This window comes from Ambystoma mexicanum, chromosome 8, assembly GCF_040938575.1.
Source record: "Ambystoma mexicanum isolate Mex_15411 chromosome 8, UKY_AmexF1_1, whole genome shotgun sequence".
Lineage (NCBI taxonomy): Eukaryota > Metazoa > Chordata > Amphibia > Caudata > Ambystomatidae > Ambystoma > Ambystoma mexicanum.
This window is the reverse complement of record NC_090929.1, coordinates 474,176,510-474,320,688: the sequence shown is the minus strand read 5'-3', so window position 1 is coordinate 474,320,688 and position 144,179 is coordinate 474,176,510. Positions and strand designations below refer to the sequence as shown.

Here is a 144,179-nt window from a genome sequence, read left to right as displayed (position 1 = left end):
GGCCTTGGGTGAGCGGGGAACGTGTATTTGGGGGGTGCGCGGGAAGTTTCACACGCGATTTGGCATTTTGGGCCCTCCCGGGTGTGCGTTTTCCCCCCTCCCCATGCCCTGCAGGCAGCCCACACCACAGGAGACTACCCCATGCCCTGCAGGCAGCACACACCACAGGGGACTAGCCTACAACCCTCCCCATGCCCTACAGGCAACCCACATGGCACCATGCACTCCTGAGCGCACTTGTGAGCCCCAACTCATGTCCCCCTGTACCCCCACCCACCCAGCAGTGATGGGCACCTGCCAGCAGGCCCCGACTCATGTCCCCCTGCACCCCCACCCACCCAGCAGTGATGGGCTCTTGCCAGCAGGCCCTGACTCATGTCCCCCTGCATCCCCTCCCACCCAGCAGTGACGGGCACCTGCCAGCAGGCACCGACTCATGTCCCCCTGTACCTCCACCCACCTAGCAGTGACGGGCATCTGCCAGCAGGCCCCGACTCATGTCCCCCTGCACCCCCACCCATCCAGCAGTGACGGGCACCTGTCAGCAGGCCCCTGACTCATGTCCCCCCCAGCACGTCATCACAATCCATACTCATGGCCCCCATGGCCACCCAAATCCCACCCCATGCCACCCCAGTCCAAACACCCAGTATTCCATCCACTCCACATTGAAATCACCATGTCATGGTAGATCCCAAATAACAAGTATGCACATCAATACATGTCTATCAGACACACACAATGGGGGCAAGTGAATGAGAAAACCCACATTGTGACATGCACAAAACCAATGAGAGAATACCACACAAATGAAGTATGAAATCAAAATGTATTAAATACAAAATCAACGGAATGAAAGAAAACCACACAAGAAAAAAAATTATAAACAAAAGGCTGGATGTCCAAAATGAATAAAAAATATATGAATGCTGAATCCAAATAAATCCAAATGAAAATGGCTCCAAAGGGTTCGTCCGTCAAATCAAAGGTAAGAATAAATAAAAAACCATTGCTCCATGGGAAAAAAATAAATCTATGAAGTCAAATCCAGTCCGGAACTATATACAATGTACAAATCCAGGGTCCATGAGCCCAACAATACAAAGGAAACCTACAAAAAACCCTACCTAATAAATAACTATATACAAAAAGGTGGGGCATAGTTCATGCGCCCCAAATGAAAGAAAAATAGAAAGGAAACCTAACAATAATGAACTATATACAATGGCGGCGGGCAAGTCCTACGGCTCACTTGTTGATTTCCTGGGCCAGAGCATCATCGAACTCCTCTTCAACGTCCTGGAGGCGGGCCTGTTCCCTGGCCCCGAGGTCTCGCAGGGATAATGCCATGTTCACCTCCAACTCCCTGTGAATTTCTTCGAGGCACTCAGCCCTGACCATAGTGAGCCGTGCCTCTTCTGCCCGCTGCCGCTCCGCATCTATGTGCTGGCCCAACCGCTGCCACATGGAAGACACTCCCAATCAAGGGTCCTCCTACCCTCTGGCCAATGCCTCTCCCCTGTGATGTTGATGGCCCGAGCCATCATCGCTCCCACCTTGAGCCTGCTGCTGCCGTGCAGGTGCCCTGCCTGTCGATGCCTGCACATCCTCCTCCTGCTGGGGTCCAGTTGTTGGGGTGGACACCCCTGCTGGACCTCCGACTCCCGACTGTGGCAGGGATGTGTCCTCCACCAGCCTGGCCGCTGGGTCAGGGGCAGCTCCACAGAGTGCCCAGGTGATAGGTGGGCAGGAAGATGGCACGGAGGACGACTGGCGCATAGGGGGTTCAGTTGAGGCGGGGGTCAGTACAAGGTCCAGTAGACTGAGGAACCCAGCACCAGTGATCCCTCCTAGCCAGTCGACGTGGTCAACGAGGCATCTGAAATAACGTGCATTGTCCTCACGAGTCCCCTGCACGTTATCCCGGATGCCAAGTTGACGCAATGCCACCCCAGCCAGGACAAGCTCAACACGGTCCCAGATTGCCACGTCCACAGGGAGAGGAAGGCCAGTTGTTGTTATCGGATCCCCTCGCTGAAAACGGGTCTTGACGGAGGCATCCCTGCTGGTGGCGGATGATGCAGTCACAGGATCGGGGACAGAATTACACACAGGCACCTCCGCGGCCGCCTGTGCTGCCTCCTGTCCCTGCCCCTGGACTGCACCACTAGCACCAGTGGACTCCCCCCCCTCCAGACCCTGTGTGTGTCACTTCCACGGCCTCCTCTTCAACCAAACCCTCCACCAACCTGGATGAGTCAGTGCCATCTTCCTCCATAGGCCCCTGTGGGGTCTCAGCTGCCCCTTCTGCTGCCGACGAGTCCATCTCTGACCTCCGCCTCTTGGACCTACCCTCGGCAGCTGCGGCCACGGACGCGGCACCAGACCCCTCACTCCCCGACGAGATGACAACATGGGAGGGGAGCTGGGCCTTGTGTCTCCGGCTGGCGGTGGGATCCCTGCCGCTGTACTCCACAGCACTGTCTCCGCCCTCTTCATCAGTTGACGCTGCAGACAGGGAGAGACAGAACACAGGCATCAGGGCACTGTACAATAGTCTGATACACACATGACAGTTGCACATGAGGGCAGTGTCAAACTTCACACATGGCATCACAATCCCCAACACACCTATCATTTGAACCCACACACATGCGCAAATTAATAGGAATGTTGCAGCAGGCAGCACCATCCATACACATACAACAGCATGAGCATTCGAAGGTTGGCCTGACATCACATGCAACACAGGGAGTGTCACACACATACACCCCCGCCACCAGACATACATGCATCTGTACATCTCCACCACCTGTCGCAGTGAAATCATTGCCATCCATGTCACATCTGCCAATCAGCCTCCTACATGTCGGTGTCACATGCATCCATGGTGTATCACAGTGGCACACATGTCAAATACACACACACGCACATGTACAATGTGCACATACATGAAGGTGGAACCAGCATCCATGTGTCACACCACAACCATGCCACAGTACATACACATAATTCCAAACATGTATGTACCGACACATGTATTTGGCTACCATGCATACACCATTGATGTGCCTCACACATGACTGGACTCACATGTGGCAGGCCCATGTCCCTGTACATACACATCCATATATGGGCCTCCCAAGACATATGTCCAACCTGCACACTCCTGCCACACCTCAACATGCACAGCGTCCAATCAGTACGCATGTACACTTACCGCTCGACTCCGGACGGGTCTGCCTCAGAAGGATCTGGCGGTAGAGCGCTGGGTTTCTGCATTCCAGGACCCTCATCTGGATGTTGCTAAGGCGGACCCGGCACCCATCTGCATCCTCTGCCTTCAAGAGGCGCCGGGCCTTGCTGAGGGTCCTGGACCTGAAGTCCTCCCAGCGCTTCCGGACGTGTTACATGTCGCGGGCTGCCACCCCCTCCATGTTGATGGCAGCCACGATGTCCTTCCAGATCCCCTTCCGTCCTTCATTGTCGGCGCATGAACTTCCAAAGAGGGCATCATAATGCCCCAGGACTTGCTCCACCAGTATGCCAACTTCTTTGGCACTGAAGCTGGCAGCCCTCTGCCTCTCTGCTGAGGGGTTGCCACTGGTGCCAGATGGTGTTGTGTCGGACATGGCAACCCCTGAGGCAGGTGTGGGTGGGCAAGTGGGTCCTGGGGCTGGGCTGTGGAGCGATGGAATACCAGTCGGGAGTCTTCTGTTCCAGCAGGGGTGGTCACAGCAACTGGACCCCTGCAGATGGCTGACTTGCAGGCACCAAACAGCAGGGCACGTGTCCAACAGGCAGGCAGGCAGGCAGCAGCAGATGGCAGGTGGGAGTGTGCTCGGGGCTCTGGGGGGCAGGAAAATGGCCTTCAGGGCAGGAGCGTGGTCTTCCGTGTGTTGTTGCGTGGCCAGCTTGATACGGAGTGACTTGGTACGTGAAAAAAGTGCACGTCAACGTGTAATTTGAGGAAAGGCCCTTAGCGCGTAAGCGCGCCTGTGATGTTACGCGCGCGGGCATTCCCCTCATGAGTGGTGCATAGTGAATCAGCACGTGGAAACCAACACGTCCGCATGTTAATGCGTGTAATTCGAGGAAAGGGCCTAAGCGCGTAAGTGAAGTGACACACCCGGGCATTTCCCTCAGCACAGGTTAAAGGTGAGCGGGGCCAGCAGTTTACTGTACGTGCCTTTCGTGGAGACCGACGTTTGTGTTGCTACTTCGTGTTGTTTCGCGCACCATCACAACTTCACAGCAGATCAATGACGTATCTCTTCTTTTGGCAGGGGTATTGGCTATGCGTTTTTTTCATTATCACGCTAGTCTGACGGTGAATCGCGCATGCTATTTTTCCCACTGCGGGTGCCCCTGTGTATCGCGTACCCGTTTTCGAGGTCATAGTAGCCTGCGTGTCCCATGCGTATGTGTTTTTCGTGTCCCTGGGTGCCACCGCGTACTGCGGGAGGTTAATTCCACACACATGGGCTACCGGGGGTTGTGTGTACGGTTTTACTGCAGTTTTGGGGTGCCTGAGCATTGTGTGACCCGTCACTTTATCACTGGGGTCATATACAGCCTTGCAGGTGCACAGGGGTGCTGTTAACATCTTGTATCTCACCCCTTCACCCCAATTGCTCTGGACAATTGTCATGTACACCTCCCATTCGCACTACTCCATCTGTGCCGGCACTACTCCATCTGTGCCATGGCTGGGAGGCCACGAAAGGTGAGGGGCACCTCAGCTGGGCGTACTCCACGTGGCGGGCATGGTCAGGGACGTGGCCATGGTCACCAGGGAGTAGGGGGACTCCAGGGTGTCCAGGGTGGCTGCAGAGGAGGAAGAGGCAGGGGTGTGCCAGTTCGGCACAATGTTGTGCCACGTGTTGGTGCAGTCATGCCACCACCCCCTGCGGCTCCGGGAGATGCAGTTCTTGCATATGGCACTGGCGCCCATGTGACTCGGCAGTCCGTTTCATCGACTGCCATGGGCCCAAGGGTAGTGGTAGCTGCAGGTGCAGCTGTGGACACCACCACTCAGGCTCAGGGTCGGCCAGCGCATGCTGCATTGGCACTGGAATAGTCCCAGGATGATTTCCAGGAGTTCAGGAGGCACAGGGTAAGTTCCCGCAGGGCTGCCCCGACCGAGGCACATGTCCCTGGGTCAGCATTGTCATCTGCTGCCCCGAGCAGCGGGGTGCCGGCAACTGCATGGGCAGATGCAGCCGACACCACCCCGCCTATGAGTCTACCACCCAGGACAGTCCCGGTCAGTGACCTTAGCACAGCAGTGGTTGCTGCGCTGGGTCAAGTCAGGGGCACCCAGCAGCCACCGACGCAAGTCAGGGCTTCTGTCCTTATTCCACCTGCCACTCCCTTGGTTCAATCCACCAGCGCCACTGCCCATACTGATCAGGGTGGCATTTGCCAGTCAGGGTCCAGACCACAGTCCAAGAGGAGGAAGGTTGCACCTGCAGTAGAGGCTGGGACCCCAGACACAGCTCCGGCTTCCGGCACGTCAAGGAAGAAGCCTTTCTGCGTGCAGGAACTGGACTTCCTTGTGAACTACGTGCGGGCACACAACCGTGATATGCTAATGGGGCCAAATTGTCATACTACGGCTGCCCATGGTATGGCCCACTGGAAGCAAGTTGCGAATCGTGTGAGTGCATTCGGATATGAGGTGCGCACAGGCCAAGAGTGCAAAAAGCGTTGGGATGACCTCCGATCCAGTGCTAAGGCGAAGCATGCCTCCAGTTATGCCGCAACTGAGTTGACTGGTGGTGGGTCACCAGCTCAGGAGGAAGACCTCACTTCGCACGAGGCAGAATTGGTCGAAGGAGTGGGAGAGATGCTGGACTTCGATGCCCCGTCCAGTGAGTGTTGTTGCGTGTTTGTACAGACCATGTGTTTTTTGCTTGTGTGATGTGTTGTGCTTGACTGCCACTACATGTCATGTGTACATGGTCCTCATGTGCAAGTCATGCAATGCTTCACTGATGCGTGCCTGCTGTGCAGCATGCTGGACATGTAGAGCAGACAGGGACTGTCCTCATCACCACACTTGCATCCTACTCACATGCTAGTCACCCGGCTGCCCCTCCGGTCCATGTTCCAGCTCACTGGCCTTTCTGCATGTAGCCTAGGGTGTCTTTCCTCTCAGCACTGGGACTATGTCATCGCATGACTGACGTGCATGTGTGTTCTGCCTGCATGCGGGTACTCCACGTAGGTATGCTCCCTTGCCCCTCCACCCCCCTGCACCCGAATTTCACCATGGCACTGGTGTGTATCATGTTGGAGTACTGCAACAGCCTTTTCAAGGCTCCTGTGTACATGCACACTTCCCCCTGACAACCTGCCAGACACATACTGTGGGCTACATCCTTTGTCCTTGATGCAGGGAGTCACACTCGGAATGTGTAGATGGCAGATGATCCGCAGGGACATGAGTGCCCATTCATAGCACAATGTGCTCAATCAGGCCCTGAGGGGTGTTGTGGAGTCTTCATGTCCTGCAGCTCGGACCGTACTGGCATTATGGTCCCTCATGCCTGGTTGCAGGCACTTGCTTTGCTTGGGACATTCGCTATATGAACATGGCCCATGCCACCCGGTACGGGCAGAGCTGCAGATGGATGGAGCTATTTTGGTGATGATGTTTTAGTCATGCATGTGTACATGCATACTATGTGTGTCATTGTGTGTTTGGATTCACTTGCAGCAGTGGTCAATTTGCAGTTCAGACATGCTTATGGTATGTGCCATCTCTTTGTTGCCATCTGTATTTTCTGCCTGTGACATGTGCCTGACAGAGGTGGTGTGTGATGGAGGTGATATAATACAATCTGTACATGTGTAGGCTTTGCTATTTATTTATTTATTTTATTTATTTCATTTGTACAGCGCACCTACAGCCCAGAGGCATCGTGGCGCTTGTTACAAGAATTTTACAAGCAGTTTCAATAGGCCAGGTTACATGTGACCGTGAGGTCTCTTGGTTACAGTTACAGTCTACATACATTACTCATTACAAAATTGATATTACTAACACAGTTTATGTATCAACAGGAGAAACAGCTGATTGGTTAGATGAATAGTTGTGTTTTGAGTGCTTTACGGAAGGCTGTATGGGATTGAATCATTCTTAGGTTCTTTAGACACATCCATTTCTGCTTTTGGGATATGTTTGCATATCAATATGCCACTGGATGCATGCCAGGATTTCTGTTCTGTGTGACATGTCTGCTTCATGTGTTGGCTGTCGATGTGATGTCTATGTGTGTGTGTGTAATGTGCTTCTGACATGTGTACTCATGTTTGTTCTTTCCAAATTGCAGATGATGACGCAATCGAGACAGAGGATGGTGATGTCATTCAGGACACAGGGTTGCTATTACACCTGCAACCCGGCACAAGTGGGGGTCGTGGGGTGGTAGGCCACGAGAACCTACATGTGCTCCAGACCATCGTGTCTAGGGCTGGCAATGAGTCTAGCCCGGATGATCACTCTGACGACAATGTCGAGTTGGATGCGCGTCGGGTCCATTCGTCAAGGGTGAGTGATTCTGATGTGGACGCTCCTCTGTCCACGCCACCTGCACTGAGGGGTCAGACGGTGGTGAGACCTTTGCCTGTGGTGGATCGGGATGCAGGATCACCGTCCACACCAGTTGCTGATGTGCCTGGGGCATCACGTCAACGGAGGCATGTAGTACTGCAGCCACGGGCGGTGCTAACCCAACAAGGACGGGGGCTCCTTGGGACCCGCAGGTGTCAAGACAGCAACGCGGTGGCCGTGCGCCACCGGGGTATACTGAGTGGGAGCAATCCATGTGTGCATATTCCGAACAGCAGGGGGCAACAATTGATAACATTGCTCAGAGCATGGAGTGTGTGGCCCAATCCGTGCTCCCCCCTGCTAGGCAGACGGTTCTCCAGCAGCGGGCGGCACAGTCTACGGGCCGCTCGCTCAGGCTGGGCATGGCGGCCTCTGACAGGGCACGCCAGGCTGAAATGGTGTCTTTGTGTCAAGCAATTGCTGCTCACGCAGAGGCACACATGGAAGCCATGAGGGTTGAGTATGAATCCCTCAGATCCACTCTGGGTGTGCTCTTGATGACCCAGAGGGAGCGGTCAGAGGAGAGGTTTGCGCAGCTTGAGCGTACCATCTCGGCTGACCTGCGTGCTTGCCAGGAGGTGCATCAGTTGTCCAGCCAGGGCTTGCAGGAAGAACTCTGTGTTACGCGTGTTACCTTGCAAGAGGAAGCGCGCGTATCATGGGAGGTTCTGCATTCTGACCTACGTGTCATCGCCGCACAGAACCAGGCACACCTGTCCCACAGACTTACTGCCGACGAGGGGCAAGCTGTGCATAGGCGTGGTCAGGGTCCTGTGCCACGTCCGCCTTTTGAGCCGGAAGGCTCTGAGGACGACGACTTATCTCCCACACAGGTCGAGCTGTGCAGGCGTTGAGCCCATGGAGGTTTTTTTTATAATCTCAACATCATGGGTGACGCCCCCTGCGTGTGCCCCTGACAACTTGGAAAGCAATTTAGCAATTGTTCCTCAACACATCTTAGCTGTACTGTGCGCATCACATGTTGGTGTTGAGGTGCACCCTATACCTCCCCCCTCCTGGGTGCCCCCCCGCCGGGTCGTATGTGGCCATTTTTGATTTTTATAGTTAGGTTAATTAGTTAATATCGTTTTTTATAGTTAGTTTAATTAGTTAAATTTGTTATTTATAGTTAGTTTAATTAGTTAGCATAGTTTAATATTGCCTGTCTATTGTGCATTGATGTGACGGTGTGGTGCTTTGTGGCTTTTGAAAGCATCCACTGTCTGTTCCAGCTGGGCACTTCAAGCTTGTCTTGTGTATGTGTTTGCAGCTTGTGGTCCTGACTCACATATGCCACTCCTGCTTCCCCTATCCATGGGCTTGCAAGTATGGTTCGGTGTAACAACCATTTAAACAAGGGCATTTGACTTTCCTCATATCTGTGGCCTGTCTGCTGCTGTACTACTTGTGTTGACACCCCTAGTGGGGACAATGTAGTTTTCCTCCACCGCATGTGTGCTATCAATTTTGGTGAGTACATAATTGCTATGTACTTTTCTTGATGTTGATTGTGATGTGTGTTATTTTCTTGCCTGTATATGTGCTTGATGCACTTCATGATGTAGATAGAAGCCTGCACCATTTGGCTGTCAAAGTCACACTGATGGTGGGAGGAGGTTGAATGCAGGTCTCAAACATGTCCCAGTGACAACCAGCATGTAGACACACATAGGGAACTTTGCAGACTTATTAATAGCTTTTCTGCCCTTTCTGCAGGAAATATGGTATATTTGATCACCTGTATATGTGGACTGCACTATGTGGGGAAGACCATTCGAAAAGTTAAAACCCACATCATGGAACACCGGAGCTGCTTGAAGAACAAAACTGAAAATGATCCCCTGATGAAACACTTCAACCTTCAGAAGCACAAGCATGAGGATTTTACATGGACTGTACTTCTAGCCCTCAAAGGAATTAATTGTTCAGCACGCGAAAAGAAACTGTTGAAGATGGAACAGAAAATTATCTACACCTTACGTAGTGATGTCATTGGTCTTAATGAATCGATTGAATGGCACAATATTTAGTTCCTCCCTCAAGTAATCACCTTTACACCTGGTTCTGCTGAGTCTTTGCTGCTATGGCCATCATCGTGACCACTGTCTCCTTTCTTGTCTTTTCCTCCCCAATTTTTTGGGGGGTTGTTTGCCTCTACCAATCTCACATTTCCTACTATTAAGTCCACTCCGGACTCTCTTTTACCCATGGGCTTTTTATAGTTAACTTGGTATACTTTTTCCTCACCCACCGACATTTCACCTTTGCGCCACCGCTATTTTGGCCTCTCCCCATTCTAGTCCAAGAAGGCCGCCATCTTTCCGCCCTCCCGTGTACACTTCTGGATTCTACTTAACATAGTAGTAGGGCCACCGCTATTTTGGCCTCTCCCCATTCTAGTCCAAGATAGCCGCCACCTTTTTTGCCCTCCCGTGTACTCTTCTGGATTCTACTAAACATAGTAGTAGGACTGTCGCGTTTCCATGACTACTCGCAGGCATCGGCCATTTTGCGCATTCAGATTGATTCACGGAGCCGTTCTGACTGGTTCTGAGCACTTTTCGCCACGGACGTTCTTCACTTGGTAAGCCGCGCGTCCGAATGCATGCTCTAGAGACTTAGCCCTCCCTGACTTGAGTAGCTATTTAATGTTGGTTTTTATCCACTTTTCTTTTTTTCAGTGTTGAACTAAGGGATTCTTTTCCGGCAGCCAGCCCGATTTACGGACTGTCCTTAGTTGGCATATTTACAAGTTAATCATCCCCCTCCGTCCGCGGTCACCACGGCGACACTCATCACGGTGTGATTAGATCTAAGGGACTTTCACTGACACCCACGCACTCCCGATTGTTGCGGTCTGCAGCACCAACATATTTTCTCATTTTTTTCTCTCTTCATGGCTACACCTTTTCAATTGTACCACCACACAGTGCTTCTCTGTAACTGGCTCTGATATAAATCTCACGAACCTCCGGGTTAACACTGGGGCATTTGCATGTCCTAAGCCATCACTGCAGGCTTTCCTTTATCCCTCACTTGCGGACTCCATTTTAAGGCGAGTTGTGCCTATTATTTCTGTCGATTATGGCACTGCCTAGCCGGATTTCTTCATACTGGTCTTTCTATTCTGATGGAATGTTGTGAGCCCATTTAGGCTTCTTTCTAAGCTATCCATTTTGCTTAAGAGATACTTCTATCTTTTGTAGGACTGACTTTGTCGTCTACTACTACCTACTACTGTCAGTAGAGAGCCCCCACCAGCACCATTCTAGGTAATTATTCTCCTTCATATGGTGCCTTTGTTTATACATTTGAACATGTCAAAGCATCTAGCTATTCATAAGCTGACCCTTTGTTTTATGTTGTTTTTATTTCACAGATGCTATGAAACTTTCGTTGTTATTATTATTACTCTGATTGTAACTAGGCTACGTTGTTAAAATTCTCCCTCCTGATGAATGTTTCATACTAATGCCTTGAGGAACAGAAACATATTGAGACAATTCTCTGGACTGTAAACAGAGTTTAAATCTATGACACATTTATTCTAACAAAGTTGGGTACTATACTAATTGTTTTACAAGTACCCGTTGTGTTTGTTCTTTTTGTAACACCGTTTTAACTACTGTCTATTCAAGCTTGCCACGTATTCCTTGTTGTTGTTTTATATATCGGATGTTAAAGTATTGTAGTGTGGACCACTCTATTTAATTGTATGTTTTAACCATTATGATTCATCATTATTAAAATTTGATATTCACCTTTTAACCTCGACTGGTCCCCCTTTCGAATCACTTTGAGTATTTATGTTCTGTATCTCTAGCATTTGTACTGTAGCTTTGTCTTCTTATATACTGAGTACTAGCCTCCCGGATATAGACAGAGTATACACTGCTAACTCCTTTTAGTCAGTAGTATACCGGGTTTCCTCTTTTTATAAGTAGTGTGTGTGGTGAAAACACACACAGATTAGTAACTCACAGTCTCTTTGCAGCATTGAACTGCTCCTGTTACCGGACCGGAGAGTGCGAAGGCAGGAGGCCAGCACTCACCCCAGAGATAAGTCTCTCTTTGGCTTGCATTTGACCCATTTTGTACAATGTGCATGAAGAACATGGTTTATCTGCTTGAGTATGAGTTATTGTCAATAGTGGTCTTTTGTATTTTGTCTCCTTTCCCTTGCCCATCCAACTCCCCTCTCCTGCTCCTCTTTCCGGTGATCCTGAATACCAATGCCTATCCAAACAACGGATCCCTGACCCTCTTTCCCCGCGGGGTCTCGGAGGCCTGTGTAAGTTTTACCTTGCAGGCGCCCAGACCGCAGAGGGGGTGGTTGGTTCATGCCACTCCTGCGCCTGGACACCGGAGCTGTGACACTACCCATCAGTTGTTGCATCCTCATTGTATATGGTGTACAGAAAATGCTAGCCATCCAGTTGAACCATTGTTGAACTGTGCTCCCTTGGTTGTTCTATCATTCTGCTTGGACATGTGCTTGGACATTTTCTGCAAATTTAAGTCATCTACTGGAGACTCTTCCAGGGTTTTTGTTGGCTACTGGCTTTTCCCCTGGTTTGGGGGTTTGGCTCCTTGGAGTTCTCTACGATTTGGTATTTTTACCAGTCAAGGAGGCCTCTGAGGGGGCTGGTCCCTATTTACACGCAAGGTAGAACATGGAAACCAAGGGGTAGGGGGATCCTGAAGCCAGGTAGACTAGAAGGAAGAAGGCTACAGACCCCAGACACAGTTTTTCAGAAGGTCATGGTGATGTGTAAATGAGGGAGGGCATTTTGATGTTGGACAGTAAGCTTGGGCTACAGTGTTTGGCCACTCTCTGACATTGTCATTGTGGGGTACTATGTACATGAGGTGTTCTGCTGGTCAATGGCAGTTCCTGTGTTGTGTTTTCTTTTCATGTGTCAGGATATTGTGGGGATTTGACATGCTGGGGTGTACACATGGGCAATGTTCACATGTGATGTGTACAGGACACTGAGGGTCACTTGATTTCACATGCATATATTGAGTGCATGTTCCTACTGACACACACTTACACAATGCTCCGCAACACGTACAACCAGTCTTCCATGCCCACACGTGCACACAGATAGCCTTCTCTGGCACGCTGTGTCCCTGCAGCGCATGATCAATTACCATTTGGGGATCGTGTACATGCGTCAACAGGTTATTTTTGTTGCTTTTCCTTTTTATGTGATGGTCAAGGTGTATCCCCAACACAATGGCTGCTCAGTGTGCTGTGTGCTGATCAGTGTGTTGCAGGAGGCACACACAGCACACGGATTAGGGATTAGCGGATTTGGCTTGGGCAATGTGCATGAGAACAGGCATTCAGTCTTTTTTGGATGCTACCACTGATGGCAAGCATTTGTGTATGACTTTGTATGTGTGGGAGCTTGTTGGTCAGTCATTTCATCTGATTCTATGTCAGGCGTGATTGTCTGGGGCCTCTTTCCATTTATCACATGTCACTTCGTATGTAATTGGTCATGTGTTGGACTTTTGCTGTTGCATGCCATGTCATGGTGTGGCAGACAAGGGTGATGTGGGTTGGGAGGGTTTGGGTGACATACCACTGATTATCATGGCATGTTTTGCAGGGGGTGGTGTGATACACACCTTGCATGTGTTCCTTTTGGTCACAGAGGATTGGTTATGTTTAAGTTGCTAGGGATGCACAATGTAGCACTTCCGTGGCAACATTCTCAGGGTGGTGAGGTTGCGACAGTTGACTGTCTCTTGGTCATCATCAATTGTCACCTGGTATGTGCCAGGCCTGTGTGCACTCTGCAGGGGTGGGAGTTTAGGTGAAAAATGTGGCCACAAGCTGGATACGGGCTGCCCCGCCACGTGCCCTTTCCCCTCCCATGGGCAGCGCCTGTGCCTGTGGTTGGGGATGTAGGAGCACCACCATGTCCAGCGGTACGCCCCACCGTGTTGCAACATTGTGCAGGACACATGCTGCCACAATGATCCTGCACACTTCTGGGGGTGCATATAGTAGCTGCACGCCAGAGCGGTCAAGGGAGCGGAAGCGTGACTTGAGCACTCCGAATGTGCGCTCCACTATGCCCCTGGTTGCAATATGGGCAGCGTTGTATCTTACCTGGGGTGGTGTGGTGGGGTTCCGTATTGGCGTCATCATGTGGTTGCTCAGAGGGTAGCCACTGTCCCCTGGGGAGGTTAGGATGGTTGTGATTAGTTGGGTTTGTGTATTTGTCTGTGTGTGACAAGCATGCATGTGCACAGACATTTGTACTCACCAATGAGCCATGTGTTGCCATGCTTCCCAGCTTCCAGGTTCCGACTCAGGGCAGACATTCTGTAAATGAAACTGTCATGGGTAGACCCAGGATAGTTTGCATAGACAGAGGTGATGATTCCATAGGCATCGCATACAACCTGTACGTTGATGGAATGCCAGTGCTTGTGGTTTTGATAGATGTGCTCAGTGGCCCTAGGTGGACGTAGGGCCACATGGGTGCAATCTATGGCACCGATCACTTTGGGGAAGTGTGCCACCCTGTAAAAGTCCTGGACCACGGCCTGCCTTTCTGCGGGTGTTCTGAACATGTATATGTGCCTGCGGACTGAGGGGCGCGCAGTGATGATTGCCAACACCTGGTGTAGGCAGCGTGACTGTGTGGCCTGTGAGACGCCCCCGACTATGGCAGTAGTGCGCTGAAATGACCCAGTGGCCAAAAAATGCAGGACATTGAGCACCTTCTCCAAGGGGCTCAAGGCTTGGGAGCACAGGGTGGGTGATGTAAGGTCATCGTCCCACTCCCTGACCAGGTCTAGGATGATATGAAGTGGAAACCTATACCTGCCTTAGACCTGGTCATCAAGCAACCCAGAAAGGCTGGTGCGGGGCAAAAAAATGTGGGGCTTGGCTAATCTCCTCCTCCTGCGGTGTCCAACGATCAGTGCTGCGACAAATGAGGCATTCATTGTAGCTGTACATACGTGTTTGTTGTTTGCGCGCACTTTTATAATGTGCGTGGGGACGCTTCCGCCTGCCTTCGTGTGGCGGCCGTGTTGACGCCTATGCGCGTCTTTTGCCGTGCGCGGGTTTCCTGTATTCGATTCCATGAATACATGTTGTTCGTGTGCCTGTGGGCGTTCCGTGTATTTCCCTGCAGTACTTCCCCAGTTACGCCTTCTTTTTCCACATTGTTCCGCATTCCGCGTGTTCCGCCCCCTGTTCCGCCCCCTTTTTGGTGTGTGCGCTAATGTTGTACGCTTTCGCTGTGCGCGTTGCGCATGGCGTTCAGGATGTTGCAATGACGTGTGCGCACATCCTGAGGGAAACATGCGCAGAGCCTTCCATGAATCGCATGCGTGCACGTGCGCTTGCTTTTTCACGCTTGCGCCAAGATTTTCAGCGCACAATTATTCCATGAATCGGCCCCTCAATCTTTTCCTCCTCTTTGGTTGTTGGAACTGTCCTTTTCCTGGCAGGATGTGAAGCTCCTGTGTAGGCAACAGGCCCTTTTCTTAATTTTTGACTATGGAGAGACTGGTTGACCCCTTGACAGGCAGTGCCCCCCCCTTCATGTGTACTTCTGGGATTACTAATAGCACTGAGTGCAATGTGGCCAGCGAAAAACAGCCCCTGCATGATTGTGGGAGGTGCAAGTAAGCTTGTTGGTCACAGACCCAGTAGTTTTCCATCATTGCCACTGTTACTTTCTTCATGTCTGTGGTCAGGAGAGTCTTAATGCAACGTTCGTTCAAGCCAACAAAGATTGTACCCTTGCTGCGGAAACAGAGTCTATATTCTTCTTCCTTGTGCACTTGCACCGGCTTTTCCTTTGTTGCAATCTACGTCAGCTTTGTGATATGCTCTTTTCAGATTTGTGCACAGAAATTGTCCACCCCGGCTATCCTTTCCTTGCTATATTTTACCCCTCCTTCTTACAGGCAAGGTAGTGTGGTGTCCTGCCAATTGTTATTGACATGTTTACGCCCTTTCACCATCAGATATGTGTAAGAAACCCATGGTATGAACAGTAAAACAGACACAAGTGAACACAGTTCAAGGTTGTTTATTGAACTTTAAAAAGGGTTTAGAAAACGCCTACCTAACTCTAAATCTATAGATGGGAGCAAGCTACGACCATCAAATAATATTAATGCAGTTCTAGTAGTGTCTTGTCAAAATAAAAGGGCCTATACTATTAAACCTATTGTCAATCCTTACCTCTAAATACAAATAGGGTGGTATGTTATGAAAAAGAAACAAGTCTTTACAAAAGAATATGTCAGGATGTTCAGACCGTTGGCCTCCCTTCCCCACGTTTTTTAGCCTGGATAAAGCGGTTCACTCGAGCTTAGCACAGTCTCTGGATTCTCTAGCACGAGGATACAGTTCAACCATTGGCATCAGGGCCTTCTATGCCCAAGTTTCTTTACCAACACAAAGTTTCTTTATTCAGAGTGTCTTTGGTGAGAAATAATTGATACGTTTTTTTCATCTTTCCGGTTTTCACAAATACTCAATTTCTTTGGCGATTCACTATTCACCCCGGATCCCCCGCGGCCGGGCTCAGATCCCTTAAACAAAAATGTTCTTCACCTTGAATCCCCCTCATTCAGGCTCAGATACTCTTTCAACACAATGTTCATACGATACTCCTTCGCAGGTGACTCATGGTTCACCTCAGATCCTCTTCAGCCGGGCTCAGATCCTTTTTTTAACACAATTAGTCTCCCTCAACCGGGTTCACACCAATTTAAACTTCACATGTAGATTCTTAACAAAACTTGCTTTAACAAAAAATCTTAGCTGATCTCCCTCCGCTGTTCTCAGACCAACATCAATACTCTCTTTATATTCTTATTATTGAAGACTTTCGAAAAAGTGCCCTGGGTTTTGCTTGAACCGTGGCAAGACCACTTCGATTTCGCAATTCCTTTTCTTGTAATATTTGCCACCTCTCAGTTGGATACCTAACAGAGAAGTTCAATCACTCACCTGCTGTTTAATAATGTTTGCGTCACTTGCCACATGCGCTTCATACACTGTTCTCTTCAAGTTTCACTATACAATGTTACCGCTTGCAACCTTGGCCTCAACATAGAATGGTTTGTTATCAGTCTCCCGAACTCACCGGCTGTGCTGACTTCACTGGAGCTGCTTTGTTGTAGGAGCCAAGGACAGTACCACAGCGGCAAATGATTCTCCCTGTCTTGACTATCTACGCGGGAGAGCCCCGGGTACCTCCGACACACAATGCAGGTTTCTTCAGCTTTGATTCCAGGTCTTATGTTTTTTATTCTTGAAGGGTCATGAAAGTAACGGTCTTTCGCTGAAAAGCTCAAGGGCACTTCCCTCCAGGCAACCTTCTTCGAGTCTTGCCGTCTTTCACCTTGTATTAATCTGCCATCTTGGAACTGTTGCTTCCTCATGTGCTTTGCCTTGCTCAGAGTGTGCTTTCGTGCTCTGCCTTTTATCCGTGTCGGGAAGTGTGATGGAAGTCAGGTATGTGTAATGATCAGTTTTTGCCTGACCCTGCCTGACCACTGTGTTTGGACATGTCAGGTATACAGCTCGGGTGTTAGTCTGTTTGTCAGAAAAGGGGGTGGGGGCTGAGCTCCTAAGTATCCTACCTAGTAGGATGGGGTAAAGGTGTTGCAGGGAAGGGGATACCACGTATCGCCGTCTGGTGTCTCACTTCCACTCCTTGAGGACCCCTCACCAAGGTGATCCTCCTGCATTGGTCCACCCCCAGGAACTGGATCCAAAAGCGATGGCCATGTCCTGGTCACCTGGATGACAGATCACCGGGGACTAGCGGGTGAGACACCCTCAGGTTTCTCACATATGGCAGCTCCACACACTTGATGACTGTTGAATCGCTTCGGCACTGTACAAGATCTGGACCGAACATTTGCAGTTGCACACTATGTGCCTCGAACATACCTTTCATTCTGCATAGCACAAGATGAACTAGGCATTGTGCCTCTATAATTGGGAATGCTTGTGGTACTAGCACCTTGGGAGCCCGACACATGCAGAATGAGTGAACACACATACCAGCCTCCATTCACACTGTTTCTTCCCACACCACTCATGTCGGAATGCCATGAGTTGGTAAACGCGGGATGGCAGATATCCTCAAAAACCTTTCCAAACCCAGCCCTTGGAACATGTCATACTTTTTTCGTACCTCCCTGTTCAACATTCTATACATACTTCCATGGATGGCAGCTTTAATAGTGTTATCGGAAATAACATTTTATTGTTTTGTATTGGTAGACAATCTCCTAATTGCTGAAAACAACGTTTTCACTGTTCCCCCGCACCCCTGTCGAGGTGCTTCTTAAATTAATTTCCATTATTATTATTAGTGTTCACATTACTAATAATATATGTAACTTCGCTAATATTATTAACATTTATATTTATTGTCCTGTTTGGATAATATACAATCCCATTCCCCCCCTTTATAGGACCTCCCCCTACAACATCCTCCCCCAATACAATCCCAATAGTACTATCAATATCACACAGAAACCTACGATAATGGTCAACCTACAATAATAAACTTACGTCCATATTCTCTTATTCATGCATCTACACCTCGGGTCTCTACTTAACAAATTATTTACATTAGTCAGGTCCATCTTCTTCTTTCCTGAAATGAAAACACAGACACACAACACAACAAAAAGGGGAGACATACAAGACCTACTTTTTACACAAAGAAAGAGGAAAAGAGAGAGAGAGAGAAAGAGAAAGAGAGAAAGAAAAAAAGAGAAAGAGAGAGAGAAAAAGAAAGAAAAGAAAAAGCACTCTTGAAAAAAGAAAGATACAGAGCTAGCAACTAAGCTTTGGCCTGTCACTGGAGCATGCTACCGCACAAGTATCATCCCCTGGACTGGCCATTAAGGTAGATACGGTACAGGTACTGCTACCCCCTGTTTGTAAGATAACTGGTGTACCAGTGTACTGTCTGCAGGTACCCTATAAAATTCAGAGAGGTGGACCCAATAGAACAACCCCGTCACTTTTACTGTGAGGGGAGTGCAAAACACCACCTCATAGTGCCTGTGGAACCAAGGGTTTGTTCCACCTGCACACGAAATTGCGGACGTATATAGAGTCACCAGGTAGCGGCGGTTGTGTGGTCATATGCTCAGGATCTGTCGTCCTAGTAGTCGCATCGTCCGATGTCTCTGCCGTCTCAATCTTGGGACGTGCAATCTGTTGGGAGACACATTTAATTGCAATAGTTAGTGTGATCAAATAATCTTTGAACTCATCGCCTAGCACGGCTGCTGCGCTATGTGCATCTGAAGCCCTTCTTACAGGGAATATGGGGGTATGCATACACTGGCCAGTGAACACTTTGTGAGGTGACAATTGATGGTCTTTGTTTGGCTGCGTGAGTAAACTGAGGAGGGCCAGGGGCAAACAGTGCACCCAGTTGTTTTTCAACATGGTACACAGCTTGGATAACTTGTTTTTGAGAAGCCTGTTTATCCTCTCCACAACCCCATTGGCTTGTGGGTGGTAAATCAAACACATCCGGTGCTTGAAGTAGTGCTGTGACGTGCTGAAAATGCATTGAAAAAATGTGTGCCATTGTCTGACCTTAAAACCTTGCACATACCCCAACGAGGAAAAATCTCATGTACTAAAAATATAGCAGCACACTTGGCATCGGGATGTGCACAAGCCCTGCTTCCACCCACCTTGAGTAAGGACACGCCACTACAATGAGGTACCTAGAGCCATTAAAATGCTCACCCATGTCGGCGTAATCTATGTGTAGTTCACGGAACAGTCCAGTCAGGCGGGTCAAGGTACCACATAACGGCCGTAGTGTCATCCCTGTACTGAAACGTTGACATGTGGTGCAATGTACGACCATTTCTGTAATGCTTTCCTGGATGTTTGGTATAAACCAGTCCTCCTGTATATCTGCTGCTATGTTTTGCTTTAAACTGTGGGATGGGTAATGTAACTGTTCAAAGGCTACTGCTAGCAGCTCCTGCGGCATTACCGTCTTCCCAGAGCTCTCTGGCCTCCATAACATATCTGTCGGGGATTGCTTGCAATCTCTCCGTGACCACAGCTCTTTCTCCCTTTCAGGTGCCCTTCCTTGTAACTCGATAATCTGGGAGATGGGCAAGGCTGTGTAAGGTGCTCCATGTCGCTTGTGGGTGGGGCAGTCACAATGTATTTGACGGGTATTTCATTTGGCAGATATGAAGCCATTGCATGGCAGCTGTGTTCCCTAGCAATATTTCTTCTATCCCGTTAGTGTGGGTGGCACACTTGACGACTGCCACAACAGATGGCTGGGATAATGCTTCTATCAGTATTCCGGGCAGTGTCGCATACTGCACTGGGGATCATCTGCCCTCCGAAACCGCCTACTCTTCCAGTGGGATAGACCGGTATGTTCCTTTGTTGTGACGTACGACGAGTCTGAATATATTGTGACATAGCACCCTTTAGACGCTCTTAATGCTTCGATGAGAGCTATGAGTTCCGCCGCCTGTGCAGAATAATGCATGGGCAACCTTTTCATGACCACCGTCTTATATTGTCCTTCCTCGAGTCATACCACTGCTGCCCCTGTCTGTCTTTGCCCATCCCCCTGATAAATTTAGGAAGACCCATCAACAAAAAGTATCTCACCCTCTGACAGTGCACAGTCCCTTGCTTAGGGAATGTTGTCCTCCTCAATCACGTATGTGTCACAGTCGTGCATCGTTAAGTCCTCTGTAATAGGCATGTCTGTTAAAAAGGTGGCAGGGTTCACTGTTTTGCATCTAACCACATGAATATGAGGTTTAGAAATGATAATCTCAGACAGCCACAGGGGGGCGTATTGATGAAGACAGCTTAAGTGCTCACTCCTGTGGCAACGGGCCGTAAAGTGGACTTTTGCCTCCCCCCAAGTGAAGAACCCCTGGATCAGCGGATGCCATAGGATCCAAGGCACACCTCGCCAAAGCTTTGATGGTTTTTGATACCCAGGGGGGCCGAGATCCCGGGCGTTGGAACCGCCGGGGAAGTGAAAGTGCTCTGACGGTGACAGAGCTCCACATGAAGCGCTAGCAGGGTATCGTGGAAGCAAGCTGCAGATCAAATGATCTGTGGAAGGAGGTAGTCGCCCAGCCCCCTCACATTAACAGCTATAGAGACAGTGAAATTAACAGGGCCTCCCCGCTCCTCCCGCTGGGTCATGTGGACCTCAGGTGATGGCAGCTGTGAGCGATGTGAGGGGAGGCCAGGATTACAGGGGAGCACCCCTGAGGTATGGAGTAGGGCACGAGCACCGGGCTGCGCAGGACATCGGAGTGTGACACCAACCTCTTTCAAACAGAGCAGTGTCAACAGTTCTCTGGCCCCCCTGGAATAATTAGGTGAGGTGTGGGCCCCCTGTTGATGGGCAGGGGCATGTGCCCGCCTCACCCCGAGGGATCTTTCAAGGATGTGTTGTACTGACCCCCTGTGACTGAAGAATCCTACTGTTGGGGACGGCCGGGTATCGGCGCTCAGGGGCTGGAATTGGACTAGGCTTGGAACGGGGGTCCGGCTGGTGTGCCGGTGGCCATCATCGGCATACAAAGGCGTATTGACGGAACCCAGGTAGCAGTTCACAGGAAGAGTGGGGCAGCTTGACTCTTGGAGGCGAAGGATTGTTGGGGGGTCCCTTCAGGTTTGAAGGAGGGGCCCTTCTAGGAAGCCAGAGCTCAGACCCCCTATATCGAGCAGACACCCTTTTGGGGCAGCCCTGCGACCCAGCCAGACCCGATAGGGGATCAGGAGGTCACAGACCACACCGCAGCTAGGTACATGGGAGCCCTGGGCTGGAGCAGTAAATCATACACCCCGAGGTCCCTTGTCCCCTATGGCAAAGGGTGTGCCCAGTTAAGGAGAGTTGGACGGCTGCCTCAGTGGGTTGGGCCCTGATCGGCACAGAGGTTCCAGCATTGCATATGGACTGGAAGTCAGGGCTGGGGCGCTTTGCATACCCACGGAGTACGGGAGGAGATACCACAACGGTGAACATGGCGGAGGGAGTTGAGGACCTTGGGCCTCATCATGAGTTTGGTGGTAACCCTCAAATGCGGCTGTAATGCTATTACTGCAGCATTTAAGGGTCTGCCTAAACACGGGCTTGGTGGATTTACCCCCAGCTCTGAGCTGGGGGCAAATCTGCCGCGATTTTGCTGATTTTTGGCGTATTACCGCCGGTGGTAGTAGCGCTCAACATTCCCTATTGAGCCCAATGGGGAATGGGAAATTCCTGAATGGGCCCAATGGGGAATGGGGACTTACCGTTCCGCCAAACCCATGATCTGGCGCTAATAGCGCCAGGGGGGTTTGGTGGTAGGGCTAGTAGCCCTGGCGTTAATACCGCCGGGGTTAGCGCCCAACTCGTGATCAGGCCCCTTGTGTCTACAAAAAGGGATATTGCCTTACTGTTGGAGGAGATTCGAGGGATGAGGGCCGATATCGGAGGAAAGGTGTATAAAATCAATGTGCAAATTGATAAAATGGAAGCAGTGGAAAACGACTTCTTTGGAAACCCTGGAGACTCAGATGGACATGAGAATGGCGGAGTTGAAAAGAAGAGAAGGGGAGGTCACCCTCAAGATGGATGACTTTGAAAATCGGGAAAGGAGGAACCTGTGATTTTCTGAGGTGCCAGAGAAATAGGGTGAAATGGAGAGGGACCCATGCAGGGTTGTCCATGATGTGGCAAAAGTATTATTTGGCGATGATACCATCGATGAGCCGAAAATTGATAGGGTACACAGGGTGGGTGGAACTGCCAGGGGCCCGAGGTCTGTCATGGCTCGCTTCCACAACTAATCAGACAAGCAGAAGATCCTAGAGAAAGTGAGGGGGGCCAGCACAGTGATGCTGGGCAATGCTAGAATTGGGATCTTCCAGGACCTCTCTGCGCTCAAGCTTGAAAGATGCGCCTATGTATGCCCCTCACGAAATGGCTTAATGAGAAAGGAGTGCGATACAGGTGGGGCTTCCCTTTCTCTATCTCTAACTCTTTGGAGGTTGATCGATATGGTCACAAACTAGTCACAGAGGATGATATTCGCGACATCCTATAATTGGCTGAGAGGCCCTGAAGATAGACAGTGGTGAATAAAAGGGCCTAATAGGTGAAGGTTCCCAGGCTCGAGAAAAATCAGGAAGCTGAACACTCCACTGGTGGGGGCTAATGGAACTGACGCCTCCGTGCCGGTTATGGGGTCCTTTCATATGTATGCCAGGAGCAAGTGGGTTACCGGTCCTCCCACAGTGACTGCCAGGGTCTCTTCTCCAGTGACGGGGGAATCCATCTCCGTAGACTCCTCAGGAGTCAGCCTTGGTAAATGCACCTCAGTCAGATATGGTCCCACCCACTCCCCTTCTGAAGGAACCTCACCCCCATATAGATCTTCACAAAAGTCTGCAAACATCTCCACCACTCCTTTTGACAATTTTTCCAATGTCCCCCCAGAGCTCCTCACTTTCGCTATCCATCTGTCAGCCCGCTGGGTTGGTTTTTACAGGACATTTGCAGACGTGTTGGTCTCACACCTGGTTAAATTGTTTAATCAAATCTTGGAAACTGGGAGGGCTCCGAAGACGTTTGTACGGGCTCTTATCTCAGTGATACACAAAGAGGGAAGGGACAGTACAGCTTGTGGTTTGCATCGCCTGATCTCGTTCCTCAATGTGGATGCGAATATATTCACCTGGGTTTTGGCTCCACGGTTGGATGTCCATATGCCGAGATTGGTGCATTCGGACCAGGTGGGCTTCATAAGGGGAGGACAAGGGGCAGATATGATGTGTAAAACCCTGCACTTGATTACAGAGGCCCGAGGCGGAGCAGACAACCCTACCCTATAATTTATGACACAGAGAAAGTGTTTGATAGAGTGAATTGGAACTTCCTGAAGGCAACCTTTGTTAAATTCGGGTGGGGGATTGGTTTCTGCAGTGAGTTATGGCTCTATCATGGACCCAAAGGCCAGCGTGGTTGCTAACAGGATTACTCAGAATGGTTTGATTTGGGGCAAGGGAACACGACAGGGGTGCCCCCTCTTTACGTTACTTTTTGCTCTCTCCCTGGAGCCTCTGGCCCAAAAACTCTGGGCCGACCCTCGGGTGGAGGCTATCTTGGTAGGAGGGGTGGAATATAAACTGGGCTTATACACCGATGACATCCTGCTCCACCTTAGGAACCCGGGGTCATCGGTACCTGATGTGATCGAGATAGTGGAGGAACATGTTGCGCTTTCAGGATTTCGGATCAATGGGGTAAATCCACCCTGTTCCCTTTATGTCAGTTTGGGTCGGAGGAAAGACGAGGTCTGTAGGGGTTGGGGATGAGGGTGGAGGAAGGTCAGTTGCGCTACCTAGGCATTAATGTGACGAGGGAGGTAGGCGGAATCTAGGAGGAAAACTTCCCACCCCTCTTAGCGACAATATTTGAGGCCTTCAAGAAATGGGGCAAATTGACAATCTCCTGGATGAGGCGGCTACATACCATAAAGATGTACTTCCTCCCATGGATCCTATATTTATTCCAGATGATCCTAGTTCAGATCCCATCAGCCACGTTCCGAGAGATCAAGTCCTGCCTTCTGAGGTTCTTGTGGCGGGGGAAGAAAGCGAGGGTGGCATATGATGTCATGGTTCTCCTGATAGAAAGGGAGGAGTGGGCTTCCTGGATATTTACTTGTATTATAAGGCAACACAACTCTGAGTGCTGGTCCCACATCTGAGAGAAAAAAGGGACTGTCAATGGGTGGTACTACAGAACTACCATCTCAGGCCAGCAATGGTGGGGGAATGGGTTTGGGCCCCAAGAGACAAAATCTGGAGGAGGATCAGGGAACATCCCATTTTGGGCATTATATGGAGTCTTTGGCGGAAGGGAACAGAGATGAGGGGGTCACAACATGCCCTCTCCCCTGAGCCACTTGTGGGCTCTGGGGGTGAGAGAGCAGATCTCAAAACTTGATAGGTTCCAGACTTGGTTCGATACTGGCCTCGTGAGTATTGGTCAACTATAAAGGGAGGGACAGTTTATCTCATTGGTCGATCTGGAAGGGGAGTTCGGAATGGGACAACTGTTGGTTTTTTCATACCTACAGCTGAAGGGTGCACTTACATCCGACTCATGGATGGACATGGTACAGTGGGAGCTGATTCCCCTAGAGAAGGTGCTTGATTCAAGAAGGGAAATGAAAGGATTGATCTCATCCCTGTATGGGGCCTTGGTAAAAGTGGAGAGGGAAGGTATGGAGAAACTCTGGCATAAGTGGCAAAGAGACCTGGGCGAGGAAGTAGATGAAAAACTGTGGCAGACAATGTGCCGAAGGGCCCATAGAACTTCCATAGATTGTCAGTATAAACTAAACACAATTAAACTACTCCATAGGTGGCCGTACGACCCAGTGTACTTCGCTAAGATGTTCCCCGGGGCATCCCTGCTATGTTGGCATGAATGTGAGGAGAGCTCTGATTATTGGCATATGTGGTGGGGGTGTGCTAGGGTTCAGGTGTACTGGGATGAAGTCCTTGCGTGGATCAAGGAGGTTTAGGGGTCCCAAGAACAAAAACACCACTGCTGGTCTTCTTTGGACTGGAAGGCAGTGAGGGGGAATACAGGGGTCTACTTCACCTACCACATTCCTTGTTGTTAGTGGGAAGGGCTAACCTGGCTACCCACTGGAAAAGAGTGTCCCTACCATGTAAGAGGGAAAGGACAAATGTAGGGAAAAATATATACGTGATGGAAAGGATCACAGCGGCCATACATGGGAGGGGTGCAAGCTTTCAGGTAGAATGGGAGGAATTTCGGGCCAGATATATGTGTCATGATTCCTGCCCTCATGTCCTCAGCCCTCCAAGATGTGAGGCTGGAGCCAGGCCACGATCACCTACATGGCCCTCAAGGGCCTCTCCATCCCTCCAAAGACCCACTTGGAGTCAGACTTGGCGCTTGTGGCACCAGACTCACTCCCATAGGATAACATTGGGGATTGGACTTGCAGTGCATTGATGGGGACAAGATGGATGCCCCCACTTATTTCGGTTCCAAGAACTGCATGTGCAGTCTAGTCTTTTGGGTGTGGTTCAGCCCAGAGACACCTGGGATACCCAGAGACTATTTAAGCCACGCCCAGGCTGAGAAAGATGCTTTGCGTTTTCTGCACCTGCTTCGTGACATTCACCGTGTTCGGATCGGTCTCCAGTAGGCCTACATCTTTCTTCTGCGCTCAGCTCCTGCAAGAACAAGAACACCGTTAGGAACAGCCTTACCTTGCAGCACTTCTGCCCATCATTTATCGCTCCTTCTGTTCTGCGGGCATCTTCGGTGGTGTCTTTCCCATCCCGGCACGCCGCTTCCTAAGGAAAAGGGAAAAGAACAGAAAAAGGCATTAGCAAGCTTTCTGCAAATCTTCGCTTATTTTTAAATACTGTTCGAGCTTCAAACCCTTACCTGAATCCCAGCCACTCTGGGTGAACTCTGTCTCCGGAACTTCTCATCCATCTGCAAGAAGGGAAAGACACTCCAGGTTAGCGTGGAAACATCTATAGGCGCCGCATACCGTGCTTACTCACCGCATTTGTTCTTCATAACCGGCATCCACGCTGAAAACGTAGCAGCACCTAAAAGACACAGAAAAAGAACTCAGTTCAATACAAACACAAAAGGGGTGCACTCACTCACCTTCAGCGCTACTCATCTCAGCAGCACACCGCCATCCCCGGACGCCGGCCATCATCGAAGGAAGGAAAGGAACGAAGTTAGAGAACTGTTCAAAAGACTCATTATACTTACCTGTCAGACTCTTGCCAGTGAAGCAACTAGGCAGCAACAAGCCCGCATCAATCAACGCGCCCCTGCGATGAAAGCAGGACGGAGAGCACACTATCCAAGAAAACAAGGTGAGCTGTGGATCAAAGGGAAGGGTTGGACCCCGGGAAAGAAGGGGTTCAAGCACACAGAGACAATAGGGAGTTAAACTCTACCAATCCTGTGTTTCAGGCCCAGTCTCCAGTCGAATAGCCTCCAGGCAAGGGTTCGAGGTCGTAAGAGGTCAGAACAGGCTGAGTGACGTCCCCGTGGATACCAGGTGAGCATTACAGAACGCAAAGCCTCACATCAAAATCCACCTGGGCATCATGGAAATGTCAGAAACCGACCAGTTAGCCCACATGTTGGGGAGCTACGTTCCGAAGTACATGCAGCCAGGCAGGAGACCAACATCCTGAGGAGAGAGCTGATAGTAGCCAAAGAACGCACTGATGATTTAAGCCGGCAACTTCTCCAGTCACAAGCAGGGCATGCACCATTGCCGGGAAGCGTGCCCTCGATGCCAGCGCCATCAGCCAATCCCGTTCAGATAACCCTTCCTGGGGCAGTTCCCTTGGCCCCGCCCGAACGATTTACGGGGGATCCCAAGAGGTTTGCTAGTGCCGCCTGCACTTCCTTTGTAGGCCAGGGGCCTTTCCGAATGACCAATCACGGGTTGCTTTTGTGCTATCCTACCTGAGTGGTAGCGCCGCAGACTGGTCTGTACCCTTTGTGGTCCAAGACGATCCTTTGCTGCATGACTTCAGGGGCTTTCAGCAGGAGATGGAAAAGCTGTTCGCCCGTCATACTCATGGGCAGGCATTAGACAACGAACTTCTGTCCCTACGCCAAGGGAATCAAGACCTATTAACATACATAGCCACGTTCAATAGACTCGTAGTTGAAGCAGAATGGCCAGTGGAGAAGAGAACCACATTATTTCATCAGGGGTTTCAGGGGGAGCTCAAGGATGTTCTCGCACAAGTAGGGAACCCCCCGAAAGACTGCTCAGAATTCATTGACCTTGTTGTTCAACTGGATCATAGTTTGCAGGACCGAAGAGCAGATCGAACCAGAACGGACCCTCGCCCTATGTATGTGCGTTCAAAGGACAATACTGCCCGAACAACGGAAGGTTCAGGAGAACCAATGCAAATCGGGGGGGCCAGGTCCCCCTTGACTAAAGTGGAAAGGGATAAAAGGAGACAGCAGCAGTTATGTCTGTACTGTGGAAGGTCATGTCATTTCCTTAAAGAGTGCCTTGTGAAGCCACCGAGGAGGACGGTAGGGGCCAGAGACAAGGAAGATACAATCAAGGAATCGGATAACTCCCCAGCCCGACAAGTGTAGGGATCCACCTGTCGAGCGAAGAAAGTGAACTACAGACCTCCCATTTTGCAATATCTGTGGTCTTCATCAATCACCAACAACCATCTCGGATGCACGCAGTAAGAGCGTACATAGACAGTGGAGCCGTTGGGAATTACATCGACCAGGATCTTGCGGCAAAGATGGGGCTTCCGTTACGCTCGAAATCAACCACCGACACTGTTACCACTGTCGACGGCACGGAAATAGCTTCTGGTCCAGTATCCCAATGCACTGCAGCTTTAACCCTTCTGTGCCAGGATGGACACCAAGAATCTATCGTTTTCGACCTCATTAAGGCACCACAGTTCCGGTTGATTTTGGGAATGCCATGGTTTTGTAGCTCACAATCCTCGATTCGATTGGCGAGCAAAAGAATTGGCCTTTCCCGAGACTTGTGTCCATACATGTTATTGCCAAGAGAAACAACCAATAGACACCAGAACCTCCACGCTTGCGACTGTGGCAATCGGCACCCTACCAAGTGAATACCAGGACTTTCAAGATGTGTTTCAGAAAGAACAGGCTAATACCCTGCCACCGCATAGACCATACGATTGCCAAATCGACCTGATACCCGGCGCACAAATCCCTTGTGGGTGAATTTACGCACTCACGGAACCAGAAAACCAGCACCTGAAGGCCTATCTTGACCAATACCTGGCCAACGGGTTCATCCGTCCCCCGAAGTCTCCAGCAGCCAGTCCTCTATTCTTCGTACCGAAAAAGGAGGGGGACTTGAGAACGTGCATAGACTATCGCGCACTGAACCAGATTACCGTAAAAAAACACTACCCTCTGCCACTGATCCCTGAATTGCTTGATCAAGTCAAAGATGCCCAAATGTACACAAAACTAGACCTGAAGGGGACAAATCACCTTGTTCGTGTAAAACAGGGGGATGAATGGAAAACCGCTTTTCGCACCAAATACGGCTTGTACGAATATCAAGTAATGCCCTTTGGCCTTTGCAACGCACCTGCTGCATTTCAATACTTCATGAACGATGTCCTACGGGAATTGATTGATGTCTGTGCTCTAGTGTACATCAACGATATACTAGTATATTCCGCATCAAAGCAGGACCACGTTAAACACGTCCGATCCGTATTGGAGAAACTCTGTCAACACCAGGTCTATGCCAAGCTCGAAAAGTTCTCATTCCATGTCTCCGAGGTGGAATTCCTGGGCTTTATTCTCAGCCCGAATGGAATCCGAATGGATGTGCACAAGGTAGATGCTATCCTGAACTGGACATCCCCAAATTCATTCAAGGTGATTCAAAGTATGCTGGGTTTTGCAAACTTCTACCGCCGGTTCATCCCAGGATTTTCTCAAATCGTGCATCCCATCACGTCATTACTAAGGAAAAGCAACAAAAAGTTCCAGTGGACAACAGAAGCCGAGGAGGCTTTCCAGGAACTCAAAGCAAGATTCACATCTGCCCCAATCTTACGCCACCCTCTCCCTGATCTCCCATAGCTGGTGGAAAAGGACGCCTCAAGCATGGCTATGGGAGCCGTCCTCTCACAAAAGGACCCCGAAACGGGCCAGTTACACCCTGTTACCTTCTGGTCGCGTAAATTCACACCCCCTGAACTCAATTACGCTATCACAGACAAAGAACTCCTTGCCATTGAGTCAGCCTTTAAGGCATTGCGGCACTACCTCTTGGGATCCAGACACACAATCACCGTAATAACTGACCACCGGAACCTCCAGTACCTAAAAACGGCAAAGGCCCAATCCTCACGACAACTACGTTGGGCTCTTTTTTTTGCTGAATATGACTACGTCATTACATTTCGACCAGGGGTGAAAAACGGGAAGGCGATGCCCTTTTCCGTATGGGGGTAGGAGAGCAAGGGTATCGGATTCCTGACCCAATAGCAATCATCCGGAGTGACAAGCTCCTAGGAATCACAGCAACCATAACTCGGAAAGAATTACATGAAGAAATCCAAAACCTGATGAGTCCGGAGCAATTACAAGCGTGGAGTGCGCAACGAGAACATTACATGATAAAAGATTAGTTGCCCTACTTTAGGAATCGTTTATTCTTACCAAACCAAGAACTACGAGAACAAGTCATGTCCGGTTATCATGATTCCTTGATCAAGGGCCACCCCGGAATCGCTAAAACCCTAGCCAAGGTAAAACGAAATTATTGGTGGCCCACATGGCGTAAAGACATTATCCAATTCATCCTATCTTGTGGAGTGTGTGCTCAAAACAAGTCATCCAAGCAGAAACCGGCTGGGCTATTACAACCATTGGAAATCCCACCAGCACCCTGGCACACGTTGTCCCTCGATTTTATTACTGACTTACCACCCAGTCAAGGGTTTAACACTATTCTTGTAATCGTGGACCTATTTTCAAAAATGGCACATTTCATTCCTCTTAAGGGGCTCCCAAATGCTTCCACTCTGGCAAAGGTATTTCTTGAAGGCATCGTACGGCTCCATGGCTTTCCTTCAGTTTTGGTCTCAGACCGAGTTACTCAGTTCGTATCTAACTTCTGGAGAAAATGCTGCTTTATGGCCCAGATCGACATCCGGCTATCCACCAGTCACCATCCCCAAATGGATGGTCAAACTGAGAGGACAAATCAGACGCTCGAGCAGTATCTGCGATGCATGTTACACCAAGCTGAAGGAAGCTTGTTCGACCTATTATGGATAGCTGAATATGCTTATAATAATTCCCTACCCACCAGCACTGGGCAGACACCCTTTTATACCATATATGGCAGGCACCCACATACTTCTGAGTTGGACGTTCCTACAACCCTGGAAAAGCCAGCAGTCAAAACCTTGCACACAACCATTTCTCAAACCTTTAAAAGGGCAGCTGAACTCCTACTTCAAGCTAAGAATCGCCAAAAGAAGTTTGCTGATCAACACCGAGCAAAGGCCCCCAACTACCAAGAGAGAAAGTCTGGCTGGCGTCTAAACACGTGTCCATTAAAGGAACCCGAACTTTCCTTCCAAGATACCTGGGTCCATTCACCGTCACCTCCATGATAAATCCTGTGGCGGTCAGACTAGCTTTGCCGTCAAACATGCAGATTCATCCTGTGTTCCACGTGTCTCTCCTTAAACCTGTTCAACCTGGGACCCGGGTAGCAACGCCACCGCAGCCAGTAGTAGTCACCGGGGAGCCAGAATTCGAAGTCAAGGACATTCTAGATTCAAAGTACATCAGATCCAAATTATACTACTTAGTAGACTGGAAGGGGTATGGTCCACAAGACAGGACATGGGAGCCATGTGAGTACATCCATGCACCTCGCTTGCTTAGACGATTTCATCAAAACCATCCAACCAAATCAGGACCAGACAGAAGAGCAACCTTGAGAGCAGCTATAGGGGGGAGTGCTGTCATGATTCCTGCCCCTCATGTCCCCAGCCCTCCAAGATGTCAGGCTGGAGCCAGGCCACGATCACTTACATGACCCTCAAGGGCCTCTCCATCCCTCCAAAGACCCACTTGGAGTCAGACTTGGCGCTTGTGGCACCAGACTCACTCACTCCCATAGGATAACATTGGGGATTGGACTTGCAGTGCATTGATGGGGACAAGATGGATGCCCCCACATATTTCGGTTCCCAGAACTGCATGTTAATTCTAGTCTTTTGGGTGTGGTTCAGCCCAGAGACACCTGGGATACCCAGAGACTATTTAAGCCACGCCCAGGCTGAGAAACATGCTTTGCGTTTTCTGCACCTGCAGCGTGGCACCGTGTTCAGATCGGTCTCCAGTAGGCCTGCATCTCTCTTCTGCGCTCAGCTCCTGCAAGAACACCGTTAGGAACAGCCTTACCTTGCAGCACTTCTGCCCATCATTCATCGCTCCTTCTGTTCTGCGGGCAACTTCGGTCGTGTCTTTCCCATCCCGGCACGCCGCTTCCTAAGGAAAAGGGAAAAGAACAGAAAAAGTAATTAATAAGCTTTCTGCAAATATTCGCTTATTTTTAAATACTGTTCGAGCTTCAAATGCTTACCTGAATCCCAGCCGCTCTGGGGGAACTCTGTCTCCGGAACTTCTCATCCATCTGCAAGAGGGGAAAGACACTGCAGGTTAGCGTGGAAACATCTAGAGGCGCCGCATACCGCGCTTACTCACCGCATTTGTTCTTCATAACCAGCATCCACGCTGAAAACGTCGCAGCACTTAAAAGACACAGAAAAAGAACTCAGTTCAATACAAATACGAAAGGGGTGCATCGCGCATCGTGCTCTCACTCACCTTCAGCGCTACTCACCTCAGCACACGCCGCCATCCCCGGACGCCGCCCATCATCTAAGGAAGGAAAGGAACGAAGTTAGAAAACTGTTCAAAAGACTCATTATACTTACCTGTCGGACTCTTGTCAGTGAAGTAACTAGGCAGCAACGAGCCCGCATCAATCAACGTGCCCCTGCGCTGAAAGCAGGATGGAGAGCACACTATCCAAGAAAACAAGGTGAGCTGTGGATCAAAGGGAAGGGTTGGACCCCGGGAAAGAAGGGGTTCAAGCACACAGAGACAATAGGGAGTTAAACTCTACCAATCCTGTGTTTCAGGCCCAGTCTCCAGTCGAATAGCCTCCAGGGAAGGGTTTGAGGTCGTAAGAGGTCAGAACAGGCTGAGTGACGTCCCCGTGGATACCAGGTGAGTGTTACAATATGTCCATGGAAGGGTAAATGTTGAATGGGGAGATTAGAGGGGACGGCCGAGAGGGGAGCAAATGGAGGTTGGGGAACTCCCCGCCCTACAGTGTGTAGGGGGAAAGGTGATCAGTTTATTTGGGGTGGGAGTGGCATTCAGGTGGTGATGAAGGGCAGATGCCACAGAGCTTGATTTGTTAAGGTTTTCCCCGGGTTGGGAGTGGAGTTGACAGGTTTGGGGGGTGAGGAAAGGGGGGTTGTTAGGGAAACAAAGGAGTAAGGACTGCGCAGGCCATTCATTTGTTGGTGTTCAGTACTTTGTGAATACTCTTAAGAAAGCAGCTGTAATGTGATGTATAATATTACAAAATGTTTATAAAGTTGAGTTTTTAAAAAGTAATGATATTCTCATACGCTGAAGATCTTTGTGTAGTCAGAGTACATTTTGAGGTCTCTAGAGTGGCAAACAAAGAATGTGCCATATACAACGTAACTGAACACCCAATTACAATTGTAGAACATTTCTCTATTGCGAAAGCAACAGTTGCTAAAGCTTGTTTGCACGTGAACTGCCCTTGCATCACTACATCCAAAGTGCCGCTACAATAGGCCAATGGCTTATGGCCCATGGTGCTCTTCTGAGTCAGTACCGCTGTCATAAACTGGCCAACTGAATGCAAAAGCAAGTACAATTCCTGCATGTAATCTGGGGTAGCCAGTACAGGTCCCCAACTAATGACTTTTTTTAAATCACCAAACTGCTTGATCATGTCCACCGTCCACTATAATATGTATTCATTTGTTTTTTGTGCTTCCCTAAAGGCTTGCAAAAGTGGTCTCATGTATGCCACGTAATCTAGGATCCATGCCCTACAGTAGTTGCACTTGTCCAGAAACTTCTGCATTTCTTTAACTGAGGCGGGTCTGGGGGTGGCACATACTGACGCTGCTCAATCTGGTAGTATTCTTTTACCATTCACTGATATGAACTGCCCCAAAATGAGCACCCCCTGTTGACAATATTGCAATTTGGCCTTGTCGACCTTGTACCCCTTACAGGCCAGCAATTGTAGGAGTGCAATGGAGTCCCTTCGGCAGTGTTTTTCACTGTCACTACAAACTAGCAGGTCATCCACGTACTGGATAATCGGTCTAGGCACCTGAATATTCTCTAAATCAGCATGCAGTATTCTGTTGAATATGCTAGGGCTCTCACAATACCCCGAGGTAACCTAGTATGTTCGAACCACATATGGCCCTGTGTAAATACCGTGAGGTACCTCGACTCAGGGATGGAGTGGAATCGAGAAGAACGCATTTTTCTAATCCACTACAGTGAAATATGTGGCTTCTTTGGGGATGCTGCATAAAATTGTCACAGGATTTGGAACAACTGGAAATTCTTTCTGCACCACATCATTGGGGGTGCAAATCCTGGATCATTCTCCAATTGCCCCCTGTTGATTTTTTGACAGGGTATATAGCTGTATTACATGGAGATGTTGACGACCCCTGGTCCAATAGGGCCTGTATTGTCTTTCTAATACCCTCCTCTGCCTCCCTCCATAAAGGATATTGTCTTACCCTGGGCAGCACTGCACCTGGCTTCAGTGTCATACGCACAGGGGTCACGTGTTTCAGTAACCCTACATCATGTGGATTTGTAGTTCACAGCTGTAAAGACATGTTTTGCAAGTCTTCGTCAAAAAATAGGGGCGGAGTTAAAACTGCCAGCAGGGGGTATTGCACTCTTCGGTACTGAATCATAATTTCTTTTTTATTTATTTTATTTTTTATTTAGTTTTATTGTGCATAATTGACCCGGAGGCATAATAGTGCATGCAAGACAACACAGACACAAAATTGTACAACATAAAAACATAAAAGAGAATCAAATACAATAAATAGAAAAGCAATACTGATGCCTAAAAAAGCAGACAGGGCAGAGGAGGGAAACAGGTCAATTCAGAACAATATTCAATTTAGAATGCGGTGATACATGGTTCAGATTAATAATTCTGTGCAAAAACCGTAGTAAACTGCTAGAACCACATCCCACCACAACGCAGTCGGTGTTATCTAAGCTGCACCAGTTCTCAATCTGAGTTCTCCGAAGTACCCTTAAATCCTGTGATCTAATACAGTTAGGAGCCACTTTTAAGTTGAGCCAGGCTAAATATTGTTTTTCAGGGCCTCCTTAGATTTGAACTGACCCGGTTTCTCCAAATTAGTAATAATAAACTTTCTGGTGTCCAGAGCGAAGCTCCTGAGGTTGGGGGTCTATGATTTTTGCCATTGCTGATTTTTTAAGTCGTAAAACCTTGTGATATGTAGAGGACAACATGGCCACGGATTGATTGAAGGTAAAGTACTCTCTGGAGGAACTTTGACCTCAGGGCAAGGGACTGAAACAACCGATTTCTTTTGCAATGCCAAATCCAGATGATTAGAGTAGGTAGGGATTGTTTGGCATCCTTGAAGGATCCCATGCTGGCCAGATAAAGTTTGAGAGGACTTTTCGCTTCTATTCACTTCTGATTTAGCAGACTTCTGCAGGGAAAACTGTGAAGACTCAAGGAATTTTTGACCAACTGACATCACCCAGACCGGAAGTCCTTGAGATTTAAGCAAGCCCCCAAGATCCTGCAACAACTGGTCCTTATAGAACGACCAGTTATCGATAACCTTAGGGGGAATCAGTCCCATATTGAGACTATATGGCATCTTATCTCCCAACTGCCCCCCCCCCCCCTTTGTCTTTTGCTGAGTTGTGACTGTCTGGGCACACGTCTGTACGTGGCCTTCTAGCTTATCAAGTTCCTCATTCTCAGTGGGCACCCCTTTTTCCACACCAAGTTCTTCCAGAGGCTCCGGTGTGAGTGGCTGTACATACATGGAGGGGGGTGAAGGAGGTCTTGCCATTCCAACCGCATTCTTAATATCATTATTGAGATTTGTATTGTTACACAGGAGTTCAGAGAGTAGGTGCTGTTCCTTCTGCAGCATCTGTCTCCTTCAAGCACTAAGCGCTAGAACCTCAGAGAAGCAGCTGCCTCTCCCTTGATATTCCAGCGGTGGCGAGAGTGGAGGATAGGGCAAGAAGTCCGCCATACCCCCGCAACCGTCAGGTCACTAGATGGCAATGGGGTGGAGATCAGATCCGCTTCTAAGGATCAAACTGTATCCTTATCCATGCAGAGCATAGATTGTAGCCTTGTAAAAGGCATGGCTAGTTATAAGGCGAATGCTGAGAACAAAATGGATCGAGGCACAATCATCAACAGGATTGCAGGGAGAAAGGAAACAACTGATGCTTACTGCGTGTCATGCCGGGGTCCGCATGGAGTCGAGCGAACGCACAGTAGGAGCTGGAAGCAATTCCCACAGGCCGCCGGCATCAAAAAGCAAATGAGACGAAATGCTGAGAGGTGGAAGGCCAGATACTCTGGGTCTCCGGGAGACTTCAGAAGGTGTATAACGCCGTATTCTGCACTGCCGTCGCAGCCTCGGACATGCACACCTTGCAGATGGACTCGCTAGGCTTCCCGACACTCGCTGCTCATGTCGCAGTGAGAATGGAGTAAGGCACCCTATACCAAGTGCAACATCAAGCCGCACCGCCTAACATGGCCACCTCCGACGTTACCATGAGACGTGTGGAAGGCAAATGACAGACTTACAACTTTCATTGAACTATTTACCAAACATCCACTGTGAGCTACTTGGTCCCAGAAGGAATCAGTCAATTCTTACTGGAGTTTAGCTATCCAAGGTATATGTCACAGGGAATACAAATCTCTAGTATTATCTTCCCATCTTTGTCATTATTCTCAAACAACTCGTCCTCTGTCATTTCCTTTAGCTGTACTGTTGGATCTACACAGAGCACTGTGCGCCACTCACACCCGTCCCTGTACATTTCTAACATGACACCCTCTTGTCTGAAACCTACAATCCCTGCAAGTCCAGCTACAATATTGTTCCTGCCACCACCTCAGGTGACAGTGCTCGACGAAAGATAAAATCTGTGGGCACTTGCCAACACTGTTTGGCAATCTGGGGCACCGCCTCCATGTGCACAGTAATACCATAAATGAACATGTCAGGGTCCATGGAGTCCCATGGACCACCATCTCCCTTGTCATTGTGTGCATTATCAACATCGCTCTTACAGCGCACATCCCAGGTGTGGAGAAAACCATCCCACAATATGTAAATTATATTATCATGTTTAATTTGCTGAGCAGGTCTCTGCCTAGTAAATTAACAGGGGAACTTTCAGAATATATGATATGATTATGATATAATATGAGAGGTTATTTATTTATATCTATATTTATATATAGTAAGGGCACACGCACTACATTCCCTCCCACCTTTCCGTCCGGCTCCTCAGTGTATGGAACCTTGGTTATAGCCCCAGTGAATCCCTTCGCATCAAGATATTTTCCTTATAGAGGAAATTGTCCCTCCATCATACATGATTTAGTTGCACCTGAGTCCATCATAAATATGAACTGTTTATTTCCTATCTCCGCACCCACCAAACGTTCCTCTTCAGGGTGGATGGTTGTTGACCAGACCGGACACACGAGTGCTCTCTGTGGGCTGTCCTAATCAGGGTATGTATTCATTCCATAAACAGAGAAGGTGTTGCCCCCCATCACTGCTGCTCCTCTAAAGGGAGTGGTAGCCCCACTTGGTACCCTGCTCACTGGGGCAGCGCAGCCCTGCTGCTGCTGTGGCAGATGCTGCACTTGCTTGTCAACTGCTTGAGGCTGCTGATTGTATGTTTGGTGTTGTCCCTGTGGATACCCTTGATTCTGATATCCTTGACCCTGTTGCAGATACCCTAGTCCTTGGGGCTCTTGGGGCCCTTGGCCCTGTTGCTGTGACCCATATTTATACCCCATTGCAGACCTGCTCCTGCAATCCCTTGCAAAATGCCCCCACCTTAAACAATTCCAACATTGGGATGGTCCAAACCCGCACCCTCTGGGTCCACAACCTCCTCCTCTTGCTCCTCGACATCCCCCTCTTCCTCGCTGCAGCCCTCCTTGTTGCCACTGTGGGCTGGGATACTGTTGTCCCCCGTCCCACTGTCCTTGTCCTCCTTCAGCCCAGAGTGCAGCAAACGTGGTGCTCACAACTTGCTGGGTACTCTCTGTCCCTTCCACCCATACCGACGTCAACACAGGCACCTGAACGACAACCTTTGTCAATTTCTTTTCTATTCATGTCCTTTCCTCTCCCTGACACCTTTCAGCTGTTTCCCTCCCCCGTTCCTTAATCCTTTTGCAATGATGCACTATTATGCTCTGTATTTCCACCCCCGCCTTTGCCTCAACACCCACAATTTTATCTAAGTCCTTCTGCACCTCCTTTGGCAATCCTCGATTTACAATAAAATAGAAGATCGATATTGAATGGTCCTCCCGCATCAGCTCTCCACATCTCTTGTCATTTAAGAATGAATTTAGCTGGATCCTTATCATCCCCCTTGGTACACATCAGGGACTGTATATCGGGGGTATCTGGGAAAGCCCTCCATAATGCATCCTACCCTTGTGCCCTTATTCCATTAAACAATGCTCCATCATGTTCATCATCCCCCATGGTTATTCCCAGATACCCAGATATAACCCATGTCTCCTATTGCGAAGGGCACCCATGCTGTTTGCTTTTCAAATTTGTTATCCACTTGCTCGCCCCTGCTGTGAGCTGTGGGAGGGCCTTCATTAAATTATTCTTATCCATCTGGGGCCAGGGTACATACTGGGCCTCATTACAACCCCGGCGGTAGCCTTGTCGGTAATACCGTCAGGCTGCCGACGGAGTTGTCATTTTTTCCAGCGCCTGGCTTCACGGAATAACCGGGGCATTACAGCCCGGTGGTCTGTGAGGTCAGGCGCTGGAAAATGTTACTCCCCATTCCCATTTGAGCGCCATAGGACTCAATGGGAATGGGGAGGATGGAAGCACTGGCACCATGTGCAACAGTGCCGGTGCGTCCATCAAAGTCTGCAGGCGGGTGCCATCCCGCCCGCCTAGTCTGACCTGGTGGGCGGGACGGCAGACACCCACAGAACTCGGAGTGTGCCGGTCTGGTAACAGCGGTGCTGCTATGCTTACCGGCACCGTTGTTACTGGGCCGACACACTCGTAATGAGGCCCACTGTGTTCTCCCCAACCCCTTTTGTATTAGGGGCATCTGCATCTTTACCTCACATCTCATGCCCTTCTTCACACTTCCCCTTTTACTTATTGTCACCATCCGGCCGGTCCTACTCCTCAACCTGCCCCTCCCCCACATGCCTATTGCTCAGGGGTACTCTCAGCCACCACTTCACCCCTTTCTTCTTCTTCACCCTGATCCTCAGTGAACGAGCCGCTATTGTCCTCCCTCTCTACATCTCCCACCACTGTATCTGATCCAAAATACGTCGACTTACCCCCACCTCCTTCCTTTTCGACAAATACATTTTGTATTCCTCCCTTTTTCATTCTAAGCAGCACATCTCCTGATCTCCATTCTCCTGATTCATCTTCTGGTGCCTGTACATCCCTAACCTCTCTTGAGCCTTCTTGTATCCTGTTCAATTCTGTTAACAACTCCGACTACCTGTCTTCAGACTCTCTTGATCTAATGCTGATACTTCAGGTGGGTTTGCGTATGGAGGTGGAGGAGTGGGATCCTGAGGTGTTACTGGTACTGAGGGCATCCTTTCCACAGCAGAAGGAGTCCCTATCGCAACGGGTAGATATATTGGATTTGTGTACCCTTCTGCTGGATACGCTGTCAAGGGATATAATCCCCCGCGCTCCGTGGCCCCCCGCCCTCTCCTTCCCCCTTCCTGCACTTTCCATCTTTCTGTCTCTGCACCCCTACTCCGTCCCCTTGGTCTTCTGTGTCTTCGTATGTATGCCAGAGATACAAGCTGCTTCCCCTTATACTTAGCTACTAAAAATGTGGACATGTGTTTCAAGATGCTCTTATTTTGTGAGCCCTTACCTGGCCATGGGCAGGGCATCCCCCCTCCTCCTGTCTCTGCAATCCACTGCTTATGATATTTCTCCACCCTGTCACGATACAGTGGCAGGGCCTTACACATGTGCTCTATTGGTGTTCCTCCCTCCATGCTAGTTTTGTCTATCTCTTACTGACCCTGCAAAGTCCTGCTAATGCACTGCACACGCAGCCGCTTGCTTGTAACCAAAAGAAAGAAATTCAACCCTCACACTTTAATATTCCCCTTCCTTGCACACATACACCACTCCATGAAAACATTCAATGCCACACCACACCGGGACGCACACAAATATCGCTCCTCCTAGGGCCTTTTCTTTATTGAATAAAACATGAATACAATAGAAATAAAATAACAAGCTAAAATAACAACCACTACTTATTCCAGGCATATTATGAGACCACTAGTTTTATTTCTGTATTTCTCCTTTAAATAATATACTATATTGTGGTACCACCTTCCCTCCCCTTTCCAAGGAGGGTCTCCCTGCCTTACCTTTGCCTTACCTTATAATCCCTTAACGAAATACTCTCTTCATGGTACAAACATTAACAAAAATAGCCCAAACCTCATCCAGGTCACATCAACAATCGCGGTTTCCATGTGCTCACATCTCTCATACTTCCCTATGCATCGTTACCCTACTTGTTATCACTTATAAGAGTCTACTCACGTGTGTGTGCTCACCCGAACTCCTCCGTCACATGGTTCCAACACCGGCCTGCACTCTCCTCGGAGCCATGCCTTGCTTCAAAGAGCAGAGATGACTTCTCTTAAAATGGCTCCTACTAAACCACTGGGAAAACGTGTTTTTTGGGACCGGTTGCTGTATGTAGGCGTGGCTCCTTCTGTAGAAGAGGCCTGGAAGAGAATAGAACCCGCTAGGGAACAAAGGCCCAAGTCGATCTTATAAGGATTACAAGTTTTAATCTCACACGCAGATGAGAGCAACAGAAAAGAACTCTGCTGCTAAGAACGTTTTGCCAAAAAGCAGAAGCAGAATCTTATAAGGAAAAACATTGTCATACATGACGCAATACATATAGTAAAATCCTGGTTGGTGTGTGCCTATACATGTTCTGCTTGCTCAGTGGTTGAAGTGTACGAAAAGAAGTAGTGGAACTATGTTTCTTACTGGCCTGCACCGCTCCACACAGACCCCATCGCCGCGCCACCTCCCATGCACAATAAAAACCCCAAAACACATGTGCCTGCTCTTTAAGGAAACGTCCGCAGTGCACTGAATGTGCTAGTTCCAACCTCTTCCTACACTTTTATTTTAAAACAAAACCATTCCGGAACGGTTTCTTTTTAAAATAAGAGTATAGGAACGGTTAAACTTAATTAAAAGAAGTAGAGGAGCACCACTCCCGACCGCTCCCACCCACTTTGACCACTTTGCCTGCTCCATAAGAGATGCTAGGCCATTGGTTCCAGCCCCATCCGTCCGTCTTCCGTCATGTGGGTGCTGCAGTGATTATCTTCTTATATCAAAGGTCAAAACACAAATTAATTATACTCCTACCATACAACTACTTTATCACTCATACTGTGCACTGGACAGGCCTTAAAGGAGGTTCTGGGGCACTTTAACCTTCACACACACATTTCACTCACTCCCTTCTGCTCTATCTGGCTCCAAGGTCTCCACCCTCATTTTGAACTATAATGTATCCCTTCCATTACCTTGCAATACAAATCACACGATTGTTGCTGCAGTGATGTGCCCTGTCTGTCCTCTTTGAACATTTCAGGATTTGCTACTTTGGGGTTGCTGGGTCAAAGGGCACCTGGTGCCATGGAATTCAGGGGCCTTACGTTTTAGTCAGTTATATAGGCTATAACTCGTGGTCGCCTGGGGATGGACCGGGTCATGCTTTGGCCTGTGTGAGATGACATGTACACCAGGCGTCGGTCTGTGATCACAGCCTTGTAGGGCACATTCCTCTCGAACATCTTTGCAACACTGTTAGGACAAGGTATAGGCGTTGTGATGTAAGGGGATGTGGGCTGTCCTCATGGGAGCTCTGGCATAGCTGGAGATTTCCCTTACCTCGCAATTTTGGCCTAGTGCATGCAATGCCGCATTCGCTGCGCAGGACTTCCCTTCTACCTATTGTTACTTATATCTACGCAAAATAGCAATGCTACTTGTGCCCTATGCTGTACTATGTGGATAGACTATATTTGGTTATATTGGAGTGGGGTCCTTCTGTACTGGGAGGTAGTCCTAAAGGAATCTTTTTGCAAGACCCAGCTGCATTGAATACTGTCCTTGCAGTTAAGAAAGCCTTGTTGCGTGTAAGGTCTTCAGCCAGTTAATATTTGGTGCTACATAGTGCCTAAAAATTGGTCTTGTGCATGGACCTCCTCCCCATGACTGTGAATTTGAAACACACTCATGTTTGCGACCTGTTAGTGTCAGTGGAGACGGGGAAAACACCCATTAAATTTGTTTTAAATCACCAAAATGACCAGGGTAAAAACACTGCAGTGAAAACACTCACGGCAAAATTGCTGCGATTAAAACACCTGAAACCATCCAGAGTTTTAGCAAGAAGGGGAACTGAAGCACATCCTTTCTCCCATTCATTGCAGCCTACACGAACATCACCCCTTACATCTGCAGAGCTGCAGCATCTGCCCCTCCTCCATTAGGAGCACACTCCGATGGTCAGGCTCAGGGGTGTTGAGAAGTCTGGAAAAGATCCAGGGCTAGGCTGATGTCAGGACTGTTGGGACTCGGGGCTTGCTAGCATTTTGGTTGTAGCCCCTTAACCTCTATCCGGGGCAACAACCAAAAGACCCAGGGCTATAGCCCCTTCGACCCCCCAGCAGCACCTCTGGTCAGACTCCTTAAAGTTCCAGATTAAATAATCATCACTCATTGTGGCACATCAAAGTGAGGCACAAACCTCCAACTCAACACTGCCCATAAGGTGGACATGAGCTCAGAAGTAGCTGCATGGCCCATGAATACCATAGAATACAAGTGGTATTGTTAATCCTAATGAGGGACACCTATTGCATTGTGTCTAGCAGCCCGCTTTACTTAGATGACCCTCTTAGGGAGCTCTGTCATCAGCGCAATCTGCAAAGACGTGTGGATTAGGGATGTATTTTCTTCCAGCTGTTTGGAGTTACCTTTTTTATGAAGAACTCCATTGTGAGAAATAAAACCCACCTTAATGACTGGTTCAATAAAGATTTGAAAGAAATCAAGAGAGCAAAAAGGCAGGCCGAATGTCTTTGGATCAAGACAAAATCTGACCTTCATTTTTTTGTTTTTGTTTATTACAAACCTTTTAAGAAACGATACAAATGTTCACATTTCGCCTTATACTATTCATTCAATCTCAGTCATCATTTGGAGCTACAGTTCAACCTCCAACCTTGATCTTAGAGGTTAATGAAAAGACAAATATGAACTTTGATCAGTCCTGTACGTTACTCAGGAATTGGTCTAAGTGACATCTTTTAAGAGCATGTAATTTACATGTTCTAGATAGAAAGACAATGCATACGTCATTCTTTTGTTAGTTCCATAGGACAGCCTCGACCACCAATCTTCACCACACATGGATGTTTTTTATTGCATATAGGCTCCCAAGTATCTTGTTCTCAGAGATTTGAGTGCTGGACAATATAATGTTAGGTGTTTTAAAGTTTCATCGGCACTATTGCATAGTCTGCACTTCAGGTCTATGGGCAGATTTTGTTTCCACAACCTTTGCACTTCTTTAGTTTCAAACAAATTGAGCAGAATTTTCAGAAATTAGGTCTTAGTTTTCGACTTGGAAACTTCTCTAAGTAGCTTGGGAGCTTGTTCAAGGCCTTTGTTTCTGATGCCACATTTTTCATCAATCCGTGGCATGATCTGACCTGAATAGAAAAGTCTGGAATGAATGAAAGAAAACGTATAAAAATACTATATACAATACAAAGAAAGCTTATTATGAGAACCAAATCATAAAGGCCAACAATGGAACGAAAGAACTTTTATAGAATTTTAAAGAAAATTGAAAACCCTAGACATCATTCAACTTAATTTACACCTTCTAAAAATGGCTTTACTCAAATCCAAAAAGCTTTTGCTAATAACGTCTTATTGGGCAAAGATCAAATTAAAATGCCAGAAGCGGATATCCCAAAGATAACCTTATGTCTACGAGTATTTGTGACATGATCAGTGATCCCTCTGGAATCACGGAGATGGGAACACAGGACTTTACCTTTCAAGATATAAACATAGCAGGACTCCTGGAAATTATTAAAAGCATGCATCCCACGTCCTGCTCGGGGGACATTCTTCAATCTAAGATCATTTTAGCAAATGCAAACATTTTTGGCCAATTTCTCACTCGATTTATTAACTGCTCCTTAAAACATGAAGAGATACCTAGATGTATAAAGCGAGTTACGGTCACACCTCTAGTAAAAAAAGTGGGGAAAGACACGAAGACATAGCCAATCTTAGACCGATCACAAACACCCTCTTTTTGCTGACAATTCTTAATAAAGGCCCTATGAAACAATTTCAAGAATTTTTGGACTACCACAATGTTCTTCATCGTAAACAGTACGGCTTTATGCCCCACTTCAGTACCGAAAGTGCACTTGTGGACCTACAGTCAGACATGTTGAGCATTATGGACTCTGGAGGATGCGACCTGCTGGTCCTTTTGGACTTATCAGAGGCTTTAGATTTAATGAATCATGACACACTAATGCAGCCTTGGGAAAGACAGGAAAGTGCTTCCCTAGGGCTATCAAATCGGTCCACTCATTTCTGTCCAAAAGATTTGCAGCTGTTCATTGGGGAGAGGCTTTGTCAGATTATGCACCAATCTCTTTTGGTGAGCCCCACCGGGCATGTCTGTCCCTTGCCCTTTTCAACCTTTATATCAAGCCTTTGTGTGATCAATTGGAGGACTTGAATATTTGGTTTACCAATTATGCTGATGATACTCAGCTTCTGCCGAGTTTGGATGGAAACCATGAGCAGGACTCTGAAAATGAATGACATTAAAAAAATGTAAAACAGTGGATGGTGGAGCACTGGACGTGTCTGAATGATGCCAAATCAGACTTGTTGCTATTCGGTTTACCCCCTCAGAGATCCAAACTAGATCAAAGATGGATGTCTGATCAAAACTGAGTCTGAAGTCAAAACACTGGGCACAGTTTTGGACTGTAATGTTAGCACAGATGCATAAGTGAACAACATCACCCATAACACACAATATTATCTGAAACTCCTTAGAACAATAGACCTTTGATCTCTGAGAAAAATTGTGAATCGCTGGCTAGGGCCTCCATTCTTTCAAGGATGGATTACTGTAATGCCCTATTGGGAGCTGCATCTAAAAAGAAACTTCACGCCCCACAAGTGGTTCAAAATAATGCTGTGCACATTATAAAGCAAGTACCTCGCGGAGAACATATCACTTCTCATCGAAGGAATCTTCACTGGCTCCCTGTTAAAGCCAGAATCCAATTTAAAATAGTGGTCCTTACTCATAAAGCCATACATGGCACTGCCCCAGAATACCTAAAGAAAAGAATCACTATCTATCAACCAGCTAAAACACTACATTCAAGCAACACTGTGCTGCTAAACTGCCCACGGTCCAAACGGATGAAAGCAAATGGGAAATCATTCTGGTGTATTGCACTCTCTCTTTGGAATACGCTTCGGATGAACCTACATTTGGATTGCAACCTGGCTTCATTTCGAAAAGGACTGAAAACGCATCTGTTTGAATAGTTTATCAATATACCCTTGCATTGTCATAACACTCTAGCCTCGGTGTAACCTGTGTTGTTTTGTGTGTTTTGTTCTTCACGCCCTAATGCCTGTCGGGTTTTCGGCATGTAATAAAACGATATAAAATAAAATAATAAAAAATGCCTTAACTAAGTGTGCCTTCGGCCCCTTGATTTATGAGCAATACTTGTGTCCTTGCAACTGCTCCTTGCAGTGAATTCTTGTTTAAAACAAGCATTGGCAAAGCCAGCAGTTTTGGCTCTTTTATAAGCATTCGATCAGCGTTATTCAATCAGTGGGGCATGACCCTCTGGGGGGCTGCAGCATCATGTTAAGGGGGTCACGCACCCACAGTCTGAAAGGTGAAAAAAAGAAAATGTGTTTTTTAGTCTAGAATCTAGATTCAAAATTTTAGACCCAAAAAGAAAATCCTGGCATCAGGGGTGTAACATGGGAAAGAATGTTATGGGGCATGTAGACAGGGTCAGCATTACCTTGAGGTGTTTGGTTTTACCTGGTATAAGAGAGGCTAAATGTGTGTTTGTCAGTGTACATTTTCATATCAACATCTTCAGCTTGTGCCCTATGGTTTGGATTTAAACCACTCAACAGTGACCGCAATGTAAGTGAACCTGCGCGCGCGTGCGTTTGTGTGTGTGTGTGTGTTCATGCCATGGATATGAGTATCAACTTCAGTTGGGATGTTAATTGTATGCAAATAGGTTCTATATACAGCACTTTGGCAAAACACTATATAGATAACAAATCATTATCATAATTATTATTTTAATTTGGATCTAAAAGCCAATCTGAACCCAAGATGGCAAAAGAACCACGATAAACCATTTGCCAAAGCACAAACCTGTACCTGCCGTTCTGCCTCCCTACCCCCACAATAATAACCTTGCCTTGCATCCTGCCTTTCCGATCCCACAACACCAGGCCCATATATTGCACCCTGCCTGCCCACCCTCCCACCAAAACAAAAAACTCATAACGGGCATCCTGCCTTCCCACCACAAGTCTCAGAACCCTCAACGCAAAACTTATATCTTTAATCCCAAGTTTGGCAGATACTACCCATTAACGTAAAATCATCTTGCGAGGAACAAACATTGTAGAAAAACTGTGACACCTGGATATGAACTCAATTTCCACTTTAGAAACTTGAAAACGTACCTCCTCTGCTTTAGCAATACAATTATGTGTTAATGTTTGAATTTAAAGAGCTAAAATAATACTCTGTTTTCATTGGATTCCTGATCTTTCAAACCCTACTAAACAGCTGTCGCTGTCTAAAAAGTATATTTAGTACTGTTCTTTTTGTGGTACAAGGGTCATCAACTCTGCGCACTTGAGACATAATGAAACATTCCATTTAGCCTCTTTAAGTTCTAGTAATCTTGGGAATTGTTTTTTAGCATACTGAGGGCCTCATCACGAGTTGGGTAGTAGCCCTAAAATGCATTGGTGACACGATTACAGCTGCATTAAAGGGTCCGCCCAGTCAAGATTATGGCATGTTTACCCCCAGCTCAGATCTGGGGGTAAACACACCTGGAAAATTGCGATTTTCAGCGCAATAACTGTGCAGTAATACTGCCGGAGGTAATTGCGCCAACAATTCCCCATTGGGTCCAATGGACTCAATAGGGAATAAAGTTTACTGCCCAACCTGTGGTCCGGCGGTAATACTGCCAGACGGGTGGGTTGTAACGCAAATAAAGTTGGGCGGTATCCCAGTGTTATTTTGCCCTTGTTTAGTTAATACATCCTTTCTGTCGGTCGCCTCAGCTTGTTGTGCAAGGATAGTTCAATAGCACAAAGCTCTGATCAACTACTAGTTTCCCGGCTCACCCTGCCACCCCCTGGAACAACCTCACGCCTCAGCTACACAAAGAACCGTCATGCCACCTGTTCCGAAAGAAACGTAAGTCACACTTGTTCAAATAACCGCCCGTTACCTATTCGCCAACTTTCCTGTCTGTAACTAACTGCCACCCACTGTATGTATCAGCACCTAGATGCCCATTGATTTTGCATGTGATAATAAACGCTAAAAAGAAATGCAATACAATAAATGTGCTTTAAAATATACCATTGTCACCTGTTTTCTGGAAGACAAAGAAGCTCAAGCTTTAACGTTTTCTAAAATTTCTTCAAAAATGTTGTTGTTATAATGAGCCTCATTACAAGTCTGGCGGACTGGAAATAAGGGTGCTGGTTCACCCTTAATTAACTGGTGCTTCCGTCCCACAGGATTTACACTTCCCGTCGCCTGACATCCCGGAACACCGGAACTTGTAATATCCCGGTGGTACCGGGATATCAGACGGCAGAAACGGTGTTATGAGGTCTGCAGCAACCTTGTTGTGAAGCCCATTGAGTCTTAAATCTGCTTTACAAATCAGCCACTAAAATGAATGACACATCTTAATTGTGTGGTTTCAAGGTGCTATGCCACACCAGGTAAAGGCTGGCTTGCCAGTCAGATAGCACAGCCAGTTCATTGCTCGCAGCTCAGGCTCAATGTGCGCTCAGAGGGTGCAGCCGCACCAGGGCACACCCACAATAAAGGACATACTTTACAAGAACAGCAGGGGGCTCAGATCTAGTGTTCGGCTGATACTTGTTCTAGTATGAGCCGAATAACAGAACAGAGACCCCTGATGTTCTGCATTTGTGGTGGCCGGGGCCGAGAGTGGGGGCGCACAAATCTCACACAGGGCACTGGCAGACCTGGGGCCGGCACTGATCGCTTGCCCCTAAAATCTGTGTGCAGCCTGCTGTGAGGTTCGGATCCCAGCAAGGTCAACTCAGCCTTCCACCCTCCCGAGGTCGATAGATTGAGTACTGCTCTGTGGGATAATAATGTCATCGGTTATTTCAGCGCCCTCAGACCCATGGGTGTGTTGCGCTACATGAGAAATAGCTATTATTATTATTGCTTGTTGCATTTGGTCATTCTCTGACCTTGGTCTTAGATCAACAGACCCCCCATCTCTCCAGACAACCCCAAACATGAGGCATTACTAGAGTCTAGACAGCTAAATCCGTGCACGAGTTCTGTCGTAGAGAGAACAAGTGGGTCACAGGGACCAGCAGTGCAAGCTTCTGCTGTACTGTACTGCACAGAGCAGGCACAGCACAGGCAGCAGCAGTGGGCATCCGGGAGTGAATGAGCATGGGTGCCTGCATACCGTGAGCCCCCTGCACTGTATGAGCTGCAAGGGTGTTCGTTACAAGCTTGTACAAGCTATGATAGAAGTGTACCAAAAAAAGTAGTGGAACTGTGCCCCAGCTAGGGGTGAGTAGGGGATGCAAAGTAGGCAGGAAGGGAGCAATGCGCAAATCAAGGGTTGCAGCCATGCTGGTTGACAGCCAATAAGGTTGAAACAGATTTGCTATCAGATGTTAAAGTGGAGAAGGGTGGTTTAACTTTACAAAGAACAGTTCCGGAATGTTGAACATGTTTGCAAAAAGTAGTGGTACTGTAAAAAGTAAAAAATAAAAGTATTGGAACGCCGCTCCCGGCCGTTCCTGCTCACTTCAACCACTGTGTACAAGCATACCCCACACAAAAACATAAGATCTACAGAACACAACTGCCATCAGAAGTACATATGTGCCTCACAAAGGCAATAGGTACAGCATGTGCAACAGCAGCAGAAGCTTCCCTCACGCGAAAAAATTAGTACAGCACTGGCAATGCAGGCTTCCCCCACACACAGCAGTTAACGCGCAGGCAGCAGTAATGTCCATAGCGCCTAGATATTGTAAGCATTTGCTCAACCCACGAGATAATTTCTGTGCCGGGCAAGGTAGAGGTTGCCAGCTCGGCTCCGTGCCACTGTAAGGAAGAAGGCCTTGTTTCTCATGATTGCTGGTTCCGCGTATATCTCCCCTTTCATTCTGACTGAATTTGAAGAGGGCCCTTTGTCAGCGCTCTTGGCAGCGGCAGTTGGTCGTCCCCCTGAGTCATGCAGACTATTAAAATGGATCATCAGCAAGACACAGAAACCATGTATTTCCGGCTGTGGTACACACCCACCCGGCTGCTGGTGGCATCGCCGATAATAGGGGAAGTGAGCTGGATCAATCCGCCCTGTTCAGCGCGCTCTCATCAACCCCAACAATGAACGCTTAGGGCTGGCGATGGGCGCCGAACACGTGCGTAGCACGGCCGCATGGCTATCAACCCGCATTCTCAAGCAGCAAGTGATTACTGGCCCGATTGTGTGGATCTCCAGTACTTCCATATCTCCAGGTATTTGATGAGGGTAAAGTCAGGTCTCAAGCCGAGTTTCAGAGGGTCTACGCCATCCTCCCTCTGTGTTTTCAAACAATTGAAACCATTTTTGGAAACTGAACCGATATCAATTCGGAGACAAGAAACGTAACCGTGAGACCATCTGTGTAAAGATGTTCGTATAACTTTCCTATTGTCCCTTTGCCGTACTGGATACGTTCCCTTGCACATTTTAAGAAAAAGAGGTGCACACCTTTTTTATTTAGCAAGCAATGTTTTAAAAAACATGTTATCTTGTCAAGTGTGTATTTGTCCTGTGCACTTTCATGAGTTGGGAAAGATACCCTAAAATTAAATATGCACATTTATTTCCCTTAACTTTCGCTGCCTCCGACATCACGTCGTCCCACTATATAGTAGCTAATCCCCCACACTAACGTGAGATGGGGGTTTAGATTCTATTAAAGACAAGGAGGCGATTATTATGCATTACAATCTTTACTCTGAAACCACAGCAGCAAAGAAAATACTTTTACAAACAAAAAATTTTCCACAACACAACTAGATAGAGTTCAATGTCAATGTATGGGGAACTCCCCAATCCATCATGGAGGACAGGTCATGCCCTGCAGGGGACCAATGAGCAGGGACCCTCTTCTATATATGTCCATTACTCTAACCCAACCCCTCTTTCTGCAGCTGTCTTGCACCAGAAGTCCAATGAAACGGTTGAACTGCGTAGCGCGGAGAAAGAATCCAACGAAACTGGAGATCTCCACCATCTCGCAGCCTGAATCTATGCCGAAGTTCTTCTGGATAGGACTTCTCATCCAAAATCACGCACTCCACAACTTGTTACTGCGAGCCACACTCCTGATGAGAACCTCAACTCGTGGCTGTAAGAACAACAAACAAGAAGGGTGGGTGGTTGGGAAAAACAACAAACCAAAGAATGTTCTCTCTTGAACCACCTGTGTACATGCGTGTCACAATTGTCATATCACATCATATCCAGGGTGGGTGGGTGGGATAATAATCGCCTCCTTGTCTTTAATAGAATCTAAACCCCCATCTCACGTTAGTGTGGGGGATTAGCTATTCTATGACAAGACAGGAGGCTCATATTATGCAAGTTCAAAGCCCTTGCATCTTATTAGTACAACATGATCCATACAATAGAGCCAATATAATAAAATATAATAAAATAATAGGAAAGGAAAAAAACATTTTTATGCTTTCATGAAATCAATCATCTGATCGCAAGAGAATTGACCAAGACTAGTTTGCCCGAAACTGTCTTATAAGGCATCGTCAAATGCAAGAAAACAGGAAATTGTGCCAATTCCAGTGTTCCTTACAGGCCGCCAAAACCAACTGGTTAAAGAGGGGAAAAAACCCTTAAACAAAGTTTTCCTACTAATAGGATAGGACAAAAACTCCTCTGTAAAAAACGCCTCTGTTGTCCAAGAAAACATTTAAAACATTTAAATTAATATCATCTTTGGGATCCTAGAAAGCAAACCAAAGAAAATAAGCACAGAGCTCTCCTGGAGATAAAGAAAAAGTACCCCAAAGGGGGAAAGTCTTTTAGGTTCCATCCCATGCATTAAAGGAAGATATTGCATTAGGATCAGGGCATGTCACATAACTACACTGGGGAACCAAGAGGGAAAGACAAATCTTTAAAAAGGTAAAATGGGAGTAAAAATCATTTTATACATTTGTAACAGGATGACCCATCCTGAGCAGAGCTGAAAAGCCATAGACTTAACCCACAATTGTCTTCAGACATATGTGTATATTAAGGAGGGATGTCCTCTGGAGGCCGAAGCAGAATGGAAGAGAGGGGCCCCACCTGAGAAGCTAAACCTGTCAAACCGCCAACCGGAGACCGTCAGACCTTCCGAACACTTGAAGAAGAACTCTGCACCCATGACAAGAAGCAGATATTTACAAACCTGATCCTTAAGAGGCCAAACCTGGCAAGGAGAAAAAATGTATCTTACATCCAATCGCTACCATCATAGTGACATCCAATTCCAAGTCTTAGCAAGACTCTAAACTGCAAAGAAGCGATCACTAAATAGTTAAACCGAAGCTGCACACCAGAAGAGGACTAACCCCTATTTCAGTCAAATTGGAGAGCCTTGAAGCTCACAGCACCCTGAGCTGGCACCTTATTGTAAAAACAAACTCTTGTGAAAACCCAAAGGTCCACCTGCCATGCAGGTGACTAGGAGAATCAAGTCATTAACTGAATATAAATATCCCAGCCCTCTGGGAATCGTACTGGCAGACACCGTCTGACAGTTAATGTAGAGACGCTGGAACACATTGTGATAGAGGGTCATAATAACTTGGAAGGGAGATTAGTATCACTCCCAGACCCCTCTATCTCACCAAGGGATATTGAGCCATCACAAATGAGGAGAAACCTTCCCCCACTTAACCAAGGGAAAAAAAAAACCTTGCAACCCAGAAGAAGGCTACCCTGAGGACCACATTACAACCCCGCTGTTAACACCCTTAAGAGAAATAAATACACTCTAACCAACCCCCTGACCGTGGACAGGCTCCACTTAACCTGTTGAAATAGCAGGAATTAGCGCAAAGGAAAGTAACTGACGGGAGGGAAATGCTTAGTGCGAGTCTGCACTGGGCCTGAGTCTGAACTCCTGTAAAAGAAAAACCAGAAAAACCATCGGGCGATACTCCACGTGGTGTATATCATGATACAATATCCCCCAAGGATGACGAGCATGGGAATGAGGGGGAAAGATCTCAGGGAAAAATGATCAATGCCTCGTAAATACAGGTTGTGAAAGAAATCTGGGACCACTGTCCCCTCCAACCCGAGATCTGAGTCTCTGTATTCGTGTGAGGCTGACTGGCCACTAAGGGAATCAGGGAAAAAAGAAAATGAAGCACATTGTCCATAGCAAACAGTACTTATACAGTACTACGAACCCTCAGGTATATGAGTGGTGCATATCACTATTACGAACGGTGTGTGACGTGAAGTGTTCACTTATCGATCTCAGCAGGATAAAATACATATTTAGACCTCTCCAAAATTAGGAACCTGTATCAGTAGGGTCAGCACGGATGAGAAAAAACCAGCACCCTAATCGGTGCACTGTAGAAAATGTATATGTCTATATATATATACACAACAAAAGAGATTAAGCAACGCTCTTGATGGTACAAAAGCCTGCCTGAACTCCTCGAGCAGAGGAGAAAGTGCAACACACTGTTAGACGGTTAGTTGAACCACAGGCCAAGATTTGGGAGGAAAACCCATGGGGCAAGCGCCCTAAAGTTATTGTTTGGCAACTCGTATATCTGATATCATCAAGTGTTTCCCAAACACTTTCTCCAAGTAGAACACGGTTGCTCAATTTGCCATGCAACAAAACTGAACAGTTACCCACAAGCTGACCCTGTCTCCACCAACAGTTCAATAGTAAAAAGAATGTCCAATGGGACAAATAGTAAGGGAAACCCCGTCCCCACTATAGAGAGCCTCCAGCCCTGCAGACCTCAACAGAGGCATAACGCATCATCTGTTTCTTCCTCATGATGGGAGAAAATACCGCAGCTTAATCAGCACAGGTGTTGGGTGGAGTAATTGATATCGGGGAAAGCAAGACCTAAGGAAGGACTGAGTTGTCCTGAAACTAACTACGGTAAAGGGCGACAGAAGTTTAACTAAAAGACGAAGGTTAACACCAGTGTCTATAGAGGAAGGTACAACCCCCCACATGGGTCTGTTTTACCACATCCTCCACACACTCTTTTCTTTAAAGTACTTAATAAATTATATAAAATAGACATATAAAATATCAAAAGAAGAGGGGTTACGCCCTCACAGGGGTCCAAACCCCCCCGGCCCTTCTATAAGCTGCTACTTACCGAGCTATCCGGGCCACTGACAATTCTGAACACTCCAATGTGTTCCATTCATCACTTAAACATAATGTTTAGCAAAAGAGAGCACTGGGCAAGTGCACCTAACTGCTCACCCGAGCAGGGTGTGGCAACCAGCAGTACACGAGGGGGTCCCTCGCTGCAGAATCCAGGCAAAGCCTGAAACCAAGCAGGCTACGGTGTGCTTACCGAAATAATGACATCTGCCATATGCAGCATCTAAACAGACTGCTAACCATAAGGGAGGAATACCCTGAGCAATTGTGCCTTCAACTGTTTGCCCGAGCAGGGCGTGATAACCAGCAGTACACGAGGGTAACCTTGCGTTAGAACTGAGGTAGAAACCTAAAAACCAAACAGGTTATGGCACACAAACCGTTAAGGTAATCACCAACGCCATATGCAGCACACCGACAAAGTTGCCAACTTTAAGTGAGGAATACACTGATGAAGTGTACCTCAACTGCTCACCCTAGCAGGGTGTGGAACCATCAGTATACAAGGGATCACCTCGCAGAAACACAAGCCAATCCTGCCACCGAGCAGGTGACGGTACCATTCTAGAGCAACACCAGAGTACCTGAAACTGGTCACCCCCGCAGGGTGTGGAAAGCAGCAGTATACGAGGGGTTAACCTCCCCATAGAATTCAGGCAGAACCTGAAGCTAAACAGGGTATAGCACTTACCAAGAAGGCAAAGCACCCTTCAGTAGGCGAACTGGTGTTAATATATACTGAAAATATCAATTGAAACACAAAATAAAATATCAATTTTAAATATATATATATTATATGAATAAATATAAACATTAATGTGAATACCTATAAATAAATACACATTCGCATCCACATGTGTATACCGACAAAGGCGGGCAGCGAACCGAGGCCCCTCGGCCTGGTAAACCTGCAAACCTCTCCTTGAGCTATGCCTCTTGTGGGCTGAAACATCCCTCACCACCATAGATCGATATAAATTAAATGTAGAAACACAAGCGTTTCACTCTAAAAAGAGGACACAGCTGCCCTTTTCAGGAATGCTCATGGAAGTTACTCCCATCAAAGGAGGGCCTAGCAAACTGCCCCCCCCCCCCCAGTCAGATCCCCAGGACAGGCTTAGCCTGTATGTAACTAATGACAATGCGCATGTAAACATAAAAACACACACACGCGACGTGCGGGATGTTAATGAGTAAAAGAAGCTGCAACCTTTACAGTCATGGAAAAAAATGCGCGCAGGTTCCTACTGCCGCTTACATAATGAACTTGTAGAAAAACCAAAAACAAAACTTCCTCTCAAGTGAAAAGAATTTCAAGCGTTCCCAAACCACCTGTGGGAAACGTGCGCTGGCTCTGGGGCTGGGGCAGCTGCTAAAAATAACACTGCCTGGAGGGAAAGAATTTCACACTTAGCCGCAGCCTGATTAGAAGGCCTCTCAGGGCTGAAGAAATATAAACAAACACTTCAGAAGCAGAAGGCTCCCAGCGGAGCATTACAAAGCATGAATGTGACCTGCAGGTCAGCGTTCGCACACGAACACGGCACTCAGCCAGTTACCAACGGAACATGAAAAATACATGACCATTTCCACAGTACAGTGTAATAAAACTCATCAAAATAACATTAATAACATAAATAAATAGCACTCTAAACTCCATAAATTCAACACGAAGTCAAGAACTAGGAGGAGTGACTTAGCTTGTGGATTTCAGCAGCAAAGAAAGAGGGGTTGGGGTTAGAGTAATGGACATATATAGAAGAGGGTCCCTGCTCATTGGTCCCCTGCAGGGCATGACCTGTCCTCCATGATGGATTGGGGAGTTCCCCATACATTGACATTGAACTCTATCTAGTTGTGTTGTGGAAACTTTTTTGTTTGTAAAAGTATTTTCTTTGCTGCTGTGGTTTCAGAGTAAAGATTGTAATGCATAATATGAGCCTCCTGTCTTGCATTAGAATCAGAGTCCTCCCACTCTTTTTTTTTTTTAAGACTTGTGCCATAGGTAAAGTGGTTCATAGGAGAGCGCAACATTGTTTGCTAAGAAAACAAAACTACAAACCAAGATGGCTGCCATGAAAAAAGCAAAGGAAGCTGTTCCGACCCTTTTCTATTTTTATTGTGGCCTGTAAAAGAATTGAGAAGCACAGCCTAGGATTAGAGATGGAAGAAGCAAGTCTCCAGGTTTATAGCTGTTTTATTTGAGGTGGTTGAGGGAGGCAGGAAGCAGAGGAGGTGGGAACACATGAAAACCGATATCAGCTTGATTGGAATAAGGACTTCTACTAGAATACAGCCTGCGTTCTGGGCTCGATGATTGACTGGCACCCCTTCTCGCATGCTAACGAGCACTAACACTTATTATTTAAGCACCACCAGCTGATCAAGTTTGTGCTATGCGCTATTTGTGTGTTTGGTTATGTACCATAAATCTTGGGCCTCATTCCAAGATTGGTGCTAGTCATGGCGCTATTAGCACCATGACTAGCACCAATACCGGTACTGTGTCCGCCCTCGTTCATTGGGGATTTACCGGTCTAGTCTGACCTTTGTGGGACCGGTAAATCCCCATTGAAAATGTCAATCCCCATTTGAGCCCCCATAGGGCTCAATTGGAATGGGGAGGGTGCTAATAACAGTACTGCAATTTGCGGTACCGTTATTAGCTCTGAAGTCCCTTTGCGTGTCCCGTCCATAACGCCTGGTCAGACCAGGTGTTAAGGACGGGGCCGCAAAGGGACCTCGGAATAGGGCGCAAAGGGATTACCGGCACCGGGGTCCTTACTGGTGCCGGCAATCCCTTTGCGCCCACCTCGGAATGAGGCCCCTTGTCTTTTAGCGACTTGGCAGTGTAAGTGTTGCGTGGGGTTAGCAGCAGGCAGGATACATTTGCCGTGTAGGATGAGCGGGTGTCCACCACAGTGTAGACTTATTAGCAGAGTTGTGTGGGGGTAGGAGGGAGTAGTTCCCAGCTCTAAGTCTGGATGAGGGGGTTCAGTCCCTCCTCAGTAGAGGGTGGAGCAGAGAGTTTTCCTGGGTGTGTCCAGTTGTGAGACAAATGACAAGGGCAGTACTTGGTGGAGTCAGGCTGGGTAGCGGCTCTATGCTTTAGGTAAGGGCCCTTTGTACCATGATGGGTCTTCCATTGTGCTCTTTGTGCACAGGTTCATCAACGGAGGTAGAGCGGTACTTGAATGACCAAAGGGTTCTAACAAGTGCTTAATGGTAGCCCAGAATAGCCAATTGACGTTATGGTCTTTATTGTTATTATTATTATTTTATTATTATTTGGGTATTAATTGTGTGCAGACCTAGCACCGGGAAGCAACAGAGTGCTTTACAAGTCATTGGGAGAAGTGCACACTGGGGAAAGAAGATCGTAAGGGATCAATACAAGGGAGCGGGAAACTAAAAATGGGAGCAGAGTAGGCCGGGCAATTTTGTAGCAAGTAATTTACAAGCAATCAGCAGAAGAAAGAGGGGGTGCAGATCGCCCTGTCTCAGGTTAGGTGGGGAGTTGTGTGTGTGTGGAATTAGCTGTTAGGGAGGAGTCACATCATGAAGAGGAGGGTCTTGAACTCCTTCCCAAAATGAAGAAGTGTGGGGGTGATCTGGTGTTGATGGGTAGTAGGTTCACAAGTCTGGGGTTGTACAAAGAGAAGTCCTGTCTTTTAGTTCTTTCTTTCCTGCACTGGTGGAGTTCAAGACTGCCCATATACTTGTTTCTGGTGGATCTGAAGAGGGGGTCCCTGGAATGGCCCCCATATCCCCTATGCGAATGTCAGCCTGAAGAATGAGAAATGAAAGATGAAACTTGCTTTTCGGCCAATCATGCGGCACGTAAGTGTATCCCACATATGCAAAGAGATATTCTCTCAGACGACCTTATAAACTTTAGCCAGTTGATGGCTTTGAAGGGCCAGGTGCCTCATTGATGGATCAGATTGACTGATGACAAGGTCCAGCCGTGATGATGTTACTCGTGACAACGCGACATAGCAGCGTTAGTTACGAGGCAAGTTTGCATCCCTGCACGAAGATACACAGACACATACATGTATACACAAAGAACATGCTTACACCTTCTATAGATAGAGGACAGATACATGTACATACTGTCAAGAGCTTTTCCATTCCTTTAGTCAAATACAGAAAAAGAAGAAAGCCAAAAATACGTGGACTTTACCGCAACTAACCATAAGGAGCTACAGGGACACATAAGGAACCCATAGGGCTCTATCGCAACCACCCCTAAGAAGATATTAGAATGCATAGGGAAACTAAAGAATGACTGTAGTGAATAAACATGAAAACACAGGCCTCAAATACATGGAGGGAAAAGTGCAGTCCCTGCAGCATGAAGCACAGGGACGATGTTCACAGCTAAGGACAAGGGCGGGTGGAAAATTCCTGATTCCCGAGGTGGTGAGCCATCTGCAAAATACAGAATAAAATCCTCATAATTGTAGACAGAAAGGCTTTGTTTTGTGGTCCTCACACACGTGACTCAGCAGAGCCGAACAATGGCTATTTACTCATGGTGAGAAGAGGAGCTGTTGCCAGCGAAGCAGACAAGATCGATACATGTGTTTTCCACCAAAAACTGCAACCTAGAGGCACTCTCTCAGGCTAGGTGATCAGACCAGTGGCAACAATGGTGTCATTTATTTGGGCCCCAATGGAACAATGTAAAGGTCTGAAGCAGTCCAGAAAAATATCCTTTTTATCCAGCCCATGTGGAAGCCAGCATTCGAAACATCTGACTTCTACATCTGAGACATGCACAGGTGTCCCTTTTCAAGAGAGGGCTCGCGATCCATGGTCTGAATCTCTTATATTACCAGCATGAGCTATATTAACTATACTAACAATACATTTGAGTAAGAAACCCTAACTCAAGTTACACACATCACTTTCTCCTGTTGCTGCATGAACAGATTATTGTATACCTGTAATTAATTTAAACTCAGACAACAGTTTTATTGTACTGGGTTGTTGTGCTAGTCAATAGAGTGTAGTAATGCATATAGCTGCTGTCAATGTCCCAATCTACACCAAACCAGAAGTTTATTTAGTCCATTCAATGAAATATGGATTAACATAGGATGAAATCTTGCAATGCTGAGTTACCCAAAATCTCAGATATTATTGGAAACACTGAAATCCAGAGTGTAGTGGTCTAACATACAACTGTACTGGGGAGACCCCCGGCTGGCCCATAGAGTCTGGGTTTGCTCCAGAGTACTTTAAGACAAGATAGCTGCACATTTGAGATGGATGGGGGCGCAGGTTTTCTACTCCAACACCAATCAAAAAGGACACCTCAATGGTTTGGTAAAGGGAGTCCGTTTAATCAACAGTGATGCGATAGTCTGTCTCGCTTCGACTCCTCGAACTTCATTCAAACAAGAACATTTATACTGAAAACTTAAAAGTTAACATGCAATTCTATTGGTTTGGAAAAGGTAACTTTAATTTAGGTACTATATCTGTATATGGTAACGGAGTGAGGGGATTGGATAAACACTATCAAGTGGGCGTCTAAGCCCTTCCTTCAAACATTACTATTGTAGACGTCACTTAGAGTATGACATCCCATTGGTTCTGCTATCTATAGGACCCTAGATTATTTGGTCCATTGTGATTGGGTTGGCTTCAACCCCATGCATACATTTCCACTTTACTTAGCAGCACGAAGAATGGTCAGCCAGGTGCAGGGTGCCCCACCCGGCCTTCCTTCAATCCATCATTACTTTAGTGGCTATGTGTCACTTAGTTAGCTGTGGTTGGCCTTGAAGCCTCATCTTCTTGTCAGGAAAAGTTATGATATCTCTGTCTGAGTGGCTGCCAAGCATAGGTGTGAACCTGTGCTCCTTCTCGCTCGGGTGGTCATATGCTGCTCACACCGTGAATTTGCTGAGTTTCCCTCAATTTGTGCATTTAATTCTTATTCATCTTGCCACCTGCCTACGCCTCCTTATCTCGACCTTCCAAAGATAGGATATTCTGTTCTTAAGTTTCAATTCTGTGAAGCTACTGATCACTCCTTCTATTGGTCTGACCATGGCTCTTTCCTGGCGCAAGTTACATCTGCTAAGTTTTGATTCAGCCATCTCTTCTCGTTTTAGCTGGAATACGACTCTTGTCCTGTTTGGCCTCTAGTTATCTGAGTTGATTCTGCTTTTGTGGAACGTGGACTCGCACTTATATAATTTGCTTCGTTGAGGTAGATATGTATGGGTGGCGCTTGCCATGGTCTATCTTCTACTAAGCATAGCAAGCCGCACTGTTTTCTTAGCTTACCGCATTGCGGTTTCAAGCATATGTACAGGCATTAACTGGTTGAATTACTTCATCCTGCTTTACAGACTTCATCCTGCTTTACAGCTTAAGCTTCTTTGTATTTCAACATCTCCTCTCCTTCTAGGTTCACAATATCCTTATTCATGGCGTTTCGTCTCTGTGTGTCATTTTTTGGTTCTGCACGTTAGTCCAGGCCCTTGTGACATCTTCATTCGTCTTCCATTAAGGCCTTTTGGGTTTCTTCCGGGATAGTGTTTAGGCTATCTTCATTTCGTATTATTTGCTGTTAGGGTTTTCTCAATGGATACCTTACTGTCCATGGTTTTCTAGGTATCAGTATTTCAACAGGTGTTATTCTCCTGATAGGCACTGGGCAGGGCCCTACTGCGGCTCTGTGCTGGTTTATTTGCTCGTCATACGTCACATATTTTGGTGTAAACATTCCTGGTACTTCAAAATGGGCGGTGGGAGTGCAGGCTTTATTTGGGACCTCCTCTACACTCCCCTCTCTGGGCGATTCATCGACCACGCCTACTTCCTCCTCTGGATTCAGCTTACTTGGTTCCTCTGTATTTATCTTCACTCCATTGTCTGTGTTCATTCCTTCTTCATCTTCTGGGTTTGTACATGATGGTTTGAAGAAGTGTCTCTTTAGAGTCCATGGGCCTCATTACACGGACGGCGGTAAGGGAATAACGGTACCGGTAAGCGAATACCGGTACCGCTAAATTCCCAATCTAATTATGACCCAGACCTGCCGCTATTAGCGCCACCGGTAAGTACGGTGCCACTAATAGCGGCAAGTCCGTGGGCGCGCGACCCCCAGGTCGGAAATAGCGGCATGGCGCTAATAGCATCCCATCACAAGGTAGGCGGACATGGCAATAGCGGCATGGGAAAGACCCAAAAACCCCTTACCGGCACGGCGCAAATACCGGCATTGCGAACCACCCGTTAAGAGACCTGAGCAGTGTTACCACCTGCCACAGGTGGACACATCCAGCACAGGTGGAGGCGATGGAGACTGTGGCAGCACAAAAGAGCACACCACACCCCTTCCCACACAAAAATGCTTCCAATACTGCCCGCATTACATGGGCTGGAGGACATGATTGCAGTGCAGCAGCACCAACAACAGGCAGCACAGAGGAGACGCAGGAGGAGTAGGAGGAGGAGGAGGAGTAGGGCAAGACAGGCGCAGCAAGCACCACCAAAGCACCCAGAAATACCACAGAGCCAGCCACCAATCTCCAGGATCCAAGCCAGTCCATTGAACCAGACACCTGAGCACATACAAACCATGTACCGTCTGCACTGGGATACCATCACCATCATAGTTGATAAGATACATGACGACAGCGTGAGACTCATATAGACATCAGAACTGCAATCCCCCCTCTAGTGCAGGTGTTGACTGCGCTCCACTCCCTGGCCACAGGCTCGCAGCAGCATAATGTGTGGCAGATGCATGGCATCCCACAACCAGTATTCCCATGCACGCCGAACCAGGTACACAATGCCCTCCTGAAGCTTGGACATGAACACATATTCCTGCCACGGACCGCCAAGGACATTGCAAACACCAAAATATGCATGTATTCACTTGCAAACATCCCAAATAGCATCAGTGCCAGCAACTGTACCCATGTGGAATTGGTGGTCCTACATCACAATGAAGTAGTCCATAGAAACAGAAAATATTTACACCCAATCATTTTCCAAATGGCATGTGATGCAAACAAGACAATCACACATTGTTGTGCCAGACATCCCGGATCAACGCATGATTCAATGGTCCTGGAGAACTCAACCATACCAAGCAACATGGAGCGACAAGCTGATCAACGATCGTGGCAACTTGGTGAGTAGCAGGCCATGCACAGGGCGGTGTGATTGGGGGGGAGAAAATGATACACCAACTGTGAATTGTCTGGCGTGCGTGGGACAAATGGTCCTACAGATGTACTTCAATGTCCATTGGGTGACTTCACAATGTACCTGATAAGACCCCACATGAAATGCGAAGCTGCACAACATTGCATACATTCCAACATTTCAAAGATGACACATCCATCCACAACCACATTTCACATCATGCCACACCACATAATACACAAATCATCATCTTGCCCTCAGGACAGTCATACAGAATTTGGGCAGCACAACATCATTATCGCAATGTGCCCTAGAATGCATGCAAAGGAATCACCCCTAGCCATGGCACATGACCACAAACCCATAGCACCACTGAAGTGATGCCCCGCAGCACAGCAACATGGATGTAGGGATGGCTGCACACTGGCATAGCGGTACAAAATGTGCCTGGGCCCAAGGACACCTGAGGCCTGGCCTCAGCCAGGACATTTCCATTACTTGCAAAGGCATGTTTCGGCATGTCGACTTGCATGGTTGAGCCCAGCTTTGTACATTGCAGTCACGCAGATTGTCTGCATGCATGATGTCAGTTGTGACTTCCAATCACAACGCAAAGAAGACATGTGTGACATGTACAGTCCACAGCAGGGTGGCCGGTAACAGGTACCCATTCTTCATACAGGCAAAGCCGGCTATACCCTGAAGAGGTAGCACCTAGCCCCTGTATGGAACCCACAGAACCAGTAGGAAGAGGACAACAATATTGCACATACCTGTACCTGCGTCATGATGGAGCAGGCATTTGGCCTCTCCAACACACAGCTCTGGTGCCTAAGCGTGCCGGGTGAGGCTCTCCTGTACGGCCATGACAAAGTGCCGAAGATAACCATGGCATGTGTGATGCCGGATTAAACTTTCATCAGACGGAATGTGCCTATGCCACCTGACATGCAAGCGCCAGATAAGGATGATGTGGATGGTGATGAGGATGGGTCAAAAGGCCGCAGGGACATGCAAGTGGCAATGTCCAGGAGGGACACGATGTGCGTCAGCATCTGATGTATCAGATTCCATGACATCCAAGGTATGACTATTATGGATGCAGATGGGTATTACTGCCCTGATGCATGTGGTCAGTGCCACAAAGAACCATCTCCCCAATACAGTACACACACACAATGATGAATACCAAGCCTGTGTTTCAACTTTTCAACAGTGTATTGTGAACAAAAGACAATAATTAAGTGCTTGGCCCCAACTGTGCAAATGACTTTACCCCCCCTCCCCCCACAACACTCCCAAGAACACCCTTACCCCCGTCCCCCCACAACACTCCCAAGAACACCCTTACCCCCCTACCCCCACAACACCCCAATGTGAGCCTCATGGTGTGAACGTGTCCTTCTACACATGTACCACCTAGTCCTTGCTGGCCCTAATTGTCAGTGCCTCCTCCACCATTTGGTGGTTGGGATGTGGTGCGCCTCAGGTTGCGCAGAGACCGCGTAGGGGGCTAGTTTGCCGGGAACTCCCAGAGGAGGTGGTGCCCAGTTCATCCTGGGTTGTGAGTGGGCATCGGAGCTCAATCGCGTCAGCTATACGGTTAATGGCCTGCCTGATTTGGGCCATTTCATTGCAGATCCTGTTGGTGTATGCCTCCATGCCCTCCCTTGTCTGCCGTGCATACATACAGAGGTCCTCCCTCAGACGGCCTGCCTCAGCCACATGCTGCTCTACTAGCCCAGTGATCTCTGCCTGCCTCTGGATGATGGATGAGAGGTCATGTTGCATGGTAGGTGCTGGTGGGATAATACTCTGTACTGGCACCAGAGTTATTAAGTTTTTTGACATACTGATTCTAATTACTGTAGAGTACGTTGCACTTTCTGTAAAGCGTACCTCTTGATGTTGAGTGTATCCCTGTTTTTGATACACTGTCAATTAGCTAATTCTAGCTTATCACGTAACGACTGTTTGATATATGTTTAAATGTTTATGAATTGTATGTACTGTGGACCACACTATTTAATCACTTTTTAGGTCATAATTCTATTAAATCTGATGTTTATCATTTTAACCACGACTGGTCCTTTTGTGGCTCTCCCAATGGGAGCTCTTTATATGTGTGGCATCTACACTATAGCTCTGTCTCCTCTTTAAACAGGGATGACTGCTGCGCCTTGATCCATGGCAGTGGCATCAGGTGAGAATACCTGGGGGTTCCATGACCCTTCCAGGGTGAGGGTGGGTGATCCTCCATGGCTACTCGGACCTGATGACAACCTTGGGCTTGCCAGTATGGAGCGTGTTGGTCTGGGGGTCTGGCTTTGATCAACAATGCTATGTGCTTCCTCCTCATCCGAAAGTGGGGCAGTGGCTGCTGCCTCACCAGTTGAACTGGTGGCAGCAGAGTACGTGCCCTCCATGCTGGTTTCACTTGCAGGGAGACACACTAACGTGGGTGCTACGGTGGCAGCAGGCATGGCCTCAGGCTGCGTGGAACTGGTGCTCCTGCTGCCTTTGTCCCTCTGCTCATGGTCACTCCTCCCGGTTCCCCTTGAGGCTGTGGCGGTGTCCCTTGTGGCATCTCTCCTGGGTTTTTTGGTGGATGGGGGAGCAGGTGTCGCAGTGCGTGGCTCCTCAGTTTCAGTGTGTAATCCTGTAGGGATGAGAAATGGGGATATTCATCATTTATGGTTCAACCTGCCTTATGCTGAATGATTATGTCATGCCGCTCTATGCATTTGGCCCTCTTTATTGTGGATTCAGGTAATGGTGATGTTGGGTGGGTCATGCATGAATGGGTCTGTGTTGCACGTGTATGTGGTGATGCATGCATGTATGTTTGTGGCTGGATCTACGGCATTAATATGGACACATAATTGGGGGGGCCCCTCACACTTCACTGTGCATTTTTGGATTCATACACTCACCGCCATCAGACGAAGTGGCCACGCCATGCTCCATTTCTCCAACTCCCTCTATGGATTCCACTCCAATTGTGGATGCACATGTCTCCTCCCACTCACAGAGTTTAATAGGCGATTTGCTGCCTCCTCCTTTGCCCATAGCCAGGTTGCGGTTCGCTGCCAGTATGTTCCTGACACTGAGCCGGAGGTTGCCCCACCTCTTTCGACTGTCTTTAACTGTGCGGGTGGTGGTGACCACCGCGCTGACCTTGTTGGCAACCTCTGCCCAGATGGCCTTCTTCTTGAGGATGGTCTCCCGCGCATGTCGTCGCTGAAGACCACATGTGCATTTGCCGCTAGTGTCTCGGTCAGCATTATGAGCTCCTCATTGCAGAATTTTTCCTTGCGTTGCCGCTCTGTAGATTATTTTACGGCCTTGGGCATCTTTAGGGTGTCCTGGAAGGATTTTTGTCCGAGTTTCCTGGAAAGGTGTCCTGGATACGGAGGATGGCAATGGATTGTGTTTTTAAAGATGGCCGCCGCGCTATTTCCCGTTCCTGTGCGATGACGCTAATTCCGCATCTGCGTGACCACAATTTGCATGCAGTAAGAAGGCAGAGGTGCTATTAGCACTTTGGTCTAATCCGTTAATGGACTTTTTGGGGGCTTTTACGACATGGCGGTAGGAGGATTACCGGCATGGCGCTATGCTCGTGTCCACGTACTCGTAATAGTCCGCAATTTGCGGGCTCTTGCGAGGGCGGGGACGCAAATAACGCCATGCCGGTAAATGCCTTTTTTTACCGCACAACGTGTAATGAGGCCCCATATTTTTATTACTCCTTTTAGGCTTCCTGCTGTTCTTACATGTTCGTCTTTATTCCATGTCATTAGTTGACATTGTCCATTTGGGCTGCAGTAAACCCATTTTCCCTCAAAATTTCTGCATTTCCTGGGATAAAGAAACTTTGTACCTTCTGGTTCATGCTCGCTGGCCTTCACAAAGTCTCTTATTTCATCATCAGTGAGATCTCTAGGCCTCCATCCTGGCTTGACAACAATCATGATCTTCATTCCTAGGGCTTTCTTCCCAGTTTTCTGGCATTGCAGATTATTATCTTGATGACACAAAATCCTAGTAATATCATCACTAGCAGGGCTCCCAGAGACTTGAATGCATCTGCCATCCATTGTGGAACCCACGTGAATAGTGATCCAAACCAGCTGTCATTGTCAACTTCGTCGGTTTCATTGATCATCTGATTATGTAGCGTCGTCAGCATTCCTATGGCTTCTCTTAAAGTTCAATCTTCTTCGTCTTGAGTAGGTATAAATGTGCAACATGATTCTCCAATATTTGCACAAACTCCTCCATCCATAGCTGTGATCATGTCAAAGACATATCTGTTCTGGAGAGTCATCAGTCGGATTGCTCTTAACTCTTTCTTAATCACATTGAATCCTTTTATGGTTGTGTTGATTGTCTGTAGCAATTCCCATCTGGTTATCTGCAACCATTTAGTGTTTACTCCAACTTGGATTCGTGGCACGAAGAGCGTCGTGAATACTGATGAGGTGAGACTGAACAGTCTATGCTCTTATGGGATTGTGTGGAATGCTTCTTCTGATTTGGCAGAGAAGTCATTTTCTCTCTTCATTCGAGTTACCAGTTCCACAAATCTTTTCCTTCTCAGGTGAGCGTCTGCTTTTGGGAAACTGTCAATGTTCAGGTCGCTTTTTGGGATCACCAGTGCTGGAACGTGGACATTTACTATTGTGCATATGCCTCCCCAGTTTTTCGGCAGTCTGATGTATGCCTTGGGTCCGTATGCCCAATAATGATCCATAATTACTACGGTTCCATGTACCATTCCTGGAGTGTCAAAGATTCGTCCACAGTTCTGATTCTCTCCCATCTTCCTTGTGCCATTGTTCCTGAAGCACAATTTCAGGCTTTCTAGCAGCCCTATCAGACATGTCAACATTCCGAAGCCCCGAAGAGGGAGATTTCAGCACCAAAATCGGGAGAATGCATTTTCTCCATAGGAATGCATTGGCGATATTGTTATTTTAGGCGGGAGACAGTAAGAAAGAGCACTGTGTTTAATGAAAAAATCGGGAGTATACTGCCTGAATCGGGAGGGTTGGCATGTATGCATTATATGCAGGGGTCCACCTCTGTCTTCGACCCAGGTCAGCAGCTTTGCATGTTTTGGCCATACTGGTTTGCACAGTCTTTGTGAATTCTCAATTGCTTCCTTGCAGGCTCCAAGGACCATCCATGCTCGGCATATCACTACTCCTTGCTCCCATCCGTCTGGTGACAGTACTGTTCCCCAAATCTGCATTTGGCCTCTGTTTTTCCCTTGGACATTTAGTCTCGGGTTTACTTCCCATCATATTCCTGCTCCTTTAACTTCAGGTTTCTTGTACCTGATCACATGATTCGTAGTATGAGCTCTATTTCTCACCTTAATGTCCTGGACATAATCATCTTCATCGCGATAAGCTGTTTCAGTTGCCCAGATCAATGAGGCGTCACTTCCCATGAGCTGGCCTCTGGTCTTGCACATTGCTACGTGTGAGAGAAAGTGTTCTGTCGGGACATCAATTTCTACAGCTATGAAGATCTTGGATTTCCCCATGCTGTATGGTAGGAGTGCACAAACAAAGCATTCTTCTCCAGAATTTCATCTCTCAACCTCCTTCATGTGCTGGTACCAAATATTGTTTCCCAGATGTGCTGTGCTATCCAGGTAGTCATTTAGTTCATTGTCATCTCCATTCATACTTCTCTTGATTCTTAGTGTTTTCTTTTTATTTTATTTTTTTATTTTTTTATTGTGTTACAGTTCCAAAAGAACTTTTCACAAATATACATGTAGAAAATATAAAACATATAAACATATTAATTTGCAACACTTAAAATTAACGGTTAGATACATAGAGAAAGAAAATACAACCATAAAATACTATATACACTAAAAGGTTAGACTTATTGCACAGCAAATTCAAATACAAAAAAAAAATGATTAACCGTCGATATTTTCTAAACTGATAAGCAGTTTGACATCATCATCAAATTTATCTAGGCGTTCTTTGGCCACTTTCCATATCTGAGTGATGGCAATAGTCAGATAATTACTCCTGCCAGAGAGACAGCGCAACCAAAAGTTTTCACTCTCAATATCATTAAATTCCCTATCCAATTTAGCAAAATATTTGTTGTAGATATAACTCATCGAATAACAGCAGGTGAGGACATGTCTAATAGTTTCCACCATATAATTCTTAGCACAAAGTCTGCAAATCCTTTTATCCTTCGGAAGGCCTCTCCACGGGTGTCCAGTCAACTCGTCGAAAAAAAACTGGTCGACTGCAATTTGGTCGACGCAATTTGGTCGAAAACCATTTCGTCGAAATTTTTTTTTAATTTATATATTTATTTTTGGGTTTTCGTTTTGTTAAAAAAATGGGTTTTTAGAGAAAAAAAGGGGGTTGCGGGGGGACCCCCCCCAAAAAAAAAAAAAAAAAGGTTAAAATAGAAAAAAAAAAAAATTCGACGAAATGGTTTTCGACCAATTTGATTCGACCATTTGTCTGGTCGACCAATTTTTTTCGACGAATTCACTGGCAACCCTCTCCACGATCTGCGAACCCCCAGGACATCAAAGCGATTAAGTCTAATGTCCATGAAGATTCTGCGATTTAGCTGTGATGTCATGAGAAGGAGGTATCTTTGAGGTTCTTTGAAGCTGAAAGGCATCAGTGCGAAGGTATGCAGAGATCTCATACTAAAAACCTTCTCGTGACTAGATACCCAATCCCACTTTTCAATAACATCCTTTAGGGATTTTAACACTATACCTTCATCGTGTTCCCATCTGGGTTTCCAGCAGATTTTATCAAACATTTTCAGATTAAGACAATTAAATTTGATAAGTGCCTCCATCTTGCCCTCCTCCAAGCCTTCCTTTAGCATATAAAGAAGAGTACCAGGCCGTGCAAATTTAATTTTTATGTACAATTTGGCCCTATTATGTTCAATTTGAGCAGCCATAGAGATAAGCCCTACTTCCAGACGAACTGCCTGAATAGGAGTATGGTTATTCAGACCCAGTAGTCTGCGCCATATGATTCCTTCCATGGTATCAGCCCAATCTGACCAGTCTGAAAATGAGGTCTCTAATGCATATAGAAACATAGCCACAAGCTTTTGTTTATAAATATTGATAATTCCCAACAGGCTATATCCAGCTGTCTTTTTTGAGAAAGACATGACAGCAGTAAGAGCGGCCAAAACTTTAGCTCTTTTATTCTGTGGAACCAGCTTATTAAGGGCCCCTCTAGCTCCACATAGCTCATAGTCCAGATATTTATAGGAGTTGACTTTCCTGATCGCACCCAAAGAGCAAGGAATCACCTGCTTATTGCAGCTATTTCGACCCACAGCCATAAACTGTGTTTTGCCCAGATTAATAGTGAGCCCATTAGTGTTTTCTTGTAGTTGGCTATGACGACATCCGTGAATGCATCGATATGGCTTTTTCTTGCGTGAGGATTCTCAGATATCCGGTCCATGGTGCAGGTTTCCTCATCTGTGCCATTTGAGTGGACAGGAGTCTGGCAGCTCTTTCCTGGTCCTCATGCCTCTTTTCTCTGCTGCGTGCAAATGCTCATGCCAACCACCCTGACGCCAGTCCGGTATGTGGCTGTATTGTAGAACTGGTACTTGTCCCTTGTGTTAAGACATGTGTGCTTGGCAATACAGTCTCTATGGTTTTGTTCTTCAGTTCCTCTTGTAGTTTTCTCGCTCTGACTATGTATGGGAATAATGAGTCTACTATCAGTTGTGTCTGTGCAGAGAGTTTCTCCGAGTTGGCTTTTGTTTTGTCAAGAGTTTCTAATATGACTGCTTCTGTTGGCTTTTCTCTTAATTCTTCTTGTTTTCTTACAATATCTGCTGTGAAGGTTTTTATGGCAGACAGTCTCTTCTTCTCTACTGCTTTGGTTTGTGGTTCTGCGGTCATTGACACTAGGCCTGTTTCATGTGCATTCAGTGTTTGTATGCGTGTAGTTGTCAGTGATTTCACTTCATTCATCTTGTGCCGAACCTGTCTCCGGCTTTTCTTTTCATTCGTTACCTCAAGTGTGTGTGTATCACTGCTAATTACATTAATTTCAAGTTCATTCGCTCCACTGTCAGATCTCCTACTGACTGGAATTACTATATAAGGTCTGGGTGCTTTTGTGGGTTTCATACGTGTATCATCAGGTGGGTGCACTGAAGTTGGAACGCTTCGTGCACCAATAAAGAATGCAGTTCTGACAGTAAAATAATGATAAATATGATACATAAGTACATTATGGGTCTATATGTTAGGCAACAGCATTTTCTTCCAGAGAAGCGGGGGTCCCTCTCTGCTTGTGGGAGGACCAGGTTGCTGCTCTGGACCCCCATCCTAATCATTCAACAAATGTCAGCGTTATTCTTCCCTCACCCAATATCGTCTTCCAAGTTCTGAGTTTAAGAGGGTCAGGTGCTTCAAAAGTGTCCCCCTTCTTGTGAATGACAAATTGTCTCTTATTTCAGGATGCAGTTCCTTGGCTAGACTATGGGAAGAAAAATCAAATAACGCTTCAGTAAGTTCCTTTACTGTGCATGTTCAAAGTAAGTAAGCTCCCAGTCCACTCCTCGAATCTTCTCCAGTCCTGAGGACATATTGGACACAGATCAGTATGAAGAAATAGGGAAAGAATGACAATGAATATAACAAATGAAGTTCTTGACTCTGCTCCATCAATCTGTCCCTCGGCGGAAGGCTTTTCTAGAATCTCCTCAGATAGTCTCTCTGATGATTGTAAAGTTCCACTTGGAGTATGATTCCGTGCAGGAGCATTCCCATCTGTGCGACATTAGCTGCATCTCTCATGAATGTGAGGACGTCAACATCGATGAGTCTCCCCACTAGCTCTGGAAAGTCAGTGACTAGGCAAAAGAGGACATTGTGTGCCAATCTGCTGTCTTCTGGTGTCTACACTGTGTGGTCGCGTGGAGTGTTACTAGAATTCTGATCTTATTTAAAAGATGGCTTAATTGAACAGTGTTTGCTGGGTCTCAAAGAAATGCGAGTGTGTCTGTCGTTCTTCCAATAAGAGTTGGACAGTCTTCGATTATGCGAAAGAACAGTGTGTTGGCAAGCTCATTTATTTCCGCCTGTGTTAGGAACATTTGATTCTTTCTCACTGTACTCAGGGAGTAGGATAAGTTGTTCGGCAATGACAGTCAGGAGTTGTCTTATTGTTTTTTCGTTTTCAGGATCTTGTAAAAAGTCTGTGACACTGATGAGCCTCCCTACCAGTGATGGGTATGACCTCAGTAATAAGTCGAAATAGGTGACTAGCTCCTTTGTGATGTCTCTATTGTGGGACACCATAAGTGATTCCGAATAGAGTTCCGGTGTGGAACGAGTATGGATACTGTATTTGCTTCCAATGTAAGTGTCCTCGGTCAAAATTTGGCATATCCTTTTCTTGTCGAGGCTTAAGTGTGCCTCAATCCGAAGTTTAAAGTCAACAGATTATATGGTGGCTTATGCACGCAATTTACTTTCTTCACCCTGCAACTAGGATGCACAGAGTGTCCGTTTTTTATGTCCTCATCCCCCTTTTTTGCTTAGAGGAAGTGTCCAGTTTAAGCCACAATTTGCAAAAAGTTCTTTGTCTTTACTTTGCTGGTCATGCGTCCTTCTTCCTTGTCATGGATTGCGTCTTCACGTTCTGTGGTTCTTCCACGTTGCTCGTCGATTCCTCTCGTTGGGGTGCAGGCAGGGGGCCTTCTCTGATGTAGGGCTTGATATCACTGAGAAAAATCCACGCTCTCCAGCCCTGTAGCTTCACGGCGGACAGAGTGCAGTCCTCTACGATAAAAGGACCATTGAATCTTGACTCGTCCCACCTTTTCCTTGTATGGTTTTTCACAAGGACGGCGTCTCCAGGGAAGACGAGTGGAACACGTAGATCTTGAACCTAGTCTGATGCAGTATCTCCTTCTATGTTCTGTGCTGCGCTGCACCCTTTTCGGCGTCGCTGCAGCTGGTCTGAAATTACAGTAAGGCAAGATGTCATGCAGTTCAGGTAATTTTGCATTTCAGACCCTAAAACCTCTCCTGTTGACTGGGCATCAAATCTAGCTCTATCTCGGGGTGTCAGGGGAGTTCTCATTCTTCTTCCTGTGGCTATCTCGTATGGCGTAAGATGATGGTCAGAGCCTGGTTGGTTCCATAGTGCATAGAGTGCCAATGGAAGGCAATGCAACCATCCCTTCCTTAAAGTAAGCTTGAACTTGGCTATTCTCTCCTTTAAAAAGCCGTTGAGCTTCTCACAGATTCCATTACCTTGCGGATGATAAGCTGATGAGAACTTGTACTTGTACTTTATACCACGCAGCAAGCTAATCTGTTCAAATATTGAATGAACAAAGTGAGGGCCAATATCTGATCTCATGACTTCGCATAACCCCCGCCTTGGGAACACGTCCCTCACTAAAAATGGGGCCGCACAGGTAGAGTTATAGTGTGTACATGGACCTGCCTCTATCCATCTAGAGAATGGACACACCACAACAATTAAGTATCTGTACCCGTTACATACTTGAATCATGTCGATGTAATCGACATGCAAGTGCTGAAAAGGCCCATTTGGCCTGGGGATGACTCCTCTCATTACTTTTAGTGTGTGCCCAGCGGTGAATTGTTGGCAGATTATGCAGACCACCATAAAGAATGCAACATGCTCATGAACCAGTCTTCCGCGAGCGTTGCTGCTAGATTCTCCTTTGTCATATGCGCCGGGTAATGTTACTGCACCAGTGCTATCTTTAATAGGGCTACAGGCATTACTGTTTTACCAGTACTGTCTTGTTGCCACAAGCTGTCAGAGGGGCTTAAAGAACACCCTCAACGTTTTCACAGGTTTTTCTCTTCCTGTGGTGCCTCCCCTTGCAGTTCTATTAGCTGCGTTTGCCCAAGGATATTATAGGCTTCAGGTGTTGTTCGCGCAACCATCATTCTTTCATTGGTACAGGCGACTTCCACTTCCATATTCGTCTCACTTTTGGATGCCATACGCTTGGCTTCCTTGTCTGCTGCTTGGTTTCCTTGTGAGATAAAATCTGTCCCTTTCGTGTGGGCTGCGCATTTCACAACCGCTATGCCTACTGGGAGCTGTAGTGCTTTAATCAGCCTGTCCAATAGGGCTGCATGCTGCACTGGCATGCCGTCTGCTCGGAGGTAGCCCCTCCTTTTCCAGCACGCTAAGCCTGCGTGTACTGTTGATGTCACATAGGCGGAGGCACTGTACACTGTTACTTCATGGTCTGTGTGATTCTCAATGGCGAGTATCAACACCAATAATTCTGCAGCCTCTGCTGAGTAATGGAGTGGTATTCACGCACTAATAAGTACTCGGAATTCCCCATTTGCTATGTGTTTCATTACAGCAACGCCTTTATATCTTTGCCCATCATTTTGGTCGAACCTTGAAGGCCCGTCAATAAAGATGATCTCTCCTCCTGCCAAGGCATTTTTTTTCACCCTGGGGATTTCATCATAGAATTCTTCATAATTCGCACAGTCATGTATGGGCTCTCCCTCAGTGACTGGTTCTGCTATGAACATGGCTGGGTTCACTATTTTACATCGGATTATCGAGGGATTTGAAATGATCACTTCATAAGCAGAAGCTCTCTGAGATGTCAATGTGCCTTTCGGTTTCTCTAAAATAGCAAATAATGAGTGCTTGACGTACAATGTCATTGAGCATCCCATCACAATGGTTGTCACCTTCCCTATGGCGAATGCTGCGACAGCTAAACTTTGTTCGCATGGGAAGTGGCCTCTCATTACTGGGTCCAGATTACTGCTGTAATAAGCCAGGGGCGTGTACCCCAATGAGGTTCTTTGAGCGAGTACTGCCATCATGACGCTGCCATTTGTGTGTGATAACAGGTAAAATTCCTCTGCATAATTGGGGATCCCTAGAACTGGAGCTGTGCAAATAGCTCTTTTGAGTTCAGCAAACCCTTTCTCCATGGCCTCAGACCATTCGATCTTTTCTTTTGTCACTTGGGCCTTCTTTAGAGCCTGAAGTAAAGGCTTAGTGTAAGAGCTGTAGTCGAAGACCCATGCCCTGACATAGTTGCATAGACCTAAAAAGCTCTGCATCTGCTTTATCGTGTGCGGCTTAGCCGTGTTCAGAATGGCTTCAGTCCTTTCTGGTGTCACTCTCTTTCCTTCATGTGAGATCAGCTGGCCTATGTACAGCACTTCTTGTTGACAGTATTGTAACTTTTCCGTATCAACCTTATACCCTTTCTCAGCCAGTATAGTCAGTAGCTGAACAGAATGTTGCCTGCATTGCTCTTCTGTTGTGTTGCAGATTAAGATGTCATCCACATACTGCAGGACAACACTTTTTAATGCGATATTGCTTAAGTCCATCTGCAGGACTCTGTTGAAAATAGAAGGAGACTCACAGTACCTCTGTGTCAGCCTCATGCTTTTCAGACGCATCTGTCTGAACGTAAATGACATCAGATCTTGTGAGTCTCGGTGCAACGGGATTGAGAAAAATGCATTTTTCAAGTCAATCACTGTGAAATATCTTACCTCAATGGGTTTATTACATAGAATTGTAGACGGGTTAGGGACTAGAGGGAACTCGGTCTCAACAATATTGTTTATTGGCCTTAGGTCCTGTACTTGCCTCCAAGACCCCCCTTTAATTTTTTTCACAGATACACTGACGTATTACATGGTGACTCTGACGTCACTAGGATGCCCTGGTCCATCATGGCAGAAATTGTCTTGAAAATCCCCTCATCTGCCTCTCTGGACATGGGACATTGTCGGGCTCTGGGTAGAATTGCTCCTGGTTTCAGTATAATCTTTACTTCTCTAACCCCCTTCAAGAGACCCACGTCATAGGGTCCTGTAGTCCACACTGAGACAGGCACCTTAGCTATGTCCTCATCAAAATATTCAGGACGTTTTAGTACCAACATCATTCTCTGAGGTACTTCTCTTTTAATCATCTTTACCCAAAAGGTGAGACTTACTTCCACCATCGTCTCTCCCATTTCTGCTTGTTCTTCAAACAGATCGTCATCAGTGACGTCAGTCACTCAATATCCTTCTTCAATGGCAAGTATTGCGCACCATTGTCTGCCCTCGTCATCGTAACCGTCAACCAAGACCACTTTCCCTCGTATTGCAGCTGTATGTATCATCAAGGGAAATACTTGCCCCTTCTCCTCATGCATAGGTATTCTTGGTCTGGATAAAAACTCATCAGGGGTTGTCATGATTCTGTCTTCAAGGCCTGGTAATCCTGCCATAAGCACATGCATGCCATATGCGAAGATTTCTGGCTCTAATGGTATGGCCCTCATGGCTACGTGTCCTGAGTATGCTCTAACCATTTCGCATACATTTGAATAGTGCATTCCAGGAGTGGAACATACTATGCTCTCCTCCGTGAACGAGATTGTCATGTTCAACTTATGTCATTAAGTCTCGACCCAAAATATTTATTGGGGTCTGCCGAGAATATAGTAGAGGCATGTTCATTTCGCAATCCCCTAAAGAGACTGGAAGTGCCTTTGTAAAGGGATCTCAACTGGTTACTCCTGTAAAACTCTGAGTATCTATGGCCTCGCCGGACAAGGAAAATGTGCCTTCACGTATGCACGAGCGTGTCGCGCCCGTGTCAACTAGGAAGGAATATTCTTTATCCCCTATGACGACATCCACCCGGGGTCCCTGTGAGGGTCTGGTGTCACCGATAGGATAGAACACATCAGGGTTCCCAGTGAACTGTCCTAGCTTATATATAAATTTGGCCCACTGTGTGCTGGTGGATTTTCCCCATTCCCATTGTTGCCTCCCATTCCAGGATTCATGGTCTGTGATAGTTGCAGCAGTGCCTGTTGGGATTGTCCTCGTGGAAAATTCCCCATGTTTTGCGGTTGCACCCCTTGCTGCGCTCCGTGTGCTTGTTGTTGCACTGTGTGATTCTGTACACCACCCTGCTGTAAAACTGCAGGTGGATTAATCATGCCTGCTCCTGTTCCTTGGCCGTTCTGCATCATGCCTTGACTTCTGCATGTGTGCGGCAAATGCCCTGTCATTCCACACAGCTAACAAACTGGCGGTGGTCGTATCATTTGCCCATTTGACATATCTTGGTTACCATTTTACATATTTTGAAAGCCTCCTTGATTGTTTTGGAAACCTCCCTGATTGCTCTGCCATCCTCTTCCCCTAAATCCTCTTCCCCTTGGATAAAATCTCATATTGCCCTGGTTATTTTGCTGCAGACTAGCCACCTGCTACATGCTTGGTGCAGCTGTACTAGTTATCATGGCTCCCTCAAGAGCATATATTGACAATTCCTTTTGCACCAATTTCGCTTCCTCACCTTTTTGAGTTGCTTCCTTTTTGCGATTCTTTTCCTGCAACAGTCTACAATAACGTGCAATGGTCAACTGTATTTCAGCCCAAGGTTTAGCTTCGATTTCCACCAGTTTCTTGAGTTGTTTCTATGCCGGCTCTGGCAGCCCTTGGCACAGGATATGGTAAAACACAGGTATAGATTTCGTCCACGATTCATGAGTCTCGAGCACCCATGCGTCTTGGAAATTCTGTATATAAATTAACAGATCTTCAGACTCCTTCATCTTTTGAATCATTATAGCTCCCATATCAGAAGTATCTGGGTAAAGTACTCGTAGCGCTTTCCATACTGCGGCTCTACATTTGTTAAATGGTGCTCCGTCATGCGCAGTATTCATTGTGGTTACGCCAGGGTAGCCTGCTTGTGCCCACACATCGTCTGCTCTCTCACCAAGTATGGCGATCAGGAGACCTTTGATATCCGCTATAGCTAACGTGTTTCCTCCTGTCATCTTTTCTAACTCATGTATCCACTTTCCGGCTCCCGATGTCAGCACTGGAAGCTTGTTTTTAACATTTTCTCGATCCATATGTGGCCATGGAATATATTGTGGTCTTATTACCCCCTTCTCGAGCAACGGAAATTGGAATGTGTAGCCCTCTCTCTCTTCTCTCATTGTTCTCCTGTCTATTACAGGGGTAATATTCCTGCATCGCCGTCTACCTGGCAATGCCCTTAGTCTGTCCACATAGGGCGGTAAAGACACCCCCCTCTGACCGTGAGATACTTCTTCATATCAGTCAGGCTGCGTGGCGGACTCTGATGTTCTCGGTATAGGTTTGCTATTGTCTGACCACCTTACTCCTTTTTCTTTTGGGAGTCGTCTTTCGCTCCATCCCTCTTCCTCATTTTCCTCGTGCTCCTCCCATTCGGAGTCAGACATTGGTTGTCCCCAACTAGTGCGACTTCTTGTATCCTCTTTGTTCCTACTTATTTCCAATCTATCTAGGGATAGCTCTCTATCACCACTACTTCGGGTGACATCCTCAGTGTCATACAGCTGAGTGCTTTCCAGGCGCTCATCTTCCCCCTCCCCTTGGGGCATTTTTTCTAGCCCCATTTCATCATATATTCTATCGATCGTATCTCCGATGCTTCTGGTGTCGAAGTCATCATCAATATTTGTCCTAGATGTGCCTGGTACTGAATCATACGCGGGAAATAATTCTTCGATGTCTTCCCAGTCTACAACTGGAGTGGGTTTTTTAACCTCTCTCCCCAGATATTCAAGATCGCGTGCTCTTTATCTTTGCTTACATTCTATATCGTCATCAAATTCTTTGCGCTTCCTTGCCTCTTCTCTGACCCTATCTTCTTCCTTTCTCTTTTCATTTCTACGTTCATCTGCCCTTCGAATTTCTTTGTCTCCTTATTCTTTTTCCACGTATCCTCTGCTCTTCTTCTAACCATTGCTGTTTCTGTCTGTCTTGATCATAGGCTGCTCTTGGGTTACGATCGAGCTGTCTATCTTGCTCTTCGCGATATAGCTGTTCTCGCCTTTGTCTGTCTTTCCTTCTTATCCTTTCGTCTCTTAACTCCTTTTCTTTCTCCTTCCTCTGTGTCATATCTAACCTCTCCTTTTGTTTCACGTCATCAATGCCTTTCCCATCGCGTTTTAATAAAATTTGTCCTCCCATCCATTTGTCTTTTGCGAATGCTATCTCATCAGTTCTGTCTTCGCTCCCTTTCCATCTCTTCCCTTCTCTCTCTTTGTCGAGAGATGCACTTGTCTGTGCCTGATCTTTTTTTTCGTCATCGCGTCTCCCCTTGTCCCTTGGGACTATGTAGGTAATATTCTTGTCCTTATCCTTCCCTTGATTTTCGTCACTACTATGTGTAGGTGACTCATATGCGGGGTTGCTGTACCCTGTGGCTGCATTAAGTTCCCTCAATGGGTATAATCCCTCGTCCTTACTTTCTTCGACTTTCGCTTCGGGTGGAGCAGGTGGAGCAGTAGGTGTCTCACCCCCCCTATGTGCATACATTAAGTATCCAATCTGTTGGTGGTTCTTCCTCCTTCCCCTGTTCATACATTTTCCATAACTCGAAAACAGCAAGGCGTTTTTCTAACTTCTTGCCTGTGTATGTGGCATGCAAATATGTTGTCATATGTTGTAAGACGGCTTTAGATAGAGACCCATTTTGTGGCCACGGCATAAACATCTTGTGGGCAGTACCTTTAACCCACTCGGTACTATATTTCTTTAGCTTGGGTGTGTGCTTTGGCAACTGTTTGCATAAGTGTGCCAATGGAGTTATGTCTTCCATGCTTAAATCTGTTCCCTTTCCTCTTATATAACACCTGTCAATGTTTTCGTGTGACTTAAACAGCTTCTAACAATATGAGCGAGCACCAAATATCGCAAGCTCCAATCCAAATTTTCCCCAAAATGTTATATCTTCCAATTTATTCAGAAAACATCAATTCACGTGCGATTCTGTCTCAGCTATCAAATCACATGAAATTTTAAATCAGTTCTCTCAAAAAATGTCCAATACATATGACGTCACAACAGAGAAACATGTAAGACAGACTCTTGACAGACTAGATGGACACCAGCGGGACACAGACATCTCTGCCTCTAATCATTACCCCTTCATGGAGTGTAAACGTACCCCTTTCATGACGTCTTTAAACATTGTGCTAGTCTAATTGTTCCCCATTATGTGGGACTCTGGGTACACGTTTCTTATAGCCGCTACATTTAAAGCACAGGAATAAGGCGAATCCTCTCACTTCTCAGGTGTCTGCCCTGGTAACCTCTCTCTTCTCGGGTGTCTACCCTGGTAACCTCTCTCTACTTTTATTACTCTCGAGTCATTATCCCCTTATATATATATATATATACAGTCTTCTCTACTTCTAACTATATTTTGTTTTCCCTCCTCCCTCCGTTACCTTTTCCCTTTACTTGTTCTAAAGCATGCATCATTTGCCAAAACATTCAATTTTTGTTTCACTCACCGTTCGCATAGTTCCTCTCTGGACCCTCTGGATCACCGCCTTTGTTACCACCTCCTTCAGCTTTTCACCCGCTCAGCTGCCTGTAGGAATGGGAAGGGATGTGTGGCAAAAACAGATCCCTCCAGGCCCTTTCTGCAGATTCCTCTTAGGCTACCATTGTCTACGGGGAGCTTCACAGTCTACTCAGCCGAATGGCAAAGGACTTGTGATATGGCAGAAGACCTAGAGCTACTTTATGTCGATGGTCAATAGGTGTCTTACTTTAGTCAATAATTGATAGTCGATAACCATCAAATATCTGCTACCAAGTGTACTGGGGAGACCCCCGGCCGTCCCATAGAGCCAGGGTTTGCTCCAGAGTACTTTGAGACAAGATAGCTGCACCTTTGAGATTGATGGGGGTGCAGAATTTCTACTCCAACACCAATCCATAAGGACAACTCAATGGTTTGGCAAGGGGAGTCCGTTTAATGACAAGTACAAAAAACGGGGAGTCATGGAAATCGACAGTGATGCGATAGTCCGTCTCGCTTCGACTCCTCGAACTTCATTCAAACAAGAACATTTATACTCAAAACTTGTCATAATTGACATGTAACACTTAAAAGTTAACATGCAATTCTATTGGTTTGGAAAAGGTAACTTAAATATAGGTACTATATTTGTATATGGTAACGGAGTGAAGGGATTGGATAAACACTATCAGGTGGGCATCTAAGCCCTTCCTTCAAACATTACTACTGTAGATGTCACTAAGAGTATGCCGTCCCATTGGTTCTGCTATCTATAGGACCCTAGATTATTTGGTCCAGTTGCAGGGTGCCCCACGATTCACCCGGCCTTCCTTCAATCCATCATTACTTTAGTGGCTATGTGTCAATTAGTTAGCTGTGGTTGGCCTCGAAACTGCATCTCCTTGTCAGGAAAACTTAAGCGTGGGTGTGAACCCGTGCTCCTTCTCGCTCGGGTGGTCACGTGCTGCTCAAACTGTGAATTTGACGAGTTTCCCTCAATTTGTGCATTTAATTCTTATTCGGCTTGCCACCTACCTAAACCTCCTTATCTCGACCTTCCAAAGATAGGATATTCTGTTCTTAAGTTTCAATTCTGTGAAGCTACTGTTCGCTCCTTCTATTGATCTGACCTTGGCTCTTTCCTGGCGCAAGTTGCATCTGCTAAGTTTCGATTCAGCCATCTCTTCTCGTTTTAGCTGGAATACGACTCTTGTCCTGTTTGGCCTCTAGTAACCTGAGTTGATTCTGCTTTTGTGTAAAGTGGACTCGCACTTATATAATGTGCTTCGTTGAGGTAGATATGTATGGGTGGTGTTGCCGCAGTCTATCTTCTACTAAGCATAGCAAGCCTCACTGTTTTCTTAGCTTTCTTGCGATTTCAAGCATATGTACAGGCGTTAGCTGGTTGAATGACTTCATCCTACTTTGTATTTCAACATCTCCTCTCCTTCTAGGTTCACAATATCCTTATTCATGGCGTTTCATCTCTGTCATTTTTTGGTTCTGAACGTTAGTCTGGGCCCTCGTGACGTCACCATTCATCTTCCATTAAGGGTCTTTGTGTTTCTTCCGGGACAGTGTTTAAGCTATCTTCATTTCGTCTTATTTGCTGGTAGGGTTTTCTCAATGGATACCTTACTGTCCATGGTTTTCTAGGTATCGGTATTTCAACAGGTGTTATTCTCCTGATATGCACTGGGCAGAGCCCTACTGTGGTTCTCTGCTGGTTTATTTGCTCATCATACGTCACAGATTTTGGTGTGAACGTTCCTGGTACTTCAAAACGGGCGATGGGATTGCAGGCTTTATTTGGGACCTCCTCTATACGACACTGCAAAGGATGATGATTAAGGGAGGGTTTATTTGATGCTCACAAATCAAGGTGACAATATCAATAAGCACACTGCTATTAAAGTTCTCTTCAGGATGTACAGTAGTTGCTTCACTACTGATGTGCACTCTGTTAGTGCAAAGGCTGTTATGGGCATTTGTCCTTGCAGTACACTTGAAGCCCAAGCCCTGAGCTGGAGGAGTGCCGGGGAGTGTCCGTTTGGTCCCTGGGTCTTCTCTACAATGCGCACTTCCACATTGCAGTCTTGAGACAACACTGCACGGGCCGTGATCTCGCAAGGCTGCATCTCCCCATACATCCTTTTGTTGAGGAGCCTGGTACTACTCCATCACAAAGTCTGCATACTTTGTAGGTCTTCTCCTCTCACGTTGGGGGCGATTCTCAATAGGCGAGGGTCTCTGAGACGTGCTCTCAGTTCCCGCTGCTGTGCCCCTGACCTGCGGTGACTTCTTTGCCCTGTATTTCGCTTTCCTCCTTTGTACTTTCTCTGGGACTTTTCTCTTCCTGAGTCTCTTCACTCTCTGTCTTCTGTTCTCGCTGTACATCTGGGTCTACTGATGCTGGTTCTGCCATGGGCGGTTCTCTCGAGACAGGGAGCCGCCTTCTAAACACGGCAACAAATTTCAGATTCCATCTCTGGTGCATATATGATTATTGCCTTTCTGCACCACTTTCACTGGTCGGCTGTAGTTGGGCCCTGTCATTTGATACTTATGTGGCAGTTTTATTTTCACTATATTCCCCTCATTGACCTTGTTCTCAGAGCTGCCCTGTGATTGTCGCTCTGTGTCTTTATTCTTTTGTATCCTCCAGACTAGCTCATTCATGTTGACCATGTCATACTGCCTCACCTTGGATAACCACAGGGGCACTAGAGTGGAAGCAGCCCTCCTCCCCCTCAATAGCTGAATGGGTGAAACATTGGTGCTGTCGTTCAGGGTCAGTGAATGAACTGCTATTGGCTCTTTAGCAGTTTTGTAGGGGTCTATCCCTGATGCAGCAGCCATTTGTACGGCTCCTTTTATGTACCTATTAATCCTTTCCACAAGTCCATTTGCTTGGGAGTGGTAGAGGCTCGATCTGATTTGCTTGATATTGTGATTAGGTAAGAACACTTCAATTTATCTGGATACTAGCTGAAGGCCATTGCCCGCTACTATCACCTTGGGCAAGCCTTCGCTCTGAAAAATTGTTCTTCAGCACTTCTATGACAGTGGCTTTGGTGATATTGGGTACAAATTCCCCCTCAAGCCATTTCGAAAGGTAGTCTACTATTACTACATCATACTTATGGTTGGACGACAAGCTTTCGATCAGTCCAATGAAGTCAATGCCCAACTTGTGCCTTACTCCTGTGGGAGTCTCAGAGAGGATCAGCAGGGCTTGCCGAGTTTTGAGCCTCTTATCGCTGTTCATGCAGTCGTGCCAACTCTAAATCATTATTCTGATGTCTTGATCCATACACAGCCACCAGTACGATTCTTGCACTCTTCACCGGGTCATGTTGCCGCCTGGATGGCCCGAGTGTGCTCGGCACAGGATGAATTTCTGCATTTTGACTGGAGGTATAACTTGATACCCTCTCATTATCAACCCATCTGCCTCATATATGTCCTTGCTCACTTTCCAGTAAGGCCTCAATCATCCTGGAATGGCGCTTTCACTGGGCCATCCATTTTGAGCCCATTCAGCAACTCTTCTCACGGTGGCATCTTTGGCAACCTCTTCCATCCAGTGGTTTTCACTCATCTCTAGGAATTCACAGCTTCTCAGATGATTTGAAGATGCTACCATGCATTCATCTTGAAGAAATCTGGTGTCTGCCTCTTTGTGCTCAAGTAAACGTGACATGCAGCCTGCTTGTGCAATCTTCCACCCTGCTATCTGCATTATTTCATATGTGTACTCCTGAAGCTTGGCTGCTATCGATGCCAGTCGGGGATTAGAAGTCTTTATGGCCCCTGGGCTTAGCATGTGTATTAGGGGTTCATGGTTTCTGACCATACGAAATGCTGTGCCCTATACATAAGCCCTAAAATACTCCACTGCTCAAGCAAAGGAGAGCATCTCTTTTTTACACAGTGGAGTAATTTATTTCTGTGTCGGAGAGTGACTTTGATGCAAATACAGCTACATGTTCAATGTCGCCTTTCTTCTGTGTCAACGTGGCCCCTAGCCCATATGCACTGGCATCGATAGTTATTTAAGTGTTCCACGTTGGGTGGAATTGTCTCAAACATGAAGCATTCACCATTCTCTTATTGACCTCTTCAAATGCTGTCTTTTGTTCAAGATGACACTCGTAATTGACCCCTTTTCTCAGCAATTCTGACAGTGGAGCCGTAGTTTCCGAAAACCGTGGCACAAACTTTGCATAGTCCACAAGTCCGAGAAAGGAGCCCAGCTCTTTTCTTGACTTTGATGCTGGTGCGTTCACTATTGCGTGTAAGAGGTTCTTCTTGGGACGAACGCTATCTTTTGAGATTTTGTACCCTAGATAGTCTACCTCCTTTGCTCTGATCATGCACTTTTTGTATCTTAGGCATGCCCCTGCTTCCTGAAGTTTCTCCAGTACTTTTCTCAGGATTCTATCTTGCATCTCGGCATCTTCCACATAGATGAGGATGTCATCCTGGAAGTATGACACGTTTTCCACGTTGCACAGCAGGTAATCCATCATCCTTTGTAATTCCGACATGGATGACGACAATCCAAATGGCATGCAGGTGTACTGATAGGTGCCAAACAGTGTGATTAATGCCGTAACCAGTCGGGACTCTTTGTGGGGGTTCATTTGGTATTATGCATCTTGCATGTCCAATTTGGAGAACAATCTGCCTACCTTCATCATGAGGATTAACTCATTGATACCGGGCAGTGGGTAACTGTCTGGTATTACCTCCTTGTTTAAGCTGTTCAGATCGATGTACACTCTGATGTCATCGGACAGTTTTCTCTTAATAGGTGCCACCGGTCTCAGCCACTCGAAGAATTCCACAGTCTCAATGGTACCTTCTTTGACCATCCACGTTAGTTGGGCTTGCAAAGCACTCCTCACAGTTGCAGGTATGGGCCTCACCTTGTATTTGACCAGAATTGCAGTAGGCTTCGGCTGGATTTTGTGTACATCATTTTTTATTTTTCCTGGCACTTCAGAGAACAGTACGAGGGATTCTTCTCTCAACACTGATGCTCCTCCGTTTTGATTGAGGGTATTTGCTCGTCGGTACTGGGATCCAGCCTTATGTACAGTTTGTACTGGTCATCCCACCTCAATACTGCTGGGCCTTTTTCAGAGGAATATACTTTGGGTGTGGTTTGTCTGCCATTAAACTCAATATTTGCATTGATTGCACCCAATAGGCCCACTGACACTCCCCCAAACACGGTGGGTCTATGTTTGGTACTTCTGACTTCCACTTCACAATGCCCGACCATGTCCTTGTACATTTGAATAGGCAGAATGGTTAAATCAGAACCTAAATCGGCCATCACTCGAGTCTCATTGCTCTCTACCCTTATCACACAATGAGGTTTTTCTCTTCTCACTTTCGTGCGGTTCATCATTATGATTGTAAGCCTATCGACATCGCCCTCATCATCTCCACTCACGTACTTGTTACCTTCAATATAGGTGACTTTCTTTCGCTTCCGTTTGCAGGCTATGGCGATGTAGCCAAATCTTCTTCAGTTCAAGCATTCGTTGCTTCTCGCGGGACAATCTCTCATTCGCTAAGTGCTGTGTGCTGGTGCATCCATGGCATTTCACGGGCTCTCTCCTCTTCCCTCCTTTTTCTTCAACAAAGTCCCACCTGGGTTTTTCACATTGCCCTCTACATTGCACTTCATTTACACTTGTCTCCGGTGCCATTCCTGCCATTTGTTTGCATCTGCACAAGGTCTCTTCCTCTTCTCTGGCAATCTGAATGGCTTTATCCAAAGTTAACTCTTTTTGAGTATGAATTCGCCCTGCACCTTCCTGCAGTTTGTATGCACCACTAGCATGTCACAAATCATATTCTCTGCATTATCCCCAAAACAGCACAATGCAGCCAGCTCCCTCATTCAAGTGACATAGTCGTTGACAGGTTCTGCACTTTCCTGTTTCCTTATGTAAACCTTCAACTAGTGCAGCATAGTTTTCTACTTATTGGAAACATTGTGCTAGTCTAATTGTTCTAATTGTTTATCTGCACACGGGCCCCTTGAAAGCATCATCATCACCTGATGCCTATTCAGACTTCAAGCCAGCAATTATCCTTTGTCCTTCCACCACCATGCCATTGCGCAGCATCGCTTTATTTATCCCTGCAGCACAGTCTGTACCTCCCACAGCCTCCAAGTACGTATTGATCAATGGTTCACATTGTGGCCATCACATCTCTGATGTCTCTAAGTAGTAAAACTATCAGGTGAACCTCCTCAGAGGTAGTCTTCCTTTTCTCACTTTCCCCCAGAAGCACACTGTCTCCAGAGCTCTGGTCCTCCCTAGGCTGTACTATTGCAACAGCCTCCTTCTAAATCTTCCTGCCTCTACTCTTCAACCTTTTCAACTTATCCAGAACACAACTGCAAGACTTGTCCTTGGTCTCAAGCCCAGGGATTGTATCTCTCCAGCTCTGAACTCTCTTCACTGGCTCCCTGTGGTTGCAGGGATCAAGTTGAAGACCCTCTTCATCATCCACAAGGCTTTCTGGAGCCTGGGACCGCGCTACCTCCAACTTTCCCTTCCAAAACATCTTTCTCCTCAAGCTCTCCGCTCATCCACCTCCAACTCACTGAGGGTCAGATGCTTCTCCAAGCAGAGAGTTGGAGGCAGATCTCTCTCCTCGGCTGGAGCCTCCCTGTGGAACAGCCTCCCTGCCTCTCTCAAACTTGAGCAGAACCACCACCAGCTCTGGAAGCAACTTAAGACCTTCCTTTTCGCTTCCACTTTCCCTCTTCCTCTCCCCAGCTGATTCACCTGACTGCTCCGCACAATGGTCACCTGGTCACCCTCTGAACTTGGGCCCAGGCTCATGCATGTCCAGTTGCCCTTGCACTGCCTCTGGGCTCCCCAGCACTTAAGGGTCTGTATCTGCAACCCGATAGTCCCTTCTCTCTGCACTTATGAGCCACCCGCTGGCTGTAATTGTGAGTTAACTGCACTTCCCCCTTCACCTCCCCTCTGGCACTTTTCCCATTCCCTGCACTTGTGCAATCTGAATGAAACAAGGCCTAGTAAGATCGTCGTTTTGTCCTCCCTTTGTTTCCCCCTCCTCGTCTTGTCGCATCTAGAAACACTTGTGTACAGGGGTGTTATAAATGCCACATCATATGATATCACGGGCCTACCTGGGAATTGGAGAAACTCTGGTGGAGGCGTCGCACCTTGCATGACAAAGCTGGCGATTATGTTCCTTGATTCTCATTACCAATTAAGTAGTGGTCGAACATACGACACTGCACATGATGTTGATTAAGGAAGGGTTTATTTGCTGCTCACAAATCAAGTTGACAATATCAATGAGCACACTGCTATTAAAGTTCCCTTCAGGATGTACAGTAGTTGCTTTATTAATGATGTGCACTATGTTAGTGTAGAGACGGCTATGGGCATTTGTCCTTGAAGTACATTGGAAGCCGAAACCAAAGCCCAAGCTGAGCACATTTGCATTGCAGTATCACACGTTCACTGCGTGGGCCGTGATCTTGTGAGGCTACATTTCCACTCAGAGCATTTGCAAAACAGGGCACAACAGAAGTAATATTGATATGTTTTTCTGCATGTTTTCATGAAAGGCTTGTGCTTTATTTCCAGATTATCTGCAATGTTGGTTCATGTTCAAATGTATCTATCTAATCCAACAATATAATAAAAGGCCAGATGTATGTTCGTCCCTGTGTGTTTGTCCATTGCAGTCATAGCTTTGCTTGTTGTCACCACCAGAGTAAGCTGTTGCCTTAGGATATATAGAGACACTGCCAATTTGCATAGCTTTGCCTGTTGTCATCGCTAGAGGGAACTGTTGGCTTAGGCTATATTGTGGTCCTACTGTGTCAATGAAACCCTGCACTTTGGCCCATTTGTCAGGCTTAGCCCTTGGAAGCTGTGGCATGCTTGGAAACATTAAGGGATTCCTGTTAGAACCGGAGGATGCAGTCTACTCCTCCACCAAGATGGCTGCCGTGTGTATATCTATGTGTCACTCCCCCCGGAACAGCGCATTGTATCCGTCCACTTCTTGGACCGCGCTCCTGTGTGTTTGTATAGTCTCCTCTCTTAGTCTCCCGCTTGGAAATTCTTTCACTTACTTAGCCCTCTGGAGTTACGTTCCTGTTCGGAACTTTGCATCCTGCCAGCTCTTGCTTTCTGCCTTGCCGCTACTCTCTTGCTTTGCTCTCGTTTTGTTTCTTCCTTATTTGTTTCTTTTTGCCTATCATCATTCGCGCGGATTCTAACCACTGCCTTCTGCTTTCCTTACCTGCTTTCCTGTAGCTGTTTTCCGCGTCCTCGCATCTCACTCTACCACTGTGACTGGTGCTGTCTTTGCCTCTTTTCGTTCGCCGTTGCTGGTGTCTTGTTCCCCTCCTATACTTGCTTCCCTGCTTGTACCGGCTTACTTACTTCTGTTCTCTGTATCCTTCCTGCTACCTTCCATCCAGGGTTGGCAGCGACATTCGCAGGAAGAGTACTACTAATGCCCGTATTGGTAGACTGGGTACCATTGCAGACATCCTTCCAGGACTTCATCTCCCAGCATTCTTTGGTACTATTCCACCATAGCACAGAATTCTTCTCCTTTGGAGGCATCTACCACCTATAATTCTCACAACTTTCATCCGCCAGGAAGACGCCAGCATTGGATAGACATTTCAACAACCAGGGTTTTTTGTTGCCAACTGGCTTTTTCGCTGGTCTGGGGGTTTGGCTCCTCAGAGTCCTCCGAGAGCAGGTACCTAATCCTACCAAGGTGCCCTCTGTGGTAGCCAGACCCTATTTGCATGAAAAGAAGGACAAGAGACAAAAGGAGAAGAAGGATCCAGATACCAGGAAGAACCGCAAGAAGAAGTCACCAGATATCAAGGACAGCTTCTCTGAAAGTCAAAGTGAGGAGGAGGTTCGGGAGGGTAGGCAACAGCCTGACACCATGTGAAAGGGCCTCTACACTACTATTTCATACATTCATTATTTTCAAACATTATTTTCACCCACCACACAGTGAAATATGGATCTTTTAGAATCTTCAATGGAATAGTTTGGCCACTAATTCCTAGAGGCACATTTTTTAGCAAAGAAGAGATGCAATTTCGGTCAGCAGACCACAGGGCTGAAGCATGATGAACCGCGCAGGCCGACACACAGAGCGCGCTCAGAAATGGAGTAGAGCTGGGAAAGATAAAGGGGGGGTAAGTGTGAACATTTGGGAAGAGGGCTGGTTTAAGGGCGATGCTGTGGCAGCATAACCGGCTGGGAGGGGAACCCCCAAATGTGAGCTGGAGGAGGGGGAAACATGATCAAACCTGCAAGGGGAGGCCTTTATTGGGTTTCCCTTTGCAATGCTGCTCTGATGTACGTGGCCTTTTGCTGTAGATCCATGCGGTAGTTACACTTGTAGATTTATCCATTTTTAGGTCATTTGCATCATTACAAATGTTGCTGTAGTTCGGGAGGCAATATAGCGAAACCTGCTTCCCATTACTATTGGGATACCGCCTCAGAAGTGGAGGTAAAGCCTCCTGATTCTGAGCTGATTTTATTCGGTCAAGTGAGTAGGCGTTTTATACACATTCTCAGCCAACCCATAATAAAACACTACGGTAAAAGTGGCACAAATTCCTTTATCACCATTTTTTTACCACACTGCCATACTCGTAGTGAATGTGCAAGTGATTACTCCAGTCTTAAGGTGTATTCATGTAGCTTTTTTCTACTTTCTTGAGGAAGGACTGAACCTTTGAGGCCGAATGAAGACTCGAAGCAATGAAAAGTAAGACACTCCAATGTTTATGGACTTTCAATTGTTCCATATTTTCACATCCAACTTGATAAGAGATAGGTGAAAAGGGTAACTAAGAGGTGAGGAGGTAGGCTTTTAGTTTGGTTTTGAACAAACCAATGCGGACTGTTTCTCAGATGTGGGACGAGAATTCCATGCAAGTGTAGCAAGAAGAGAGAAAGCGGAAGCGAAAGGAAGAACAGGGAGGACGAGGAGTCACAAGGGTGGTCGAGGAGCCAGAGTAGAGTTTACAAGAAAGATTATAGAGTTGGAGAGAGAAAGACAGATACAGTGGTGCCTTACCATGGATAGATTTGTGAACCAGGAAAAGACATTTAAATCTGGCCCTGTTTTGCAACATCAGCCATCCAGCCTGGTGACAGTACGAGGACGTAAGTGTGAAGTGAGGGAGGGAGGTTATCAGGTTAGCTCTTTTGTTTAGGAAAATGGCGCGTTTCTTCATTTACAACTACTGCTCTGTCTCAGGCAAGAAGGTGAAAGGAATAGTCTGCAAATGGGGCATGGTTCAAATGCAGGTATTCCCCAAAATGGTTGTTGCATCTTTGGCAAGCCATCCATGATGACTCATTAACTCATTCGCCGTCCCAACTTGAATGTGAAGTTTTCTTTCGTCAAGCCATTCAGGTGGAAAGTCTCCACTAATAGTTGTGATTGTTGGAATTACATTGAGGCACCACTAATTGTGTGGGAGATTGTAAATACATTGAGAACTGGTTTTAAAACATTGACAGAAGCAGTTGCTTTGTGCATTTTGCACCTGTGTGTCCTGTAACAATGTGGTAATTAATGTCTGAGGAGACATTTACCAAGGCATGCCTTTAAATGGTTCATAAGAAGCGATGTACATTAGTGTGCTAAATATCTTCATTGCAAGCCTTACGTGCGACAGTCAAAAGTCAGGTAGACACTTGTTTACCTCTTGCAGTTGTCCATGGGTTTATTTTTGTCCCAGATAGATAAAATTCAATAAAGTCATGAATGTTCTACTGCATTTAGCCCATGGCTTGTTTGGTGTCATCCTCAAGGCATATCTTAAGTATGAAGTAATGGGCTTCAAGGGATAATCTCAGTTGGGCCCATCTCTCCAGATACATTCTAGTTGAAGTCTCTCTGATCGTCTTACCTGTTCTTTGAAGGGAGCAACACCAATGCTGTCGCCATCTTAAGTCATCAAGGCACTTATTTTGCCCCAGGGATCTGGAAAGCCCTGTGTCATTACGCGGAGTCCCAGGCTGCAATGCATTGCCTGCTACTATGTTGTATGGGCTGTAGCGACAGGATATGATAAAATGTGATAAGTCAAGTGTTTCTAGGCGCGACAAGACAAGGAAGGGCAAAACAGAGGGAGGACAAAACAAACGATCTTAGTAGGCCTTGTGTCATTCAGAACATGCAAGTGCAGGGAGAGGGAAGAGGAGAAGTGCCAGTAAGAGACATATGTTGTGTCTTTTCAGTTTGAGACGCACAAGAATGGTTTCACTAATGATAGCCTGCTCTCCCTGATATCTGGGGCTAATTTGGATTTTTCTGTTCAGTGTACTGCAATTGTGTACACTGGAAGCTTCCTGGCAATTTACAGCTGGGTGTTTACAGAGAATGTCAATCTTATCAGGAGTGTAAAACTGGGCAGGTGAGAATATAAAGATTACTGCATATGCCAGACTGGGCTTTGACTGGAAATGTCATGCTTATTTGGAATTTCAAACTGGGAGCTTTCTGGGAAAAACAACCTTAATGAGAATTATGACAAATCACATGCAAGTCAGCTACAGACCCGGGCAACGCCGCGTGGTACCGCTAGTTAAACAATAAAGGTGAGCCAAACGCCTTTTTTCCCCCTAACCTAGGAAGGGTTTTCATACCTATCAAACTAAGGCTTTGTGTAACTTGTGAGGCTTTCCACCTCTATCCTAGTAGGTCAAATCTGGGTGTTTTTGAATCTACTCACTGGCCCTCATTACGACCCTGGCGGAAAGTGACTGACCGGACCGCCACAGCGTAAATAGCGTTTCCGCCATTGCACGATGGAGCAAAGTGCGGCCCATTCCGACCCATCGGGCACGAGCACCACGCCATGGCGGAAGTGCAAAGTCCGCGATGGCGGAAATGACCCCAAAACGGCCCACACCGCCGCCGTACGGCGCCCTAGGTGCAATACCGCCACCCATCACAGCGGACACCGCAGTGAGCGCCAACCGGAAAGTACGGTGACCGTAAATATACGGAAACGGAAGTAAAAACATGGGCCCGGAACGGGAAACATCCCGCTGTACACCTATAAAACCACAAAATCCACACAACCACTAAAAACACTACCCTGAGACACACCCCAACCCGTCATCCACCCTAGCGAAACCAAGAAAAATGGGAAAAGTAGCGAAGAAAGCGTGCGACCGCAAGCGGCAGGTCCACTTCTCCCGTGAGGAACTCACCGTGCTAACAGAGACCCTCCAGGAGAATGCTGCCGTCGTCTTCTCCACGCAAATGACCAGGACGGCACTTGCGAACAAGAAGGCCATATGGGCTCTGGTGGCACAGCGGGTAAGTGCGGTGGGGACCGCACCCCGCAACCCACAGCAATGCAGAAAGCGATGGGACGACCTGCGGATACGCGTCCGCAGCATACTTTCTGCCAACCGCAACATTGCCACAGCCACCGGGGGAGGTCCTGAATCACCCATCAAGTTGACCCCCTGGGAAGAAATCTGTGCCTCCACCATCGGAATGGAGAGCATAGAGGGAGTCGGAGGGATGGAGAAAGGAGTGCAGACATCCGAAGATTCAGGTAGGTGGGCCAAATAAAACAATGCTAAATCCACAATGTCCAATCATGTGAAGTACCATGTGTCCACATAGTGCAACAGAAACACATGTCCAGGAGAACGTCCACACACATCGGCCTGATAGCGCACTTTAAAACTCACAATAAATACATAAATAATTAAAAACCCCTAAAACACCCACTACACGTGCAGCAGGCACACCCTAACTGCAGGCTGCCAAACAACTGCACCCTCACTCCACACACAAATGAAAGCACCTCCAAGGCCCCGACCCAAATCACCCTCAGGTACCACCCCAATGCATGTGATACAATGCCATTCCAATACCCACAGACCCATTAATAACCCTCGCCCTCCTTTACTCCACCACAGGGTCCGATCCAAACGACGAGCATCAGGACACCCCTACCAGCACACCTGCAAAGAGGGCCAAGACCAACGGCCAAAGACCCTCCACCTCAGCTGCACGCATCAAGACACGGCAGCAGCACAAATCAGGTGGCAGCACAGAGGAGGGAACATCAACAGGCACCCCAGCAGCCAGCATGCCCACAACACCACCACCACAGGTCCCCCCAACGGATGCCACAGAAGGCACTGCCTCTGGTGGCAGCAGCACCATAGGTGACACCCCATTGATGGCAGCATGCTCCGACACAGAAGACGGGGATGTCGAAGTCAGATCCATCCATGACCTGTCCCAATCCCCCTGTCTGTCCCATCCCGTACAACATGAGGATACCACGCAGGGGCACCCACAAGACGACGACTGGCCATCCCCCACAAGCCCTGTGGCAAGGCAACATGAGGTCAACAGCCCCTCTGTGACACCCCCGCAAATGGCCATGGCCCAGCAGAGGCAACAGTCCCTCGACCAGTTAATCGTGCAACAGCAGCAACTGGCCACGCTCCTCAAGGACCATGCCGATGAATGTGGGGGCACTAAGGCAGACATAGAAACATCAACTGAGACACTTAGGGCAGAAATGGAGAGAAGTACAGAGACACTAAGGGCACAAATGGAGAGTAGCACCGAGAGCCTGAGAGTCCAAATGGAGAGTAGCACCGAGAGCCTGAGAGTCCAAATGGAGAGTAGCACCGAGAGCCTGAGAGTCCAAATGGAGAGAAGCACCGAGAGCCTGAGGGGGGAACTGCATGCGACGTCCAAAGACGTATGTGCCGAACTTGCCGCAGTGCGCCGTGTGCTCACTGAGCTCTCACAAACACTTAGGGACATGCATGGACGTGAGCAGGCAGAGACATCATCCGTTGCAAGTTCCGTCCAGGGCAGCCCCCAACGTAGATCTGGGAGGAACCTGCGCTCCACAGGCAGGGGTGCCCCTGATACCCGCAGAGGGGGCTTGCAATAGCGACAGCCCACTGACAATGAGCATCTTTGGACACTGGTGTTCGGGGGGGAGGTAGGAGGGTGGAGGGGGTGTGTTGGGCTCACTTGGGTGGCGGGTCGATAGGGTGTTCAACATGATATCACATATGCCATAAACAGTGCACGATCAACCAATGAGATGTGTGGACAATGATCTTTGTGTACTAGGCCATCATAGGCGTACAGTCCATATTGTGCATGTACCAGACACACACAGTGCCACGAGTACCGTGTCCATGTATCAGCCACCAGGCGTGAGTGCTAGAAGCATGCATCAATGAGATGCTGACGAATGTCACGGCCCTCCGGTGCCTCGCAGACTCCTTGAGGTGCTGCCACATCCCCACCCTCATCATGACCATCTTCAGGTGCTTGCAGTTCTGCGTCAGGGGGCATGGGCACATTTCTACGTACGCACATGTTGTGGAGCATGACACATGCCATCACCATCTTTGCAACCTTCTCATGGCGGTACAGGAGTGCCCCGCCAGACCTGCTGAGGCAGCGGAAACGAGTCTTCAGTAGGCCGAATGCCTGTTCAATGACTACACGGGTACGTGAGTGGGCATGGTTGTAGTCCTCCTCATGCTGGTCCCGTGGGTTCCGGACTGGTGTGAGGAGCCATCTCTTCAGTGGATATCCAGCATCACCTGTATGTGGACGATAAACGTATGATGTGGAATGCCATTGCTACGTACGCACACCCCCCCCCTTCCTGCCAGGTCATTGCCGAATCACATACCCCACATTATCATGCATGTAATGAGACTCACCGAGTAGCCAGGATCTGTTCCCTGCGTGTCGCTCCATGTAGCGTGGTATTGTAGAGTTCCTCAAGACCATAGAATCATGGGTTGATCCAGGGAATCGGGCACAACAATGTGTAATGATCCTGTTGGAGTCACACACCATTTGTACATTCAGGGAATGAAATTGTTTTCGGTTGCGGTACTGGGCCTCCATGGCATGTGGGACGACCAATTCCACATGGGTGCAGTCGATGGCACCAATGCAACCCGGTATGCCGGCAAGTGCATGGAATCCCACTTTTGTGTTGGTAATTTCCTGCTCCGAGCGTGGTAGAGAGATGTAGTCGTCTGCGTGCTGCAGGAGGGCATCGAGCACTTGCAATAGTGTCCGTGAGAACAGTGGCTGAGAAATGCCATGCAACTGTCCGACTGTGTGCTGGTAGGTGCCTGTGGCCAGGAAGTGTAGTACAGACACCACCTTCAGTAGGGGTGGGATGGCGGTTGGGCTATCTATCATGCTGACAAGGTCAGCCTGTGTCATGTCCACAATGGCGGCTATGGTGTCCCGGTCCAAACGGTAGAGGGTGTGGATCTGCTCATCAGTGAGGTTGAACGGATGTGCTCGGAGGCGTGGGATTGCGGGCTGCCTGCGTGGTGGTAGTGGCTGTGCTGGCGGCCCTTGCTGGCCCTGCCTTGGCCTCCTCCTCCTCCTGCGTCCCCTCCGTGCGGCCGGTTGTAGTTGGTGTTCGTCTTCTTCTTGGAGTTGGAGTACTTGCAGTGCTATCAGGTCCCCCAGGGCCAACATCGCGAGTCCTGCCGGTAGCATTTCGGAGTGGGTGTGGTTGTGGGAGGAGACTGGGTGTGCAATTTATGTGTTTTCAGGCTGTATGGCCTCCACCTGTGGTGATTCATTCCACCTGTGCAAGCTGCTCTCCCCTTTGGCCGAGCACGTCCCGCACACAACGCTGCAATTCGAGTAATGGCATCTTGCTATTGCAATCATGTATTTGTACCCGATGGCCGTGTAACATTTGTTGATATGTACATTCGGCTATGGTCCCATTGTTTCACATACAATCTTTGCAGTCGCGAACAGACTTGTGAAGGGTCAGTGGAACGTAGTACTCGAGTAACGGTGGGCCCTCATGCATCACTGTACCGAGTTGCACCGACGGGCGGGGCGTCCCATTTGTGGGTGAAGGCAGTTGCCATTTTCACACACAGCCGCACTAGATGGATTAATTTGTGATTTCAAACGGCCACAGATGCCTTTTCGACGTGATGTTGCAAATGAGGAATTCGAAGGGCGGCGCTTTCGGTTTTCAGCTAGCGGCGAGGAGATGCCCACAGGTCTGACTGCAAATATAACGTTCTATTGTTCAATGTCCTTGAGACAGGGGCCATGGCGAGGATGCAATGATTGATATGAATAGTTTGGGATGCGCAATAGCGACGTGGGCGATGAGGCCGGACGTTCCCAAATACATGTTACTTCACAACACTGGAATTACGGGCTGGGGCACTGTGGATTTTGCAGGCTGCATAACGCACAGACTCAATGGATATTTCTAATGTTATGTGAGTAAATATTCAGGCGTTTTTATACCGGGATGAGGGAATGATGAATGGATGCATGGGCAGATGATTTGATACAGAGTTTGCCATGTACAGGGCTTCTTGGAATCTATCCGCCTCCCCTGCGCTATGTGATGCAGGGCTGCCATAGTGGGACCATCGTCTATCTGGCCTTGTTGAGCCCTCCCTGTCTCGACGCGCCTTCAGACACTTGTGTCCATGCACGTTAACATTCCCATCTGATGGATTCTGTTTTGACAGACGCATGCACAGGTACACTCGTTTGTGATGGTGTTTACACCTCGATATAGATGGTTATGAGTCGCAAGTGGTTTTGGGGTGGTGATGATCCTTTGGAGTGGGCTAGCATGCATATGGCTGTGGATTTAGTGTGATCATTGAAGTGAGTTGTTCGAATGTAGTTCTGATGGCCATTCTGTTCTTTTTCTTTTCTTTTGGTTGACAGGTATCTCCTCCCCTTTTGCCACTGCCATCTGTATGCCACTCCTGCAGATGGCTTTTAATCCCGACACCTGCTGCTTCGTGTTAATCAGTGGAGCAGCATTACGATCTTATGGGACGATCGCCAATGGGCCACATGCCCTTACGCAGTACTAGTGGCTCGGAGCAACATTTCGGCCTTTCAGCTGGACTAGTGCCTCCCCATTGGGACGGCCCTGCGGTTCTGTGCGCTTCCATGTTGCCTTTTCGTACGTGAATGTGGCTCTGTGTACCATGATGGAACAGGGCGTCACACAAGTAGTAGCTGGTCATTTCTTGCGGATGCAGCCCACAATGGTGAAATGTGTTTTGGAGTTCATGGCCTAATGGCTGCATGGGCTTGGTGATTTTGTTGTGCATTAAATTTCTATTCTGATATGGGCCGTGTAGCGTTCTTCTTTGCGAGTGATGTGGCATATTCCTATTTGGGGAGCGATGTATTGTGAGGAGATCTGCATTGGGTTCCAGCTTCGGAGTTTAGTTGCGTGGTACTGTGCTGGGCGCGTTTGCCTACGAAGCCCAGTGAGGTCAGGGATGGGGGCTGCCAATATGACAGTTTGAATGTTGTCATGCTCAGGGGCGGGGGATTGGGTTTTGTGTAACAGATGCCGGTCAGCCAGGTGGACTGGTGGAATGATGTGATTTTCGGAATATTGCTGGTCACAGGTGCCTGTGTTTGCGTGCGTTTCTGGGGGGGGGACTGTGGTCATGTCCATTGGAATGGCTTCTGTATTCGTGCCATCTGTGCCCTGCAGCTCCCATTGGCCCCTCTTGTGTTTCTTTTGTTCGTTGGCATGCATGGGTGACTTGTACATTTCACTGGTTGCATTGTGACTTCATTGCACCTACGGGGAGTTGTACTTTGTGGGCAGGGAGCGGTGTACAGGCACTCAGTGGGGCCGTTTACGGTTGATTCGCGATGCCTTACTTCTCACCATGGCGGAATGGTACTTTCCGCCATGCTTGATGGCGTTAGGTACATGTCCGCTAGGGTCGGAATTCGCGTACCCTTGCGCCATGGTGGTATTTACGGTTTGGCTTGGCGCGCGCGCGCGTACTTGGTGCAGTTAGCGTTGGCGTTCACTACGGTGTCGCTAATGGCTTCGTACTTTGCGGTGACGGGTCATAGTCGCACCGAGCGCTATTCGATGGCGGTATTGCATTTCCGCCATCGTTTTTCGATTTCCGCCAGGGTCGTAATGAGGGCCACTGTGTTTAAATGTTAGGCCTTTTACCTTTATTTTGAACGTCAAATTCTGGGTGTTTTAATCTACTGGCTGTGCCTTCTTGTCTCGCTTCCTGGTGTCGCTCTCTGCTGTTTGTTGTAACCTAGTCCCTATCTCCCCTGACACTTGACTTACTGTTCATTTGATTCGTCTTTGCCTGATTTGCTGCTAGGCTACCTGGTGAGTTTCTTGTGCATTGTGCAGTTCCACTGTCTGTTCCCCCCCCCCACCCCCTGCATCCATGGTGCTCTCCATCTCTTCTATCTACTCTAATTGCTACTCTATCACCTATACTACCTCTCTCTCGAAGCTTGTAAGGAAAACGTTTAAGAAATAACTCCTGGTCTCCAACCCAGGCCTGCCCTTTGCTACCTACATCAATGCTTTCTCCAGGCAGACTATCACTGACATCCTCTTTGTCATCCCCTCTTCGGATCTGTGGACCCCCCACATGCTCTCTATCCTCTTCCCTTTCTCTTCCTCAGCCATCAATGGTGGAACTAGATGGGAAGTTCTCTTGGAAACACTTCCCATCCTCTAGGTGTATCATTAATGTTTATCTCAATGGCACTGTCATCACCCAGGGCTCTAAGCCCAACCTCCTCCTTCTTGATAGGTGCACTATGTATCTCATCAACTTCCTTCCTTCTCCTGTTGTTCCTTCTTCTGCCACCCCCTGGCCTCTTGTCTACCATCAATGGGTGTACCACATCCCTGTACCCCTCCTCAGAAAACATTCAACGATGGTAATCAGTTTCACTAGCTACTCTCAATTCTTGCTCTGTCAGCAAACACTCCTCTAACATCTGTCTCCTTCTTAAAGACTTTGACCTTGACATTCTCACCCTCATTGAGATGTGGTTCAATGCCAGCTCTGTCACTGCTCTTGACACTCTTCTACCGGAGGGCTACAAGATTCTCTCCAAACCCAGGCCCAACCGATCTGGAGGCAGAGTGGCCCTGATCTTCCCTAAATGGGTCCCTGCTTCCATCATACACACGCAATCCTGTTTCTCTTTTTAATGCCTTGTCTGCAGGCTTGGTGGTGTTTCTCCTATCTTCTCGCATACTCTTGTCACCATCTACAGACCCCATAGCCCGCTTTCTCTCTTACTCTCTTCTACCTAAAAGCTTCTCTTCCTTGGAGACTTCAACATTCATCTTGATTCTGTTGATGCGTCCACTTTACTCTTCCGTGACCTCTGTGACTCTCTTTCCCTCACCATTCTTCCCTCTGGTCTGACCCACTCGGCCGGACACACCTTGGATGTACTCATCTTAGAAGTCATCCCTATCTCTAACCCTCTCCCCACACCTCTCTCCTGGTCTGACCATTCCCTCCTCTCACCTGGAGCTCTTGGGCTCCCCGGCCAAGCCTTTTCCAACACTGCCAGTCTCCTTCTCTGTCATTCGACTGATGAAATGAGTATCAGTTGCTGCTTTTGTTGCCACTTTCACCCCCCTCTCACCCATGCTTTTGAATCCCCCACTGTCACATCTCTTGCTAACCTTCACCGCTCCATCTCCAACACCTTTGACACCCTTGCCCCTGTCATGAGGATCTGTATGAAGCCTGCCTCCAAGTGTAACATCTGGTATGATTCCGAACTAGCCTCTCTGAAATGCAAGTGCAGAGTTGCTGAATGGAAGTGGCAGGCTTCAGACACATCCATTGACAAACTGGCCTGTTACCTGCTCCAAAAGCAATACTGTATCTCCAGCCGCTCCAAGAAGAGGGTCCATATACAAGTTTGCATCTCTGGAGCCACTAACAATACGGCCAGAGATCCACCCAGCACTTGATTAGCCATTGGACCCTTTCTCCTTCCCACTCCCCCTCTGCATCTTATGCCCCTTCATTTATGCCCCTCTTTCCACCACTCCCCTTCCCCTTGCACTTCTTGCTTCTGCACTTGCATGATCCAAAATTCACGAGGCATAGTAGGACCGTTATTGGTATCTATATTCCATGTTCCCGCTCCCCTCCTGTTTTTACCTTGTGATGCCTGGAACACATTTTGCTGTATAGTGCACCTTATACATATTAATTAAATAAATAAAGGCTAAAGGAAAATGACCTAATGTCCAAAAACCACTATCCCTCACACTCATACATACAACAAAATCAAACAGGGATTATCTGGCTGCTCAAACTCATAAAATAACATTTAAATTCATTTTATTGAGAGAATGTAGAAGTCCTCCACTGAGCTATCTCTTCCAAATTACAGCCCTCTCCTACTTCCAGGTATGGAGGGGGGCTAGCACTGGTCTAGAAATGTGACCCCTAACCCTATGTCACTAAACTGGAAAGCTCCAAACTCCAGACCACTTGCGCCACACCCTAGAATTTGTATCTTTGTTCCACATAAAGTACAGTATAGTCTGACAGATTACAGTTTGGTGTATATTCTTTTACTGGTTTGTTGCCAACATGTGGTTCAACCTCCTGCCCAGCAACAATAGATCAAAAGGAAATGTCATTGTTTCCGTCCTCCTCACATCAATGGAATTTCCATAGAATGGCTGTGTGCCTCACAAGTAGGGGTAAAGGTTTCCAACCAGATGGCACCTGTAATAATTGAAAACTGTTTGTAGTTGTGTAACTGTGTAACTAAGAGATGGGGCTGTGGCCAAATATGGAAGGACCCCAGTGAGGGTGTATTGTGAATGTGAAACATGCAATTATAAGTTTAAAGAGGATGGTACTTAAATGAATGTATCCAATGAGAAGTGTGGGAACTGAAGGGAATATGATGGTTTCAGCCAAAATGACCGAATCTAGATGACCAACCAAAAGTCCAAAAGAAGGTACCATCAAATGTTCGACCTTCTTTCAGACGTTTGGTTGGGTAGGTCATCTGGATTCGGTTTAGGGCTGCAGGGGCTGTAGGGGTGTCCCCCTAACCCCTGCTTACTATCATTTGAGTGGGGGTTGCGGGGGACACCCCCGCAGCTGATGCAAAGAAAGAAAAAAAAAAAAGGAACAGACCCTGCGGAGCGGGTTCCCGATCACGGAAGTGAAAGAGAACTGGCGTCGCAAGAACCAGCGAGTCGGAATTGAAGGTAAGTAAGGGGATGGGGTTGGGGGGGGGCAGGGGTGTGTCAGTGGGGAGGTTAGGGGTGTTTAAGGGTTTGAGCACTTCGGGAATGTTCAGGGGAGAAACAACCGAAGATTATTTCCAACAAATAATCTTCAGTTGTTTCTCCCTCGAACCTTTAATCTGCAGCAAAACAACCCCAAATGGATATAATTACTTTGTATATGTTTGACCAATCAAATGTGGGGGGTTGGCTTTGTAACAAAGCCTGTGGGAATGTCTTATCTGCATACAAATATTCTTCTTATTGGGTGTTGCATTAATACTTTGTCTTGACTGCATTCAAATATTCTTCTTATGCTCTTAACATCATTAATAAGGCCATATTTATCAAATGGTGGCTGGCACACTTGTCGGGACGCCCCAGGATTTCCAGCTACTTTGTGTATACTCACTAGTCTCCTCCAGCGTCTCCGCCACTACCTGCACCTTTGTGGAACAGCTGCTTCCTTTGCTTTCCACCCTAGCGTCTGCGGCGGTCTCTCCAGCGTTTCCTGCCGCTCTGCGGTTAAGCACTGGCTTCCTCTCCCAACCTGGACCGACAAACACTGCTTCCACGAGCATCCCGACACCCAGGAGCTTCTGTGCAGCTCCTTGTGTCTCTGTGGCTTTTCCTGCTGGTCTGTGGCATCCCTCCTTCTGTCCCAGTAACCTTTTCTGTGCGTCACTCATTCACAAGCCTCTGCCTGGAGTCTACCATCCCCTCCTGCACTGATCGCCTTGTTAGTGCGGTCACAATCTTTAAACGTCCTGCACAGAGTAGGCTTTGAAAAACAAATAGCCTGCATGTTGTATTTTCGAGCACCTGTCACTCTGCACAAACTCTTTCATCCTCCTCTTTGTCTCAGTGCCTGAGTGATTATGGGAGTTGGAGTACCTGAATGTTATCAGGCTTTTAACTCTCAATGTTTTTTCTCAGGACTTTTACAATAAGGTATATTAGAAGCAGAAAGTGATATGTGTGAGTTATGGGTGATTGAGGTAGAGGCGGGGGCCAGACTAACATGCAGTAAAGAAAGGGTTCCTTGATTTCTTTTACATGGGGGAACTGTTAGATGACAATAGTCCATTAAGGTGCTGGGTGCCAGAGAGTCTTCCTCATGAGAAAGGGGGGACTATTGTGTTTCATCCAGTGAAGTCATAACATCTCCCCGGTGGTTGTCCCTTGATATGAAATGATATGATCATCCATACACAAGTGTTTCATGGCGCGACAAGGCAAGGGAGGGGTACAAGGGAGAGAAAAAAAGAACGATATTACTAGGCCCAGTGCGCAGGGGAGGGGGAGGTGGGAAAGTGCAAGGGGCAGGGGAGGAGTGGAAAGTGCTGAACACGTGTTAAAATAACAGGTAGTGCGGCCAGTGGGTGGTGTTAGGAAAGATTTCCATTTCATGTGTAATTATTCCTCCAGTTGTGTACCCCCCCAACTTTTTGCTGATGTTATAAACCATAGTCTGACTTTACCAGAGGAGCCCAGCCTTCTGCTGCACTCCTCTAGGCTTTTGCTCACTTTTTATGGGGAAACTGGCATGCCCTCAAGACAGTCTTGTCTTTGTGTCCCTTAGTCCTTTCCAATGTTGAAACTTTTCTGCAACATGTAGCAAGTGTACAATTTACCTCCCAGTACAGTGCACTTGGGTCTATTGGCCATTTCCAAAGGCCCTAGATACTGTTGCAGGATTTTTTAGGAGAAGTGCAGATGTGCCTTGGACAGGGCTGGTGGCAGCCTATCATTTCACATATTTTAACCCTTTCCTGTCAGGTCAACTGCGATTACCACGTTTGGCACAAATAGGTGGCCTGGCTCCAAAATGGCCATGCCACGAGGTTCTTTGTCCTGTCCTTTGGCCATCTTGTCCCTTTGCCTTCCCCAGGTTGAGTCGACCCAGGACAGTCCTTATTTGGGCATGCATTTTCCCACAAAGCACCAAGCTTTTGCAGGCTTCTGCATGCCTTGCGTGTGTGCCTCCAGGATGTGGGCTGCAACGTCTGCTTCCAATACACATCCTGGGTGCCAGAGAGTCTGGAGTGCTGTGAATGCCTGGCACCACCGTGGTCCGTGATTGGTCCACGTATGGTATGCCTGTATGTGTGCAGATCTCCCATTGGGTCCTCTTCATTGTGGTGCGAAGGAGAATCTGATAAGAGAAGGCCCGAAACACCCATACCATGTTGATCTCTGGATTTCTCACTGAACGAAGGATTGGATCCAAGTATCCTGAAACTAAGAAGCCAAGTCGAGGAACCTCTGGTGACCTGCTGGAAGAGTGGGACCAACTATTCTCTGCACCTTCAGCAAACCTTGCAAGTAAGTTCTCTCGGAAGTGTCCCTGGGCTAACCGTGGGCTGACCAGATTACACAGACTCTTTGCCATGATAATGCAGCCGTTTTGAGGAGGCCCTCGAAACTTGGTACGTCGCTATCTCTGTGTTCACGGCACTCTCACACCGAATTACGTGCACTTGGCGTTCCCAGGTCTGCAGTAAAGTGAGTGCACCCGAACCGGAGTATATGTGGTAACTGTGTCACCCAGCCGCGGTGACGAACTTTGCAGGTGCGCTGCATTTGTGCCTCTCTTGCCCCTGAAGCCTGCTGCAGTGAAAATGGCCTGATCGATCCACCAGGAGTGGAGAAATCGCCACTGTCCCGTTTGAGAATCATCGCTGTATCCTAGTCGCTGGCCCATAGCGCATCCATTCAATTTTACGCATGAGTGGCTCCTGAGGGCCCCTCTCCTTTCTACTGATAGTGCGAACTAGCATACTATTCCCAACTCTTGGAATCGACTTTGCCCTCTAGTGGAGGCCCTCCTCGAATAGTGGGAACCTATTCTTCATCACCTCACCCACCTTCCTGAGCTGCTACAGACCCTTGAAGAAACCCCGTTTTGCCCATTTGAACTACCGCGTGCTCCAGCAGTGCAAGTACATTTGAGCAATAGGCTCCACTCTTCTTACGGATTGGACTGCTTCTTAGTTAGGAGTGTGTTGGATGCAGAAGGGACTAAAGACTTTTTGCACTGCCTGTTTCCTCCCCCTTTTAGTTTCGGGACCCATTGCGTGCATTAACATTTTAGACCCCATTGGTCTTGTATATATGTATTTAGATAGGATTGTGTTGGGTTAAAAGTATTACTGTGACTTGATTTGTGTGTTGAAACCCAAAGGCCTTGAAATAAATGTATTTGTATTTTTAATATATATATATACACCTGACTGGGAGTGATTTGTAAGTGTCCTTTACTCTGTGTGCTCATTGAGGTCTTTCAGTCACCCTCACCGCTCCTGAGACCTAGTCTTAACCGCCGCCAAGCTACCTTGATTGGCTTGGCTTGTCCAGAAAGTTACCCTGTTCCAAGAAACTAGGCTGGCCTCCTGAACCTCTGCCCACCAGGTCAAAGTTCAGAAATCCATCTTAACAGGTGGCAAGTGCAATCATTAAGCGCAGCCAACAGATGTCTGATAAGTGCAGATAATGAGACTGTAGAGTTGCAGATACAGAGCCAAGTGCAAGGGTTACCAGGAGGCAGTGCAGGGATGCAGATGGGTGGGCCGGTATCTGGGCCCGAATACAGAGGGTAGCCAGGAGCTCAGTGCAGAAACAGACAGAGATCAGCAGGGGAGAGGAAGAGAGAAGGCAGAATCGAAGACGAAGGTCCTGAGGTACTTCCAGAACCGAAGATGGTTCTCCTTGAGTTTCAGAGAGTCAGGGAGGCTGTTCCTGAGGGAGGCCCCAACCGAAGAAAGAGATCTACCACCAACTCGTTGCTTGGAGAAGTGACTGACCCTGGGGGAGTTGGAGGTAGAGGAGCGAAGAGCTTGAGTAGGAAGGTATTTCCGGAGGGAGAATTGAAGGGATTGTGGACCCATGCCCCAGAAGGCTTTGTGGACAATGGAGGGGTCTTGAACTTAATCCTTGCAGCCACTGGGAGCCAATGAAGAGATTTCAGGGCAGGAGTGATACAATCCCTGGGCTTGAGGCCAAGGATAAGTCTCACAGTCCTGTTGTGGATAAGTTGCAGAAGGCGGAGAGTAGAGGCGGGCAGATTTAGAAAGAGGCTGTTGCAGTAGTCCTGGGTTAAGCCTTTGCATGTGATCCTCCTTCATAAAGCTGCCCCCAGGGTCAGGATCAAGTAGCAGCTGCCTTTCCCTGGCCACATGGGAAGAGATTCCCAGCGGGGAATCCCTGATTTCTCCACTGGATTCGTCACAGCGTCTTCAGTGTTGATTCAAAATCAACACTGAAGATGAACTCCTGTTCCCCACACGCGTCACAGAGGACTGAAAAAAGGTATGTTTGTCCTTTTTAAAAAATGTTTAACTTCACCTTTAGCACCCATGTGTATTTACTCACGGGTGCTAAAGGCGGTATGGGGAGGTGGGAGGGAGCACGGACGGCACAGTACGAGGGGCGCACAGCCGTGGGGCAGTTCGGAAAGCAGGCTTATAACAAAGGATTCAGCCCATGTTCCAAGCTCCCTGATTGGATGGTACCGCAACCCAGGGTGCTAAAAACTGGTATAACCTGCATATTGTTTGGAATGCTACTTTCCTAGCTTACCATCAGCGACATTACTTGCAGCCAATTCACTGTGACCACGCAGGTAGATTTTTCTACTGAGAACTTCTATATACTCATGTTTACTCCATATAGTTTGAAGAACAACACAAGTTATAAAAGCTTTGTAGACCTTGCCCTTGGGTTGCACCAGGAGGTATGGGCCTGTACACCTTGCTAAACACCCCTGCTGAGCTTAGGCCTTTAACTCAGTCTTCAAGGCCAATAACTCTCTTTACAGCCCTCAGGCTAGGCGTATAAAGATTCAGTATAACCCATTCACTGTTAAGGAAGCAGCCTCATTAGAGACTATGTGGGCTATTAAAACCACTATAAGCCCACAGATGATTTGTACAGTCCACAGATTGATTTGTATAGCCTGTAGATTGGTTCTATAGTTCACTGGTTGTTCAGAATGCTACATTTCGAGGCTATTGGCAGCACTGTGCATACCCACAGCCAAATCCCTGGTAGATTTATGTAGTAATGACGTCTATATATTTATATATACTATATACCATAACGAGTGACAAGGTCTTTAATAGCTGTATAGTCCATAACCTCAAGTCGTACCAGATATAGGCCCGTAAACCTCATTAAATGCCCTCCATGCCCTCTGGCCATTTACTTGGACTTCAGGGACCATAATGGCTGGTAGGACCCTTGCTCCTGATCTATAAAGCTTAAATATTGCAGTGCTTAGAAACCGGAGGAATCTGCCACGAAGCATTAAATAAAATCCTGATTTTAAAACAATATGTAAAATGAGATTGCAGCTTCATTATTGGATGACTGGCTTTGCGGATTATTGATACTTTCTTCATAATGTTCATCTCAGGTGTTCGTCCCTTCATACAGCCCTCTTGCTTGTGGTGGAGCACGTGTTAGATAGCATTTTCGGGCTTCATTGCCAACGCTTTACCTAGAATTAAGAAATCAGTATTGATTAACAACCTAAATCTATATTTCTTACAAATCTTTCTTGTTTATGTTAGTTGTGATCATCAATATGATTGGCAGGTTTCCTTGGGAAATAGACCTATTGTACATGTTCATAAAAAGTTTGATTAATTTGTCCAATTGGAATAAGAACAATTGTGCCGGAAACTCCTTTACTCTAGAAGTGTAATTTGTATTCAGACATCCTACATTATTTCTGAACTCAGATTAGTTCAGTAGCTTTACATGGACTTCTCCAATAGTTAAGTTACTGAAATGTTGGCTCTGATATATTTAAGGTTGACCATTCTGAAGGCTTGGTGTCGCCTCAGATATTCACAGGTTACTTTGGAGCTTCTAAACACTACAACAGTCCTGCGATTTGGGAGCCTGTAGACAACATGGTTGCAAGGTGCCCAAAGAAATTGACCTAGAAAGGAGGGCAAAGGGTGAGTTAACAGGGTAATGCCCTTACTCTAGATACTCTGTAACCCAAGAAATAGGGCAAAACACATCTGTACCATAATTTAGTTACAGTCTAATGTGTCCAATTTCCGAAACACAGGAGATAAACAGACTGTTTTCGGAAAAACCACTGTGGTTGAGGGCAAAGATAGTTATAGAGAAACACGGCTGTGCAGAACGACAGAAAGGATACAGTGATATTCGAACTGTCACTATATTTTGGAGGGCGATTAGAGCTAGCACTCAGAAAGGTAAGCACATTTGTTGCCGCATTTAAGGTACAGAACAACAGACACACCATGTTGGTGTTCTGATTCGGTTACCTCTGGGGATCATGTTTGCTGCCGCTTCACATCGAGCAGCTAAAACATACCCCGTATTATTATTACGTTTTCTGCTTGACATGATCTTGATGTAACACAGGGATCAATAGTCTTACGTATGGTCTTCTCCCCTTTCCATCCTACCTCAACCAGGAAATAACATCCTTTGATGTGTGGTATTATCCTATGAATACTTACGACCACAACTGAACCAAAACAAAGAAAAACAAGCCCACTTACTAAGGTCAGTGGGATATGATCTGGCACTACAGGTGGCTGGTTTTGTGTTACAGTTACTCTGGCCATGTTCTTGCCTTTGCTTAAGGCACACGAATATGCAAAATTGTGCAAATCTGATCTGAGGAGACCATACATATGACCAAGCTTATGTCCAATGAAAGTGGACACTTTGTGCTCCCAATCTGTGATTTTTGGTAAATGAATTTCAGTAAATGAGGTACAGATATCACCCATTGTGTTAAAAATGAATGGCACTAACAGAACTGCTGATTCTAAAGCCATGTTTTGGTAGCTACTAGCCTAGAGGTGACTGTGGTGTATTCTTCTTTTTGCACACAGGTTCACCCGACTGTTCCAGCCCCATGGCACACTAAGAACGTGGTAAAGTATAACCCCGCCCTCTCGCAGGTTCCGATACAGGGCAGGCACTGATTAGACCTACTTTGATCTAGGGAACCAGAAGACTGTCCTGAAGAAAATGGCCATAGCAAGGATAACGCCACTGAAACCGGTAGACCGTGACTGCTACACTGCAGAGGAATTAATTTGACCTACTGTATGTGAGCAAACTTTTTACTTCACCCCACCTGACGTTCAAATACTAACATCTTTAAAAACATTGAGTGGAGTGTGTATTGTCTTCATGTTGTTTTGTTATACAAACTTGGGTTGTTTGTATTTTGTGTCTTTTAAATCTCAGTGTATTAGGTTTACAGGCAATCCCTAGGTCATTAAAAGTCATGAAAACCCCAGTGAATGGTTGTACTCAAGACCAATGATGCACTGATTATTTGCTGTTTGGCTATTTGTCTCTTCCAATACATACACATAGTGGTAGAGAGTGGTTGTTGGGCACTATTCGAACCAGGCTGTATGTTTTACAATTGAGAGAAGTAAGTAGTTTACCTTCTTATCCTATCCCTTGTTGATAGGCGTTACACCAGCGCTTCCCAGGCTGAGGTGTGGATAGGAGGAAGGGATAGTTAGAATATCACCGTATCCTTTCTGTCGTTCTGCACAGCCGTGTTTCTCTATAACTATCTTTGCCCTCAACCACAGTGGTTTTTCCAAAAACAGTCTGTTTATCTCCTGTGTTTTGGAAATTGGACACATTAGGCTCTAACTAAATTACGGTACACATGTGTTTTGCCCTATTTTTTGTGTTACAAGGTGCCCAAAGACCCTTGTGGCAAACCAGAAAAAGAAGCTTAAACAAAATGTACATTTTATTCACACGTTTTAATTTTAATTTGTCAAAACTGAATTTCTTTAATATCATTTTCAAAGTGGTCCTTCTTTTCATTAAGACTCTCAGGGATTCTTTGGAAAGTCATGCCATTTTCCCAAAATGCAATGCCGAGACTTTTTTTTCTTAAAATGTCTTTTGCACGCTTTTATACTTTCCCCTACGTTTCCCAGAAGGCAGTGTCAGGGCTTTCTTTCTATTGCAATGTCTTTTAAACTCTTTGGTCATTTTAATATTTTTACCAATCATCCAGTTTCAGGGATCATAATGTCTTTAGGTTGCTCTGGTACTGGGTTCCTCAAAATGCAGAGTCAAGGCTCTCTTTCTCAGCGTTACTTGATATCCCACTCAACTCACCAGTTTACTCAATGGGCCCCCTGACATCTCGTGGCACACCTCTGCGGTCTGCAAATGTCTCTCACATCTCTTGAGGATTCAATACTAGAGAACTATACCAAAAGACTCACAGAATTGTATACAGCTATGAAAGAATCCTGCGTGTTTAACCTCAATAAACACATAGTTAAAGTTATAGCCATGTTCCCACACTCCAGAATCTACCCATTTACAACAGAGGAGTATTACCAACAAGACATGCAACGTGGTTCGAGCCCTTTTCATCCCAAAAGGAACCACCACCATCAGAGCGATAAGAAAAACACTCCCCAAAACCAACCTCGTCCTGACGACTGGAATTTTTGCAGTACCAGCTCTGAGGAGGAAGGCAGAGCCGGTCCATCTAACGGCCGGATAGACCAGTGATACCAGGACTGAGAGGTACATTTTGAAAATATCAGACAGATCGAAATGCAGAATCCTCCGGCACCTTTTTTACGGCAACGTCAGAGGTCATTGGCAGAACGACTAATCCTGTATCCCCAGATGCAGAGGCAGGGGTCATACGACCGCCATAACATATTAGTATGCTGTAAAAGTAGTTGTATTGATACAGTACATTACTTTTGATGTCCCCTCTGCAGATAGATAATACTTGAAATATGACAATAGAGCAAAAGACAAGCTCCACAAACCCCATCACGTGTCAAACAGGAACTTGGTCCTGTTGAAGGCGGCACTACTCCAAAGTCGCTGAAACCGGTCGGCCCTAAGAATTGGGATATCCTTTAGGTTGTGAGATACCCAGTTAAAGAAATTTGACACTGTTGCATATAACTGTGCCTTTTATGAAGAAGTCTGGTTAGCATCACACTCAGGCGAGGGTATAATAAAAAGAAAAATCTCTGCTTGAATTTAGTATCAGGATTACACTAAATTTTTATATTGATGATTTTCACTCCTTTCTGTGGGTTAATTCTGGAGTAGATTGTAATTGTAATGGGTAATTTATACTACACTTAATACACACAGGTTTCTAAGCACGGACCTGGGGATTGAACCTGAGTTGCTCAGCGTCGTCTTGCTTCTATGGTGAGCGCGTTGCCCCTGAGCTACTTTTTAAGAAGCACTTAATTTAGTCACAAAAAACGAACACCCCACTTAAGTTGAGCTAGAGATAGGATATTTCCTTCGTATCTATCCCTTTTAGATAGAGGTCACGCCAACACTGACCTAGGGACACTTCCTCTTTTCAAATGGGATAGTTTAGTTCATCTTGAGCGACAGATAGTACGACTAACTAACTGGAACTTCCTTGTGTGTTACACAAATATTCCAGCCACTGGATACGTTGGAATCTTTGAACGCGAAAGATAAAGACACTACACTATATTTTTTTCTAGCCCTCTACATTTAGGCCAAAACATAGGTGTATAAGAAAAAGGTGGGGGGCATCAGGATAGGCTAAGTAATCATTTATGTTACATCTAATCATTCCCAGGGTGGTGGTAATCAGGGTCTTGTGGAGTGGGATTTGGGTTTCTTTGAACGTTTGCAGGTGGTTTGAGCGGAAGGCTGTGAAAGGTTGTACCACTTGTGTCTAGTCCCTTATTGTTAGACTATTGTTGACCTCAGTCTGTTTTAACCAGAAAGCTAATAATCTGCTACATATTTGTATCTCATTGGCCTCTGTGATGAAACAACCAATGTCTGATAAGTTATGGGCGATGAGCCTGCAGTGCTATGATTACCTAGTCTGTGGAAGACCGTGGATTCTCTAACCAATCAAGGTTAGCTTGTTTGTTCACAATCTAGCTAACCCTCTGTGGCCAAGTGAGGGCAGGAGGTGGCTGATGGTGGAATTGTGTAGTCACAACTGGGCTGGGAGAAAAACAGTGGGCACAATACCAAAAGTACCAAGAGTCATCAATCGCGTAAGTTTCAAAATGGTGGATGGCCATTGTGTGACTTACTGCAACAACAGGGTAAATGCAAAAACATACTGGGGAAACGAATGCCTTTCCTAACCGTTAATCAAGCAGCCTTATACCACAACATAAACGGTTCTTCGGGAGAAAAGATTGATATGGACTATATTGTCACGTGATTACGAGAGAACAGGTGGAGAAACAATGTTTTGACTGTCCCTAGTGGAAGAACACCCTGACCCTAACAGGAGTGCCAAGCCCTAGATAGTGAGTGGTGCGTCGCCTATCTAACAGGGATAGTAAAAGAGGAAACTGTCCCTCATCGGTACCAAATGAATGAGTGTGTCAAATTTTATGAAAATTCAAACAGAACGAGAAACAACCAATCGGCTATTGTGGACAACAGGACTGATTATTAGATCCTGTCGAAATAGCTGATTAACTGGCAATACAATTTATAACCTTGGGATTTCTGCTCATAGTTTATTCACCCACAGGAGTCAAGTATACCGAATGCAATTGGTTGTATTCGAAAGATCAACATATAAAACCGATCCTATATAAGTGGGACACCTTAAAAGGCTCACTATGCGTGAGTTGGGTGCAATTTGTTTTTCTTATATCCCTCCATATTTTCAGGGATATCAAAATGCTCATGAGAACCTTCATGACCAGTAGGTCGACCGGTTTCAATGGCATGTAGAATTAAGCCATCTTCTTCAGGACCATTATTTTTATCAGTTATGATTCAGCTTCCGGCATGCCTCTTTGTATGACAGTGCGGGTGAGCACCTCCGTCCCCTGTTGGGGGACACAAATTCTGGAAAGCTGGGTATTAATCAACCCATAACTTAATGTAATCTGAATTTGACTGTTCTTCAGTCACATTGTTAAAAAGTTCTACATAAAATCTGTATGTTGTCTTGCATAACTGAGCATTGCCACATTACTAAGTGGCAGTGTGCTTACTCTAGTACCCAAGGAGTGGGGGTGTTGGGAGAAGGAACGACGTGAGGATAAAATTAGTAAATCTTTGGATGCATGCTGTTTCTTATGGTGCTTAGCGAAAGTGGGGGAGGGGGTGATAGCAGTTAAATGCATTCCAGGTGTTATTGTCTCTGTATTGGGGATCTGCCCGCTTCCTATTATCTCTGTAGAATTCATTATTCTTCCTTACATTATTGTATTGAGCAAAACGTCAATATACACCCACCTGTTTTTAGTGTGGTGATCAGTATGGGGCCAGAGACAGCGTAGTAGCAATGTTGTCAGCTTCGAGTTAGATCGCTGCAACGCTCCATGATTCTAAAAAGTAGAAAACAAGAAGGGGGTTTTGTTTCGGAAGGTGCTCAAGCTGTTGGGCAATGCACAAAAACATCCTATAGTTATGGGGCATTCCTTTTAGGCTGGCGGTCGCTTACCTTGCTGCAGCACTCCATTTTTTCCGCATGGGTCGTTGTGTGCTCGAACAGCTGGAAAGGAACACTGTCTCTCTGGCGAGCGCTGACTAAATGAAAATAGTTCTGCACTCGTCACGGGAGAGCTTGAACCACTCACACGGCCGCGATCATTGATGGAAATGTGGTGGCCATTTGGGAATGGAATGGATCGCGCCTATTGTGAATATGCCGTTTGGGAGTTGTCCTCACATTTCTTGATAAGCCATACTTCAGTAGGGTGCAAATGGCTACAAATATGACGGTTCTACAATATTGTTCAATATATAATATTGTCTGGAACCCATGGTGGTACTTATAAGAACTAATAGTGAACAAGCAACAAAATGGTTCTGCATGTTATTGGGCCCATCTTAGCAACGGTCCTTTACATCTCAGTGTGTATCTCTTGTCGCTCAGATGTCAAAGGCATCCCAATGTGATGTTGTGATGAACGAGGAGAGTAGTGAATTAGCCAATCTCGGCAAAAGTGTTGAAGGGCGTCAAGTGCGCACGTTGCACCTTGGACTATGCTGGACAGAATATTAAAACCAGCTGGAGATATCTCTTGTTTTGATAATCAGAGCACATGTAAAGGTGGCCTCTTGTTTTTCTCTTCTTGCTTTTGTGCCTGTACCCCCCAATGTGATCTTCTTGTAAGAGGGCAACCATTCAAGTTTTCTCACTGTGGTGGAGATATATGTGTAAGCACCAAGCTGATTAGCGTGCCATCACAGCTAGTTCCTGCCACTGAATGGATTCATTGAGTCCTTGGTTACATGTATTCAGATGGAAAATCCACATCTGTTCTCGCCGAAATAGAATATCGTGGAAATTACCACCTCAAATGGGAGGCTTGATTATTTTTATAATGGTCCATTTAAAGTCCTCTGCAGTGTGGCATGCAGCCAAGAAATGGGAGATAAGAGGTGCCGACAATTTGCCTGTCCTGAAGCATAATCAATGCTCGATCATTCGTTTCCTGACTTCTCGTATAGTCATGCCTATATATTTAAGGTGGCACGGACAGGTAATCATATAAACTACGCCTCTGGTGTTGCAGTTGGTGAAATTCTTTGGCAACCACGGGGTGTTCCATCCGATATCTATTTGTGTGCTTCTCGTGGTTTGGGCGCACATTGAGCATTGGCCACACAGTGAATGGCCCATTGGAGGGCTCGTGTTCCATAATGTAGGCTGTGATTTACCAGGCACTGTGCCTCTCTGGGAAAAGTGGGTGGGGCTGAGATGAATAACCAAATGCCTTCAAACTAGAAACATAAAAGAGAGGCTGCCAGCCTATCACACAGTGAGGAGTCAAGGGTGGTGGTGATGGTGGTGGACAAGGCACTATAAGAGACCTTCACAAACCTTCCTGAGGGAGAGAGTTCCAGAATGTATGGAAAACAAAGAGAAATTAACCTTGAATAGCGATGGATCCTGAACTAGTATGTGTCCTTAAGAAGAACTAAACTTTAGAGTGGAGCTTGAGCTTGGGGATGTACGTAACCTGGAAGTGACGTTTTCTTGAGAGATGCTTTTGAACTCTAAAGGGGAGAGTGAAAGCTGAAGTGGCACAAGGTGAGGGGAAATCTTACATGAAAAAGGATGAGTCTATGAGAGCCCGAAATTGCCATTCAACATGTTGGGTGTCCAAGCAGAGGGATAAAGCCTATATACAAAGCTAGCAGAGTCCACAGTCTGAGTCTTTATATCCGCAGACAAAGAAGAAAATCTTTCTGGAAAAAAGCAGGAGTGGAAAGCGGGGTGCTGGTGGGAGCAACCTTCAGACTGCTCGAAACTCAGGCTTGTGCTTCTGGATACATCTGGATACATCCAAAGTTCTGAGCAGTCTAATTGGCTGGAAAGGTGATACCGAAAGCTAATGTGAGCTATTTCTGATTAACTGTTCTGTGCCATAGACTCCCAGTCTTAATATGATAGCACAAACTTCTTTCATTTAGAACATGCCAAATATTGCACACCACTCAACTGGGAGCTGCAGCCTTATGCATGCTCCTCCCTGACTACTCTTTCCATGTATTTCCAGTGCTGCTAGTAATCTTTCAAATGTGCCTACTTGAATAATCTTACCTGCCTTATGCAAATACCATACACTTTGCTTTGTATTAAAGAAAAATTAAACACTACCGGGTTACCCAAAACAAGGGGAGGCAATTCTCATGGAGGACTCTTTACAGGTTGCCTGTCAGGCTTGAAAACACTGTTACACTATCTTCAGCCAAACCTTTGATTTCCCATAAAAATGGGAATGTGTTCAACAAAATAATGAACTAAACAGTGGATAAGGAAAGATCATAGCTACAATCATTTGCGAGAATGGATTTGCCCCTAGTAACATGTCTACGCATCATGGTCAGGCAGCAGCAGAGCCTGAAATACGGCAGTGCCTATTCACTGTTTAGCTTAAGCTGTCTAAAATGTTTAGATGAGATTGTACATCTGTGGCCGGGGCCCTCTATAAATCCTCCCAATTATCAGCAGAGACACTTGGGCCCATCAAAGACTCCCCACCACAAGAACGGAAGACTAAGCCATGGGGCAAAGTTACTGCCTTATATTAGCAAAACAAAATGACAGGGATCACACCAGAAAAACAAGTATCCTCCGAAGCAGAATGTGTCCTTGCATCCCTGGGAACCATCTGGACGGTTACCAGATTTTCAAGGCAATGGGAATCCACATGGAGGTACAAAGTGATCTCTACTGTTGCCATCCTTGATCACCTAAGCCTGGGTGAGTGCTTTTAGTTAGCAGTTTGTGGGCACCACTTGTAACTTTTCCCCCTCTGATTCTATGGGAACAGTCCTCTGTGTCTACCTCGATTGAATAGGCATTGTCATGTTTGGCTGGGTCACATATTTTGGGACCAATACATTATGCTGTCCTGCTTGTAATAATGAGGATTTTGGCCTGATTTTCTGCAGGTGGCTCATTGTCTTGGTAACTGTAACTTTCCATCTACCCCCCTGTCCTTGGCTGGGTACCTTGTCTCTGCACGCCTCTGACTGCAGCGATCATGTCAGCATAACCATGTACTTGAAGCCTGTCGCTCCTTTGCCATCCATTTCAGAGACCTATAGCTTCCATACCATTCCTTATGGCTTTTCCATGTTAGTAGCAGTCAAGCATATGCAAGCTAAATATATGAATACTTTGCATCTTGCGTTTCAGCTTTGGCAAAGAAAGTGAATATAAAGAGATATGTATGTGTGTCCGTCCTCTAGCTACGTGAGTCATAAGCATGTGCTTCGTGCTTATTTGCAATAAATGAATGCATGCTCGTGTAATCTTAAAATAACTGTCCACAGAAAAGAGCCTCTACTGTGCCTGTTTAGGACTCCTCTTTCGAGCACGACACAAATACACATTCTTCTGTTCAATACTTTGCAACCAGCATTATTTTAACAACCAAAGTTAAAAAAATTCAAGAACACATAAGTGTTTTTCAAGAACTCCCTCAAATCATATGTAAAGCAAAAATAAAATCCCAGTTCTACAGTTTAGTATTGATGGGGTGAAAATGAAATGAAGTGATATATACAGGGTGAAAGGTCATATGCAATGGAGAGGAAAGGACTGCATGGGACATACAATTGTGTGCTTGTGACATGTTTTTGAAGCCAAATGCTTTCAGCATTAATAAGTGCAGTGCATTGTAGCCGAAATGTTCATGATCTCCATTATAATACCCCACGGCTCATCCCTGCTTGGGAGCCCACCTCTGCCGAAATCCTATCCCTGCCCAAGGCCCATCCTTGACCTGAGGGCCATTCCTGCCACAATGCGTATCCTTGCCTGTGACGCATCCTTACCTGTGGCGTATTCCTGCTCTGAAACCCATTCCGGGTTCAGGGCTCATCCCCCCTAAAAGGGCAATCCCTGCTCTGAGGGCTATTCCTGCTCTGAGGCCCATTCCTGCTCTCAGGCCAATCCCTGCCCTAAGGATGCAAAGTTTCTAGTTCCGTGGCCAAATACATTGAACATGAGTAAGTGCAGTGCTTGCCTGTATTGTAACTAACCTTTCTATGATCTCCATTATAATGCTTCTCTCATGCCCATCCCTGCCTGCGGACTACTCCTGCCCTGAGGCCTATCCCTGCCCCGAGGCCAATCCCTCTTTCAGGGCCCATACTTGCACTGGACCGAAGCTGGGACAGTATTGTAAGGGAATATTGCTCCTGCTCCCATAAAATATGCGCGGACCAGTACAGTGGGTCTGCCCATTATTATCTTGGTATTCAATATGGAAGCAACGGAAGTGTCAAAACAAGATAACATGATTTATTTTTGCACGAATGAGCAGTGCTCACATAATTATAGCCAGAAAATGGAAAGTTAAAAAAAACGCAAACCCTTGATTTGGAGAAAAAACATACAAGTTTACTCTTCAAAGGCAAAAATAATGACGAACGCAATTGCTAACCAGTAGCAAATGAAACCGAGCAAACCAGAGCCACATGAATTTACTTGAAAGAATGTACTAATATTAATGTGTACTAGAGGTGCAAACGTACGGATGTTGCGGGTGAGCGCTACACTTATACAGCAAGTAAATTGTGTCCCAAAGCGCCCTTATTTATTTTTTCATTGATAGTTGCGATCAAGCGGAGGTTTCTAGGTCTAAAACACTTGCTTTCGAAACGCATGCAGCCAATCCTTGCGGACTATAAATATCGAAAAGTACAAAGCAACTGATATTTTTATGGAGGTTCTAAGGAATTTGTCTGGATTTTGAAGCTATAAAGAGTGGGGAAAAGTGAGGATCCATTTTCATGATCTGAAAATGCCCAATTACTGATTCTTAGCTTTAACAAAATTAGTGGAATCTTCTGTGAGTTGGATTCCCAGGTGTCTGGATAGTTGAGTACAAGGAAAAACAGGTTTTCACTTTATTCAGAAACAATTTGATTCATAGTAGCATTGTTCCTTATACCTGCCTGACCCTGTCCACAAGAGGTGCCTGACTCGCCCATGCCGGGCGCATCGCGGCACGATATCGAGGCTGAACCTCGATTTGATACGAAAAAACCGCCGGCAGGCGGAATCGCCGGCGGCCACTCCTAAGGCCATACAAAGGCCTGTTCTGCGCCTGTTGCGCGGAGTGGCCATCAACTCGGAGCAACTTGCAACCTACCCACTACCAGAACCTTCCCGTATAAGGAGAACGCATTGTAAGTACTTGCAAGTACCGGGACATTACTGTATGTATGGACTCTTAACCACCCCCACTCAGTTGGGTCTATGGTCTCTAGTACCACTCACATGCCCTATGGTCGCATAGTGACCACACTACTGTGTTGTGCCCTATGGTCGCATAGTGACCACACTACTGTGTTGTGCCCTATGGTCGTATTTAGACCACGCTACTGTGTTGTGCCCTATGGTCGTATTTAGACCACGCTACTGTGTTGTGCCCTATGGTCGCATAGTGACCACACTACTATGTTGTGCCCTATGGTCGCATAGTGACCACACTACTGTGTTGTGCCCTATGGTCGCATAGTGACCACACTACTGTGTTGTGCCCTATGGTCGTATTTAGACCACGCTATTGTGCTGTGCCCTATGGTCGCATAGTGACCACACTACTGTGTTGTGCCCTATGGTCGTATTTAGACCACGCTACTGTGTTGTGCCCTATGGTCGCATAGTGACCACACTACTGTGTTGTGCCCTATGGTCGCATAGTGACCACACTACTGTGTTGTGCCCTATGGTCGTATTTAGACCACGCTACTGTGTTGTGCCCTATGGTCGTATTTAGACCACGCTACTGTGCTGTGCCCTATGGTCGCATAGTGACCACACTACTGTGTTGTGCCCTATGGTCGTATTTAGACCACGCTACTGTGTTGTGCCCTATGGTCGCATAGTGACCACACTACTGTGTTGTGCCCTATGGTCGCATAGTGACCACACTACTGTGTTGTGCCCTATGGTCGTATTTAGACCACGCTACTGTGTTGTGCCCTATGGTCGTATTTAGACCACGCTACTGTGTTGTGCCCTATGGTCGCATAGTGACCACACTACTGTGTTGTGCCCTATGGTCGTATTTAGACCACGCTACTGTGTTGTGCCCTATGGTCGTATTTAGACCACGCTACTGTGTTGTGCCCTATGGTCGCATAGTGACCACACTACTGTGTTGTGCCCTATGGTCGCATAGTGACCACACTACTGTGTTGTGCCCTATGGTCGCATAGTGACCACACTACTGTGTTGTGCCCTATGGTCGTATTTAGACCACGCTACTGTGTTGTGCCCTATGGTCGTATTTAGACCACGCTACTGTGTTGTGCCCTATGGTCGCATAGTGACCACACTACTGTGTTGTGCCCTATGGTCGTATTTAGACCACGCTACTGTGTTGTGCCCTATGGTCGTATTTAGACCACGCTACTGTGTCGTGCCCTATGGTCGTATTTAAACCATACTATTGTGTTGTGCCTTATGGCCGCACCGATGTCCCTCATCTGCCTATCCTCTGCACGGCGCATTGCCCCTAGCACACACAGTATGCTACTTTGCCTTACCGTGATCATGTTCCCCTTCTGTGTCATGCAAAGCAATATACTCTGCAACGGTAACAGCTACTTAACCCATAAAAATGGACTAGCTAGACCCGCCTGCCCAAGACACTACCCTATCGTCTGCCCCACACCATTCCTGCCCACTACTCCAGCCTTCCTCCCGGTCCCACAATCTGCCTATCCTACCTATGACCATGCACAATTTTACGATGTCCTAAACAACAAGAGTGCAGATAGATCCAAGCAGAGCCCAACAGACACTAGAGCACCCTGCCCCACCCATCATCACAGCCCCTCCACGATGACTGACCTTACTGTCTCTCAAACAACCACCCTTATCCCTACCGATCGCAACAATAGACTTGGTGCCAGAATCCACCACAAAACGAGCAAACGCCCACCTAAACCACTCAACAAAACCAACAAATACACTATAACCCCCATCATCCCGACCCTCCATACACTAAAAGGAGCTCTTCTAAATGTTAGATCCCTGGTCGCCCATTCTACAGAAGTCGCCGACATCATTCTGACCAACAACCTAGACTTCCTTGCTACGACAGAAACTTGGCTACATGAGGCTGCGGGACCATCCCTTACCCCAGCCATCCCTGACAACTATACTATCCTCAGAGTAGACAGACCCAACGCTCGAGGAGGTGGTGTAGCCCTCATCTTCAAGTCCTCACTCGATATCAGACTAGGCTCCTCTCCTCCACTCAAATCATGTGAACACCTTACAGTTAAACTACAAACCTCCCCGAAGAGTACGATCACTATACACATAATCTACAGACCCCCGGGCCCACCTGGCTCTTTTGAGGAAGACATCACCTCCCTAGTAGCCGAAAGCTCCAAACCATCAGCTCAAATAATTATACTGGGAGACTTCAATCTTGGGTTTAATGACCCTCATGACTCCCCCGCCACTGCCCTGGCCGCGGCATTAGAGGAGCATGGCCTCCTTCAACTCTGCTCTAAACCCACCTACTCGAAAGGCAGAATCCTTGACTGGGTTACCGCCCTCAATTGCAACATTACCCTAAAGGACCCTGTACAACTCATCTGGACGGATCACCACTTCCTCCCCCTTGACATTAATATAAACAACTTAGTGCACAAAAAGCCTATTATTGCTCCGGCCTGCCAAACTAGGAAAAAGAGCAACATTACAGCTGAAGCCTTAATGCCTCTGGTGACCCCCATTCTGAACGCCCTACCAACCACAATTGACTTAAACTTGATGGTCAACGCCTATAATGACTCCATGGCTAAAGCTATCGACACCATTGCCCCACTAAAAATGCGTAAAGGGAAACCTAAAGCGCACTTGAATACATGGTACACCCCAGAGCTCAAACTTCTCCGACTACAAAAAAGCAAACTGGAATCACTATGGAAATCGGTGCCTTCAGCAGACAATAGAACTAACCTCACCAACTTCTCCACCCACTACAAAAATGAGATCACGCGTGCTAAGAAAGAATCTCTTAATTCCAGGATCTCACAGGCAGGCTCCAGCACAAAAGAGCTCTTTAACATCTTAAAGGAATTAGAAAACCCCACTCCTCCTGAAGATACCTGCACAAAGGATAAACCTTGGTGCACAGGGATCCAGAACGCCCTTGCCAACAAAATCTCAGGGCTCCAAACTAAAATTGAAAACAAACGGCAACAGCTCACTCACGACCCCTCCTCCAGACCCACCCATCCCCCACTCACCGCCCCTAGTTCAGGCTTCACCTTCAAAAAGGTTACCACACTTGAAGTACAAAAAATTATAGCATCCTTGAAACCTTCGAACTGCAAGGGGGATAGCTGCCCCGCACAGATAATCAAGGATGCTGCCAGGGATCTCTCCCCCTTCATCACCAAATTAATAAACTTGTCTTTTTCTAACAATATGGTCCCAAGTAATCTGAAACAATCCTGGGTCCTACCCTTGCTAAAAAAACAGACCCTCGACCCAAACATACCTACAAATTATATACCCATTACCACTGTCCCATTCTTACTAAAGATCCTTGACAGAGTGGCCTATTTACAAATTCAGGATTACCTTGAAACTAACCGATTACTAGGTACTCGCCAATCTGGCTTTCGTCCCCAACATGGGACGGAAACGGCCCTTGTTGATCTCAAGAGCCAGATAGACGAAATCAAAGATAAAGGGAGGGCTGCTATCCTGATTCTCCTCGACCTCTCCGCTGCCTTTGACCTGGTTGACCACAAAATCCTGTGCAACCACCTATCATCGGCAGCACACTTCTCCCACTCGGCGGTCACATGGATCCAATCCTTCCTGGAAAATAGGACCATGCGAGTCTTCTCACCCATTGCAGCAGCCGACCCTATTCCCATTACCTGCGGTGTCCCACAAGGATCGTGTGTTTCACCCACCTTGTATAATATATTCACAAAGCCCCTATTCGATAAACTGGACCATCTGGGTGTCACCTACACTAACTACGCAGATGACACCCAGATACTCCTCACTTTATCAGGCAACCACAACACGGACGCCAACAGGATCGGTGAAGTCTTCTCCATCATTCAGGCATGGATGGCCACACATGGCCTCTGCCTGAACGATGACAAGACCGAACTGCTCCTTGTCGGCTCACCCAACACTATCCGGAATCTCAGCCCGAGCTACTCTAGTTTCATCATTGACGGCAACACCATTCCCACTGCCAAAAGTGTAAAAACTCTTGGTTTCTATCTCGACACTAACACCAACCTCGCCAAACAAATCAATATGACCGCCTCAGCCACTGCTTACACTGGGAAACTAATCAGAGCCTGCAGACCTCTGATATCCCCCAACAATTGCCTTACTCTAGCCAGAGCACTTATACAATCCAAACTGGATTATTGCAACAGCCTGTATGTAGGTGCCAATAAAACGGTTGTTAACAAACTACAAGTTCTACAAAATAATGCACTCCGTGCCGCCCTTAATATTCCCAGAAGAGAACACATCTCAGCCACCAGAATCACATGCAAATGGCTCTCCATCCAACAAAAAATAAACCTAAAAACTATCTGCCTCACCTACAAAGCTCTTAACCACCTGGCCCCACCTTATTTAACCGATAAATTCATCTTAAGACAGAATATTAGAACCACCAGATCCTCTAATACACTACAACTGACAGTGCCCAAATACTCCCTCAAAAGAGCCGGCGGATCCAGTTTCCCAGTTCTAGCTGCACAATTATGGAACACTATCCCATCGGACATCAAATCTACCCCTACATTTCAACCTTTCAGAACTAAGATCATCACCTGGTTACTTAACAATTAACTAGCACCGTATGTATGTATGTCACTCATTCTACTATAACTGCTGTCATAACCGATGTTGTAACTATACTTACATTGCACAATTGTACAAATGTTCCTACCTATGCCTGTAACTTGATGCTCAAGCGCCCATATACCTCTGGGTCAGGTGCGCTATACAAATAAATAAACAAACAAACAAACAAACAAACAAACTGTTTCAGTTATATTATATTATGATGTTATGTTATTATTTTTATAAAGTGCGACATTCGCCCAAAGGCATCTTGCTGGTAAGGATACCAAACAAGGGAACCATAGGCGAGAAAAAAGCACCAGCTGAGGGCCCGATTCTCATGTGGGTGTTAAGTACCGAAAAGGTCGTAAAAAGCAACCTTTTCGGTACTTAAGACCTATTCTGAAGGTGGCGCATTCTTACGAAGTCGGTATGAATGTGCCACTTTCGGAATATATGTGGCGGTTGCTAGGATGGGTGGGAAACTGACCTAGCAACTGCTACATTCATTACCTGCCATTTAAGATGGGTATTCTTGTGGCAGTCCTCCACTTTCAAATGTGTGTTAAAGTGGCGCACATATACATTACCATTTTGGTGCCGGTATTGTGGAGGAGTGCTACAGGAAGCCAGTTGCAGTGCAGGTGGGTGGCCAAACATTAGTGTTTGGGGGGAGGGATGGGTGGGACACTGGTTGCATTGAACCCTATCTCTCACCTGCGTACTAGCACTTCCTCTGTGCTGTATTTTAGCATGACATTTTTTTTAAACTGCAGTGTATGAGGTAGTGCTAGTATGCAGGTGAGAGACAGGGTTGAATGCGCTTGTAAAATTCAGCAATATCCTTATGGAGACATACACATTTGCAAACATTAACTGCATGTTGAATATGAAGGGTTAAGTTAGGATATGATATGATATGATAGGTTATTTATAACGCGCTTAATGCCCAGAAGTTTCTAAGTGTGGACCCGGGGATCGTACCTGTGGTGCTCCATGTCGTCTTGCTTCCAAGGCGAGCATGTCGCCACCTGGCTATCCTACCGAGACAAGCTTCTGGGCAGCACTTTTGTAAAATAGCGATTATGTCATTATTTAAGGAAAGTGCTGCTGAGATTTTTCCATTGTGCCCGTTGTACCCAAAAACAGGCGCAATGAAGGCGGTGCACTACAAGGACGCCCAGGCCCACTTGAGAATAGTGGTGGAGCCTGAGTGTCCATATTTGGCGCAGTGATTTGAGCTCTTTAGCACGCTCACTGCGCCAACGCCAGAATCAGACCCTGAGAGAGCAGTTCTAGAAGAGAAGAGTTTTTAGTGACTGGCGAAACAGTAAATGATTCTCAGTGGCACGGAGAGCACGTGGAGGGCATTCCAGGGTTTAGCTGCAGCTACTGAAAAAGCAAGTCCTCTGATCCGGGGAGACTTGAAACGTGGCACCTGAATCAAATAGGCATCCTGTGAGCGCAAAGGTCGACGGGGAACGCAGGGGCGGAATTTAGATTGATGCTATTCCGTCCTTATGCTGAATAAAGCGCAACGTACTATACACAGGGATTTGAATTTAACTTGCTTGCTTACAGGAAGCCAATGCAAGGAATGAAGGACTGGGGAAATGTGAGCTCTGAAAGGAGTACCAGTGGCTATCCGAGAAGCCAAATTCTTCAACTCAAATGAGTTCAACTCACAGTTTCAGGGAAGGCAGCCATGAGCTCCAGCCACCTGCATTTGATACACTGTGGCAAGTTCACAGTTTCCTGACTGTAAGTGTCTCCACTTGTGAAGACCTTTGCTTAAAATAATGTTTTCTGATATAGGCGGGTCTGACAGTGTTCCTGGCCATTCCGCCCAGCACAGCCAGCTTGCAAGCAAAAGCAGGCATTCCTTGACAACTGTGCCCACCATAGGTTGCTACTTCACTGTCCATTGATGGCCTAGACCAGCACGTGGAGCATTGCCCTCCCTTCTTTCCCGCACTGGCAACAAAAGCTATAGTCTACTGGAAGTGGGCATTTAATGACTGGTAATGGTGGTTTCGGTGAACATGTTGGAAACTGGCCATGATAGGTTCATTTACATAATCTGGGAATTGTGTGCAAAATGGCCTTGATGGAAATGAGCAAAGCGGGTCTATTGAAATGATGCTGTGGTATGCAAACTCGGAAGAATGGAAACTGGCATAGATCTGCCCTGTGGTATCATTAGGTAACTGGGCCTAATGTAAACGTGTGCAGATCTGCAGATAAAAGGGCTGCACGTTACAAACCAGTGCAGAAAACAAAGGGTGAATTAGAATGAGTACCCGGCGCCGAATGAAAATTGAAACAAACGCACTGATTGGTGCGTTTGCAAGCCTTACTTTACCCATTGGCCCGCACACGTAGCAGTGTGTCCCTTGCGCCATTCTTCCTTTTATTTTTTTCCTCTTCAGGCCAACATGGAAAGGGAGAAGGGACTACACGTAGTCCCTTCTCCCTGTTCCATGACGGCCATTTCTTTGTTTATATTTTTTTCATTTACTTTAATGGCCGCCATGGAAGGGGAGAAGGGACTATATATAGTCCCTTCTCCCCTTCCATGGCAGCCATTTTCTTTGTTTACTATAGCTGCCACGGAAAGGTAAAATGGACTCCGTTTCCCAGTCCGTGCAAGGGGAGAAGGGACTATGTATAGTCCCTTCTCCCCTTCCATGGCAGCCATTTTCTTTGTTTACTATAGCTGCCACGGAAAGGGAAAATGGACTCCGTTTCCCAGTCCGTGGCAGCCATTTTTTAACCATTTTTCCCCACCTGCGAAACGCAACGCATCTCGCAACTGAAAAAAGGGCCATTAGTAATGTGGTCTAGCGGGCCGGGCTACTAATGGCAATAATACCCTCGCCGGTGGGCCATTACCGTGTCCAGTAATGCCCCCGGAGCCTTCGTTTAGGGCCCTCGCTATACTCTGGCCTGTAACTATGAGCGCCGGAGGCAAAACCTGACATGGTATGCCGGCTCTGCACTTATTGCCTTAATATGTGCCAGGCCATCAAGTGGCCCTGTACAGAATACAGCTCTGTCTACAAAAGAAAGTCACTTTCTTTGATTACATTTTCCAAGTTGCCAGCATGCCCGGCCTTGGTCAGCCAGGCCTGATAGGCAGCATGTGAACATATGCTTTTCTGCTTTTCTTATGGCTTGTCCGCTGAGTTACGCAATAGGACCTGGATGTCTTTGTCCTTTCATTTTTGTTTGTTCCTTTGTGTCAATGTTAGTGCCCTGATGCCTGCTGGCTTTCGGCGCTATAGAAATAACTAAATAATAAGCTAATACATAAACATAAATACAGACAGGAAACCAATTCATTTCTGTCTGTATTTGTGTGAAAGTCAGGAGCCCTGGTTATAATGTTTACACTGGGATGGGAATATTTGATTAGCAAATCTAAGTCCATTCATTGCCCCAGTCAAAATGCCCAATCAGTCCCTTGGCCAGGACAACAAAAATCTAACGGATTACAAAGTAAATCAATGTTTTGAAAAACTCTTGAAAGAATCTTCATGCTGCCTTACATGCCAATTGCTTTGAGGAACTAACTAGTTTATTTGGATTGTGCATAAAAGCAAACTGCATGCCTATCAATCAATGACTATCAAAGTGTAATCTGTCACTGTGTCTTATTTACGTGTGTAAATCTAGAAATTACAATGGTAAAACACATAGGAGTTCATTTTGCTCCAAATCATAATTTGGCGGCAGGGAGCCGGTACGTGTAGACATACAGGTATGCGGTTCCCGGCCACCAAATTTTGGTCATTTGCATGGTGGAGTGCAAATGTGCATGGCAAAAGGTGGCGTACCCGCGTGCACACCACCTTTTGCCCTGCACTTTTGCACTCCGTCATGTAAATGAGTAAACGCAGACTAACATGCAGGCCTGGTAAGCAGCAGCAGCGTTTAATTGTACACGCTGCCTACCATGCGAGAATGGCAGGCAGCGTGTACAATGGACCCTATGGATGCATAAAGCCAGCGGGCTCCCAAGGCATCCCCGGCATTTGCGCAGGCGTGAAAATGCATTCCGGCGCAAATGTTGGTGCATTTGTATGTCAGAGAGAAAGGGGCACGACGAAAACACAAGTTGTCTTGCGCCCCTTCCCTCCATCCAAATGGATGAACATAAGCTGTAACGTAAATGTATGGTGTAAAAGCCTTTTGCGCCATACATTTACGTCACGGCTCGTTTGAAAATGAGCTCCATAGGAGGCGCCCCTTCCCTCCATCCAAATGGATGAAAATTAGCTGTAACGTAAATGTATGGTGTAAAAGCCTTTTGCGCCATACATTTACGTCACGGTTCGTTTGAAAATGAGCTCCATAGGAGGTTTTACAGAAGTCGTAAGATGCCCATTCTACGATCTGAAATGAATATTCAGTACTGGCCTTTAGTCCCGCCTCACATTGTCTTTGGGTATGTTTAGGCCTGCATGTATGCTCCATTGTATTTCCGTGTGTCCCCAACACCTCACACTCTGTTTATGTGCCTCAAACTCCTCACAGTTTGTCACTGTGTCGCACACCCCACAATCCGCATGCGCCCCTATCGTCTCACTGTTATCTGCCTTCCTGCCCCAAGCACATGACACTGTCCGTCCACGTGCAAACAGCCCTTAACAAGGTTTTTACCCCTCTGACTATCCATGTACCCCCAGCACCGCACGCTCTGTTTATGTACCCCAATGCCCCACAATGAGCCAATGAGGCCCAAACCCCACCCACTCTGTCCGTGTACCCCGATGCCCTCAGAAACTCTCTGTGTGCCCCAAGCACCTGACACTGTCCATCCACGTGCCTCAAGTCATTAACAATGTTTGCCCCTGGGGCCCATGCCCCTCACTGTGCAGTGTTCCTCAAGCTCCTCACACTCTTGGCCCGTGTGCCCCAATCTGTTGACACAGTTTATGTGCCTCATGCTTCTCAAATTTCCATTTGCCCCCCATGTGACAGCACAGCCGCAGTGGATGGCACGTTGCCCCCCTGCTTCCCAACCTGACTCAACAGTTGCTTGTTGGCTACTCCAGAGTTCCCAGGGACAAAATGACTCCCTCCGGGGGTGGAGCGGAGTCTTCAATGGTGCATCTTCTGCCGATTGCCTCCCACGGATGGCCCTATAATATTATTCCCCTTTTTTAAATACATATTTTTTTTTAAAGATAAGTGCAGAAATCTCTAGGAAACGTAGCCATGTTGCAATGGTGACATGCTGAATACACCTACATCCTACTCTGTGCTTTCTCCGCTGCCCCTCCTGCCCTAGTCTCTCTGAAGGCTCTTGCTCTTCTGAACCCCGTTTCTTGGCTCTGATCCACTGGAGCACAAGGGGGAGGGCTGTATCCCAGCAGTGACCTCCCGCTGGCCTTCTCTCATGGCTCTGTCTTGTAATTTAGGCAATACCTGCTATTTCACTGTTACCTCCCCGGGGCTCATATGCAACAATGGCCACGGCTGTCTAGAGCTCTTCCCATGATGATGTACTTCAAAGGGCTGCACAGATGCTTCTTCCAGTTCTGGGGCTGCCGCCTGTTGGGGTTATGCCACAAAGTGTTCCCTATTTCTCGAAGTGGGGTACAATAAGTGGGGGGCTCTCTAGATCTAGACCAGGCTCAGTGAGGGGCCAGCTGTTTCTAAGTCAATTTGGGGCGACTGACCCAATAATCAGTGTTATCTTGGGTGGGGGAAGGGCGCAGAACTGTACAACCCGTTTCAAGGATTTTATTTGAAACGTAGAGACAGGCCAGCAACCTGTTCCATGCTGCCAGCCACCCTTCCCCCCTCCCCCTGTGCCCCTGGCCCATCACAGAATTACATTCTAGCATGTAGTGCAATCCCACTGCCAGGCTATTATGCAAGTCTATGCAAAAAAAGGACAAGCATACTCGTCCGTGGCACTTAAGGGGTTAATAAGAGCTGGTATTCTTAAATGTGAGTGGCAGATGTGTAAAGAATATTCATTACTGTCCATACTGGTAATTTGAGGAGCTTGGGGAACATAGGATAAAAGGTGTATTTCTAAAGAGGGCATGCTGGTGCCATAGACAGGGAACAGATGTTCATTGTTCCCCAAGTCAATGGCACTCGTTTTATCGCCATTGGAAGGATGAAGGGCTAAGTGACCTTGGGGGGGTTGGGGGTAGCCCCACAGTTTCAATACCACTCCTGTACTGGATGTATTAGTCCTTTGAACCTCAGATCCGGCCAATTAGACAAAGACACAGTAGGCCAGATTCTCAAAACATGTTGGCAAGTGAGGAGATTTTCCGTAGCTTTGCCGAAGAAAGATTGCGCCCTATGTCAAAGGACGCCTGGACGTGCAGTTTGCACAAAGCAGGGACCGTTTATGCACATTTCAAGGTGTAACCAATATTCACAGATGCGATGCGCTTTGAAATGAGTAGAAATGAGGGTCATTCTCCTGCACCTGTTGGGAACTGGCACAGCGAGTTGCGCAAAGCATGATGGGGTCATTTCGGACCCTCTTATGCATTTTTCTTAAGTGTGACGGCAGCAAGTGGGTCCACCAAACCATAAAATGCGCTCCCAGCACTCACGCGGCTGATAGGAGACTGTCATGCATTAGTGTTGGGAGAGCGTGCAACACTCATGTATGCAAGGGGGCTGGCCAGTGCATCTTTTGCACTGCCGCGCGGCCTCTAAGAAATGAACAGGTCATGCGCATTTCTAAAACCAACTCAATTGGAAAAAAACACATCCTTTGCACTTTTTAGTTTCTATCACATCGGGCCCAATTCACAAAGGTTTGTAGTGCAGAAAATCAGGAGATGCTCCTGGCCATGTAAGGTGTGCTCCTGCTACGTGATTCATAAAGCCTGAAGCTGGAGCCAATCCGGAGCGTCCTGGATCATCTCTGGGGGGACCCTGTGAGCATCTTTGGGAATTACGTGTGTGCACGAGCATCTCAAAGCTACTCCACGCAGCGGCAGATTTGCTCCAGTTTCAGGCTTTGTGAATAACGTGTGAGGAAGAAGGAACACCTTTGCGATGATCACAGCATCTCCCATTTGCTCCAGTGCAAATCCTGGTGAATCCGGCCAATAGTGTGAGGAGCTCAGGGCACCTGATCACACAGCATTACGTAACCTGTTGTAAACAGCCAGATAGTGCCATAACTAGCACAATGCAGTGCACCATTTATCACCAACCAGGTACCACCTCTATTCTCAAGTGGACCCGGATGTCATAAGTTTCGGAGAGCATCTTCGGGAGACCCTCGGGAGGATAGCTCAGGGCGCTATCTGGAGAAACACAGGTTCGATCCCCGGGTCCGCGCTTAGAAACCTCTGGGTATTAAGCGCATTATAACTAACCAATTACATTACATTACAAAAAAACACATTTGTTTTGCACTGCCCAGGTGTTAACAATCACATTTGTGGGTTGGTGATATTATCCAACGGCGTCAGCTACCTTTTTTTAAATGTAACCATATTTTCGGTAAATTACAAAATTGTTGCCGACACTCTTGGGATAATATCTGCCTGTGGAATAGAGAGTTACCAGGAGCAGCAGCATGACCAGTGCTGGGTGTTTATGGCCCTCTAGTGGCCCAGAGCTGTACTGCACAGCGTTGTCTCAAAATAGGATGTGCAGTGTTTCAGGCGGCTGCCCTAGATTTGTCTATAAACATTAGAATATGTGCGCGCCATTCACATTTATTAAAATGTGTTTATCTATGCAGGTTACCATGCGTAAGGAAAGAATAAGTTCACTTCCGAAAGTGGGGTTTATTTGGAAAAAGCATTGCTTTTGGTGCAGATCAAAGTCCGTCTGCAATAAAACAACTCTCAGCCTATTCGTTTGCAGCAGTGTGGGTAGTTTACACTTCCTTCTGAATCAGGGCCTCAGGGCCCAAGTCTGTGCTCAGGATCAAAGTAGTGTAGAAAGCCGACATTCTCACCTCCATTTTCCAGCACCACCAGTCTGAGGTGGGTGGAAGGATTGGAGGGGGGCTGTCACGATTTCCACCAGCAAAAGCTGCTTAAATCTATCATTTTCGTGAGCGACGAGGGCACTAGTGTCACTGCAAAGATTCCTGAAAAGTTTGCCACTTTTTTGATTTTCAAAAGTCTCCTTGAACGTTCTATAAATTAGAAAAGCGGTGCTGCCATCTCAGGAATGCCTTTCTTATAAAGGCTAAAACGTGTGCAGTATATGTGAACGACACTTCATAGATGCTGCATTTTAACTCCCTTTGGAGTTGCAAAACCAAGGCTTTGCAAGGCGAATGTCCTTGCAGTGCCCGCCCTGAATTAATAATGGTTGCTAGGGCTGTTGTCAGGCCATTCATCAGGCACATGCAAAAGGCATGTGCCCGACCACTGCATTCTTACTTTAACAGAATATGTTTCTTTTAAGAAAAAGTGTTCTTCCTCCATGGAGCAACACTTTTCTATTTTTGCATGCACCTCAGAATCGGGCCCTGCATGTCTCGTGCGTTTCACGGCACTGTTTGAGCAGTTAACAGACACCATATGAACAGACAGTGGTGGTCTCCCAGCGATGAGTGCACATGACATTCTTAGACCAAGCCTGGCCTTCCAGACCTGGGTCTGCGGGGGAAAAGTAAGGACGTTGGTTCAGAGGGAATTGGAGTAAATGGAAGCAGGAAGCACATAGTCGGAGGTGAAGTGGGTTATTTGTGTGTTTAATGTTGTGTGTGCTCAAATGTCAGGGCAAGAGGACGTGCAGAAGATTTAATAGAGGGACTGCGGTTGATTGCGTAATGTGCCGCACATGTGTCCAGGCAGTCCATATGTAGTCTGGATCCTGGATGTGTTTAAGCTTCTCCCATCTTTCCTCTGGGAACAGATCCAGGGATTGTTAAGCTGCATGCGATGTATGCATGTAAGTGCAAAGTAACTGCCAATGAACCATGAGTGCTGGGTTAGTGGAAGAGGGAAAGTGGGCCGTCCAACAGGATTGCAACACCTGCGTGACCACAGACCTGCGTTGGATGCCTGACTTAGAGCGTAGTTTGTTTTCTGAGTTCTCTGATTTGTAAGTTACCAATTGAGTCTCCTTTTCTGTCACTCCTTCTGTGCACGCTTCCTTCTCTGTACTGCAGTTACGTCCTTGCATACATGGTGGCAGTAGGTTGATCTTGAAGTTGCCAGTAGGGGACAAAGGTGCAGCTCTACAGATCTCTGCAATTTACACTAGAGGATGCATTTGAATGTGTCATAAGAGTGTAAATGCACAGCTCTTGTGAGTTATATGGGTGTTACTGCATAGTTCTATTGGGTTGCGGAGTAAGAGAATACAACTATATGCAGCTGTTTGTGTCTTTGCATAATTGGCTATCCAGTGTTGGTTCATTTTATTATGTCTTTTGTTATGTTTTGTTAAGCTATAATTGTGATGTGGGACATTCACTATTTCCTGTGATTGCCTTGGGCCCTGGAAAGATAGTATGAGGAGGATGAGTCTATGGATGAATAGCTGGAGATCACTTGGTAAAGGGGAACAGAGAGCGTATGGCTGCCAAGTGGCCCCATGTCTTGTTTGACAATTTAAGCCAATACTGGATTTTCGTTTTGTATTCTAGGAATATCTGTTCTAGTTTTGTCATATTAAATATTGGCCTTCAGATTCAAAGATTTAGAGTAAAAGCCACTACTGAGTCAGTGTGTTGTGCTTGATGCAGGGTCTCATGGCATTTATGAGAGTTTGCAGAGCTTCGGAGGCCCAGGGGCATCTTCATAGCGACACCGCATAGCATCGCTGTGAGTGGCATTCACAGGGATGGCAGATTCCCGAAGGGGGAAGTATTGTAGCCCCGTGGCCTCACTGGGCCTGGCTAGTAGGAGCTATGTGCTTGTCTCCTAAGGGAACACCCACTAAATAAAGATGCAGACACCAGAGTAATAAAGTATTTTTTTTCCAACATGTTTTTATTATTTCCAAAAACAAACACATAACTGGAGATCAACCCCCAACTTCCTCCTCCTCCCCTTTTCCTCCTCCCCCCGGAAGATCGAGTTCTTTCACTTGGAGTCAAATCAAATCCCGAAAATGTCTGATATTCTTATTTTGTGTGGGCACCATTGTATCATGTAGTCCGATTGCAGGTATTCTAAAACCGTTCCCCATTCCTTCATGAAGGATCCGCTTGAATCCTGTATAGTGTGTGTTAGCTTTTCCATTGACATCAGCATCCAGACCTTCTGAAGCCATGTGAACACTAGTGGTGGGTCTCGTTGTTTCCAGTTTTGGGCGATCACCGCCCATGCCGCCATAACTAACCCCATGAAGCTTCTCCATTGCGATTTTGTGTATCGCTTTGCTGTCTGGTCTTTCATCCCGCATAACCAAACCTTCTCCCCAAGTGCTCCAAAATCCCTTGATCCCTGGGCAGTCCCACCAGATGTGCTTCCAAGTATCCTCCCCAACACTGTTTGGGTATTTGAGGGTACATTGGGTGTAGCTTTTCTGGTGTATAGTGCCATTTAGTCATTATTTTTATCCACATTTCCCTTGTTTGGGCAGATCTACCCAGTGTTGTTTTCGTATAACTCCCCCCACAGTTTTTTCCCATTTCAACATGTAGGTCCATTTAACTTCCTCTTTGTGGGAATTAATGGAGCTATAAAGTGACGAGACTCATTTCTTGGACCCCGGGTCAGAAAGTATGTATTTTTCGAAGGGAGTGAAGCCCCTCGAGGCCGCTCTCCTAACATCTGGAGATGCCAGCCAATGCCTGAGTTGATCATATTTATATTTGTCCAAAACAGAGAGGCTTAAAAGAGCTTTGCAGGCCTCAAACGACCTGATTTCCTGGTCTTGGAACATTTTGCCTATTTTTGTGCATCCCGCCATCTCCCAATTCTTGAAGGACCCCTTTTCCATACCCGGTGGGAACTGAGGGTTCCTGAGTATGGTTGTGAAAGGTGCTAGTGCTGTGGTCAATACCCCCCTCTGTATTTGTTCATCCCATACATCTAGCGTGGCTTTCATGAGTTCGCTAATGCAGAGGTTTGGATGCCTATATTGTTTCTCTTTCTAGAGCAATTCCACCAGTGGGGATCTGGCCAGTGGCTTGTCTTGTTTTGCCCAAATAGTTTGTTGGTCTTCCCCCAGCCACTCTTTTAATACCCTAAATTGCACTGCTTGATAGTATTTCAGAAAGTGTGGGAGCGACATTCCCCCTGCTCGTGTCGGTGCTGTAGGGACTGCTCTGGCCATTCATGGGAGGTTCCTTTTCCATATATAATAAAATATTTCCTTGGTGAGAGTTTTAAAGAAGGACCCCGGAACCCTAATTGGGAGGGCCTGGAACAAGTATAGCAGCCAAGGGAGAATATTCATCTTTACTGCCTGTATTCACCCCCACCATGAAACCGTTAGTGGATTCCAGCGTTCCAGGTCCCTTCTTATGGCTTCAAGAAGCAGGGGGTAGTTTCCCTTGTAGAGCATATCCACCCTGTGCATCATTGTAATTCCTAAGTACTTAATCCCTTTTTCTGCTATTTTCAAATTTAATGAGGCAGCCACCCTTTCTATTTCCCCTCTATCCCCAGCCAAGACCAATATTTCTGATTTTTTCCAGTTGATTCTCAGACCGGATATTATCCCAAATGTCTCTAGTTCTCTAACAATTTCAGGCCAAGACTTCCCCGGGTTCGCTAATGTAAGCAACATATCATCTGCATAGGCTATCACTTTGTCTTGTCTGCCAGCCATCCCTATACCTTCCACGTTGGTGGATTCTCTGATTCTGATTAAAAATGGTTCCAGGAATATGGGATATAAGAGGGGGGATAGCGGGCATCCCTGCTTTGTGCCCCTTGTAATATCCACTCTGCCCGTTACCTCCCCATTTATTGCCATCCTGATGGATGGGGTATTGTAATTGGCTCTTATCATTTTTATGTATTGCTCACCAAATCCCATATAGTGGACCGTTTTGAATAGTAGCGACCATTCCACCCGGTCAAAAGCCTTTTTTGGCATCTAACGAAAGCAGAATTGCCGGGGTGTGGGTGATGCCCATCTTCTCCACCAGGTGAACTAGTCTTCTGAGGTTATCATGAGTTTGTCGGCCCGGAATAAAGCCTGATTGGTCGGAGTTTATCAGGTCTGGTAATAGTGGGGACAGTCTCGCCGCCAGGATTTTTGTGTAGATCTTAGAGTCCAAGTTAATCAGGGCTATAGGGCGAAATGAGCTAGGGTTGGAGGGATCTTTCCCTAGTTTATGAAAGACCAGCACCTTGGCTTCATTCATTGACTGGGTCACGTTTCCGCTGTCTTTAAACATGTTAAATAGTCTGGTTAAGAATGGTACCAAGAGGTCCCCATATTTTGTATAGTAGTGGGCCGTGAAGCCATCTGGGCCTGGCGCTTTATTTATCGGAAGATCTGTTATTGCCTTTTTCAGGTCCTCTTCCCTAATTGAGCCCTCCAGTGTAATATTGTCCTCCTCTGCTATTCGTGGAATGGGGAGAGTTTTTAAATACACTTCTTGGTCGCCACTATCCAGATTATCTGATGCATAAAGCGTTTGATAGAATTCCTTAAAGGCTTCCCCTATATCGTGTGTGCGTGTGAGTGTCTCCCCCCTTGAGTTTCGGATATTCATAATCGTCATCAACTTTTGTAAAGTACGTAATTGTCTGGCCAGATATTTATCTGTCTTATTGGCCTTTAAGTAGTACCTTTGCCTGAGGTACAGGAGGTTCTTCTCTGCCCTTTTGGTGCATAGTGCTTCTAGTTGCCCTTGCACATGCCTTAGCGCTTTCTTTAGACTGCGGGTGGGGTGACGCACAAGTTCTTCTTGTATTTCCCTTAGCTTCTGTTCTAGTTCTCTTTCCCAGTTGTATCTCTGTTTGTCTCTAGAGGCCTTTAGGGCTATCAAGTGGCTGCGGATTGCCGCTTTAGATGCTTCCCAAGCTGTACCCAATGGGACATCTCCCGTGTCATTTTGCTCAAAATATTCGCTTATCTTGTCCCCTATCGTTTCCCCTAATACCGTGTCTTGAAGTAGGTCATTGGGGAGCCTCCATCGCCATAGCCCTCTCTCCCTCCCCGGGGTTATTAGATCCATCCATAATGGGGCATGGTCTGACAGGGAGATTGATCCTATTTCCACCCCTTGTATAGAGCTCATCAAACCCACCGAGGCCCAGAAGTAGTCTATTCTTGACATTGTATTGTATACCTGCGAGAAGTATGTGTAACACTTCTGTTGCCCCTTGAGTTCCGTCCATACATCACAGAGTGCCATATGATTCATCAATTGCTTGAGTTTCTTTGATAGTGCCCCCTGGTGTCCCCCTGAGCTCCTTCCTAATTGTGGATACCAGGCCATATTTAAGTCCCTCCCTATAATCACCTCCCCCTTTGCAAAGTTCTCTAGTTTCCCCAGAGTGTCCCGCAGAAAGCCATCCTGACCCGTATTGGGTGTGTATATTGATGCTAGGGTGAAGCATTTTATGTCTATCATTACATTAACAAAAGCGAACCTCCTGTTCCCATCTACTAGAGTGTCTGTGAGCCGAGCGTCCCCCCATCTTTAAATGCAATCAGGACCCATGCTCGCTTCTCTTTGGCATTAGACTGCATGAACAACCTGTAGCCCCTAAAATGAAATTTCATCTTATCCTGGACTTTAATATGAGTTTCTTGCAATAATATGATGTTCGGCTTTTCCTTCCCTAGCACATTTTCCAGTTTTTTCCTCTTCACTGGGGTGTTCAGGCCCTTTATGTGATAAGTTAGTATCTTTAGTTTACCCATTATGCCTTAGCCCTTGATGAAAGCCCAGATTCCCCTCCATTTAATTTCCTCGCCGACTTCTGGGTGTTCAATCCCTCCCCCCACAAAACCAATCAACTCCCCCCCCCAACTATAAACTTCACCACAACATAAGACCCGAGGGGGGCCCAGGTACCTAAGGTTGCTAGGGTGTTGAGCACAATGCTCCTGTCCCTCTTTTTACTCAGGGTAACCTTTGCGGGGGATCCTAAACCCTGCATTTCCTTGTGTCCTTATTGGGTTCCCATACCGAGGCCCTCCACAGGGCCGCCTCTTCGCTGTTTCTCTGGATGTCCTCATCAAATCTCCTCTCCTACCTCCTACTTGACTCTCATTGCCTCCCGTGTTGTTGCTCGCTCATCGAATTTCCCCTTACTGCTCGGTGGCCATTCAGCAGGGCTCTTTTCCTGCTTGTTTCTTCTTTTGTTGGACCGTTATCCACCCTCTTGGTTTGCTGCGGTTCTCTCTTCCCTCCAGGCTACTCCTTTCCCCAGTCCCTTCAATTTGTATGTCTATTATGTGGAGCCCTTCCTCATAGGTGGTAACCCTATGTTGTTTGCCTTCCCAAGTGAACAGCAATCCAAATGGAAACGCCCATTTATAGCGAATTCCCCTCGTAACCAGCTCTTTGACCAGTGTAGCCATCTCCCTTCTTTTTTGCAGTTTCCCAAAGGCAAGGTCTTGGTATAACTGGATGTCCGATCCATTCATCCTAATGTGGTCGATCCGTCTCACCTTCCTTAAAATCTGCTCCTTTTGGGGATATGAGGAAAGAGCTACCAACACGTCCCTCGGACGTGCCATGGCTCGCCCGTTCGTCTAGGGCCCACCCGGTGTACCCTGTCGATTCCAACTTCTTCCACCTAGTGTACCTCTAAAATGTCTCTGAACACTTCCTGAACTGCTTTTTTGAGGTCCTTATCTTATACCGACTACGCCATATTTTTAATACGTATATTTGATCTTCTAGAGCGATTTTCCAGGTCCTCACATTGCAGTTCTAGGTTGCGGGTTAGTCTCACTAGGTGTTCCTGTGTCTCGTTGCTTAGCTGTGCATTTTCTTCTACCGCCCGTGAGGAGTTTCTCGAGCGTGTCTGTCCTCTCTTCTATTCTGGCTACGTCTACTTTCAATTCCTGGACCACCTGTTTCATGTCGTTTCTCAGTGTGGCGAACTGATCCTGCACCGTTGTCATGAACTTTTCTTGTAGTTCCACAAACCAGGCGTGCATGTCTTCCCTTGTTGGTGGCGGGTGTTCATGGGTAGGTGGGTTCTGTTCACCGGGGTGGTCTCCTTGTACTCTTCCTCTAGTGCTCGCCTGGGGTTCCGTCGACCACATTTGTATTAGGCTGGCTTCTTGTTTGTTTGTTTTCGAGTTCGCTTGTGTCGTGCCCCCTTTCCCCTTGGCTTTCGACATGGCTCTTGTATGGGTGTACTATGTTGTTGGCCGTGGCGATTCCCAAACTTTCGTTGCACCCTCTGCGCACTGACGCAGTTCTCCTTAGGGCGGGAGGGCGGTTGCTATTGAGGGGTTGAGGCCGATGGTTCTGATGTCCCTTATGGGTCTGAGGCCCAGTGATCTTCTGCTGCTGTTGACCGTGGGTTGCCACCAGCTTATGAGTCCCGGTCCCCCTTCCTTGCCACATGGCCGCCCAGCTCCATCACAGCTGGTATTTGCGCGAAGGGGGGGCAGGGGCCTCCACAAATGACCGGTACCGCCTTTGATGCTGACGCCGGCCGTGTTCTGGGCACGCGCCCCCCAACCCCCCACACCTATTTACCCCGGTTCTCGCCCGCGGATCCGGATCCAAGCAGTGGAGACCGAAAGGGGGGGTGTTAAAGGAGAGGAGGGAGCACCACCCACCACCGGCCCTTCACCTACTGGTGGGATGTAAGGGGGGGCCCACAACCCCTGCACCACCGGGTCGTGCTGCCGTACCTTCTCCTGTGTCCCGAAACACTGCTCTCTGATGGGGGGGCCCTCGCTCACCACCTGCTATGGCCTCCTCTCTGCCCTGCGGCTGCCTGGGACTGGCCTGCCGCCCGTTTGGAATCCCCTGCTGCCCTGTGTGGCGTCCCACTATATCACAGGGCCGGCTGGTGTGCTGCTCTCCGTGGCCCTCTGAGCCTCGCGCGGCACTGGATTTTCCTCATCGGCTGTGCCGCTGCTTTGCAGGCGGGCTCGTATGGAGCTCCTGGATCGGGGGGGGGCTGTCCGGTCCGCCACGGCTCTGTCTCCCCAGGACTCCACAAACGGTGTCGCCTGCTTCACTCCTAGTGTCCTGGAGGTATCAGAGGAGTATGAGGCACTGCATCTGTTTTATCTGACATCAATTGCCTTTTTGCCGTGTTCCTCTTGTGCGGCCCTGCGGGAAGGAGCCTCACTCGCATCCCTCTGTCTCCGCCGCCATCTTGCCAGCCTGTAATAAAGTATTTTAATAAAGTTTAGTGTGATTTTTATTTGGGTGTCCTGTGTTTGCTTTGGACTGAACCATCCAGCTCACCATGGAGCTAGATGGAATGTTAAAAGAAAAGAACAAGAGAATACAATTCCTATTCCCCAGAATGGGCTGGGCAGGGGAGAGAATCCAAAGAGGATTTAGACCAAAACAGTTGGAAAAGAGAAAAAGAAAGGAGAAGAATATGAAGACTTACGTGGGTGGGTTGCTGCCTCGTGAGGCCCCACAGGGCCTTAATTCTCAAAATTGTATCAGGTGGTATGTGTTGAGCCCCCCACAGAGACTGAACCAGCGGGCCAAGCTGCTAATGTAAGGGGCAGCTCGGCCAACACAGGGTCGTGGCACCAGTCAGCCTGCCTGGTGGCCAAACCGGATGGGCCCTGCGGTATCCAAGGGCCAGTGTGCATGCCAGGTGCTGCCTGGGGCAATTAAGAAAAGCCCGGCTCGGGCCGTATGAGTGTCGCGGGAGGTGGCCCAGACTGCCCGGCCATGCCGCTTCACGGGCCACCTTGTGGCCAGTGAGGTGGGCCTTCCTAGTCCTCCCGGGCTGCGTATGCCAGGCACAGCCCAGGAGGTGAAGAGTAGAGAGCGGCGAAGCGTGCTTCATCCTGGAGGGTGGAGTGGTGACGATAACCTTGCGTGCCAACCTGAGGGAAAAGGAAGGGGGGAGGAAGTCCAGGGTTTCCCGTTGAGCGACCTGGGTGAAGGAAGATCCGGGCTGACTAGCGGAGCAGCTGGAGTGAAGACTGCGGTCCGCCCCATGCATCTAACAATGCATTGATGAGGAGCCGGGCCAGAAGAAGGCAGTTGCGCAAGGCAGTGATCCCCAGTGATTCGAGCTAATGGGGCTCACCCTGAAGATGATGAAGGGCCGCAGGTCGCTGCCGTGAGCGTGGGCAGACTTCCACTCGTGCAGACTGGGTGTTCAGTGCGGGTGGCCCCGTATGGTGCACAGGGCACTGAAGAAAGAAGAGGGGTCAGGGCTCCATCATGTGTCATCAGGGGACAGCCCCAGCCTTTCAACCTGCCTGAAATCAGCCCTGTCTAAAGCCAGCTTTGCTCATCAGCCACAGGAAGACACAGCATCACCATTAGTGACAGACCTTAAGGTACTGTAAAGGGGGTGACTGGCTGCAGCAGTAACCGCATTGTGACATAGTGTTTCATACATTATGTGGAGAGCTTGGCGCTCATGGATACCGAGTTTGCTGAACATGTTTGGACAGTGTGAGGCTCTTGCTGCATGCATAGAGTGTGGAGAGCTTGAGGCACATGGCTACATAGAGCTTGATGAACATGTGTGGACAGTGTGACGAACATGCTGCATGTAGAGTATGGAGAGCTTGGGGCACATGGCTACAGAGAGGAGCTTGAGGAACATGGACGGACATCATGAGGATCTTGCTACATGCAGAGACTGCAGAGAGCTTGGGCACAAGTGTAGTGTTAGCATTTTGAGGATGCATGGGCAGTGTGAAGATCATGGAGGCAATGGATATACAGTGTGAGTGTCTTCAGGCAAATGGACAGTGTAGGATACTTGGAGTGCCTGGTCATTGGGGCCATGTGACAGTTTGAAGAGCTTTGCCTTTCTGGAGTGGCGGTCTAATGCGCTTGGACTTTGTAAGAAGTTTGGTCCCGCTGAAGAGGAGAGAACAGTCCATGTCCTCTCAGGCCTCATATCTCCAAGGAAACAGAGGGAATCGCGTGGGAGTTTGTGGTTCATAGAGTTATAGTGAAAGCATGTTGGGGCACATGGACATGAGGAGCTTGAGTAATCATGGGATGCATGATAGAATCTTGACAGACAGTGTAAGGAATATGGCGGCCGAAATGGCTCGTCACACGCAATTTCCGCTGGAAAGCACTGGAACTTTGCTCTGTTCTACCATTTCACTTTGACCCTATTGGCGGTGCGGTGGGAAGCGAAATGCCAGAGAGTGTAAACCTGGCATGCAACATTTCATTTGGAATGAGCATGCGCAGAAAAGTGTGTGCGAATTAACGTGTCTCAATTGTTTCTGGAAGCACGTGCTTCGCATACTTTACACACATGCTTACGTAACTCTCTCCTTCATCCCTAATGAAGCGTTCGTTTCTTCTACTCGTGAATGTGCTTCACCTCATGCGTTGCTTGGGACAAAGGAAAACATGCATTTCTCTCGCGCGCACCTTTTCCTCACGTCACACTTCGCAGCTTGCTTTGCACAAGGTGAAGAGTGCGTTCCTCCTCGCGCATGTGCTTTGCAACAAGCTTTACTTGAGAAATCAGTGAATAACAAACCACGAAATGTGGGGGGGGTGACATTTTGGACTATGCAAAGTGCTGCTGGGTGCGCCTAACAGGCAGAAGAGGTGCGCGAAGGATAACGATGGGAGAGGTGCGTTACATTTCAGGGCACGCAAAGTGTGGCTGGTTGTGTGAAACTGGTCAAAGAGGCACGCAGAACACTTCAATTTCCGCTAAGTGCATCAAAGTGAAATCGGTGGCAATTTCGCCTGTTCTGTTTCACATTTGGAAATGTCACCCGACCCTAGTGAAAAATTTGAGACATAAATGCAGACGCTGTGGAGGTTTAGATTCATGACATGAGAGTGTTGGGAGCTTGGGAACATGGTCAGACACAGTGTGGACTCTGGAGTCCAAGAATAGACTGTGTGAAGTGCTTGGTCGTCAGTGGATGCATAAAACACACACCATCTGGCATTTGTATAGCAGTTAACTCCTTGGCCGCTTAAAAGTGCTTGATTAAACCAAGCATTGACTTAAGAGTACAACAACGTGTTTCCAGGGGTCAAAGTGTAAACAAATATACTAGAACTGTATTCCCCTTTCCCCCTCCCTGACCTCCCCTCTCCTCATTGTCCACATACCCACCCCGACTCTCTCCCCAATACAAACCCCATACCTGGGTCCTGTCTTTCCTCCACTCCACCCCAACACTGTTTTACAACTATCAAGACAGAAAGAAAGTACGAATAGACTACTTTCCCTTCTAATGTGGGTTGTAATTATATTTGTAATTGTAATTGTCTCGGGAGAAGAGCTCAGGGGCAACCGGAGGATAGCTCAGGGGCAACGTGTTCGCCTTGGAAGCAAAGACATGGAACACCACAGGTTCGATCCCCAGTCCACCCTTAGAAACCTCTGGGTATTAAGCGCATTATAAATAACCCATCATATCATCTTTACTGGCCACCAATACTTTCAGTCATTATCCCCCACAGAATGCACCTGCATGCACCCTTCCATTTCTAATCACTCACCATTTGCACCTCTTTAGGGACACGCCAAAGACTATAGCCAAATCATTGACACACACAGATGTGTCTGCAGCAATGTTAGTCATGCTTAAATGCAGAAGACAAACTGTTATCATTGTGGGCGCAGGGCTATGTAGCGGGTTGGGATGGATATTGAAATAAACAAAAGCAAACAAGCACTGGATCTATACATGTATCACTATTTTTTCCCTAATTACATTCCTCCATATTTTTTTCCTGATTTTACCACAAAAAGCAGGGGGAGGGAGGATTTACGATTTATATTTTTGCAGCAAAAGAAAGTTGTAAAAAAATACGGCAACTTTTTTTGGGCAAAACCGTCATTATGCAAAAGCGGGTAATACCTTCAAGATAGCTCAGCAAGATATGACACTTGTGCATTCCCAGCAGGCCGTAGGTTCAAATCTGCAGTGGGGGGTATCAAAACACAAAAGTGCTGTTTGCCTGCCTTAGGAATGGTTTTACAGGTGACAAAAAGTAAGAGAAAGATGGTGGGGTTTCCTAAAAAGTAGAGGAACAAATGTGATCTTTATTCCAGGCCACTTTGGCCCCTGTTTGTTTCTGTGTGTCCTAACGTAATTCCCATCAAAGACCCAAAAGTAGGTGACCAAAAATAATGGCCACAAAGAGTCCTTAGCAACTCCAACTAATGAGTGTCAGTCCTACACGTGCAGGCCTGTGAGCAAGGCCAACTGAGAAAAACAAAAGCTGGAGAAGCAATCCAGCTAAGGTTGGTGCTCACGTTAGTGCTGTGTGCACTGAGTTACTTAAAGAACATTTGTAGATAGTACTTGTATGTAAAATAATGATTCATCAAAAGAATTTGTGGCAGGTCAATCTTGGCCATGTGGACGTTTGGCGCGTCTCCCTTCACTTTTGCCTTGATGGTATTGAGGATCAGAAGGTTTATTGCTGTTCCCGCGCCCTTTTGGAAGCCTGTCTGGAAGATGTCAAAGGCTGGTGAGTTCTTAGCCCATTTTTTAAAGTTGGTGAGTATCAGAGAAGCAAACATTTTTCCAATGATGTCCAGTAAGACGATGGGTCTGTAGTTGGTCGGGTTGCTTCTGGTCCCCTTTTTATAGATTGGCACAAGGACTGCTTCAGTCCAGCTCTTTGGGATCTGTTTTCGTTGGGCGCATTGGTCGAACAGCTCTCTGATCATTCTAGCCCAGGCTTTGGGATATTGCTTCAGATCTATGTTGGACAATCCGTCAGGACCCGGGGCCCTAGATGACTTTAGGCTTGTGATTGCAGTTAGGATGTCTTCCATGATGGCGACGTTGGTCCAGCGCTCGTTAAGGCCCACTGAGAGTTGGGGTTGCGTAGTGGGTGGAGAGCAGGAAGGAGGAAGCGCGTAGAGTTCCGAAAAGTGTGTAATCCACTGTTGTTCTGTGACGTCTCAGAGAATCTGGTGGGGATTCTGGCCGATAGGTGTTTTTAGCAGGGACCAGAAGTCACGGCTGTTCTTTGAGGCCCACACTTTTAGCATGGCCTCTGCGTCGTTCTGGTATAAGTTTTGCCGTTCTTGCTTGAGCCTTGCTTTGTAGGTTGTATGTAAAATAATGATTCATCAAAAGAATTTGTGGTAAATTGTTACGTCACAATTTATTTATTTTGTTGTGGTATGTGTATACCAGAATATTTCTTTTCATAGATTTTGCTGCATAATCCAAGTGTTCACATACATCCTAGTAGACTGAAAAGGTGTTGTGGTTATGTATGCCTATGCATTTTGGAGTCTAGCTCCTTCATCAGGGCCTAAACCACATTCTGTTTGTTTAATAGCATCATCAAACCATAGTTTAAATGCAAATTCAGATTCAAAAACAGATCCACAATTTGAGTAAATAATATAAAAAACATTACATACCAAACAGCACGTGTGATTGTGTGATGAGAAATGGGGAAAGCAAGAACAAATACAAACTTCAATAAGGAATCTGCCAATTTCAGAAGTTTACACCGAGTAACAATATCAAAAAAGTAAAGGTTCACATGGGTGCTATACCTGTCAGTCAACGGTATTTAATCTAAAAAATTAAAAATGGGAAAAGTATATAAATCTATGCATGGATTTATCTATGATACTGCATATAAAAAATGTAAGTGCAGAATGGGCGTTATACCTGGTGCGCGGGTGTTCAAGTTGAAGTACGTAAAAACTCCTTCGTGATCTGTGTGAGAAGGATACATAAACAAGGTTCAGCCATGTGTAAAGATATATAAGTGGTAGTTATTAAGCAGGTTTCTCAGATTCTATAGACTGTTAGACTCCATGAGCCCCTTACCGTGTGTCACTATCGATTGCTAATGGTCGAGTCCTCGTGGATCTTAAAGCCTTAATGGCGTTTGCTTCCTTGTTTTTATTGTTGCCATGGTGATCCCTACGTGGCTGTGCGTGACGTCGGCCGGCGTGCCGACGCTGCAAAGCCTCGCGTCCCGTATCCCCTTTGGAAACAGGGGAACGGGAATGGGGAACAACCTGGCCTTAAGTCAATGCTTCGGTTCTCAAATGTGAAGGCGAACACTGTGTGCTTGAATTGCCGTCTGCGTGCGTGAGCAAGGCCACCCACCTCTTGTGGCCCAAAAGGGTTAGGGCCCGACTCATGGAATTTTTGGGCATGGTTCAAAGTGACTTTGCACTGCTGAAAAGTGCCTCTGCACTGCCAACACAAACCCTGATTCATGGATCTGTGCAAAGTGTATTTTTGCAGTGCAAAGGCTTTACAAAGACATTTTTGCAGTCATTTGTACTGCAAAAATGTCTTTGTAATGACTTTGCACTGATTTTGCACTGCAAAAATACACTTTGCACACATCGATGAATCAGGGTTTGTGTCGGTAGTACAAAGTCACTTTTCAGCAGTGCAAAGTCACTTTTCAGCAGTGCAAAGTCACTTTGAACCATGCAAAAAAAATTCCATGAAGCGGGCCATCACTCTCAATGCTACTCCTTTTACAAGCCCCAGACTTAAGGTGACCAGATTTAAAAAGTAAAAAACAGAGAGAGAGCAACTAATGTAAAAGTAGGACTAGCTCTTGAATGTGGCTGTGACGGTAGTACACTTCAGTAGCGTTTGGAGGA

General features: G+C 47.0%; 1 long non-coding RNA gene across 1 annotated transcript; it reads right to left on the bottom strand.

Moving 5' to 3' along the window:
- Positions 1–42,848: 42,848 nt before the first annotated feature.
- Positions 42,849–143,449, bottom strand: LOC138473613 (uncharacterized). Its single transcript, XR_011268813.1, has 3 exons — positions 143,383–143,449; positions 143,221–143,268; positions 42,849–43,422 (listed from the first exon to the last, which is right to left on the bottom strand). It is a non-coding gene; the product is annotated as an uncharacterized lncRNA (long non-coding RNA).
- Positions 143,450–144,179: the final 730 nt, after the last annotated feature.